At 40.2% G+C, this 144,179-nt stretch overlaps 1 protein-coding gene and 1 long non-coding RNA gene across 4 annotated transcripts; both read left to right on the forward strand.

Annotated features, from left to right (window-relative positions):
* The first annotated feature begins 7,106 nt into the window (after window positions 1–7,106).
* nicn1 (nicolin 1) lies at window positions 7,107–23,369 on the forward strand. 3 transcript variants are annotated; one of them, XM_035387011.1, is made up of 7 exons: window positions 7,107–7,318; window positions 8,077–8,223; window positions 8,508–8,687; window positions 12,514–12,627; window positions 16,022–16,090; window positions 22,870–22,974; window positions 23,253–23,369. In XM_035387011.1, exons 2-7 carry the CDS (start codon window positions 8,092–8,094, stop codon window positions 23,292–23,294), a joined length of 642 nt encoding a protein of 213 aa, XP_035242902.1. In that variant the 5' UTR covers window positions 7,107–7,318; window positions 8,077–8,091; the 3' UTR covers window positions 23,295–23,369. The 3 variants fall into 3 exon arrangements, with proteins under 3 accessions (XP_035242902.1, XP_035242903.1, XP_035242904.1); XM_035387012.1 differs by having other exon boundaries at window positions 7,113–7,257; XM_035387013.1 differs by lacking the exon at window positions 7,107–7,318 and adding an exon at window positions 7,811–7,939.
* Window positions 23,370–27,999: 4,630 nt separating this feature from the next.
* On the forward strand, window positions 28,000–86,607 carry LOC118210919. The gene is made up of 2 exons (XR_004761933.1): window positions 28,000–28,554; window positions 85,986–86,607. It is a non-coding gene; the product is annotated as an uncharacterized LOC118210919 (long non-coding RNA).
* Window positions 86,608–144,179: the final 57,572 nt, after the last annotated feature.

Below are 144,179 nucleotides of genomic sequence, written 5' to 3' on the forward strand. Positions count from 1 at the left end.
GTTTTTGATGATTCTAGCTACCTGAACAGTTTTCTCTCAACGTTCCAGCACTGTAATTCATGAACACAATGGTCTCCACCCGTTTACAAGAAACACCTGGCACTATTATGTAGTTTTTCAATGGAAGTCTGTCGTCTCACTTTGTTAAAACAACTAATTTTCTGTTATTTAGATCAACAATGTGTTAAAAATAGAACCATAATAGTGTTTTTGAACAGCGTTCAAAATCTGTTTAAGGTATTACTGTAAAAACACACCAGTAAACTTATAATATAATATTTTAGACTCACCCCACTGACCTGCCAAGAGGTGAGCACATTCTGTCTGAAATAAAGCCATGTAAGGTAAAGTAACATTTTGAAAACAGTGTGTGTTGGAAAGACATAGGTCAAGGAAGAATAGCATAACAATCTTTGAATTTCACATATTTATTTGGTGTCAAGAGCCATGCATGCACACAGGCCGAAATGCACACACACACACACACACACACACAAGCACATGCACAAAAGCCACCTGGGTAGCTTGTTTATCTCTCTCTCTCTGTGTGTGTGTGTGTGTGTGTGTGTGTCTCTCTGCATGCAAATGCGTGTGTGTGTGTTATGTATGTGTATATTAAATGGCTTTGTGTACATGCACAAATCTTGAAATGAGAATTCATGGAGAAGAGAGTAGGGAATCGAAAGGCGAAAAAGAAAGGCAAATTTGTTATTCGGCGCATGGACCACTGTTCTGAAAAGTCAATGAAAGACAAATAATGCATTAGCAAATCTGTCTGTCACTCCGTTTGAATCTTCATTTTTAATAGAGACCATTTGAATTATGCCATGAACAGGTTCACTTCTCCAGAGGAAGTCAATATCTGTCATGAAGCATCCATGTTTGACTACAGGCTAAATGAAATCCATTTTGAAAACATTAAAAACACCAAAGATTGCAAGATTATTTTTTTTTGACAAATACATTTTAAAATGGTTTAGCTGCAGTATTTGCTTATATATCAATCAGTTTTTCCAGAGTAAAATTATTGTTCTACAATTATAAGGGGAGTATCTAAAAAGGAAACCTTTTTTTTGTTTTTACTGTGTGATTCAAATGAATATCAATATGTTAATGAATGGCTATGCATACAGTTTAACCCACGTTCAGGACACCAGTTCACTGATGTACTGTATCAACTGAAATGTACTAAAATCTTTCTTTTCCCTGATTTTTAAACATTTGAAATGTGAGTGAATGTTTGGCTAATGTGAAGTTCATTCAATTATTTTTGTGTGAATCAATTAAACACCTTAAACACCTTTTGTTATAAAATAAATTAAAAAAAACTTCTAAAAATAAATGATTAAATGCCCTGCACTGGGCCAAAGTGCAGGCCAAAGTGCAGCTATTAGAATGTTAGTAATGCTATATGAACATGTGTGGAGCGCAGTATGCTTAGTCAACATACCATCAAATTCTGGAATACACAGGCGAATCACCTTCTGATATGCAGGCCGAGGTATCGCTGTATGGATGTATCACTTTGTATGGCTCCTTTCTCTGAGGAACCTCTAAGCTCCCAACTTATAGAACTTTTCTGCCCTCTGCCTGTGGCACTGGAGTTGCATTTGCAGGTTTCTCAATAGCATAATCCATGTATATTTATGCACACCTTAAATTTTTTCTCAGTGCTTTGTGTCCCCTTATAAAAAATGGAATATACTGCATTATACTGCATTTATATATTGCCCTTTGGAAAATATGTCAGACATATTTTACAGTAATACATTTTAGAAATATGCTGTAATATCTGAAAACAACACAAAATATTACCAAAATATTGTGTGGGTTACAATATCTTATTCTCATCTTGATAGTATATTTCATTTCAATGTATTGCAGTATTTTTCCTGTTTTATACAATCTGTCGTGATTGGAGGCTCCTGCTGAGTCTGCCATCACCTTCTGCAGATTCAAATATGGGTACCCCTGGGACTCCCCCATTCTGTTCTGTCCTGAATCACACTTGTGCAAACTGGGGGGGAGGACAGTAACACAGTTACTCTGATCCTGGAGAGTAACACCGTTTTCTGGTTTTTGTATTCACCTTAAAATAAGCAAATAATTCAGGCACAATAAACAAAAATGAGGTTGGAGCTATGTAGTCAACTGCTATAATTGATCAATTAAGCACTGAATAGGAACAAAACTGAACTAGCTGAAACTGAGAAGATAATTCACCTCTATTTTGTATTGTTATTTGATGAATGAAGAATGGTTTTAACCCTTTGTTAAGATATGGGTGGGGCTAAATATGTTTCATACTTGCAATACTCTGTTTAGCTTGTAGTAGTGTTGAATGTCAACTCACCAGGTGCTTTGGGATCAAACAGTGAACAGATTGGTTTCAGGATGAAAAATTAGCAAAGTTGTCCTTTCTCAACTCTGACAATCACCTTGGCAGCCTGTGACTATTTGCTTTTGGGAAGTAAAGAGAAAATTGCTTTTGATTCATAAGCATACAGACTTCAACACTAAATATGAAATATTTAATAGCATTAGTAAGCTACATTTAGTCTCTAATTAGTCATGATCCTTTAATAAATAAATCATTAGGTTTAATTTCTATGGTGTCAATATTTGTTAGGGAGATAAGTTACTTAACAGCATGGATGAGATGGGAATTGTGCTAATAAATTGAATTTAAGTTTATTAATGTAGACAACCAGAATTACGCATAATCATAAGATATGCAGGGCTGCATTTGAAATAGCTAGAAATTAATGAATATTTTTATGATGCAAGTTAGAACCAATAGTAAAAGTGGTTTATGATGCAGAATAATTCACAGTAAAACAACATAGACCTGTTGGCCTGTATGCATAAGTGAGTATTGACGATATGAATATATCAATATGAACATATCCCGTAAATCCTTCTGAATTAAATTAGCAAACTATTATCCAGAGTTGCTGCAGGTTAATTGGGAGGATCAGACCTGAGAAATATTATCAAAAATTTAACTATTTTGGAATTAATGGATGAATCCCATCCTGGTTATTGCTCGCCCTGTCTGCATGATAAAATAAAACCAGCTGTCTTGTCGCATAGCGAACATAACTTCTGATTTAATGACTCAAAGGTTTTTTTTTTTTTTTTAGGAAAAATATCAATCATAATGTTACCATTTCTAAAAAAAGGTTCTCAAAAAAGGTCTTAATTTAAATAAATAAATAAATAAATAAATAAAAATACAGTACATCCAATCTCATCCTCTGGGAAAACATAGGAAAAACAACCCAAGGTTGGTTCTAGATTAGCATGTTCTTGGTTCATCCAACCAAACACACTTGATCATGGGTGTCAGAATTCCTGCCCTGCTCTTACTAATAAGAGACAGCTTATCTGATCTGGCAGCTTAGACTGCACACTTATATCGTTGGTGAAAATGCTTTGCTGCAGTAAAGGAATAAACCGGTACTGGTGTATACAGCTGTTTTTATATAATTATGCCAGATTACTCCAGGAATGCCAAGCAGGTCTTTGTTCTTATCAATTAATCTGGTTTAATTACGTAAAAACAGCTGTGCTGGTTCATTCCTTTACTGGGCTGCAGCAAAACATTTTCATCAAGGATACATGTATTGTCTGCAGTTGTTTCTTATTACATTATCAAAATAAAAATCAGATCAAATAAATGATTGGGTTATTTCCATTAGTAAGAGCAGGAGCTGTCATGAAATCCCTTGACAGATCACACCTCTGCTACTAGACTAAGACTGCACTGGGTTATTTTTAGATCACGTACAATGGAATTGATAATTGGCTGCTAACGGCTTCATTGGTGCTGATTAACTCCAGTCATCTACTAGGATCGCTGTACTCTTGTGTGTATGTGCCATACATAGCATGTCAGTCAAGGAATATCTATGAGTTCTGTGTCACTACAAACATTCACACACACTCAAACCCTTGGGGAAAATCAATTAGGCTTTTGTTGTCAAAAGCCAGCCCCTATATGTTTTTTACTGTTTGCATTTTCATAACCAGAGAATGTAATTAAGGCTTAGAGACATAATAGCAATGTATTAGTGGAGTGCCTGTGCATCCCTATAATGTGCTCTTTGGATTCCAATATGTTCCCTCTTCAAATTTGCAGTGACCTGCAAGTCAGCTGTGTAAATGTGTAATTCTTGCTGATTAGTCCAAAGATCTATATTAAAATGCTCAGTGTTTTGCTACTACAATCGGGTATAATATGTATTGTGTGAAAGGAAGGGTGAGCGTAGAGGAAGGTGATGCCAGGCTGGTGACAGGACCGGTCAGCCACATAATCTTTCTGGAGGGGCCCCTGGTTTGCAATCGCAAGAACCCCCCCCCCCCCCCCCCCCCCCCAAGCCCCCGGTAATATAACTCAAAAGCGGGTCTCCAAAAAAAATTTTGCCTTGGGCCTCAAATAGTTCAGAGCTGGCCCTGTCAATATAGATAGTTTTTTCCCATGGTTTATTATTCACTGCTGTACTAAGCCCTTATGCATGGTTTGTTGTGATCTTAGCTATGCCTCTCCTGAAGATATTCTGCATTTAATAAGTACAGAATAAATAATTAAATACAAGTATGTTTGCAATGAAGCGTGTCAGTAGAAGATCAACCTCTGCCATTTTGCATTAGCAGATCCAAAATGAAGGTCTTGAAGGAAATTGCTATGAAAAACTTGTTTCTCGCATTAAAGTAATTTTGCCAGTGTAAAGCACTTCTTTCCTAACAAAAAGGATCTAGGCTCACATGTGTTTGCTTCATCCTTCTAACAATTACAGTGTCTTTGATACCACCATTAATCCACAGTCAATCTAATTGAAAGAATATTCTTCTTGTGGAAAACTTTCATTTTGTATGAGATCAAGGTTTAATGACTGAAATATGAAGAATCTGTTCTTTTGTGTAAAATTAAAACTGGCATTTTAATCTGCTCCATTTATGGAGCAGTCAGAACTACTAAAATCACAGTGTCTTTATTTTTTAAATATATGCAATTTTCCTGGTTTCCATGTGAAATACATGCACTCCATTTACTTGTAAATGTCCATTTGAAGGAATGGGTACATCTCCCTCTGTAACCTGCAAGTCCCTCTAGTCAACGACAAGGTGGAAATTAAATTCACACCACTTTCATGGGCAAGAACTGTGATATATATATATATATATATATATATATATATATATATATAGATGGGTGACAGATTAAACATAACAAATGTAGATGCTTCCATATAGGTGTACTGCATGATACAGTTAAGCAATTAACATCCTATCATGTGCTGTGGCGTGTATAAAAATGATGAACAGGTCCAGTTGACCTCAATTTTGGATCAAGTTGACAAGAGGAAATATCAAAGTGGCTTTGAAAGAGAGTTCATTATTGGGGCACGGATGGCAGGAGCTTCAATCACAAAGACTGCTCAACTGGATAGTGTTTCAATTGGAACAGTGACTAAAGTGACATCTTCATTTAGATCTATGGAAAAGACATTAGTAAATAGGGTCGGAAATTATGGTGAAAAGCGCACATTCCTTGACCGTGATGCTTGTGCATCAGTGCAATATTTAAGGTAAAACATAAGAGCAACTCTTCCTCAGGTGACTGTGAATGTCAACACAGGATGTGATCATTCTGTGTTGGCAAGAACAGTCTGGTTACGACTACATAGAGAGGGATATTATAGTAGGGTTGCAGTGCATAAACCCCTCATTACTAAGACTAATGCACATTTGAGAGTCCAGTGGTCCAAAAACCATAAGCACTTGTCTACAGAGATATGGAAAAAAGTGATATGGTCAGATGAGCCATCTTTCACCATATTCTCGACAAGTGGGCGTGCATGTGTACCATACTGCTGAATAAACACAAATGAAAGGTCTACCCAGCATTTTGTTACTTTTTTGTTACAACTTTCTTATCCACTTAATGCTGATTATTTAAATTAGGGACAAGTGCAGTAGCATTTGAGCTCATGCTTCGGCTGATCTATTTTTCTGGGTCTGCATGTGACCAAAAACTCAATTTGAAAAAACCTTTTTTCAAACAGATTTAATGGAATAAAACATATTGAACCTTATTTGCCTGGAAATGGAGGCACTGCATTCAGTAAGCCTTGAGGGGGTAAGGGATATTTCAGCTGAAGGCATCTAAGGAAATATTTGCTGTTGATGCGCTCTGCATCTCATTGCTTCAAGACTGCCTTTAATCTCTGCCTCATCCTGATGTGGAATCTCTTGTAGCAAACCCTTTGCATTTGCAAGCAGGCGACATGACATGCCAGTCTTACATAAGCCGGAGAGATGATAGCAAATTTCACATTGAAAACATCTGCATTGGGAAGCTGTTACTTTTTAGTGCTTGTAATTTCTTTGTTGGATGATGTGTGACACTTTTAATCTGTAAAGGCTGAAGATTGTCAATTTACATCCCTTTTGCCATCAGTTTCTCCGAGATCACAGTCTGAGAATGTAATCATTACATGTATCCCACCACTCAGAGATGCAACTAATCATTCAGTGACTTTGATGAAATACACTGAAGCTCCCAGAACCACACAAAGAAAAAGGCAAAAGAAAGCAGTGAAACTGCAAAGAAAGAAACTAAAATTTGCTCTGTCCTTCACTTTGAGTAATGAATGTAATCAAATACTTTCTTTTGGGTCTCTCCAGCAAACATGTTTTAAAAAATAAACTCTTAAAATTTAGTTAGGAGATAATGCATAGACTGGAGTTGAAACTGGATTCGGGAAAATGTTTTACGGGTAAACTGAAGTTATTTTAATGCAAAACATATCTACGGAGTAAATTACATATGTTCAAGACACAGGTCAGTACAGTATGTCTATTTGTACACATGGACAATTTAATACAACCTATTACTCAAAACATTTTGCAAGTCAAGTATTCAAGAGTGAAGAGCGTGTATCGTTTTTAATATAATGTTTAGTATTCCTTTATTAACACACCACACGATGTATGTCCTTATCAGTAGGCTAGCATACAAATATGTGTTAAAACATTAACCAAATCAATGCTGTGACGATTGTGACTGGCCCTTTAAAAAGCTTTTGTGTCGCCATGGTCACAGACAGGAAGCTAGAGGAAGCATTGTGCACGTTCATTCATCGCACTGCAGAGCATGGGCGTTTTGTTTGTTTGTCCCTATGAACAGAACCACTGCCTGTCCGCAACAGCGTAGCTACGGCTAATACCTAGAAGTATCCACATTTTGAGAATGTAAATTTGTATATCTGTGAATTCGAAAACATATACCTAGCTAACTAACGAGCTAGTCTAGGTATGTTTGCGATGTTTATTTCTCTTGTCTAAGGTGGTAGCTAGCTTGCTGTGTCTGGTAATGTCGTTAGCCCAACCAAAACAAATCGCACCTACAATGTTCATGTTTTGTTAAATTAATGTTGCTAGCTAGCTCTTTAACAGATTGCAGCTTACTAAATGGAGATGCACACACTCTAACGTTTATTTTGCTATTTTAAAATGATGTTTTGCAAGCTCGTTCTAGAAATGGCTGCAATGCAACTGCAACATGTATATGAATAGGCTGCTTGCTCAGACGATTCACCTCAGGAACAGCAAATTATCGAGTCAGCTGAATATGACTATATTGCGATGAACCGTTGTATATATCGGAGAATGCTTCAGGAAACGCCCTTTGCTAACATATGTAGTTACCCAGCTAAAGTTACATTTACAAAATTTTAGAAACAGGAACATAACTTATGGGAGTGAGTGTAAAGTGCAGAACTATTTTGGAACTACGACACTGCAGTCCCCATACGCACTGTACATGACTTTAATACACTCACCCAGATAGTCCGTGGAGGTGCCTGCATGCTTGTGTATTAAAAACAAACGTGCCCAATGTTGTGATTTTACTGATGTGCTAGCCAGTGTTAAGGTAGGAATTCAAATATTTTGTTCCTGCAAGAAATCAATATTATTTTGTTTGAAACGTGTTTGTATTAGATTGTATAAATAGGATGTGTTTTTCTATGCAATAATGCTCTTTTCTTAAAAATGTATTGTGTTTTTCAGGTGTAAGCAGTAATCATGACTGACAGCTCTGTAGCCTGCACAGTAAAGTCTCCTGTGGCCTTGGAGCTTGGGGAGGCAATAACTGCTGCATCTCGTCCTGGAGTCTTTGTCATTGATGTCACATTCCCACATGGCCAGGCTGTTAATGTGAGTCACTGTAAAATGGCTCATTAAGTGAGGCGTTCTTTGTGTGCTTACGTTTTCATGTGCTACTCATTCAGCCATTGTAGGCCTAGCTTCTTCATGAATCATTTGACTGACTTGACTTTGGTTTAGATTGTGGTTAGGTTCATTCTTTATCCTTCATTTGTTGAATCTCTCAATATGACAATTAACAGTCTTGGGTTTGTTTATTTTGTAGTTATTTTTTGGTTGGTTTTATTTTAATAAACACAGATTCTGTGTTATTTTTTCTCAAATCATCATCATAGATTCAGGAGATCTCCTTCAAGAACTACTACACGGCCTTCTTAATGGTGCGTATGCAGAGAAAAGATCCTGACAAGGATGGCTCTACTAAGTGGATTACCTGTCTGCAGAACCACTGCCTTATGCCAAACCCGCACACAGAGGAGTGTTCCCAGGACTACTTCTCCATCTACAGACAGCAGGTCAGGGCCTTGCAATCAATGCACCTCTTTATTCTTATTCTTGAGTAATGCAAGGAAAATACCGCAAAATATAGTAATTTACTGAATCTAAAGATTGAAGTGGCAATTTTGACTGGAAAATAAAGTCTGTGCCCTAGTAGACACGGCATACTTAAAAACTAATGCACCACAAAATGTATATCCACCACACCTATGGCCCAGATAGAAAAACATCTTGAAAGTTGACAAAAAAGTTATGAAAATGTATAAATTGGATATCTGATGTATGGCTAGAATGCTCATCTTCTATTTTTAGCTCCTCCCACTAGCAGATTTCTAGACTGCAGTAGTTTAAATTCACGGTCATGGACATTATATAACAGACATATGTAGAGCCACTACTGACAGAAATACTTCTACTGCATTTGCCAGTACAATATTATTTTTGCATGTAGTATGTATTTTAAAACAACATAAGCATTGACATGAAAATAAGACCAATGTATGTCCCCTCTGGAGAGAGCTGTACATGTGCTACTCAGATATGGGCATGAGAAAAGCAGACTACATGCTGCAATCCAGACAAACCCAGCATCTCTTCGTTCCAAGCTGTGAACTTGGATTTCCTTGTTGCATTTCTGTATTGGAGGCTAGGACACATGGACATTTATCTGTTTGTCTGTTTTCTGAACTCCAAAAACGTTTGCAGAACTAGTGTTAGTATACTTGAAGCCAGTTATGCTGTGTGGCTAGTGTTTCAACAGTAATCTCCCTTTTGTAAGTTTAACCAACTAGTAACTAGTGAAAACCTAATTTGATCTGAAATCAAATTTGAAATGTTTTCAAAAGCTTGAAAACATTTTAAAAGTAATTTTGTTTTCTGTTTATCCTGAAGACTGCCATGTTGATGTAATGAAAAATAACTGCATGTCAGAAACAACGGGCTCAAAAATTATGCTTGAGTTCTCTACAAGGAATTCCAACTTGGAGGCACCATTGGAGTTGAATTAACACTGGAAATGTTACTGTGTAGTCAGAACCTGTGATAATGTTAACAGAACAAAACAATGATTAAATGACGTTTGAAATATAATTAATTTTGACATGAGACAGTGTTGTGCATTTTGCATACTTACAGTAAAACAATTAGTTCATCTTACACTAAACTTCTGTGATTGTACACCCTCGGCAGTTAATGAAAGAACTGCCTAGTTTACCGTATGTAAAAGCTAGTTCACTAACATAAAGAAACTACATATTAATATGGCATTGGCACCAGCAATGGTAGTGGATGTCAGTGATCAGCCTGGCCCAAGAATGACATCATGCAAGTTTGTTTGTGTTTGTGTGTGATGGCCAGTGCGTGTATGTTTAAAGTAATGCCCCAGGCCTGAAATGGATGGTCTTGTGAAGATAAAGTGGCAAAGCACTGTGTCACACATGTAAGGAAGAGTAAGGAAGGACCCAGTGCAGGGTATGAATTTGGGTGCTCCGAAGTAACACCTGCTTTTTGGGAGTCAGTTGAGAGGGTGCAGAGGAGAGCGGTTCCTTTGGAAGATGTTTTTAAGCATGCCCGCGACATCTTCTGTCAACCTTATCATGAGGATGAGCCCAGTTAAAATAATGACAGTTGTTAAAAGGACGTTTGGTCATTTTAGCAATTCAGATCATTCACATCACACCAGGGGTTACCTTCTCTGAGCATATACCACTTTGATGTATTTGTTTAATCTCAGAGGTGAACAAGAACACCTTTCCCATTAATCCCCCTTATTTTATTCTGTGCAAGAGTTGTAGCAGAACAGTTGCTCCAAAATATGTTGCTAGTTGGTAGGCGCCCCTCGTCAAACCCCCAAAGGTGTTTGTTTGCTTTGAAGTTTCTTCCAATTTAATTGAGTAAACTGCAAGAAAATGCCATCAGCATGGCAAGGTCATTTCACCACCACGTAATGTATTGACTCAATGAATAATAAATAAATAGATTCACCATTTCCCACATACTCATTTGTTGTATGACATAGCCTAACTGCAATGCAGCAATGCTGTTTCACTTGTTCTCTCCCTCCCCCCGCACACAAATATTCAGTACAATAAAATAAGTATCAGCTCTGGTGCTGATAGGTTGAAAAAACACATCTGACTGCCATGATTTATGAAAAGAGCACCCAGTATGCGACTTAGTCATGAACAGGCTTAAATAAAAGCATGTCCATAAATACATAAATAAATATTTCCTCTTGAATGTTTGTTACCTTCAGGTGGAGTTAGGAGGAAATCTTGACAAGGAAACGGGAACACACACCAAATGTTAGCACGATAAATATTTAATGATTTTTTTGGGGGGGAATATAAGAGTGTGTATCATTACGCTTCTGTGACACTGAAGTGAAGGGAAGGCCAGCAGCGTCAGCAGCCACAGCTTATTTAGAGCACTGGGGTCCTGGGGCAAGTGCTCTCTAGTTGGGTTGATGGCATTTAACTGTGGTTAAGGGCTCTTTCCTTGGTACCAGGTACCTCATGGCCTCTTCAAGCAATGACTCGATAGAAAACAATATTCTTTTAAATATACCAAATTGTTCATTAATTATGTTTTATTATGACTCCTAGTTTTATTACATTCTAGTGTCTTTTAGGTAAATGGGTTGTTTTGCAGCACTGTAATTTTTTAAATCATGGAGTTTCCTGCTGCAGCATGTACCACATCTAGAGTGAGTGATTCCTTACAGTAAGCATCGAGCCTCCTTACTCTGCCTCTGCCTGTCTTTGAGCATTAACCCACAAGCTACCATACCCACAAGTTAAGTGATTAGACTGGAAATCCTCCCACAATAGGAACTTAAGACCACCAAAATTTACTGTTTATTTAAGTACTCTGCAGTCACAGTAAGGCAGCACATAAGAATGAGGGAATGCATAATGGCACGAACAGGCCATTCAGCTCATTCTGGCTTGTCATTGCTCTAGCCAATAGTATCTAGCGCTTCTACAAGCCTGGACTTGAACACTCCAAGGGTCTCTGCCTTTATAAGTAAATCAAAACTTGTTGTCAAAATTAACACTGTCCATTTCTAAGCTGTGTCAGGTCATGGATGCACTCTCTGTACATTTTTTAAATACTGTGATTATGTGGAATTTACCTTTTTACCATTGTTCTACTGACAGAACTTGACCTGAAAAATCCAACTTAAGTTTCTGAAAAGGAAGAGGGTAATGGAAGTGCTGCAGGAGATTCTCAGTTTGTGGATCCCTCTCAGTGTGCTTTTTTATATGTGATGCCCACACATTAAGAGTACATCTGCCACAAGCAGCTGCATTTAGCATTTGTTTGCGATTACCGCAATGACTCTACTTCGGTTTACTGCTTTGGGTTATTTCACCTTTGCTTCTGAATGTAATAGGTTTGTGCACACCTGCTGTGGAGTGGTGGTAGCTTTATGTTGCACACACACAGTAATTACAGTTTACACTGTGAAGTTTTCTCCTTTCATGACCCAGCAACACACAATAATAGCAGGTTACATATCCTTATTTAGAGAGATGTGTGAAGTAAACACGGGATGGAAGCCCTGCTCTCCTGGTATCTCAAAATAACTGCAGCTCACTCTTCCTCGTATCGCACACCTTCTCATGGCTAAACCATGCTACCTGTGTTGCAAAGAGCCAGCAGAAACGCACAGCTCAGAGTGCAGAAATAAAAGTGCCAAAAGAACATTATTTGCCAAAATTTTTAACATAATTGTTCACATAGTTAACTTCTGTTCCTGACGGTCTGCATTTGTCTTGTGGCTTGTGGATGTTGTGAAATGACAGTCCTGCTCACCTCTTTTCCATTTGTATCGTTTGCCAGATGCTGACAGAACCTGACGATGTGACTTTAGTTCGGCTCATTCTGCGGCAGCCGTCTTCAGCCTGGCTGAATTTCAGTCTGGAAGAAATCAAAATTCACCATTGTGCGAATGAGGTGAGACGCCATTAACGTGTAAAAAAATCTGTCTGTCTGCTCCCGGGTGTTTTAGTTAAAAACACGAGCTGCTTCTGACTGGAGCTGAAAAGGATCCAGAGCGGCGCACTCATTCTTGCTGGAGACAGCTGTGTTTTTCATTTGAAACGGATAATTGAGCCGGATGGCTCATTTATTTAATACAACATTCCGCATGATTCAGAAAGGTGAACTAAAGCATCTCTGCATAAAGTTTATCTCTGGTTAAAATCTGAGATGGTAGTACCAGATTTGTGAAGGTTGGTTCATGAATGACTACTGTGATGATGTAAGATTGTTGTTGGCTTTTCTCTATCAATGTAAGATTTTTCATGCTCTTTTCCCTTCAGTTTGGAATGCCTAATCATATACAGGCATGCTCATGCTGCAGTCTCCACAGATGATGTGGAAGACAAATACACTCCTTTGAAGCACATGCTGCTTCTGTTCACAAGCCAAGGTTGCACAGGCATGAGTTGCAGGAAGACACTTTGGGCCTTATTTACTTTAACATGTGCAAAACCGTTTAGCCCACGCAAAGCCAATTACATGGCCAATGATTGGTCATGGCATTTGTTTTACACCAGTTATTGGTTGTGTTATTAGTTTCTTATGCTAAAAAGGTTTTGCATATGGTAAAGGTCTTAGTATGTTGGGCCCTTTACGTACAGTATTAACGAGCAAACTGCATGCACCCATTCAACTAACAGGAGTTGTTAGAGAGTGATGAGATGAGAATCCCTGCTGACAGCACCCCCTAACCCTGGATGGTGCCACTGCCTATTATGCTTTGTTGCAAGTTAGTCTGCAGGCGGCAGAAACCAATGAAAAGTCTGTAGACTGTAATTTGGGTTGCTGCATTACAACATTGTTGTATGCCAGGTTGTAGTCAGGGTTTATCTGGCGAAGGCAATTTTTGTGGGTTATGTGATCTGTGAGATACACCAGCTGCTGCCATGTATGCTGGTACAATGGATTTTGACAAAAGAATGTCAAAGAAAGCTGAAATTTCCTGTCATCAAACAATATTTTAAGAGAGGCAGCGGTAGGTAGCTCCATAGCAACATAATTGCAAATTACAGTTTGAGTGTGCAATGTCATAATGGCTTGCTGGAGGAAAAAAACGAAGATCCGTCCTCCATGAGCAGGTGTTCCTAAGTAGTGCGATTTGAAATTAGAAAGCTCCCTGCAATCTATTAACCACATTTCAGCTCAGCCGTACAAAAGTGTAATTTTTCTTTGCTTTTTGAAATACCGGTAATACCCCTGCCAGCCTTGGACCCCAGAGGAGCAAATGGTATTCTTACCTACATGTTTTCATTTTATGAATCATCTAAATGACATGAAGTGGAGTGGTTCTGACAATTATGCAGGTAGTCATGGTAATGATATAACAGCCAGTGGTATCCAATCCTAATGAATATGAAAATTGTTGGAGATGATGATGCTAGCTCTCTAATGACACAGAAACAGTCTCAATCACTCCAAAAATGTATTCAGCAAAATAGGAAGAATGTAAAATAAAAAATAAAAAACCTAATGGTGGCTTTTGATAAAAAAGAGCCTTTTATCTCCCCAGTGATCCTAGGTTTTGAGAGTCTCACCCAAACCCAGTAGTACTCCTCTTGTGCACTTACCCAAGAACCAGTAACGGTATTCCACACTGCTGGACTCACAGTAATACAGGAAGTAGCACCAATTGTAGGAAAAGCTGTTCTCTCACTGATTACATTTCATTGCACAAAGTATTCTAGATAATAGCCTACTCCTTATCCTGGATACTGGTTAGATGCACCATGCATGAAATGTAACAGCAGCTGATGTCCCTGTATACATGGAAATTAGTGTGAATTGGGAGAGAACTTTTTTTCTACCTTTGCTACATAACCGATTGCAAACAATTGTACTGACCAGTACCCTCAAATAATCTTTTTCAAACAGCAAAAGCAATGCTTTCTTTTTTCCAGAAATTGCATTCGATTCATGTCTGTCTTAACTGAGATACGGTAATGTGTCTTAAATGTGCTTTAAAGATTGTGAGCTTTTTGGTTTCCCCCATGCAATCTAGATCTAGTCAGCTATGACTGAAAGTTCCTTGCAAAAATAGATGGTGCGTATGTTTTTCCAGGTGGAAGGTATAATAGCATGTTACTGCCACCAAGATACAGGCTTATTTGAGCTATGGTTATCAGAATAAGGTGTTTACATTCTCAAGTGATGCACAATCAATCAGTCAAATTTTATTTATATAGCCTAGCGCATTTTACAAAGGATTTGTCAGTATACTCTTCTCAGTTTACCCTGGCCTAAACCCCCGCAGAGTGAGCCATATGCAACAGTGGCAAGGAACTCCCTGGAAGGACATGTAGACAGAAACCTTGGAAGGATCCACACTCCGTCGGGGGGACGGGCATCCTCCTCTGTCCAGCCCAGGGTGTGGGTTCACAGATCAGTCAGTCTGTTCCAGGCTGGTTGCATGAAGCGTCCGAGGGATGGTGGTCCAGGGGTGGGGTGGCAGGCTGAGGTGGTGGACATGCAGGGGATGGACAGAAGGCTTTGGGCTGACTGGAGTAAAGGGGCCATTTTCCCCTCTGCTGAGAGTGTGAAATAAAGAGAAGAGAGTTAGTGCAGACACTGTGGTCCTCCATGATTTGAGTTTGATATCCCTGGCTTAAACATAGACTAAGTGTTTCTGTAGAACTGAAATGCCCTGTTTCACAGACTTAAAAACTTTAAACTGGGTCAGATTACTTTGACTGATACATTTGCTAATGGGAATTTGACATTGTATAAAATGAATATTTATCTGGAGGAAAAAACCAGCTTTAATATTTGAAGGTGATGTTAAGGTGGACAAAGCCGTAATCATCATCTTCATCTGTAATGAAGATATGTGGCTGAGAACTTGGCATAGGATTCTTTGTATAAAACAGAAAAATGATTGCAGTACAGAGAATTTATTTCTGATCTTCATTTAATTCTGTTTTTTTTTTCTAATGCCAGGTACGTGCCTCTTCTTAGCACCTGTGTTGAAAGTCACGTTCAATGTGCTTATACTGATTATAGTTTTTCAGAAATTATGCAACATAATACCCTTGTGTTATTTTTCCTGTCATAGCCATCATTATGATTGGACCTGTATTTAAAATAAATAGGCATACCATGCAAGTTAAACAGAAAGGCACCCATTCATTTGTACTTGAAAAGTGCTCTGTAAGGGGAAAAGGAATGTTCAAATTGCAATTGTGCTTTCATTTTAAGTCAAATGTTATATGATCTATTTGTTATAGACTTTGACACAAATTATGGCAAAGTTTGAATAAAAAATTCATTTTTATGAAAGAATGTGTAGACTAACATTAATGTCTTTTGGCAGGATTCAGAACGGGATGTTCCAGCTTGGTTTTCTAATCTGACTCCAGTTGACCAACCTCCTGATTTAGAAGTAAGGCTTATAAACAATCGAGCGACTATTTTTTTTTCTCCTGTATTCTATCTGTATCATTGATCTTGTTTTTGACTCTGCTTTCATCAGTGTCTTTGGGATCAGTTTTAAATGCTTTTCATAAGCTTTGCCTTAACACAGATGGAGGATAAGATCCTTGTTTGATTTATTTTACTTTTTTATGTTCACTTTAATTTATATTTTGCTTAATAACATGCTTTCATCAATTAGTCATGTGCAGGCTCAGAAGTGGGCCTGTTCTGATCACCAGACCTCACTTTTGATGTTTCTTGCCCCAATGCGAATGGGATACCAAGCAGCTCATGTTGTTGCATAAAGTGAAAGGCCTGCAGTGTGTTTCTCTTGATTCCACTGCTCTTGATGAGCCCCCACTGCTCGGTGGGCCCTCAGATTTGCGTTCCCCAAAACCGCGGAGGGCTCCCCGCGATGAAGGGAGATTAAGGCTAATTAGGACAGAGGGAATGGAGACTGTGCTGAAGAGCGGGTAGGACACAGTTTTTTCTGTTGAGTAAGAGGAACGAAATCCCAGCTTGTGGAGGATTCAGGTAAAGAATCCCGAGAAGTGAAGGCAGAAACGTGGTGATGGACGGCTTGTTTAAGCTGTTAGGGAGTGAGGGTAATACAGATATATACAGCAGTCATTTCTGAGGCTTGAGGAATCAAGATTAGCTTTTTTTTTTCTAGTCAAGAAGCATACTACCAGGCAATTTGAAAGCAGGTGGTGAACAATTTGAAACAATTTTTTGGCAATTTTATTTTTTGAGGCGGAGGCAGAATTTGAAGCAAGCCATCAACAGAGCAGGCCAGGTGGTTGACCATTCTGAGGGGAAAAAAAGAACTGATAGAAAAGTCTTTTTGTAAAATATGCGAACAGGAGATTTATTAAAAGAGTGGATTCACCAAGGTCAGCGATGGGAGAGCTTTCAGCAGCTCGGAGGCATCTTGCCGGGGAAAGGTTTGTGCGGAACCGCAGGGGCCAGGCTGTGAGGTGTGGTGGCAGAAGGCGATGACAGAAAGAGAGAAAGTGGGAGAAAAGTATAGGAGGTGTATCTGGCCTGAATGTACGGACCTGCACAAATGATTGGAATATTAATGAGGAGTGATGACGGGGTCTGGGTGAGCGGCACGACAGGCATCGGGGTGAACAATGGTGTGCCAAATTAAAAAGAATGGTATGAGAGAGGAAGGCTGCTGCTAGGTTGCTGTTTCCAAATACGAGTGCTTGTGCCATCTAACAAGGTAGCCGGGGCGGCAGACGAGCGGAAACAGTAATGAGAGCGCGAGGATGACTGGAGAGATGACTTCAGTGGTGTGAAATCCACAGATGCGTGCCGAGAGGGAGGGGAGAGGCGGAGCAGCGTAACAGGGATGGGCAAACTCCTCTGTCAGAAAGAGTAAATAATAGAGGACAGAAAGAGTAAATAAGAGAGGACAGAATGCTGAAAGTTTAGAAGTGTTCTCAGGTATAATGCTGTATCAGACAGTCATTAGTTCACTGGTTTTTGTAGATTTGGGGGTGCTAGAGTTGGGTAATATTTTACCAATGGCTGAAACAGGCCATTGTGTTAAAATGTACACCAGCTTTTACAGTGTAAATCAGTTTTTGGTTGATTCAGTTAGGTTGAATCTTTTTATTTAGCAATGTGTGAATGTGCTTGAGCAATGTGTTTGTTACCTGACAACAAAGACATGCTATCCTGAGGGTTATGGACAACTTTAGGACTCTTTTGGGGATGGAATGCTGGGTAGTTATTTTTATCTATAGAAACCAGATGTGAGCTTGCAATTTTTTTGGTTTGCCATATTTTTGTCAGTAAATTACAAGATAAATTAGATGCTGCCATCATTCTTGTGAAATTATTTGTCATATTGACCGAATTAAAAGTTGCCTTTTTGCAGACACACCTATTACTAACGTGCATTAATAAAATTAACACCAGCGTACACAAGTTCACCAGCAGAGCTATTGCTGTTTAATCCTCTGATACAGATTACCTTTGAAAAGTAATCACTCCACCATTATATTTCTTCAGCTGTGAGAGAAGATGATAATGTTGTAATCACAATGCAGTGCCTTCGGCTAGTTAGACAGGTTTCAGTTTTTGAAAATAAGCCGGCACACAATACTCTCTGAATTCACAAACAGGTATTTACTGTCAACCACACGGATTTGCTTTTGTGTGCCATAATTGTTTTCAAGTGTTTCACACGGAATTATTTGGAAACCATTTCAGTGATATTATGCAGCACTTAGAAAGGTTTTTAAGATGTAACCTGTGTAAGCCTATATGCACTTAAATGCATTGTATTGTATTGAGACATTGAAACAATTGTTATTATTTTGGCTTGGAACTCTGAACAGCACATTGGGCTTGAAATAAAACAATGAATGTGTGGTTAAAATGCTGAGTCCGCTTTAATCTGAGTGTATGTAGCCTACATCTATATCGGACAATCTGTGTAGGAACTACAGCAATATTTTTTCATTTAACTGCAAGTAGTACCTTAATAAGGATGGATGTTTGTTTTTTGCTCAATCATATTTCCTAAAACATTATTTTACATTGAGAAAATGAATATTTAAATTGAAATTGTATGTTTGTCACCAAACAAAAAGCTTGCATTAATTGAAAAATTAAGCACTTTGCATAAATTATTTTTACCAATAGCAAGCATTAACTGAATTTGTTGTAGCACTAGGTGTACAGGTGTCAGTTTGGCATTTTTGAAGACAATGCTTCAGAGCTGCAGATTGTGTAAAAAGAACCAGGAAGTATATATTGTCTTCCTAAATTATGTCAGGGGCCTGATAGATTAGCTCCTGCTTTCTTTGGAGGTTTTTGACCATTATTTCAGTCTCAGGCAGGAACAAAAAACAGTAAGAAAGCAGCTTATGTTGCTGAGTTTATTTATTTAGTGATTTATTTTTAAATATTAATTATGCCATGCAACATTGAAGTAATCTGAAATATGTTTCCATATTCTGTTTGCTTGGGGAAGTGTGACAGCTTGGCTGTGAGATTTTAGAACTGTTCAGTAGTTTAGGGAAAACTCAGGAGATTAAATTTATTTCTAGTATCTAATACTTTTATTCAGATAATCAACAGGGCTACAGTTATCTGCTGTGAAAAATAAACGCTGCGGTAGAAAATTGGACAAGTAGCTACCGCATATTCTGTACATGTAAAAATAGCAGCCAGACTGTGCCAGTGTGCCGACCGTGGCCTGTGATGCTGCAGAGTGACGCACAGTTGGCTCTTGCGTTGCCCAGGGATGGGCGGGTTTCAGTCGGCTGATTGACAGCATCTCTCATCGTGCACCAACTCGCAAGTTCACCTGTTGAGCTGCACATGAATTGTCTTCTACAAACTTATGGGGGTGTGATTAGACGTGGTGGCTGACATTGCGTGCTTCAGAGAAAAAGCATTAAAGAGTTGTTTGTGCCTGAAGGAGCAGTTGCTCAGGCATTCCTGTTTCGGCATCTTTGTTCAGTGCTATTGCCCCGCTTTGGTGCCCCTCTTCCCTCTACAAACATGCTCTCAGTGTCTTGGGTCCAAAAGCCTGCCATTGCTAACAAATTGTCTTGCTGGCAGGGGAAAACGAAATCGATCATAATGAAATAAACTGCCAGTGTTCCGCAGTGAAATTTAAAGTGTTTCATTAAACAGTGCAAACTGCTGTGTCAAAATGTGTTGTCTTTAATAAGTAGTAGTTAAACTATTTAAACATAAAATTTGTATTGGAAAAATCAACAGTACGTGCAAGGTTTACTGGCTGCTGTATCCGCAACAGTAGTTATGCAGCAAATGGCTCATTTGAAATTATCACTTTGTTTATTATTGTTATTTATAATCAAGTGTTCTGTTGAAACAATGGCAACGAGCATTCTTAATAGCAATTTAATATGTTATGCAATACAATGAAAACATTCCATAGAATATACAGTGAATATGCATATTTGAATGTGGGTATATGCAGTGTAAATCTTACACTTTCACAGAGGTTGCTTTCATAATAATAATAATAATAATAACAATAATAATGTGTAAAATTAGATTATAAGCTCTATGCATTATGTTACACTGGAGTGAAGGACAGCTCATATTAGACCTTGTCTGTTGAATAGGATACAAACACTGATGTCAGTCACTCACTGGGAAAAGCCTATCATTGGCTGAAAGATCCTGTGACATAGTCCTGGATGACTATTGAGTATTTTGTGAAAAGAACTTGAGGCCAGAACAGGCCATCCAGGCTATCTAGAGTCAATGATTATGATTATCGTGTTGGATAAATCCGGGAATTTGTTTTCCTTGAGTTAATTTGGTGGTATTCATTAAATTGAGACCTTAGTTACTCATTAAAGACATTGGTGTTTACATAAGTGTTGTAAAAATAAATATTTTTGGTTTCCCCGTGGTTTGTAATTTCAGTATGCATTTAATGTATGTCATGCATCATCTTTATAATCTGTTTAGAATATTTAAACTGGAATGCACGTACTACCATTTGGTGCACACTGATTTTAAAATGCACTGCAACTCTGAAGCATTAGTATGCAGGTTTTTAAGTCTGGTTTGCTGTAAATGTTTTCAGATTATTGCAAGTTGGGTATGGGTAAGAATAAAGAGAGCTTGCAGGGAAAAATCTTAGCAGGTCATAAGGCCAATTTAATTACAATTTCAGCATGAAAAGTCCTAACAAGCATCTGCAAAAACAAGCCAGTATTGTAGATCTTACTATTGTAGATCGTACTTCTTTGTTAAACGCAGGAATAAAATTCATGCCATTTTCCTAAATGTGAAAGCCATTATCATTTTTCTTGATCCATCATGCATTTGCATACACTTTCAAATATTAATATTACTTCAGTGTTGCTGTATCAAAACAGCAATCTGAAACCTCAGTGCTGGATTCTCATCGTGAAGGATTTTGTTAAATTTCTCTATTTCTTTTTTTTCTCTATTCTTTCTGTATATAAAGGGTGAGGTTGAAAGTTATGTTTCAGATACTGTTTCCTTTGGGCAATGCATCACTCCTATATTTTTGTCAAGATTAGCTGTAGTAGCATGACATATGAAATTTGTTACTTCAAATGCCTTGTAACAGAGTTCAGACATCTATTTTTTGGTTGAATTTATGGCAAAATCAACCATTTGCCATATATTTCTTTGATTTTCAGCAGGTAGCCTATGTGTCCACGCTGTACTGTATAAGCAGTGCTTCATGACAAAAGGAAGTATGAAAGAAATGTTTGAATCATAATTTTTTGGACAAAACGTTTCCATGAATAGAATAACGGCAAATAGGCACATGACACAAACAAACAAGTGTCAAAGTGATGTCAGTTGATGCAGTGATGACACAACACACCATATGAAGAGCGTCTGTAGCTCATCTGCTATCTTACCAGTTTGGAGTGCTGTTTCTACATAGTTGTATGATCCTGGCAGATCTTACATTGTAGGACTCTTACATTTGCACACACGGTAACATCACTGAACAAAAATACTGTCTGGCAGCTGAATAGTATGTTGAAAGCTTGAAAGGGTTATTCTACTTCTTGCAGTAAACATACTATGGACAGTGAACATCTGTCTGAAAGTCTGAAAGCTCCTGTCGACATACTCTTTGTAACCGAACTGCACCAGTCAGCTGACGTGATCAATGGAGAGTCACTAATTGTATTAACGGCTCACTTTTGGACAGTGTTCAACTGCTGCAACGTTATTTGCCAAGGCAGTGTAGTCGCTCACATTCACTTTCATTGGAAAAGTCTGACAGTCAACTGAAGCATGATAATTAAAATGAGTAGATCAATGAAATGCCCATGTTGTGTTGCTTGAAATGAGGTGTGACAGAAATTAACAAGAGTCTGTATACGTGTGATATAGTGATCCAAACAATTCCCCATCTTTCAGCGCATGAAGTATTTTTTTAAATGACAACAGCCTTTTGCATATTTATTCATTTTTATTTAGGTCTATTATGTGTGTGTAAATTATTAAACATGATTTAAGAACATTGAGGGTTATACAGTCTGACCTCTACTGTGATTTGAACTGCAAACTAATTACTGGTGGAAAAAAATGTCTTTTACGTTTCAGGCAAGTAAGTTGGATTGAATGTCTCCCTAAATAATAATTTACATTTCTATGAAATGCTATTAATGGAATTCAGCAAGGCAATCTATAGAATCTGTAAGATACTGAGTCATATTGTATTATATTATATTTATCCGGAACGTTGAATCTTATCGTACTTCTGTGAATGAAGAAAGATGTACTGTTTACCTATGTTTGCAAATCAGACAGAGCCTTCTGCTGGCAGTTTTTTTTCATAGTCTTCTACTGCCCTCTGGTGTTATAAAAAAAGAAAAACAGTATTGTGACAACAACTTTGAAGCCTTCTTGTTTCTTGCAGTTTTAATATTCTGTGTATTTATTTTTTTAATTTGATCAAGGTAATTGCATTAATTATATCTCTGTGTAACAGATTGTAATGTAATATGAACAGAAATTATCCCCACCCCCCCCACCCCCCCCCCACATTGCCAGCTACTCAAATGACACATTCTGTGCAGGACAAAAAAATGCTTAACCTAGTGCATCCAATACAACCAAAATTAGAATCGCAGACCTTTTAAAACACTACACCCTTACCCTAGTCATGCGACAACCACACAAGTTTGAGTTTGTGTGCACATTTAGCAGAGCTCAAACATTATGTATGACATCGTATTTCTGGATGTTATTTAGGGGCTGCCTGACCCCCAGACTGTGTCCTCCAGCATCCAGCAGATGTGGGCTTTGACGGAAGTCATGCAGACCCATCAGACAGCAGCTCCCATTGGCCGATTTGATGTGAGTTACAAAACTGTGGAGTGAGATTTTTCTTAATTTAATTTTGTTTGTGCTTCAATAATAAGATTGTACTAAACTTCCATGCTGTCTCATATCCTTATTGACACAGAAACGATCAAAATTGTACCAAAGTGGAAACTGTATTCAGATGAATAAGAAGTATCACTTTATCAAAAGCGTATTCAGATGTAACAATGTGTCAAACCTTTTCCTCAGATAACTCTAAATGATGTTTTGTGAAATTGTCTTACTGTATTTATTTTCTTGTTTACTGACAGGTGGATGGCTGCTATGATGTGAAGTTACTGTCCTACACATGATCAGAATATTACAATATTGTTTTCGCTTTTCACAGTGTACAGTGACAAAATAAAAATGTGTATAATGTAACTATACCTATACACAATATAAGCCTATCCTTTAATTAGATAGGGTATCAAGGAGTGTTGGGGTCCCACATTGAATATTTTGCTTGAATATTTTGTATTATTTTGTGTTTGTTAATTTGTTGGTATTATGCATTCCTAATTAATTTGAATTATATTTCATTTGTTTGCTGGACTTTGCACCAGTTAATGCCCTGGAATACTGTTCAATCAAAGCACTCAACATGATTATACATCTTACCTCAGTATGAGTACTAGCTAAGATCAACGCTGTTTTGAGAAAGAAAATGCATAATTTATATTGCAGTGTGCATAATGCATAATTTATATTGCAGAGTGTCCTCATTGGACACTCAATTTTTGTGAAAAGGGAGAGAGCATTTGGAAAATCCGCAGTATTGTAGTATTGTGTGGCACAGTGGGTAAGGAACTGCGCTCGTAACCGAAAGGTCGTAGGTTCGAATCCCGGGTAAGGACACTGCCGTTGTACCCTTGAGCAAGGTACTTAACCTGCGTTGCTTCAGTATATATCCAGCTGTATAAATGGATACAATGTAAAGTGCTATGTAAAAAGTTGTGTAAGTCGCTCTGGATAAGAGCGTCTGCTAAATGCCTATAATGTAATGTAATGTAATGTAATGTATTGTGTTCAAAATCCATTTTTTTACATTAAGGAAGATGTGAACGTCGAGTAGACTGCATTTGGTCAGAGTGTCTTGTATGAACCTAATGGCTCCATCTGGTGTAATGTGTCAGTTATCTTTAAATAGGATATGCATATCTGGAAATTTCTCCCTGTGTACATACTACCCACTGGTTCTGTTGATAGTAGAAATGCTCGACACAGTGGTTGGCTAAAGCATGTGTACTGCTGCTAGCTAACAGTATTTTATTATATTTAATGGAAATGACATTTGATGACATTGTTGTACCAGGCCATAATTCATTGAAGCATTTTGGGCAACAGTTTCACAACACTATAATCCCAGATGGTTAAGCATAATTTGTTAAACATATGTACTTTGAGTCTAAAATGAATAGAGGAGACATTTTAAGTTCAATATGCTAAACACCACTCAAGATCAGTAGTTCACATAAACTATTACTTTTATTCCACACTGTTAAAATTACAGCAACTTGCTGCAGCAATTAGGCGGCCTCAGGAGCATATCGCTTACACTTCTCCCCACCTCTCACTGAGCATGCCCTCACGCTCACATGCCTCTCACAGGCTGCCGCACTCGTGGGGCACTGCCCCGTCCATCAAGGCCATGCCTCTGCTTCTGACATCAATGTAATGGCAGGTATCTGGAGAGGCTCGAACCCAGGTATCCAGAGCGACGTACACTTTGTTATACGGCGCTCTGGATAAGAGCGTCTGCCAAATGCCTGTAATGTAATGTAATGAGAGGCAGCTGCATTAACCACTGCACAAAAGATAAATTCACCATTGGTGGAGCAGTTAGGCTGCCACTCGTGTGGACCGCAACACTACCATATTCCTTTCAGAAACTAAAACTCCTGCAAACATTTATGATTCATTTCACCTTCAACTGGCTGCAGTCAGAAAAAAACTGAAAATAAAATCAGTTAACCTTGGTGTGAGCTGATTGGTCCATTTTTGTGCTAAAGGAACATCACTGTATTTTGAATTACAATAAAGAATGATTGCTATAATATTTCATCAGCCAACATGCTGCATCCTGCACCATCAGCAAAGTACTGTTCTTAATGCAGTAATATTTCTATTAAAACATGTAAAATTCCTAAAAATGTACGTTCTACGATAAATGGATTGGAACAAGAAACTTCATCCTCAGTTTTCTCTCTCATGGGATGCACTAGTCTAACATTAGCTACAGTACCTTCTTCTGCACATTGTTACCCAGTGTGTTTGTTTAGTTACTGGTAACTTCTCACACACCAATCAGAAGCCAGCACCCACTGTTTTTAGGAAGAATTACGAAATTTCGGTTTCTAGCCCTGCAGTGTAATCATGTCTCTGCCTAACATTATTACACTGAATATTTCACCTGGATATTGCAAAACACTTAATTTGATTTCATAATAGGAATGATTTCCTCTAAAACATAAAAGAATAGGCAATGGCAATTTAATTGTTTAATTAAAGACAAAAAATGAGCTTTCAGTACTAATTGATTATGGTACATTAGAGATTAGACTGAAATATAGACTGAAATAATTCACATGCACTGAGACTGATGTCAACAAGGAAACCATGGAAATACAATACTTCCTTTTATATGAGGGGAAATATTATTTTAGATTCACAATGAATATTTCATTCATGTTTACTTCATCACTGATAAGTTCAATGTGCTACAGTTTTGCCTATGTTCTGGTGCATTTTGATGGACTACTGTTTCAGCACCAGTGATTCATTTTTAAAGGTGCTTTCACATATAGTTCTTTTAAAATGAACCAAACTCAGTTTGTTTCAAGTGAACAAAAAAGTGAACCAGCTGCAAATAAACTCAGTTTTTTTCATGTTAACATTGTAAGTGGACTTGAAAGAAGACTCTCTTTCTGGTCCACTTTAGCATTAGTGAGATCTTAGACCACTTGTTCACACAACAGCACCTTTAGAACTCAGACCTCATTGCCGTGACATTAGATTGTTGGCCGGGATTGACATAAGTGGTACTTAAGTATGCATTCATGGCAAAAAGATTAAAATGCATGCCAATTTAATGTCTTATTGAAATGCATACTTAAAAATAGGTAGGCATTTGCACTGTTATATCATAAAATTGCTGTGAATTATTTTATTTTTTTCCGTTAATGCGTACTTGTGCCAACCCCTGATTATTGGTAATTTCATTCAAGATGGCCCATGCAGATGTATTTACCATTTTGTTGTGTTACACTTTGAGGAAGCTGGTGTAAGACGAGCACAGGTTTCTTTTTCACCACACAGTCCCCCCGAACACCACCAGCAGCCATTCTACTATTTCTTTTTAGCCGGGTACACTCTGAAGTCACTGCAGCTGCATAGAATCAATGAATGGCTCGTCTTGAAGTATTAAAGCGTACAGCAAATTGCAAAGTGGACAGGGGCTGCTTTGCATTCACAGTACACAAATTAAGTGGACCAAAAACAGAACCACAAAAGAACTGCGCTGAGACCACCTCCTGAGGTGGTCTGAGTTTGTTTGGCATGTTCACATAGGCACAAAAAATGATGAGTCATCAGCCTGAGTCCTCATGAGGGGCTGAAAGGAAAGTGTGAAAACTACGTCACTGATTGGCCAATGAGCAGAACAGTTAAGCCTCCACCTGGCTTCAGGATCTATAGTCTTTCATTTCCAAGTCTATTTATCCATCGACTTCCAATGCTGTTCCACATTTTGGTGTGTCCTAACGACACTGTGTGTGTTATGATTAATATTCATGTACGTGTAAATACTTGAGGTGAATCCAAAATTGAAAAATATAAGCATATGTATTTAAAGCAATATTATAAGATTATAAGTGCGTGTGTGCATGTGCGTGTGTGAGAGAGAATGTGTGCAGCAGCATAATGAGCTGCAAAAGCATGAAACCGAGAACAGACCTCGGGAGGCAGGCACATTTAACATTTATCTCAGTTGATAACTGTTTGAAATCAAAGAAATGCTGAGAACAGGGATTGACACCACCTTCTTCACCCCTTGAAAATAAATAAATAAATATTATTATTACTTTGAAAATATTGCCTCCCTGTTTTGTTGTTGATTGCTATAGCATTGTTTTTGATAGCCCAAGTCTTGTTAGAATATAAATCAAAAATAAGAAATAAAACTCTCCACTTCAAAATACACCCAGCTACTGTTGTACAGCCAGGAGATGGCAGCATCTTTATGCATTTGAGATTATAAAATGTAACACAACACAGCATTTTGTCCCTCATTGTGGCGATTCATTGAACATGACTATGTGTGCATTTGTAGAATTGCACCAGAGCAGTTTATTCTCAGTCAGTAGTGCAATTTATCTCAGCTCTTTATTGTGCTCTATACACAAGGCCATTGTGCTCTCTTTCTTCTTTGTTCTGATTCCAGGGTTCAGGTTTTTTTTTTTGTCTTTTTTTGTCTTGAGGTATTCAGGGTGGAACAGCAGCAGCAGCAGCAATAAGCAATATTACAATGACAGGCACTAAACAGGATGTAGTGTGGAGACAGAAAGTTAACTGTGTGGATACGTCACAATAAACCAGGGACATGGCATTGGACTGAGATGTTCTATGACATTCTTTTATTGTCGTTTGGCCCTTAAAGTTCTTGTATATTTTAACTTTTGCTTTGCCACACTACATCACAAAAGTGGAGGGTGCTACACATTGGTGGTGGTTGAAGTCAGTTTACACTTTCACTGTAAAGTGCTTTGAGATCAAGGAACAGTCAAAGTGGGGGGACTTGCCACAACCACCTGGTGATCCACATCTGATCATACCTCTGACTGTGCCATTGATGTAGTTTTATTATATAAATACCTAAAATAATAAAAGCAATGTTTCTTCTAGATGGTTGGTAAGAAACCATCAGCTTCATCTGATCTTTTTTTTTTTTTTAAATCATTCAAAAGTTGAATCTTTTTCCGGCGATCGTCCTAAACGTGAGCTATCCAATCAATCAGATGAAAGGACTTAGCCTACATCATCCTGTTCAAGACGGAGGAGAACGTCCGTAGTGTGTGAGAATTTACTTTCTGCCTCAGTTATAAACCGTGGCGAAATTCCAGCCTATACCCAGAAGTAGCATGATATTTTGGTACGTTTCCCGATAAAGGATAACGATTTCAGGAGCACGATTTTTCCCTTTGACTGTATGGGGCAGCCTACCTCAGGAACAAGAGACTTCAAAGACATTTTCCACCCGCAAAGCAGACTACCAGCAGCAGAAAGCGGGAAACTGCTTTTTGGTGCTAATCTAAATGAGCTGGAACAGTTTGACACCGCCTAGCTCAGGTAACAGGTGGGTGCGCGGATTGTTTGGAAAAAGAAGCCTGTGTCGCTATAACGTTTTTCCTCACTGTGGCGTGCCCGCTAACAAGTATCAAGAGGTGAACCGGAAGACTGCGGCATCAAAAACGAATATCATGGAAGTTGAAGTATTTCGACGGAGTTCATGACCCGCTGTATGGAGAAAACCACGCCGGGCTCTGTTGGAAGGACGAACCGGTGATCCACGCACAGGTTTGAACGCTGGGGTTTATTTATTTATTTTTTCTGTTTCATGGCTGGTTGTATTTCAGCGCTTTTACTTTCACGCTGTTCGGTTGGACTTGTGCGGTTGGAGGGTGGAGTCCTTGTGGCGTTCGTTTGATCCAAGGTTCACCTGTTATGCTGGATTGAGTGGCGCGGAAGTTTGGCGTTGTGTTCCATGCATTTGGATTTAGAATTTAGGGGCCCCTAAATCGTAGTTGTGATTGTTAGCCGCAGTGTTCTTTGCATGCACTTTATGCTACTGTAAGAAACGAAATGTGTTTGTGCTCTGTTGCAACCTGCTACGGCTGCATGTCTGCTATGGGTTGTTGCTTCTTATGTTGCTTCTGTCTGCTGTATTTACTCTGGCTGTTGCTTTTTGCTGCTTGCTGAAGTTTCACCTGCCTGTTGTTGCTATATATGATGCATGTATGCTTTACTACACTTTAGGTTGCTAATTGCTCTCATCAGGACGTTGGTAATTTTACCTAGTTGTCTATATCTCAACAGTTTGCATTGTACAAAGGTGTGCCATCATGAAACCATACTGACCCTGTTGCCTCCATGTTGCCTGTCTTTAAAGCCACTGTGTATTAGCTGTATATGTTTGAAATAAGGGCATAATAGATGCAACAAATAGACAATTAACTTTTCTTTCCACCACTACTTTGCAGGCACTATAATGTAATTGCATAAATATATTTTTGTGTTTTATATGGAAAATTCCTTGCTGTAGGTCAATAAATATATGTGATTAGGACAATGATATTGTGAATGTAAACCGATACATGAGGTAATTGCATCAATGCCAGTGTTAATACTTGGTGAGTCTTGACTACTTTTTGTGTACTGGAACAAAAAACCGTGGTACTGTAAACCCATGTAATTCATAGGAGTGGGAATCACAGAGCGACTTGTGATACTTTCATGATACTAGCCCATTATGTTGCCCACGTTACAATAGTGTCCTTATACAGGCAATTCTGTGATACGCAATATATTGCCAATCTACATCATGATATCTGTGTAACTGGCACAAAACAGCTGTGGTAAACAAGAACGGCAGAAGTGCTTTGAATGAATCAATTTCTTTATTGATAACTTGCTATAACAAGCCTCGTAATGAACTTCATAGTACCAGGCCTTTTAAAGCTATATTCAGAAAAGTCAGATTTTCCCATGTTACATTCTGTGTTGTTCTGGAATAGCCTATGTCTAATGGCACAGTAGTAATTCACCTGACTTTGGTTTTAATTAAAAATAATTTTGTAAACTCGTCTGGGATGCTTCTGCAAAGGTCGTTTTAAGAGCATATTGTTCTGCAAAATATGAACTTGTCAGGGATGCTTCTGCAAAGATCGTTTTAAGAGCATATTGTTCTGCAAAATATGCTTTGGAAGCTGGCACACAGTATCTGTTCAGATAAGTTAATGGATTGTCAATTGGGACTGCAGTACATACTGTATGTAGGTCTGCACTTTCACTTTTGCAAACATCAAAGTGGTCATTGTATAACTGAGTTGAAACATGTGGAACATGTGAATGCCCTCTAAAGACCGTGATGTCACCCCTTGAGGTAGTAAGACTCCTATGAGTTCCCTTAGCTGGCGACCTCAGCGACCTGATTTTATCTCATTGTGTGGAACAGGTGCCTTGGGTTTTTGGCTTGGAACCCTAAACAGGCCAACCCACCTTGTTATAGTACTATTGCAATGCTCATAACTGCTGTAGTTGTAGCACTTCCTAGATAGCCGGGGAAGTCTTGCACAGGCCGTTTTATTTATTTATTTATGTATTAATGCTTTTCTCTCCCCTGTATGTGCAGGGAAATAAATGAGGCAGTTTGCAGAACTTGTAAAAAGTTTGTGAAAAGCAAGCAAATTGAAAGCAAAGGCTGCTGGTTGAAAATTGGTGCCCCTTCCTGGTTTAATCTGAAGTCCCCAGCAGCTGCACGGAGATTGATTCAAAAGATTTCCTCAGCAAGAGGAATGATCAAGCAGTTGACTTTTTGCTCTAATAGACTTCACAAATCTCTCTGACCTTCTGGGAATATATCAAGTTGTTAAAACTTTTCCATTCTTTCTTTTTTTGTGTTTTTCAATACTGATGACCTTATTGAAAGAACTGCAGTACCAGCCAACAACAAAAATCTTGCTGTGTCAGACATCGCAAATCTGATACTTGTTCCTGTCCACTAGTAATTCTCTTTGAGAAGTCATTCTTAATAATAAAAAACCTTTTTGTTCACATTATTTGAAATCATCATTCTTCCCTTACCCATCATAATATTTTGAAAGTGGCATGTCGTTTATTTACAAATTTGGCATAAAAGTTGTATATTTGCTTATTTGCCCTTGTAATAAGGACCAAGTAGTCAATGTGGTTTTAATACAATAGAGTCGTTTATTGGTTTCAATTTTGAAATAAAAGGATGTTAATCAAGAAAAAAAATGCATTAGCCTATTACTTAATGTTATGTCAGTATGCCATTCATTTTGCTTAAAAAAAAAAGATAATTAAAAAAAGATTACTGAGAACTGTTGAAGATAATGTAGGCCTTTAGCACACAAATACATATTTTTCCTGGCTTAACACACAACTTAGGGTCATAAAAGTTTTTCTTTTTATTTTTTAAGTGCTTTCCATTTCATCCACAAACATTCATATCCAGGCTAGTCAACCTCAGCCACCAAAAAAACAGTGCTCATTGAAAGATAATACTAAGGCTGATCTTTTCATGCTATTAGGCTTTCCTAAAGTGGTCATTTCAAGGGTTATACTAAAAACAGATTGCTCAAAATTCAGATGAACTTTTCCACAGACACACTATTAATGTTTTCATTTTATTGCACATTTAGAAAACCTAATTCATATTGTATTATGAGCATTTTGGAAGAAAAATACAAGCAAGTTGTTATTCTTGTTGCATAATATTTGATCTGTTTGACAAGGGAATGACTTTGCTATTTTATGTTGACCATTTTTGTCATATTGGATACACCAGAGAATAAATCAGTCCTATAGATTTTTTCCCTCAAAACATTTTAGACTTTCTGTTAATATACCGTGACTGAGTTGCCCATATCATATGAGATTTAGAAGCTAATTTGCATTACCTCTGCCAACATGTTGCACTTTTCTTTTTGGATGTGTTTTCCCTCTAGTGTGCATTGTTGCAGATTTGGCAAAATCAAAGGCTTAATTAGGCTATTTAAGGCTAGTACGTTCATTTGCTGTATATTGAGTTTAGTACTTAAGTTGCTACATGCAGTGGGAATAGCCTACAAATCACCCTCACAGTTTCTGTTGCATTTGTGGCCGATACCGCTTGCAAATTCTACTTCATGAACGTGTTGCTTACTGAAGCTTACTGTTACTATGGTCACAGCCACCTCTTTCATGCAATTCATGTGATTCATAAATGGAATCATGTACGTGGCACCTGTACTGTGATTGAGGCTTGAGGGTGGTTCTCATTGTAAGCATGTTATTTTTACTCGATGCTTTTAAAATGAATCTGGTCATTCTGGTCTTGTGTGTGAATTGATTGGCTTGCCATGCAAATTTCTTTTGACATACAGTAAAGAGTTTTCTAGAAAGGCAGTAATCCAAGAGTCACCCCCAGATTTGCTGTGGCGACCTTGTGACTTCTTTGACCGCCCTTGCCTCATTTTAATGTGTAGTTCTTTCACATTTAATACTGCATATGATAACGGCAGTATATATCATATCAGTTATCTGTATGTATGTGTTTTTCTGTCCAGTATGGTGTTGTGCCTACATACGATCGCACAATGTAACCCACAATTTAAATGACCTCTATTTCCACCCCAGTGTCCTGATGCCGATAGGAACAAGTACGAATATAAATTTCCTGGCAATTTCTGATGACACGCCTTGATAATTATGTCCTACATATTCAGAACAGGTGAAGAAACACCATTACGATGTGTGACCCAGAAAATTGATAAGTCAATTTTGATTAAGAAAGAATTATTGAGAAAAGCATGAGGCCGGCCCAGAGCCTCTGTCAGTGTTTCTTACAGGAACGTTTTCATGCCGGGCATTTACCGAGGGAAAACAATTAGTTTCTCCATTACAGAAATAAGCCCATTGAAAATGAAGCAATTGGTGGACAGAAAAGCCATTTATCTTTTTAGTTACAGTGTAATGTTATTAGGCCATCTGGCCAAGACTAGGACAGCTGGCTTTAGTTCAGCTTAAAGGCACCTAACTATTCAGAGCTTCTGTCAACTATAGTTAGCTTGTCTGCCAGCAGTGGTGTTGTATTTGTATGATAACATTCATACTACATAGGTTAAATACACCATGTTTCACAATGATTAACTTAATGAATGTCCTTCATGTAGCCTAGTTATATCAGGGGCATGCCCAGTGCAAGACACGTAACCTAATAAATATGAATATGGCTCATCCTCTGATCATCAGTACTAAACATTTAACTTGCCCCATTGTCTATATTTGGCAATGTAAAGACAAAAAGGTATATATTTCTATCCTGTGCATATATCTGTATCTGTCTGTTTCTGTGGTTAAAACTGGATCAGGCGGTAGAAACACTTCAGAGCAGAAATTGGGTAAAACGTTTATGAAGCAGGAAGGTGTTCTTTAGTGTACCAGGTAACATGCCCACTAGAACCGATCCTTGTATTTAAACGCTTCTTCAAATGGTTGGGTTTCAGATTTAGGCCAAGAAAGCTAACGTGAAATCACTATGCAAGATTAAAATTTGCTTTCTTTTATAGATTTCTAATTTAATTTTTACTTCATTTTGTATTTCCTGAGTATGTGACATTTGTTTTTCCGCTCTGCATTAACATTCATTCAGTTTTGTTGAACTTTTATATCGACAAAAGCCCCCTCATAACATTTATTTTGTGAAAAAAAAAAAAATCAAACAGGAAACTTGCCAAATGACGCTGCCTCATGTTTGAAAACAAATTTTTATATTTTGTAGTTCAGTTGGTCAGAGACCTCTGCTGCAGATTTCAAGGAATTACAAATGAGTGATCAGAGGAACAGTGACCGAAACGCAGTCAAATGAATCAGCTTGGTGTCTTCTTTGACACAGCTTAAGGTTTTTTTGAGAGCTTTGCAGCTGCTGCTTCAGCATGGTGCTGCAGCTTGCCTTGGCTAGGTGGCAGGTATTAGGATTTTACACGAGGGTACTTGTCACACATCTATGGAATGCTTCACTATGTTTTCCTGCTTGATTATTGCACTCAGTTCATGTGGTGGGTCCCCTTGCATTCGATGCATTTCAATGCATTTTCAGGATTTGTCAAATTCTGTGCTCATTACTGGATTCCATGTTTGTTACTGAATTCTGCTATTCTGTCCACAGTCTCTGCAAAACTTAGGGCCCTGCATAGTCACTGCGTGTTCCCACATTGTGCTGCTTTTTTGGGGATGAAAGCAAGTAGGCCTATATGCACTAATGCACACGAGCTTGTGCAAAAAAATGTCTTTCGTAAGATGGCCTTCTTCAAAGAAATTCCTCAATCCTTTGGGCCTGGATGAACCCGCTGTTAAATTGAAATGAGATTGGTTATCTCCGTGTCTGTGTGAGGCTGCATGTAGCCAGCAATTATGCAGGATTGAGGTGTTGGGCTGCTTACTTTGTCTTTTCTAACGTGTTGGGTATTATGAGGAGCACTCTGTCTGCTCCCCCATGTACCCCTGTAGTTATGTCTGCTGTTCATTGCCAAAAAAAATGGTTTTAAGAAGTTTCTTTTTGAATTTCAAATATACCTGCTAGACATAGGGAAGAGAGGGGTGGGGTGATATTCAGTGACCTGCTTTTCACAGTTTTAAGGTCAGTTCATCATTTGAGCTGAGAATTACTTGCATTCGTAGTGACAGTCTCACGCTGTGCTCCGAGTGCTCATTTTGTGTGTTTCGGGAAAACAGAACTTTGCTGCCACAGATTTTGTGTAACACTCCATTGATTAGAAGCAGTACAATACAACTGTGTTAGATTAGTTTCCTTTGTGTCACTACCAACTATGTGTACCTGGAGGAAAGCTTGTTTTCATGCAGCTCGCCTAGCCAAGTGCACGTAGACAAATTCACAAGGGGAACATTTTGTTTGTGGTTATGGATTTTTGTTTAGTTTTTTTTTTCCTCGAGAGTACTGGTGTTATAAATGAGGAGTACTGGCGACTCATTGAGCTATGGCAAGCTACAGTGGCCCTGAAAATGTTATTTATAATGTGCATATTCTCCCAAATACTTCACCCCACTTTCTGAAGCCAGCAGTTGGGGAAATTGCAGAGCAGGGATGTCCAACTGGCAACCCTGGAGTAAAACATAGCCCTCTGTGTAGGCAGTCTTAGACTTGGATCATTGATAAGAAAAATATTATTCAGGTGCATCAAAAATTGTCAGCATTCTTCTTACTAGTGATTGAATATAAGTACTAGCCTGTTCATATTTTAAAGTGTCAATATGATTTACTGTCATATTTAATATTTAATTTTATACAAGGATCTTTCCTTGAAGAACAAGTAGTTAAAAAAAACCTGTTGTTGAAGTTGTTGGTGAGCAAGGGCCACTGGAGGTAAAATGGCTTTTTTTTCCAGGCTGTGTCTTAAAGAAGTAAAGAAATACAGGGAACACCAGGGCTGTCATCCTGGTAATCTCTTTAGGCCAGAACTTACAGTATGATTATTTTTTTTAATCACTTAAAATATTCATTTAATTTTATAGTGTGCAGTGTTGCACAATGGTGTAGAGCCATTGGAGATTCTTAAGAATGTGTGTATTATTTAATGATGCCAGTTATCTTCACAGTTCATTTAACATGTAGCTTACATTATTTTTTTTTCCATTAAATACTATAGAAGTTAGGATCAGTTCAATAAAAATGAGTTTATTCTTTACACTCATAACAGTCTGGCCTCAGTGAGTTGAACATGCACAGACTCAGCAACTCTCACACACACACGCAGGCACCCACATTTTACACCACACACACAGAAACACACACACACTCACCTTCTGCATGCCATCACATATGAAACACAAAAAAAGGTAACCAAACCAAAACATTTAGCCTATACCCAGCTCAATGCTAACAAATGGACATTGAGTTTAAAAGGAAGTGCATGAGTTTTATGAGCTTCCTCTGCCCCCTTCCAGGTCAAAGCATTTGCAGGCGTCATTGTTTCCATTGTGTTTAAGTCTGGGTTAAGAGGGGGCACAGAGGGCTGTGAGCTTGTGATTTATCACTGGTGTCACCAGCCAGGCTATATCTGTACACATTGGCATTCATGCATTCCTAAATGGCTCCATCAAGTATCTCGTTAAAATGTTTTGGTCGTCAGAAGTGGGGAAAATGTATTTCCCTAATATTAGCTCTTCTCTAAGTATGGCTCAGTGAGAAAGTGATGAATGGCAGGCAGCCAGCTGTCCAGGTGGGCTTCTGTAGATACTGAAACATGGCCTGCACTCATCGCCGTCTTCACCTCAGTGAGACGAGTAACAGGATCACCTTACATTCTCACCAGTGTGTGGCTACTCTTTTTTTCTGCCTTTCTCTCGCTAATTTGGAATGGCCAGTTTTTAGTTTTTTTACTCAGTGCTTCTTGCCGTACCCTGTGCTGTCTATACAGGAGAGCACAGAAGACTCTCCATTAGCACCTCAGCAGGTGGACCTGCAGGAGCCCAGTCGATCAGTGCGGGTCACTGGTGTGCGATCACATGCTGACGTCCTCCCCCTCCCAGGCGACGCCGGAGCCCGCTGTGCGCTGCCCTGAGGCCGACCGCGGTCAGCGCCGGCACGGTCCGGTCGATTCCAGACCGCGGGGCCAATCCGTGCCCTGAAGTATCACCCAAACTGGGTGAGCCGTCCAGCGGCCCTGTGACCACTCTTAACACATCTGAAAACCCGGCACGGACTCTGGCAGGCGGAAGAGATTCGAGAGCAAAGTCCAAGAGAGCAAGAAGAACATTTTAAATCAACACCAGGTAGAGGCTCGCCAGACGTGCTCTTGATTTACACAGTGAAATGGAAGGCCTGCAGCCAGATGCCTCGGCAGTGTGTTTATTGCAACAGTTATTGTCAGAATTTATACAGGCAGAATTTATAAGTGATTAAATTCGGCGTCATTCGCTGCAACAATTTCTTTGAAGGAATTAACTAGATTTACTGTACCATGATGTACACTTTGTCTTTGATACAGTACCATAAAATGATAACTAGAGGCTTTGCTTTGATGATTCCTCATTTACTGAAACTTGAAGCACACCAAAGTAGCATGCATCATTGCTGAAGTACCACTCCTTTATGGAGTGTCCCTGCGCAGAAAAATAATCCCCTGTATCTTCATGAGCTGTACACTACCTTGCATTGACCATGTAAAGCACACTGCTAGTGCAGTACACAGAACTAATACTAGTTCTGAGGGAAATGGTAAGTAGGCCTGTCTGTGGTACAGCATGATTTGAGGTTTTAGTAAAATGTGATTGGCAATGAATACTAAGTAGAATGTTTAAGTGTGAACTTTTCATTTACATTTAGTAATTTCACGGATGGTCTTATCCAGACTGCCTTTCAAATTGCATGCAAAGAGGTTAGTTAAAGAGCAGTATCATTCGGAGTTATTAGTGCCACAGCCCATAATAAGCGTCGTTATGCAAGCCTAACCAACATGGCAGTAAGTGTCATTGTAGGTGCGAGAGGGAGGCAACGGACTGCAGCGACAGTTACTCTGCATTGCATTGTGGAAGTTTATGTGACAATGGGGCGAGATGAGGCAGTTACCCAGGTAAGAGGCTGAATTGAAAAAACCTGAGCAGTCAAGGCAGTAATGTAATGTGCCATTGGTTTCGGCCATGTGAATCCTTAAGAGTGCTCACAGTGAGATTTCTTGCCATCAGCTGCTTTGCTGTTCATTTTGTTGGAAGTTACCGAGCCAACTTCCCCCTTGGCCCTGTATCAACCTGGCTTCACCACAGACCTAGCTGTTAAAGGTGGCTGAGAGAGAGAGTTTTACAGCTGTCTTCATTTACATCATTTATGTTCCCCGCTTACCTGAGTGAAAGTGCAATCATGATGTTTCACACACACTCCCTGCAGCTCCTAATATGGCTGGTAAAGTGCCATCACGCATTTATACGTATCCACAGTGTATTTGCCCATGAGGGCATTTGCACAAAACGAGAAGCTGAGTGAAGTCTGAGACGGTCCCTGGTATTTTTTTTTTGAACTTCTGTTTCTTACCTTAGCATCCATATCATACCATACATGTCTCTGGGAATGTTTTTATTTATTTAAATTTGTTTCAGTCCACCTAAGTTTTAAACGATTAGATTAATTCATTTAAAAATGATTGTTGTTATAAAAGTGTTGTTTAATGTATTCATATTCTGAAATTCTCTAGACCATGTGTGTGCATGGCAGAATTATGCATTTTTAATGAAAATAGTCCAATAGTAAAATGCATAAGCATTATTTCATAGTACTCTACTTGAGTGGTTTGATTTTTACTGAACAGTATACTGTGTAGGTTATGAAACCAAGTCTGCCCTTGCAAAGAAATTAACATGTTGAAAAGCACTTCACTGTAAGGTGTCATTCAAATGCTAATGCACAGTAATGTTTCTGGATTTAAGCTAACCTTATATTATAGCCTTGCTCCTGAAATTCAGTGAAGTGTCAATCATTACTGATAAACACATGGTGCACGTAAATCAAATAAATTACAGTTTCTTGATTGCAATTTGTTTGCTTTCTGACAAGAACAGTGAAGCAGCAGCAGAGAACTCCACTAACTCAAAAGTCATGAATGAGCAGAGGCCTCCAATAACTCCCAGCCCCCCCCCACCCCAACCCCCCCCAAACACTTGACAGTGGAAATTCATTTTTCTGGACCCTTCACCCAGTAAACATAAATCATGCATAAATATATGGGGCTGTCCAACTCATGTCAAAGCGTTATTAAATGCATGTCTTGTGGTGACATTTTATGTAATCTTTTCTGCGTTTTGATCTTGAAATCGGCGTACAGGAGCATCACAAAGGGTCTAACCCATTTGTCACTGCAAATTGGTTAGGAGACAAGTGAACAAAAAACAAAGTCAATAGAATTTTCAGGGCTTTGCAGAGCATGTGCATTCTCTTATTTTCTCTTATGTTCTTTCTGAAATACTCCACCACAGAGTTCTACTCAGATATTAAAACTACAGTGTCATTTCCATACGAGATTATTGTCTGCATTAACTGCAGAATATAACTGGAGAAGAGACATTGATAATGTTCTCCATTAGGTTAGCGCATCAACGCCTGTTTGCCTGTTATCTCCCTGATGGTGACTGTTGCCACATAATTTGACAAATATTTTCCCCAGCAGTCACTGTCTTTTAAAGCCTTTTTATCATTGCAGTCCTAGACAGGCTATGTTTTCACAGGAGTGATAACTGTTACAAATCTATCAAATGTGTGGACACCACGCACTGTAATATAAATTTGTGTTGTCTGATATTTATTCCAGTTTGCTTTGTTTTGGTTGGCTTTGCTATATGTAGGTCTCATTAATGTGTTCTGATAATGTGTCAGTCTGTCGGACATTGGGGAAAGAGGTTAATTGCAGGGGAACTGGAGTTCCTGCCATTCAGTGCATAAGCCCCGTTATCTTGTTTGTGAGATGGCATCATGCAAAATGGTGTTTGAGTTTAACAGTCAATATTTGCTTTATTTCACTCACACAAGTGATTTAGGCTACGTATTTCCTGCAGACGTTAAACTTTGTTTCACTCAAATAAGCATGCTGTATTAATGCACGCAATTTGAGAATATATGCCACAAATGAACTTTGCATTTTTTAACCAACGCAGGCATAAGAATAAATTATGTATGTGCTTGCTTGTTGTTTGATTAAAATATTAAAACTGTATAGTTTTTAAATGACTCAAGTAGCTGTCCATGAACCCTTGGTAATTTTAATTAACCTTTGGAGTTACGTGCACCGAATGTTTGTCTTTGTGTCCTTTCTTCCTTCTACCTATGTTATTTAGCAATATTAAATTATACTGACTCCTGTTTAACCTTGTGCTGAGCCAAAAATGTATTTGTCCTTTCAGTTAATTCCAACACAATAAGGCTGAGTAATGTGACATGTTCCCGTGGGAATTGAAGTCCTGAAAATGAAAAACCGAACGGCCTCTGGATATTATTTAGTGCAGCACAAATTGGAGTATCGTAAGGGGATAAAATCTGTATCGCCCAAAAATATGCTTCCAAAGTGACGATCAGTGATCATCATATGCCCATATACATTATGAGACTGAAATGTTCTTTGATAAAGGTATTTAATTTGGAAGCTGCGCATGGCAATGATACAATAATGAGCGCATCTGTCTGGAATTTCTCCCCCGACGGTAGCATGTGGCCTCTGGTGTGTAAATAATCAGCCAATTTCTATTCAATTTCAGAGGCAGGCTAGCGCTAATGCACGGCTCTCCTCCGCGCTTTAAGTCTTCGTTCCCTCTGGGTGAAACGCGCCTGCCTCATCAGCCTTCTCTCATTCTCTTCAAACACCGGTTCGTGTGTAAGTAAACTCTTGCTTGTGTAAACTTTGAACCCTGCGGTGTATACAGTGGTAATGGATGTCGGCTGATTGGTGTAAGGTCGGCCGATGCTGATTCCTCCCTGTTTTACATTGTAGCGCAAATACAAACTGCAGCCAAGTTTACACTTTCATGGAAGAAGGTTATGAGCGCTGATGGAGATGAAGGAAAAATGGAACTAATTTTATTTGTATAACACAATATTTCACCTTGCTGACTTTTTTACTAAGTGGAGAGAATGAGTTCAAAGAGTTGAGTTTACAGCTTTTCTTGTGAGTTTGGATGGTGAAAATGATGAATTAAAAATAAATAATAGGAGTTCAGATGACTGATTAGTCTACCTTTTAAGCATGGCATTTTCAATTAATTCACAGCATCAGCAGTGCATCAAGTGCATTGCCCATCTGATGTATAGGCCTACGTTGCATCAGTTCAGACATAATCTTTGTATTAGGCTGATGTCTGTGAGTTTGTTTTAAGGGGTATTATTGATGACTGCGATTTTATTCCCTATACATTGGCATATATGTGCATTTTGGAATTTTATGAGATATATATCATTTGTTCCTTTCTGCATACACTGCCTTAATTGTGAGTGTTCAAAGTATACTCCACCAAAGAAAAAAGGGTAGCCTATAGAATTTTGATCCTATGCTATCGTTCACATTTGGAGGTAATTCGTAAACGCAGAAGTTTCTCAATTTGCCCGTGACATTAGCACTTTGGCTCTCCACAGCTCTCTTTCATAACAAATGATACCTTTCTCATGCTGCCAAAAATGATCAGTGAACCCCGCCGTCAACATAATATGCACCCCGCGTACAGCACAGTTTTGCTCGGCCTCTGCCAGCATGTCGTGGGCTATACATAGCTCTGGCTGACGTAAGGGGAAATGTCCCTGCTGTTGGCCTGCTGGCTTAGGTGCACATCTTGTCATGGAAAACTAACAGAGGCAACACGCCGTTGTCATCTCACTCACAGAAATGCCCTCTCTTCACACGCTCATTAAATGATACTTTCTTAAGAGTTAGCCTTTGCTGTTGGTTGTTGATGAAACAAATTGCAGATGTGTTGTGCCACTCATCCAGTGACTGGCCATCACTGGCCCCTCGTTCAGGAGCCACAGGCCAATCGGATGAGAAAATTGAACATGAAAAGGATCCTAACCCATGCTGGATTAGGATGCTTTGTGTATCCATTTTTCCTAAAAAACCTTCAGGTCCTCTGTTTTAAACAAGCTAGCATCACCTCCTCTATTTTATTTCATGAACACCATAAATATGGCAAACTTTAGTTAAATGAGTGAATACTGATACTTGTTGTAAGTGTGAAATTTGAGCTTGATCGGTGCAAAAGTTCCGTTGGAATAGCAGTGCGTGATCAAGGACACGTGAAAAATTGCATTTGGCCGTTTAGCAGAACTGATCAGTGTGATCTGGGGCTTTGAAAAGCATTTCACAGATTCCTGTGGTATGTGTTGTGTGAACGTGTGTGAAATGCAGAAAATTATCCGGGGAAAAAAGCTGAAAGAGAGAGAGAGAGAGAGAGAGAGAGACCGAATGGTACAAAAGCTGTAGCTGCTGTCTGAAGTGCATGTCAGCCTTCAGGGCTGTCACAACATCTTTGAAATATCAAATACTTTCACTGAGTTTCATTAGAGTCCCTCTGTAACTTTTTTCCTAAGTCATCCTGGGCAAAAAAGCACACAAGGTGGTGCTGGTGGAAACACGAGCTTTAGCCATTCTGACTAGATTTCCAGGACACAACTGAGAAAGTCTCAGTATTGTGGCTGCGTTGTAGATCAGGACTCCTCCAGTATCATTCCAATGTCATCCATCACAGCCGTGTTGCAGTTTCCAACATTCTGGTTGACAAACTGTCATACATTTTGCATGTCTGTATGTTTAACATAATCCTGGTCACTCAAAATGTCCTCCTGTTAGCCCTGAGAGCTCGAGCCACGTCAGACACGAGGAAGCAGCACGGCTCCACAGCGACCCCGCTGATCCATAAACAATTCCTGCCACCTATGATTCAATAATGCATAATGAATGAGATCAGGTCTCTGTGCAGTTGAGTGGGCTTGTTTGAGAGGGCGTGAGGGCGAAGAGAGGAACGTGTGCTGATGAATCGGCAGAAACGCGGCCGCCCCCGGGTTTCAGTTCCCCGACTGTTCAGCTGGCCCAGCCCCGCGCCTCCTCCGGCTCCATCAGCAGGCGAGAGAGGATCACGGCAGATCAGAGACTGTGGAAGCAACCTGCGGGATTATGACATCAGCACACACCTGGAAGAATACAGAGCATCCATTAATGGGGCTTCGGGGCCACCGATCTACGTATGGGGAATGCTCTATGGTGTAAACCAAAAGAAAGATTAGATCAGACTTCCAGGGCCGCGACTACAGGATAGCTGTATTCCCTGAATGAGTTAAGCACTAATACACATTCAATTTGTCTGAAAGGAGACGACCGGAGGCTGATATTTGCCTCCAGGGACAGTGATCTTGGTGGGAAGTGTGTGTGTCCTTGAGTCTGTGGGTGAGCTGGTGGACCAAATCCTCATTCTGTAGACTCGCTAGAGGTCCAGCTTTGTATTCGATGTTAAAAATACGGAACTGGGCGCCTGGTGGGTCTATGATTTTTCTGCATGAAATGGCTAGTCACAGAGCCAGCCTTCAGGTCAGACCTCTGAAAACAAACTGAATGCATTAAAATATAGATTAAATGTAAATGATTTAAAATGATTCAATACATGTTCAGATAATCACATTAAAAAAATCTGCATTGCCCTTGCCAAGAAAATACCAGAATGAAATGAATAATTCCAGACTGAATACATGATACAACCCTATGACAGTTTATATATTTATGACTTTTTATTACACCATTCATGAATCTATTCTTTTTTTTTGTTTGTTTGTTTTTTGTAGTTTTTCTTCTTTGCCAGATGATTTTGAGTCATATAAATTTTAGCTATGTGGCTTTGTACAGTATCGACTTAATCAACATAAGTAATTAACTTAATCCTACACTTGCATTGGGATCATACTAGATTTAGGCTATGCCTTCTGCTGAACGCTGGTCAGCTTTTCATCTCTAACACGTATCATTCTTGTGTGTATAATCTGATGTATATTTAGAGAACAGAACTGTAATTATGAGGTCGTAATGCTGGCAGAATAAATATGAAATTTCTGGTGCTCCTACCTGTGGATCTGAATCTGCTCACGTGCTGTTTCCCTGGCTCACTTGCATGATGAGAGCTCTGGTGTGTTGCACTTGCTGTTTAAAATGTAGCTCCCAGTAGGTGGAGCACATGGTCTTCCACATTTCACAGCCAACATAAATACTCCGTCTCCATCAGTAACACAGTAACGGATATATCAAATGTTGCTTTCTAGAACTGTTGCTCATCCTTTTATTTTATTGGAAGATCAAATTATTGGAAGCTTTGACTGTGTTTGGTAATAATAAACTTTATACATACATATACATATATTTGTGCATGCATGTATGTATGTGTGTGTGTATATGTGTATATATATATATATATATATATATATATAATTAATATGTTCACACACACTCACACATGCACTACATGGCCAAAAGTATGTGGACACCTGACATCCAACATCTCATCCAAAATTATGGGCATTAATATGGACTTGGTCAACCCTTTGCTGCTATGACAACCTCCACTCTTCTGGAAAAGCTTTTTACTAGATGTTGGAGCACTGCTGCAGGGTTGTTCCATTCAGTCAGAAGAGCATTAGTGAGGTTGGGCACCAACTGGACGATTAGGCCTGGTTCGCGGTTGACTTTCCTGTTGATCCCTAAGGTGTTTGATGGGGTGGAGGTCTGGGCTTTGTGCAGGCCACTGAAGTTCTTCCTCACTGTTCTGGACAAAACCCATTTCTGTATGGACATCGCTGTGTACCTGGGGCCATTGTCATGCTGAAACAGGAAAGGGTCTTTCAAACTGTTAGGGAAGCACAGAATCATCTAGAATGTGTTTGTATGCTGTAGCATTAAGATCTGCTTTCACTGGAACTAAGGGGTCTAGCCCCAACCATGAAAAACAGACCCAGACTAAGTGGTGTCCGGATTATTTTGGTCATATTGTGTGTGTGTGCGTGCGTGCTAGCACCTGGAAGTGAAATATGGCTTGGAAAAAAGATACACAAAATTCCATTTTGGAGAGGTTTGGTGCCATTTGGAGAGGCTTTCATGAGATTTGGGCCCACCTTTGGGAAAACGTCAAATTTTACTTTACTTTGTTCCACTCCAAACTTTTTTTTTTTTCCTGGTGTTGTATACATTTCCTGTTGTATATAAAATGCAAACTGATTTTTGGCTTTCTTTGTTGTTTTTCAGAATAAGTACGTCCTGTATGTTTACACAGTGAGACTCCCATAGCATCAGGGGATTTGGTCATTTTTGTACAAATGTCCTCTTTATTTCATGCATTATATCTGTACTGTATATAATTTAGGAGATAATGGGGTTTATTTAAGACAGAGGGGGATTCTTACAAAAAGCCCTGGATTTTAACAGCTTATTTAAAAAACATGTGTTTTTGTTTACTCAGGTGCTCTTTATATTGAAATATTACATTTTGTCTAAAGATCAGGACCCATTCAGTGTGACAAATATGCAATAATAGAGTAAATCATAAAAGGGGCAAATACTGTTTCATGGCACCGTTTTGCACAGTGATGATTATGCAGCCATTCCACTGACTGCTCACTTGGAAATCATGGCCCATCAATGAGTTCATCAGCCAAGGCAGCAAACTGCAATCAGCCTCAGCCATGCCACCTCCCATCCACCATATCTCTCACTCTACCTTCATTTCTCTTTCTTCATCTGTCTCTCTCTATACTATCTCTTTCTTTCACAACTTAGTAGTTTATAAAGAAGTCTGTGTTAAGAATGAGTTGAAATCGTCATTTTAACACAACAACATTCAAAGCTGCCTGCAGTAGCTTGCTACCAATCAGAAGCCACACGAGAATCATACACTAACCGCATTAACTTTATTGAAGACATGACACATGCTCGAAATATCACAAACCTGCTGCAAAATGCACTTTGGTGTTGCTGAATTGAATTTGCTTAAGTGATTCTTAACATGTTAGGAATGTTATCTGGAGTCTGGGTATTACATTACATTACTGCTGGGGTGCTTATACAGTAAGCCCTAAAAAAGGAAAGAAGAATGTGCATTGTAAAAGAAAAAGAAAATTGCATTGACAACATGAAATCCCAATTCCCCAAGTTCAATCACAAGAGCAATTTACTGAGGTTTCCCAAGTGGGCAGTGTTTTATTTTTGGACTAAATGGACAGGCGAAACGGATTTCAGACAGTGTTGCTGGAAAGCTTAGCATCAGCAGAGCCCTATTGTTCTACTAACCGAGCTGGTATGCAGTGATGTAGACTTTTCTGATTTGTGATTTCTGATCTGATTTGTGAAGCTGGTCAAACCTCTCTTTTGGGGGGGGGGGGGTTCAGTTTTAAAAGGATTCAGTGAAAATACACTACAACAGAAAATGAGTCATTGGGGATATTGACCCATCGGGTTAGTTATTGGTAGTATTTTTGTGTGTTTAACATCAGGGCAAAGTGGGTCTTGCCTGACAGCAGCTCAGCACACATACTTATGTTGCAGTGGACATTCTGACCAAGAGGCCCTATGTTCAGGGAACTAATCTGTGCATGTCACTCTTGCAAGATCTGATAACCTTTGTCAAAAGCTGATGCACCTAATTGAGGTCTGACTGTGTTTCTTGTTTAAAAAAAAAAAAAAACAAAAAAAAAAAAACATGAAACTGTGAACGTTGATAATTGTCTCTGCCAAGTAATTGCACTAGGAACTGTGGCCAGGAGGAAATTTTAAGCACCGGATAGTGCTTGTCTGGCCTGTTAACATATTTTGCACCCAAAATATTTGTTTTAAATGAAATGAAAATTCAAATGGGACTCATTTTAATCAGGGATTGCAATAATGGAATTACTCTGTGTAATATGGGTGTATCAGCTACAGCACAAGCAGTCGCCTTCCCCTAAGTGCACCAGCTGAAGTGTATGTGTTTCACTTGCTGAAATACAGTGCTAGTTGGCATTGAAGCATACCATCACAATTAAGTTCAATTATTCAGTTGATTTGTGTTTAAAAGGATAGCGAATGGTGACAACAATAAACCCAGAAGTACGGATTTCGCAAGAAAGTAAATGGAAATGCTAACTGAGCCAATTAGCCTGTTATTCAAATCTAAAAATTAACTTCTGAAACAGAAAGTATAAGGCCCCCCCCCCACCAAAAAAAATAAATAAAAAAATAAAAAATAAAATAACTTGATTTCCTGTGGACCTGGAATGAGTTTGCTGTGGACCTTATTTGGTATGGTTAAGGTTCATGTTCCCTACCCACGACCCTGGTGGGGGAGTGAAATTGGTTCCATTGTTCTGAAAACGTACTGGTCTCCTCCGTCATTCAGTTCTTTACGGTGGTGGTGGAGAAGTATGTCATTGGGACCAGACACTATCCTATGGAGGAGCTGATGGGGTGGGAACGCCAAATTAATTATTCACTTCATTTTTTTTTCTTCATAAAGATTTCATGAATAATGGATTCAATATGGAGTGACTAAATTGATATTTTAACTAGAAATGAATGTATAACAATAATGATTTCCTCAGCATTATTTTGTAATGAAATCATTTAGTTCTAATACTGTGTTTATTTCACCGTTTAATTGAATATGTGTGTGTCGTTTAAAGATTTCTTTATTCGTTTAATTTTGACGGGTTTTGTCCACCATAGTTGTTGTATAAAATAGATTTATAAGTGAACTCGGCTGTTTTAGTGTCAACAAAAAATTGTTTTAATTATTTCAGTTATCTGGGTTTTCTTAATAGGCTTTCCAGGATTCAATTTATTTGATCAGGTGATGTTCCATTGGATAAACTAGTCTGAATAATTTACTAGGTAGCCAGTCCTACTTGCTATTCATGAATGTGGCTGTCGTATTAAGTGATTGATTGTGTGTTAATTCATATGCTATTAGGGGTCGGTGTGTATCTGCAACACTGGTTTTCAGCCGGCTCGGAACCTCTGCCTTATCACATGACATTCTGTGTTTGAAAGGTGCTCGCCTGGTATATGCAGGGTGCAATGAAATCAAGAATTGAATGATAATAATTTGTAAGATTATAAAGTAATCAATTCAATTGTTTGAATGATTAAGTATTTTCTCAACGTAATTAGTTGCAGGCAATTGATAGAATTCTGTCAAAGGCAACAGCTTGAATTTACTTTCAACAAAAAAAGTCATTTCCAGCATACTAGATATACCAATGCCCTTGGCCAGATCTGACACCAAGTGCTGAATTCTTCTTAACATAATATGCTGATTCCAAGTACAAATATCAAAGTTCTTTTCAAAATGGAAAATATGCAGATGTAAGTTCCATCAATTTTACAATGCTCACCTACCACCAGAAATTCCTTCTAGAGATATCCTCCTGTAGGAAGGAAACCATTGTATTTCTACCCCAAGTCCCCCCATAACTGTTCACCATCCCCCAGCTATCAAATGGACACAAATTAATTATTTAAACCCTCTTTATACCACCAACAGAAATGAAAAATAAGGGAAATAATGCTCAAATGCACACACCTGAGGCCTCAGAGAATAAATAATTAAATATGCACTGTTGCACATACACAATACTTTTCAGAAAGAGATGTGTGAGAGAAGTGGTTAACACTGGTACTGATCAAAAGAAGCTAGTGGCTTCCTAGACCATCTGAAATCGCAACAAGTAGGCTACATTCAGGCTGTCTTGCAACACACCATTGGTGTTTTGATGTGACATCTGGTTTTTAAAGTGTCTTTGTGGTGTTTCTGTTTTTTAAAAAAAATGGAGGTGAATACAATTAACGTGGAATCATATTTAATGAAAAAACGGGGATAGCCTGCAACTTTAGTTTGCAATCATCTTGATTACATTGATGATGTTAGTTCTTTTCCTCAAAAGAGCTGACGTAATGTAAAAGAACGTACCGTGTCTCTGCCTATTCCTCTCTTCCATATTACCCAAGGATTAAATAGTAGACTGTGTGGGGCCACCATACTGAAACCTGGTTTATTAGCCGGAACGGCCACGCGCTAGCCCTCAAACCCCATATTTTAAAATTAAGAACGTGTGCTGCAGTGACCTTCAGATTAATCTTCTTTTTTGTACTCAGGTGCTGTGTGCCCATAATGAAGTGAAACATTGGGAAAGGTAAAAGTCGTTAAACCAATATTATGTTAAACTGCGGCTCCGTATGTATTGACGAAATATTGGTACACTTTCGTATTTTATTGTCAGTTTTGATTTTAAATTCAGATAAGACCTGTCACAGTTGCTTGGGTACTTTCATGTGTCAGGGGTAATTTGCATCAAAGGCGTACGATGAGACTCCATGAACGTTTATGTTTTAAGAGACATGGTGAGCACAACAGGTGCCGAAAGAGATGAAAGAGGACACCCTTGTGATACATTATGATATGAACAAACAACAACCCTGGTGTTTATAACGAACAGGCAGCTCACTTTCAGTTTTGCAAGAAGGCGATATGCCTTATGTGAGTTCTGGGGTGTATCCTTATGTAAATGAACATGGACAGGCATGGGTATTCAGTTTACACATTCATCCTCTGATACACCCGGGATACACACAATCTCCACGTTTCCTGAATCCCATATGGGTTTTTTGTAAGAACCTTCATTACCAACAAAAGTAAGATGATGCCTTTCTCATTCAATGAAGAAAAGTAGGGGGCAGGAGAGATTGATTGTAAATACTGAGATTTTAGCAGCAGCACATCTAAGGAGGCTACCAGTTGGTCATGAGAATGCTTCTCGTCCCTTTCAATCTTCCATATTTGAAAACATTTGGAAGTGAAGTGCTCTATTGCATTTCCAATAGACCACTTCTGCTCCATGCCAGCCCTCTTCAGCTAGAGATACAAAAGCACTCAGCCTTGTTCTCATATTAAACTGATGGTGGAGTTGCCATTCAGACAAATTTACGCTCGGCTTCTGAACTGCGTGCTAGAGGTGGAAGTGGTGTTGGTGTGCCAGGAGGGGTGCAGTCTGCCGAACGGGCCGCTTTTCCCCCTGGTAATCTTGAGGCACTTTGTATGCACCGAGCAGAAAACCAGCGCCTCAGTGCACTGACCAGCATCCTTTTCCCCATTTTGGCATGCCCGTTTGTGTGTATATCAGTGCTCTTTGCTACGGTCTCTGCTCTTGATTTGTGGGAGCCCAGACAAGCAGGTGATCGCCCCTGAAGCACACGGTGGCAATCACTTCTTATCTCTCTGCAGTTCGCAAAGTGGGCTTGCACAGCCATGATCCTGCTTAACCGGCAGGCTGGTGGGTGCCTGGGTGACCAGCAGGGGTCACTGGTGAGAAATAAAACTTCCTCATTCCTGTCGACCAAACTTCCTTTCCATGGATGACGGAAAAAAAAACATCAGGCCTCATTTATCAAGCTTGATTCAAACTAATTTCTTAGTGAATTTGATCTTACAGACATTTGCACAAGACGTGGTTCTCATGGAAGTTTTCAGGAGTCAGGTTATTTCAGGAAAATGTCCCATATGAATGATTTGCTTAAAATGAACTCTGTAAAATAAGTTGGCCAGTTTATACTTTTGTGAATGGATGTATATTTGAGAGTTAGGAGCTTTATTAATTTTTTTTTTTCTTCCAAGAAGGCCAATGGTACTGTATTTTACACCTGGTATGTGTTCTTCAAAAGTAGCTCGTTTTTTTCCTCCCCTTCTGGAATCTTCAGTACTGCCTCTCCAGCCGCTGCTGTGCATGACCACAGAGGCGGTGATCTTTTGGATAATTGCCTGCATGTGCAGATGCTGCTGGGTTCCCCTGTTCAGAGGCCTTTCTGTGCAGGAAATGGCTTCTGTTATCCCACTGCTGATATGGAAGGGATAATCCACCGTAAGTTGGTCTGCTATCTAAAAGTAATACTGACGCAGAGAGGAAGAACCCCTGGATGTGAGAAAATCAAAGAACATTTCCTTCCACTTGCTGTTCAAGTTGGCAGTACAGACAGACTAGACAGACAGACAGACATGGGTAATGATGTATATAAAATAGACATGTACGTGCACGACTAAACAGATTCTCGCTATCAAATTATTGCACAATAAAACAGCTTAGGTATCAAAGTCAATAACGCTGAACCATCAATGGAAAGGGACAGTGATGTCACCCAAGAAAGCAGATATAATTTTTATTTTTATTTTCCCTGGAAAGCGATAAAAAGGGACAAAAGACAGCCGGGACATCCCGTTACTATATGGGGCTGCAAATGGAGAGGAACTGGAATGACTGACTGCTGTTAATCAAATATTGTCCTTCCAAGGATTTCCTCATCTACTAAAACGCCCTCTATGTGGTATGGCTTTGGAGAGAACTTTGATTAAATTACAGTCTAGTCTCTCTTAATTCCACAGTGGAAATGTACAGTGGAAGATTGCCTGCTGTTTGACATCATCATCATCAGTTTGGCCATAATGACTCCTGTCTCAACATTGACATTGATTTCTGATATGTACAGTCAGCCACACTCCAGCAAATGGCGTTCATCCCCCTAATGCCTGACTACATACAATTCCATAGGTACTGTAGTCTTGGATTTTCATTTCTGCTTGCATTTCTAATAGGACTTTTGGATCTTATAGCTTGGTCTTCAGGTCAGGTCTATTTGTAAGCTCTAAGATGATTTTGTCCATTCATAATGTAATGCAGATCAAACAGATTTATTTACTCTTCAGCTTGTGAGTGTGCATAAACATATTCACTTATCTTTCTTCCTTTCAAAAGACATGCAAGACACCAGCCTCCAGCCAGGTTTCCAATGAAATTAGATGTATTCTCTTGAAATGGAAACACGGGGGAAGAAATCTGTTGCCTGTAAATTCCGCTTGTATTCTAGTGTATTTCACTGATCAATTTTTGCGAAACATGCCAGTGCTTGTATAAATGGTGCACATGCAATGATAAGAATATTTTGGATTGATGTACATTATGCGTAAATAAAAGCAGTTTAACTGATTCATAAATACATTTTAATTCTGAATGAGGCAATTCTGTCATGCATATTTGTAGTGTCTATGCAGTTCCCTAGAATGGTTTCAACATGTCAAGTGAAACATATGTTTGAACATAATGAGCATCCACTATTTTCCAGTAATCACCTCACTATTATAATAAAATGACATTACAGAAACTATTTCATTAGGTTTTTGCTCAAAATATTTATTCTGATGTGTTTTCATGATAATCAGTTATTAAAAGGTACAAACATGTGTGTAAGCTCTTACATGCTTTGTTCCTTACAGAAATGCACTGTATTGCAATAGGTTGTAAATATGTGTATTTTCTGGAAAATATACAGTAATATACTTCACGGCAGTGTAATATTGCATACATTTCTTATTTACAGTAATTTCTACTTTTGGCAATATTGTGAGGTGTTTCTATACATTGATAATCTATTTATTTTAATGTATTTTAAAATTTTAAAATGTTCCTGTAAGGGATTGTACCACAGTTCTACAGAAGACTCCAGATGAATGTCCTTTCCTGTGGCCAAATTATGCAGGCATTGGATGTACATTGGACCATGGCATGTACACTGGTGTGCAAAGTCTTCTGTGCGCCCAGCTCATTACTATTAAATATCTGCTCGTAGCACTGAGAAGATTTACTGTTCCCAAAATTTCAAAGTTCTATGCTGTAAGGAACCATAGATCCTAACTCTTTTATTATTGTGCTGATTTTATTAACATCTGGGTTCTTTTTCTGATGTCAGGCCAGTTGTAGCTATAGGCCTACTTTATTCAGAATGAGAAACAAAGCTAAACTGTTTTGCTGTGGTATGAAGTAATACACGGTTTTTAAAGAAATCCTGTTTTGTCACACAAGCAACATTTTGTTTTGATTCGTAAACAAACCGACTGAGCACTCCTAGAATGAGTGTGGCCATCTCACCAATGGGGAAACCATAGGGCAACGTTGTTCTGAGGTGTTTGAAGAAAATGGCCAGCCTGCTGCGCTCATTGATTTTTGATAGCAATTGTTGAGTGGCGTATTTCCACAGGAGAAGCACCTTATTGACAAGAAAATGTTAAGCACTCTTTGTATCTCTGGCAACAAAGTAGTCGGCAGTGGAAATGGCGCCTAATAACATTGACAGCCAGAACAAATGTCCACAATCAGGGTATTGACAAAACCAGAGAAAAGGGCTTCTTGTGATTCTCTTCAGGAGAGAAAAGATCCATCGTTTCGGGCTTGATGAAAACCCATCCGTCCTTTAATATTTATTTCCTCCCAGATGCCCTGCCAAGGTGGATTTTTCCAATGTTTTTTCTTCTGTCTATGTGAAGGGACCATGCTGAACGTAATGGATGAGCCAAACCGTTATCGCCACAATTTTGAGGAAGACGACTGAGCCGGGCAGCGGTTCAAGCCCGTCAGAGTGCTTTGACATATTGGTGTCGGAGCTTTGTTCTTTCTGGCAGCTGTGATAATGATGAGAGACATGCAGGAGCAATCACTTAAGGCTAAGCGAATCGGAAACCATGTTAATGTGGATTTGCTAGCCCCCCTCCCCCCAACCACCCACCCACACCCACCAAGTATTTTCTCAAGACTGCTTCCTTTTCCTTATACGTCCTTCATATTTCCAATAATAGCCCAGCTGACCTAAACGATCCCCTAATCTTCCATTGCTGCCACTCTCCAGTAGAAAATGGTTTCATTTACTCAATCCTTATAAAAATAAAAAAAGTGTTTGTATTGAGGTAGCAGTGGCCAGACACATCATGGATGAACGGCCATTACAGTAAGGAGGAAGGTCTTTAACTCAGCAGGTTGTTATTACTCTTGTGCAGAGTGGTCTGAAACCTGCAGTGTTAAACTTTGGGACTAGATCCCATTTGCTGGACTGTTGCAGGCGTAAACTATAGTCAGAATCCAGGGGTCTCCAGTTGAAGTTGAGGTCAAAATTCTAAAGCCATAACCAAACCAGCAGAATAAATTAGCAGAACAAACTGTAGCCATACCTGGCCTAGAGGATGTATCGTGGATAGACTCCTGACCAGACAGTCTTCTGTAGTCTCTGAGAGCAGTAGATTGGCTTCTGCATCAACAAGGGAGTAAACAGAAAGTTCATCAAAAAGTGAAGGGAGGTGAGATTGAATTCAAGAATGATGACGCTGCGGGTCGGAAAAAATGCCATGGTGTGAATCGAATCTCTCTCCTCAGGCAATATTGCAGTGATATCATTCAACATATTGGATCATATTTTTGGAGACCTTTGGTCAAAACAGGTGTTTGGACTGGTAACATGGTCATGGTTGTCGTTGATAAAAACGTCTAAGCTTATTAGAAGGAAATACTGTAGGAAGCCTTCGGAAAAATAGTTTAATAATTCTGCGAGGTAATTGGAACCAATAAATAAGGTGCTTTTTGGATCCAAGATTCATATGGAGTAGAACAAACAGTGAAAGGCTAGAATGAAGTCAATCAATTTTACTGCTTTCGGGTTTCAATTTAAACAAGTATGTTTCCATATCCTTGTTTAAATGAGGATATTGATTGACTGTTTCATGAAGATATTTTGGTGGGTGGTTCCTTTGTGCCCAGGGCCGGATCTAGAAGTGGGCAGGGGAGGGCAATACCCACCCAAATTTCTGCTGTGCCCACCCAATTGGTCAGCTTTATTCTGCGCCAATTTTGGACCCGGCTCTGCACTCTCTTGTCTGTTTCTTTATTTATTTTTTAAGTGCCCTGAACTGATGTCCCCCTTACATTACTTTTGTAGCAGTAAGATTACATTAATTCTAGGGTTAGGGTTCTAGTTTTCCCTATATCCTCATGCTACAATCGACTGTAAATCCATATTTTAAAGCTGATATTTTAAAAATTTTCTTCCCGGGGGGGGCATGTCCCCGGACCCTCCTAGGGGGTTCGTATCTTTGTCACCTTATTCACCCCTGATCTGTTTGCATCCCTCTACACCTTCCCTGCCCACTTCGCACCAACACAGTGCAGTCAGCAGTGTAGTTCCTGCTGCTGAAAATCATCTAAGTGATCTGAATAATAGTGCACCATCCCAACCAACAACACGTCTCGTTCGTTTAATCCGAGCTGGTACCGAAAACACTAGGAAAACAGCTAAACACTGTAGTATAGCCCACTGTGTGAAAAGGTGCCCACCCCAAATTTCTAATTGCTCCCCCAATCTGAGCAGTCTAGATCTGGGCCTCTTTGTGCCTATTGTTTTTGTGTGTAATTTTGCCCTTTGTGATTAACTTAATTGGCTTTGATTATACATAATTTGTTTTACAATTATGCAGATGTGGAAAAAGTACGGCTTTAAAAACACATGTATTTCATTATTTGCTCTGTCCTTTTTGTTGTTAATGCTTTTTAGGATTGCCTGCAGTTTGAAATTAATGAAAATGTTGCTCATTCCTACTGATTGTTCAGCCTAACCATCTTAGAAAGTGCATAAATATGACCGCTCAGGTTTCCCAGAGTATGGCCTGATGAATGCAGATTGAATATGGTACTTGGGAGCTATAGACCCCATGTGCCATCTTGGAAAACTTATCTTGGAAAAGTCATGCTCATAAAGGCATTTTACTTTACTTTAGCTTTCTTCAATAGGACATCTTTGAAATGTTGAAATAAAATGTTTTCTCCTTTCTTGTGTATGACTGTTAACCCTTGCTTTGAATAGTAGATGAGAAGAAACATTGGCAGACTTGGTGGTGGCAAGCTTGGCTGTCTCACTATAGTGGCAGAGAGCCACAGGCCACATACGCTGTGGAAGGGAGGTTATTCCAGCTGAATAAGTTGCATTTTCTAAAAAGTCCTCAACAATTTTTACTCAGAGCAGTTTATTGTGTCTGTTTGTAGAGGATGAATGCATTATTTGCTGTTCTGCAGTAGAAGGGGAGGGTAACCTGGAGAACATTTTTTGCTTCATTTACCTTCACCACATGTTGGTGTCTTTGCCCAAAACCACATTTTGAGACATTGTAACAAAAGGCAAAAGCAATCTCAAGGAGTAAATAATAATTACCACTGGGGACATTTTAATTTGTGTTTAGGTTAATCTAAGTCTACGCTGTGTTTTGCTTGTGTTCATTCAGCTTCCCTAGAGCAAACAAAAATGGGATTAATTGCTTTCCAACTAAATAATATACATGTCAGATTTTAGTGTTCGCCCCTTAAAGTTGTTTACCAATTTTGTCTCTGCCCTGCAGGTTTGTAGCTGTGTTATTTCATTGTTGGTTAGTTTACCAATATTTACTCTGGAGAAGACTAGCATAATGAAACGACAAATTACTTGTGACTGTTTTATAAATTCTGTGTCACTGTGTTTACATTAGAGGACCCTCTCCACTGCCACTGATTTGTTTTGTAAAGCCATAGTTTTACAGTCGCATGCAAAATTAATGCATCTGTCTGGTCTGATATTACAGATCACACTGTAAACAATGATCCTTTAGAAATAAATCTAAGTAAATGCTTCCATTGCCAAGAGTGCCATTGTTACTTTTTGAAGGGCTGTACATAATAAGAGGCAACACAAATATATCTGCAGGACAGAATCCTAATGCGTCTGTTTTTATACATAGCCTTTCTTATCCTGTAGAGTTTATTTGCCACATGTTTTACCCTTGGGACTAAGATTAAGGTGCACATTGTGATAGAACAATGCCACATAACTGGTGAAACTAGGTGCATGTACAAAGGTTGATATATGTATGGTAACATCTATAGTTGTGGGTACGGTGGGCTCAGGTGAAAATATATAAATCTTGGACAGGCATGCATGGCTGTGTTTTTTTAAATATATTTTTTAAAATCAATATTTTTATTCATATTCACGTAATCATAAAGACATGATAAACAAAGAATGTCAGCATGAAAAAAAGGTGGGCAAGTAAAATTAATGAAAATAGTTGTCAAAATACACTTAGACATGATAAAGAAATACAGACTGCCCTGTAACACAGACTGCATGACTAAACCTTGCAAATGATGTTGAAGAGGTTGAGGATGGGTGGCCCTCACTGCCAAGCACAACCTTGGCGTGCACCTCTCTAAACCCACAGCATGTTCTACAAGTGGCCCTAAAACTGTGGTGGTTTTTACACTCTTATACTTATTTTATAGAGCTTAGGTAATGTTCTAATGCCACCTTCCACTCTTAATTCATTGGCTGTATCTTTAAGGCTAGCAGATTTACCCATTGCTTTTTTCCTCTTGGGTAGAGCTCCCAACTGGCTGGCATCCCCTTGAGAGGTGTACCTGTTCTAACGTCTCTCAGCTTTATAGCTCCGTAAACTGATTGGCCCCCTGGTCTTATTAATAAAAATGCAATCTGGATTGCAACTTGATGACTGAGCATGAAAGCTGTTCTGTCGCTGGGAACAAACACAAAGTTTGAGTGTAAACACTTTGTAAATAATTAGTAACACCGACTTGATTTGATAGCATTGTTGGTGATCATAATTATCAGCAACGCGTTCAAAGAATATAAATGGGAAAGCAGTGGCATACTGAAGGCTAAACGACCTGAGAGTCAGAGATCCAAAGAGGTAACAGGAGTGCTGAATTAACTAACAAATGGGCTCATCAGAGAAGTAGTGAAAAGCCATCTTTATCAATATTTTGATGGCAATAACAATAAAATAACGTCCAGTGCCTTTTTGTGCTGCTTTTCTGTTCTCCAGCTTTGATTAGACAGGTTCAATTGGGGTTACTGCATGATGTGCATGATGCAGGTGGGAAAGGTGTGAGGTCACAGGTCATAATGTGGCACTGTGCTGTATATCAGAATTGGGTGACGTCATCCTCGTCTAGGCAGAGGAATGTCCACACCCCCCCCCCCCACCCCCATCTCCCCTCGAAATAACAAACTTCTTTCTTTGTCTAAGTGTCTCCTCTTGTAAATGCCTTGGATGCCTCAAAATGTTAGGTTACTCAAGCATTTTATCTGCATTAAGGAGATGAAACATGTCTTTTCACGCTTATTTTCGCTTTGTAAACAGATTGAATTCAGTGTAGGGCATCGTTGTGTCCAAAAATTGAGGAGTAACTACAATTCTTGTAGTGGTTTGTGTGTGTCTGCCTGCCTGTGTGTGTGTGTGTAAGAGAGACTTCAGCCTGAAAAAGACAGATGTGAGGTATGAGAATAAAAGGGGGGAAATTCCTGTGGCTGTGTTCAGTCCTTCCTCAGTAGGTGAAATTCAAGGCAAATTTTGACATTTGCAGGAAGCCATCTTTTGGATGGCTGAATTTTGCTCCGGGATTGTATGGAATTAGATATCATTTCAGAACTTGCAAAGAAGCTGCAGAACTGGAAATGTTTTTCAACACTATGACCACTTCCACACTATGACCTGCTGTTTCAGGATTATTGGAAAGTCAGTGTGTGTGCAACCCTGCACAGAGAATATGGCATGAACACCATGCCCAAAAAGCAGTCTTCCTCCGTCCTCTACATTGCAGTTGTTTAAGAATTTACCCTTGAAAGTGACATGAGCAATGTGCATATCATTATATTAACAGGAAGTTAGTCATAATTTTAAATGATTAATTTGCAATATGGCTCTCATCAGCAGTTCTTTCTTCCATGGTACATTTACTGCATAAATATTCAAGTAACTACTGATCTTGAGATAAATAATTCATATATAAAGTAAAAAATAAATATTGCCTTATTTTTGCTGTCCACGGAAGTTACATGACTAAGAGCAGGCAAGTGGAAGACATTTCTATATCACTTTCACACATATGAGGTGTGATATTCAGAATGTTCAAAACCTCTCTCCTGATTCAATAGCAGAGGCTGAGGCAGTGCACACTCTTATACAACTGGACATATTCCAAAATTGGAAAAACCAGGTGTACTTTCTTGCCAACTCAGATGGCTTGGGTTTACATTTCCTATTGATATTGCAGTTCATACCTTGCCTTCTAAAAAGTGTTTATACCCAATATGTAGCCTAATACAAGATGCAATAAAATGGTGATTATGTGAGAGCATCTAAAGCATGCTATACAATTATATTTCTTTTTTCTTGTATACAGTGTCATTCTGCCCATGTTTAAGTAGCTGTATGGTCACCATACAGGTTTTCTGTACATTAGTCATGTAGTTACCTCTGTGACATGGCCCCTTTTGAAATGGGCATGATCTCTGTCAATGTGACTGCACATGTTATGAATTCTGTGTGACGGTGGTAATAGCTGCCTTATTTTACTCCCGTCACTTTGTCCCTCACTGTCTGACAGCAGTGAATTTTAGCGTGGTTGTTTAGCCGCACATTTATAGGCAGAATAGAGATGTATGGGTCTTTACATCAAAATTCAAGTTGGATTTAGGCGTTTTATGGGCTTGTATTTCCAATTTTCCCTCATACTTCCTTCAGGCAGTCTTTGTGTATTAAAATGAATAAAACAGAATTTTAGATATGGTATTTTGCATAGTTTAAACGGGGGTCTAAAGATGTTCCAAAATGGCTGCCAGTTTGGGGAGTTGACACTTTTATGTAAGGATTGTATGTAAGGATATGAATTAATTTACTTCCCAATTTTTCACAATGATACAGACATCTGCAAATTATGCCTCATTAAAAGGTTGCCATTTTGGACGATCATTGATCATTTATTCCTCAGTAACTATTTGGTATCTGGTTCTATAACTTCAGCTCTAGTCTTTACAGTCCATTTCTCGTGGAATCCCATCGTATCTGTTCCTGGATTTCACTCTTCTACTCTAAATGATTAAATTAGCCCAACCATGCATGAGCTGACATTTGGCCGCATTCATTAATAAGCTCATGAATGACAACTGGTAACTATGTCCCAATGTGAAGTTTAATGAGTGCAGGTAGTTAGAGGCCATGTGGTTTGTTCATTATCCGCCTGTGTGGAGCACGTGGTGAGCAGTAAAATGCCACACACAGTGCCACTCTACAGTAATTTTCACCTTACATGAGTTGCACATGGTTTATAGAAGAATTGTACTAATTTTTAGTTAAAACCAACACCGTCCATTCCTTAGTCATGAAGAGTTGGAATTGCACTGTATTACTACACAGAGCATGGCACGGTGACACAGAAGCTGACTCATGCAGGAGAGGGCTGCTGTGCTGGGCTGCCATGCTGGCCTGCTGTGCTGTCTCTCCTGGGCTGCCGCTGGTGTTTGGCCATGTAGGCCTTGCCAGTCTGAGGCACCGAAGTCGCAGCTCAGCATTTGTAGCATTTGTTCTCGGTGCTCAAGGCGGCCCATCCCAATCCTCTGGTGCCAGCGACTGACAGCTGAGAAATGCTAGTGCTACACGGAGCACATAAAGATGGTGCTGCCAGGTGTGGTGGAGACCTCTGGGGTTCCTTTGGAAAGCGGAAAGCTCTGTTTTTATATTCCAGCCATTTGAAAACACTGTGTATCGTGTGTCGGTTGTTATATATTGTGAGTTGTATATTGATATGTAATATTAATTTTTGAATCCCCATTTACACAAATTAGTATTTTTAAACTCTGAAAAGCCAGCATAGATCCATTTTCAATAACGTTTTCAGTGAAATAAACTGTTAACCAATTCCATGCAAGCCATAGGCTACATTTTGTGAAAGAAAGTCCATATGAAGGCAGTGCATGAAAAGGTGTTTTGGACATGCCACCTAATTAGCCAAAACCACTAATCAGAAGGTGTGTTCACACACTTTTGGAAATGTGTAGTTTAGAAGTAAAATATGAATTATGTCTCAAAAGAAATTGCGCACTGGTTTATTCAGAGAAATCGATATCAAAGTAAAGTTCATAATATTTGCTTTGTTCTTGATTGGTGCACACTTGGGGACCAGCTAAGGTAAGCTTGGCTGTTCCCAAGTGATCTTCCCAGATGGAAAACCAGGACTGAGTCAATAAATATGGTTCTACAACACTATATTCCATATTATTTACTACTTTCTTCAGAACTGTTAAAAAATTTAAACCAAAGTTGTAAAGGGTGTTTTTAAAGCAGAAATTTCATTTTAAGCATGTTGGTGACAGTAATATTTTGTCCTTATATGGCTAAACAGCATAAGCAATACTGTTGTCATTTTGGCACTGTGTAATGAGTTTTCATGATTGTTGTATTAATGGATTGATGAAACTGCCTCTGTAATTTGGATACATGGTAATGCATATATATGTCCTCAAAATAAATGGCCTTATTGCATATTGAAAAGTTTTTTTTATAATAATAACATATTGCAACGTCTCCAGGCCAGAATTTTTTTTTCTGTCTAGAAATGAATGAGATTTCATAAACTATCAAAATTGTATTCAGTTTTTTCAGTGGCCCCTGGCAGGGAAGAATTGAATTCCCTGCAGGAGTATTCTTTTTCCCCAAAATTGTGTAATTGTGGAATTTTAAGGGTACTAATAGGACATGCTGAGACTGTAGGGGCTTTTTGGTGTTACTCACACTAGTCCTCATATAATTGTGCTTATAATTTGAAAAGAAAATGAAAAAGAAATGACTAATACCACAGGAATGTAGTATGGTTAGTAGGTTTAGTAAACATAAGTATAGCATGTGTATACATACTGTACATTTGCTTTGTTTTGACAGACTTTTGAGTCAATATAATTAGTACGCAGAGGTTGAAAATTCAGGTTCAGAAATTTAGTGTTAGCTGCTATTAGGGCCTCAGTAAGTCATTGAAATGTGTTTTGACATTAATCTTCTCTTTCAATATTGATATAGATTATACACTTTTTTTCACCTGAAGTTTTTCCATGGATGCAGTATGCGACACATGTATGAGTGTTGGTTCTTTCAGCCAACATACTGCATATATTTTGAAAAGCTCCCACTGTGAATGTTTACCCACAGGATTCCTAGAAGTAGTTTTCAGTTTTTAGTTTCTATTTGTGCACCTTAATTTGGGCACTATTAGTCAGGGTTCTGCTCCGGTGCGATCTGCCCACTTGCTTTGATTCAGAGACCCCCCCCCCCATGTTTTCCTGCACATAAGATATGCTGCTCTTATCTTTGGGCTCTGACAGCATTATTCATAACCTCCTTCTGGAAAATTCAGTGCAGTAAAACGTGGGCCTAATTTTATTATTTATAAAATGTATTTATTGGTTTCTTGAACAGGAGGTGTGATACATTATAACAGGGGATCTCTGCACCACGAAGCTTGGATGAAAGTGAAAATGTCTGCTCAACCTTCGCCCCCCCCTCCAATTCCACAGCATTCCTGAGCACCTCAAATTGGGATGGCTGGTATGCCATCCGCCAAGTTACTGCTTGGCGGGGCATGTCCCATACCTATACAGCACTGAGAGTTTGGCACTTTTGAGGATTTCCTACAGAAATAATGACACAATGACGACAGACTCTCAGCCCTTAAGAACATTAACAGTTGTACTTTTTGACCTCATGTCAAGACAGAGAAACTTCTGCCAGTAACAACATCTGATCAAAGTAATCTGATCAAAGGAGCCAGGATACTTGGATACACAGGCAAAATAGATGAATGGTGCCTTCCCTGAACTGGTAGTCTGCCTTCTTTCAAATAAAGAGAAAACAATGACATTACAGAATGTCTTTGTTGTTGCAAAGACAAGTCCCGTTGTTAAAATCCTTTTGGGTAAAATACTCCATGGTTGTATGGGAAGTGGTGCCATCGTGCCACCGGGTTTCGGTACCCAACCCTATTCATGACTGTGACAGCTGCATGACTACAAGGTAGGCTCTAAAACCTCAGACTGGGTATTATTGTTCAAATGTGGTGCAGTCATGTTTATGATATTCAGGTGTAACATAGATAAATAGCAGATTATTTCCACTCTAAATGATTTACATTTGGCACCTTCAAGTGACAAAGTTTTAATGTCCACATTCTCTTCAGATGATAAGATGAAATATAATATTGGTTGTTGTAATTCGGCCTCATTTTGATATCAATACTTTTAATGCCGGGCCTAAATTATAAAAGTTTTAATTAATGACTTATGGACAGTGCTTTTCTAAGCTGTGTAGAAGCAGGCTTGAAAATGAACTAGTGAGGAAAATGTGTTTATTTCCACAACAACCTTGAAAGAACCTTCCTTTGTGGTAACCGTGCAGAACCTTATGCAGCCAAAAACCATTTAGTATTCATTGTAGTTCAAATGCTTCTCTCTGTTTTAATTCTTAGGGGACTGCACAACTTTGTAATTACATGGATTTTGTGTCCTCTTATGACACTTTGCACAAACCTGGCTATGATTAGCTACCTCCCCCATTTTATTTACTGCAGGCTGGCTAAGCAGTGAGACTATTACACTGGCTACACAGAAAAATCGAATGCCCATGAAAAAACCAGCACTTCTTCAGTCTCTGTATTAATAAAATGGTGCCAATGGACATAGTCACAGATGCAATATGTATGGAAAATTATTTTAAGAAGGAATGACCTGAATTCAATCTAGTTGAGGAATATAGCGGAGCCTATTAGAGACAGAAACCCTTTGGGGTATTCATGTCCAGGCTTGATGCAGTGCTGGGTATTCTGTAGGTAAATGGTAAGTCTAGATTGGCCGAATGACCTATTCTCTCCTTTACAGTGTGTATAATTTATGTTCTTATTCTTATATTCCTATGTAATCAACATCTGTCTTGAGTTATTTGACTTGTAAACATCAGACAGTGTGCAGATATTATTTTCACAGGCTCCTTTCCTACCCAGTACCATTGTGATGTATCATTTGCAAAGCCAATTTAGATTGATTGACTTACAGGAGGAAAGCTCTTTGATAGTAAATCCATATTTTAGGAAATTGTAGGACTTGTTAGATGGGGGAGGAGGGAAACAAATAGCATGCAGCAGGAAGCAGATGTGTTGCACTTTATGGGCTTGAGCTAAATAGGCTACATTTTTATGTAGCCTACCCGTTGAAATTACACAAACTTGCAGAGTTTTAATGATCATGATACACAGACAAGAAAAAGCATACCTGTGGTGCTAACAAATCTTTTTTTACATTATTGTTAGATCTCGATGTCGCCCCGATGTGGGGCAACATAGCTCAGGAGGTAAGACTGATTGTCTGGAAGTCGGAGGGTTGCCGGTTCAAACCCCGCCCTGGGCGTGTCGAAGTGTCCTTGAGCAAGACACCTAACCCCTAACCCCTAACTGCTCTGGCGAATGAGAGGCATCAATTGTAAAGCGCTTTGGATAAAAGCGCTATATAAATGCAGTCCATTTACCATTTACCATCTCTTCTGCATCTGCTTGAATTTATCACTTCTTTAGTGAATACAAACGTAGACTGATGAAACAAACAATGAGGGGTTATTCTGGGACCTGTACCATTTACAGATATTTTTATTTTTTCTTCTTTTGGATTTTTGCATTCGGCTCCTTATCCTTTTGTTCCAACTGTATATGAAAGATAAGGTATTTGAGATGTTTTTATCTAGAAAGTATTTGATTCTGATGTTTGAAGTAACTGTTATCCTTTCAGATGCCAGTGTTTTTAGTTATTAATCCACAAAACTAACAAAAAACAAAAACAATCAGTCTCAGCATCAAAGTAAACGTACTAGTGTCACCCACTGTGGCAGATGCATGCACAAATGCATTTCGATTAAACTGTGTTGTCAGACAAATAGGTTGTATAAAATGCATAAAATTGACGGCACACTCATTTGAAGAATTTGCTATCAAAATTCTGTTCCTTTCTCTAGCTTCAACAAAGTCTGGCTTAAAAGAATTCTAACAGGGCTGCAGAGAAGAAAAAAAGGAAACAGGTGAAAACTGCAGTCTTCTCATGAAAACAGCAAATTGCACAGGGAGGGGGCATCGGAGATTGAGAAGGAACGTTCAGGAAGATCCCACAGCATTAGCACCTTATCTTGTAGCTCTGGCTCGCAGTACGGAGAACACTGCTGATGAGGCGGGATTTGGGCCTGAGATTGTGAGTGTTATGACCCCACTGTATCACTGGCTTTATTGACTCCCTGGCTGCAGATGATTGTTTCTCCTGTTGAGCTTTTCCACTCTCCATTTGTCCTCTGCTTCCTCTTTGTCACGGCTGATGCATCTCCTCCATTAAGAGGAGACCCCGTGTGAAAGAACATACTTTCAATCAGAGCTTCCTCTGTGTAAGGTAACTGAAATGCTTTAAAACTTGGCAAATGTTGGTAAAACACAACTGCACACCCCTGATGTTCTATTTAAGGCAATATGGAGCTAAACAAAATGTAAAATCACATGGAAAAAAAGAGTTTCTTGGTGAAGAGTTGCTTCCTGATAAATTGTAAGTATCCTGCAGGCATTTACTTACTCGTAAGGTGATGGGTGATGGTGACTGCAAGTTCCCTCTGGACATCACTGTGTCTGTTATGTGGCTTTAGCGGTGTATGGCACCTCAGGACCCTCTGTAGAACGTGGTAGTGCAAATTGATTATTGCACTTCTTGAAATGTACAACTAACAGTTTGAGGCTTGACCTGTGTGACTCACCTAAGAGAATCAGTTGAGCAGAATTCCTACCATGTATCTAGTGCCTTCAGGCATGTGAATGGGTCATGTTAACGTGTGTAGGCAAACTATTTTTTTTAAATGAATGGTTCTTAAAAGCTGTATTAAAATAGAATCATTGCATGGTTTCATTCCCTCTCCCCAAATGTAATGCACTATGTAAGCCTACATTTCATTTTGCAACCTGTTGCTCCCATCATTTAGCAGTCTTATGTGATTACTTTATTGTAATAGTGTGCTTTATGGTTTTGTGTAGATGTTAGCTCTGTGAATCTATGATTTGTATTATGGTTCTAACTTGGCATACGTTAGCCTAAATTTAGTCATTTTGCCATATTGCACATACTCATGCTGGTCTGGGAATGCTGTTAGGCCATTCTGGTACTGTTGCGCACATAACTCTGACAGATGCACTTATGTTCTTTCATTTTATGTTTCTCTGGGTAAGAGCATCTGCTGAAAGAATGAAGCCTCATGTCAACTAAACTATTGTGACTGAATTCATTGAGATGCTTATGGACATGTAAACTCCAAAGATCTCTTATATTATAGTTATAGTACAGGTGCCTATGTCGCCAATTGGTTTACATTATGTCTGGTGGATAAGCAGTAGGTATTTTCTGCTTGAACTGAATAAGCAACTTGTTAGATGTAACATGTGTTTTAGGTTAGGGTAGCAGGGAAATATGATGAAATTAGTTGCTTCCATTTATCCCCTTGCATTTGTTTTTGAGTATTGTCAATCTCACTAAACTACACACAATTCATATTAGTACTGATAAAAAACAAACAAAAAATTCTATTAACACAAGACAAAAATATAGAAAGAAGGAGCTATGCGTATCTTTATGCCTTGAGTGGAGGGAAGTGTACTGTGACCTGAATCTGAAATTGATTGTGATTTACATATCTGTGCTTGTCAGCACAGGAAATTGCTTAAAGGAGTGTGGTATTAAGAGCTGTGATTGAACAGTTAGTGTGAGTAGATACTGCTCTGAGAAGGCCAAGGTACTTGGTCTGTGGCTGGATGGGGACTGAAGTGGAATTTTAGCATTTGTATGGAAGAAGCGAGGTATCAGAGACAGAAGATTCTGCCAGACAAATCTGTTTTTTTTTTTTCCTATAGTGTGTTTTCTATTGCTGGAGCTGTTGTGTGCTGACATTTTTGTGCCGACTACTTGCACTATTATCATTTGCATTTGCAATTTGAAATGAATTTAAAGCAAAAATAGTATGTGTATTGCTATCCTGTTTCTTTAGAGATGTGCCCTTTTTTATAACCGGGTGTTTTCAAAACTCATGGTGCTGACCGAAATTGGTTGAAGCACAAATGGGAAAGGGAAAAGAAGAAATTACAGATTCTAAGCCTTTTCTTATATGCACTGGCTTATTGTGGCATTGGATTTTCTTTTGACAATTAAATTATATTTGTGTATTTACTATTATTAAATATCGCCTCTGTTTTTATCCAGATGTTTAGTCTTGGCAGCAATGCGTTACTGCAATCGCTTGTGGATTTGGAGCTGTTTATTTGCTGGCAATAGTTCCACTTAGTTTTGAAAAAAAAAAAAAAGAATTCATGGGAACACAATGCTATGGGCAAACGAACAGGTGTTAAACGGTCTCTCTGAAGGGAGGGGTCGGCTAATAGGAAGCACGCTTGGCTGCTCACAATGGTAATGGCAGTGTCAAACCCAAAATCATGAGCAGGGAGGACCAAAATCAGTCACCCTGGCAGGTGGAGGCTGACTGTGGAAATGTACCAGAACAGGCCATTGCCTTAGCTTGCATGCTGCATAGCAGTTGTGTTTGCAGGAAGACAGCTCTCCAGGAAGTGGAGGAGGAAGCTGAAGATTAGCCAGGGACAGATGGTCAGTGACAGGACACTGTATCAGAAACATTCTCTTTACATTTCAGCTCGCACACACTGCCAAATCACAATACAGAAGCACACGGGCAGAACAGTACATTACAATACAAACTAATGGTTTGTCTTAAAAATAATTACAGGTATGAAAAATATTTTTGTTTGTCAAGCTCTTACATTCAGACAGTGATGCCAGTTGCTCTCATTCGAGTCATCAGGAAAAATGGTGGCTGAACACATCTCGTTTGAGAAAATGGGTCTGTTTGAAGGTGACACTAATGACATCATCACCCGGTAATACCACATGGGCTTGGCTGAGAGGATCTCTTTCTGCTGCACAGCCTGGCCGATGCCCGCAGGGGGCCATTTCTCGGCAGTCTCTCCGATATCGATTTCTCCTGTTGCTGGATGGCCGCCCCCTCCCTCATTTAAAGCCAGCACACAGAGAGCGCCTCTACCTGTTGGCTCCTCGCTGATTGGCCATGCCTGGGCTCCTCACTGAGCGGTCATGCCTGGGCTCCACAGTGATTGGCCTTGTGCAGGCTCCTCACTGATTTGTCCATGCTATGACTCTTCACTGATTGGCCATGCCCGTAGTAGAATGCTGTGTAGCAGAAAGGCAGTACTTTTTCTCTGCTCCTCTTTTTCTTCACCTTCTCCTTCCCCTTCCCTTATTCTTCTATCTCTGGGGAGGTACATTTAATGGCACTGAAAATGCCTTCTCAGAATATCACCTTCCTATTAGCTCTCTTTCTGAAAGGCTGCTGTGCCATGGGACACCCTGGAGGTAAGCGCCAGAGCCCAGCGGCAAGCCCCCTTCATCCCTCTAGCGCCTGCACCATTTGTATTTACCGCACCTGCACCATATTTGCCATCAAAGGTAATGTTAGCCCCAGCCTTTCACCTGTAGCTGCGCAGGCAATGTCTTCCAGCTTAGTTTATTTTTTTCCCTCCCTCATGCCATGCTACTCAGGTCAATCCCCCATTCTTTTTCATTTGCTTTGGGATTCTGTGATACATTCAACCACAGCTAACTGCTAAGATAAAGGTTATGATTTCAGGCCATTTATCCTCTACTCTAGTCCTTCAACATTTCGAAATTAGAAACTGATAACCTCTTTAGCCAGTTATCTCATGGCATAGTAAGGGATTCCTTTGAAGTTTTTATGTGACCTCATGAACAGCATAGCAATCATCAAACGTGTACCCCAAGTGCTTCACATTGCTCATTGGATAGAAATTTAAATTTCCAAATTGGATGGATTGTGATGGGATCTTTTTAATCATCATTGGTTTGTGCTCAGTAATCCAGTCTGGCACTTGATGATGATTTAATGCAGCCATCACATTTTTTCACACTTCTCATTGCTCATGTTGAAGATAAAGATAATTTTGATCCAAAATATTTGGAACATTCTGAACCTGCTAAGACGATTTGTTTTTAACACTAAGCAGATGTACACACACACACACACAGTATGTACGTGCAGATACAGTAGACATATACAAAGCAATAATATCATGTAGATTGAAATAACAACTTAATTTGTGTAAATGAACCAGCAGCATCTTAGGAGTAATCATCCTCAAAGGAATCTTGAACTGCATGTGCACTAAATGTACCATGCTGTGATGCTGCCGATAGATGTGTCACTTGAATTTGTCCTTCCAGATAGTTGTTTGTGTTGTTAAGAAAGAGGGGAACCTTGGGATGAAGTACAATGCAAGCTAGAATCCTGTTGTGTATGTCTTCTGGTTCCACACACAAGTGGTGTATACACTCCAGATTTTTTGTTCGGTCAGTGCCCCAGTTAGTGGTGTCACTGGACATCCCATTTTGGCTATTCATATTTAAATCGCCAGATTATCTTTTTAGCCAGCAGTTATGTGCTAATTTTCTGCAAATGTTCCCCATATCTGCATCTCCGTATTGGAATTGCCAGCGGTAATTATGGGCTCTTCTCAATGCTGTGTCATGCTTTGTCATCTGGTGAGGACTCTGGAGGGTTTATTCGCCTTCCTAAACGCTTGCAGGCCTCAGTTACTGCATTCATTCAGTCTGCCACCTGCCAGCCTGGCTGGTGCAAAGCGTCTGTAGCTATCCCAGGCACGGCACAGTCTCCCGGGCCACTCTTTCACTACCGAAACCCTCCCTCCCTGAGGGCAGGGCTTCCTGCCACAGCCTGCCACATTTACAAAGGTTTCCAGCCAATGGGGAACATCGTCAGAGAGAGAAGCACCACTAATCGCAAAGGAGTGATAGGGAAACCAATAGAAGAACACCACTGGCGATCAATAGATACTTCCTGTCTGTACTTCCAGGCATCTTGTGGGCAGTGTGCAGCTTTCTACTGAGTAGTATCAACATTTTTTGGTTTTGCTCATGTACTTTGTGATTGGTGGAGCTTCTCTCGGTTTACTACCAGTAAGGTGACGTGATAACTCTCAAGTCACCATATTATTATTTTTGCAGGCATCTTGGTAGTATAGTCCAAACATATCCACCAATCACAGCTGACATTGTCCTTCTGGTCGTTACCAGTGTTCTTTGCGATTGGTGGAGCTCCATTTTTTTTCTACTAGTACGGTGAAAAAGGACGCAACAGTTTCATCACTGTTGTATTATCTCTGCACATCACTGAACAGAGAACAGCGGCCTTCGCCGGACACACCAATCTGCGGCCCTCATTTCCCTCCTCCTCCTCCTCTTCTTCCCTACAGACATTTCTCTATTTCTCTATTTCATCGCGGGCGGCGGGAGAGCACCACAACGATCTGTCATCTTTGTTCGTTTTGAAACGGCACGTGGCTAAATTGATTTATTGTATCTTTCTGACAAAAACATTATAGACCACCGTCTGCGCCGGGAGAGGCAGGGCGAAACGGAATCCCCGTGAGCGGTTGGGGCTGAAAGAGAAATCCAATAAGAGGAGAGATGGCGCTATCCATAAGCAACACATGACCTGTCAGCGGGGGGTGGCGGGGGGGAGGCAAGGCAGAGCCATGTCTGCCATAGAACATGATTCACAAAGAAGCCATCTTAATTAAATCTGTGAGGCCATGTCTCCCAAAGTGTTGTCTGTGAGGGTTATTTGTTGAGAGGTTCTGACAAAATGTTGCTTATGAGAAACTTTTGCAATTTTCTGACTTGGCGTCATCTTAATCTTACCCTTGGTGATATTTGATGGTATGTACTGTACCACCATTCTAGAAGTTTTCTGGTATTAGTAAATTTTTTTAAGGCTGTGTTAAAAATAACTTTATACTGCTTAATTATCCGTTCATCATTTATTACTGCTTATGTTGTGTAGAGCATTTCTTATAATATATGCGTACATTTTTATAAATAATTTTCTTGGCATTTTCAGTTTATTCAAGCACTGGTCTAGTAATGATTCCCACTGTCTGCTTCTCAATGCTGGCCAGCAGCCTCACATGGCAGCATGGGGCTTTCTGTGAAGTGGCCCAGGGCGAGAGGACTTTAGTCGTCAGGGTTGCCCTTGCTCCGTTGACGCGTCTCCCTCTGATGCGTCTTCCTCTGACGCGTCTTCCTCTGATGTGTCTTCCTCTGACGCGTCTCCCTCTGACGCGTCTTCCTCTGATGTGTCTTCCTCTGACGCGTCTCCCTCTGATGTGTCTTCCTCTGACGCGTCTCCCTCTGACGCGTCTCCCTCTGATGTGTCTTCCTCTGACGCGTCTCCCTCTGACGCGTCTTCCTCTGATGTGTCTTCCTCTGACGCGTCTCCCTCTGATGTGTCTTCCTCTGACGCGTCTCCCTCTGACGCGTCTCCCTCTGACGCGTCTCCCTCTGATGTGTCTCCCTCTGACGTGTCTCCCTCTGATGTGTCTTCCTCTGACGCGTCTCCCTCTGATGTGTCTTCTTCTGATGCAGTGGCTGTGCAGCTCAGCTGGGGAACTGCAGACAGAAAGCAGGTGCAGCCAGCAGCTTGTCTGAGCCCTCCTGAGCTGTGAATGTGGCAGCAGCGACACTGGCCTGCCAACACAGTTAGACCTTATCTTTTGTCCAAATGTCCAATTCTTTGTCGTGTTCATCTCTGTTGTCCTTTTTTAAACTGTATTGTCTAATAATGGACATTGTGAGTAGGACATCTCGCAAGAGCATTATTATTTTGAGAAAATATAGTAATAGGAGTTTGTGCATATCTAAATAATACATAATAAATGTTATCATGGATTTATACTGTGTTAACATAACAGCTGCTACCATGCTGCATTGGTACAGCTTCTGCAGGATACGCAATATTTTGGGGACTAATTTCATTTTCCAGTCCTTTGCATCCAACATGATCCTTCCTCCCCTTTTGTTCATTAAAGTAATTAATTTAAATTTCATGTAATAGCTATGTAATGGTCCAAATGGCTGGGACATTACTACCTCAGTTTGTATTTATTAGGCATGTCAAGTAATGACCAATTGTCATAAACACAACAGTATTTAGAAGTATGACTACACGAATGTATTACATCACTTGAATAGTCTCAAGAGTTACGCCAAAGAACCATGCCATGAATGGTTTTAGATAATTACATTCAACTGTATCTCTTGCAAAGTGGTTTCATTGTACAAAGAATGGAATTCTGTTCCTGCACATCCTTGCATTGCATCCTACATACCTAATGGAAATGTATGTGAATAATGAATAAAATCTGTGCATACTCTTTAACTTGTTTACTTTGTGTTGATGGTAATTGTTGCAGGGCTCAGAAATGGAATGTAGCCTAAATAGCGGTTAGATATTCAGATGACTCATTTACAATATTAAGTCTGGGATAACTGTTATATTTATATGACTATTTCAAATCTAGTGCGAACTGTAGTAGCTACTTGCTGTAAGTAAGTGTTGTGGTTTACTGTTACCCAGCAGGGGTGCTGTAGGCTGCACCTTCACATTACTATGCTATTATTTTATTTCCTTTATTTTTATTATTTAAGTCCGCACCAGCCGCCTGCAGGCAATTGATGAGAGTGCCCTGTGTCCTGTGAGGTCTGTAGTGTGGAGCACTGGTTTGTGGGAAAGTGCAAGTGCATACACTGCAGTGCTCCATGGCTGGATGCCAGCTTGCACAGCAGAAGTGTGCAGAGGAAAAGGAAATTGGGCTGGGAAACAATGTCTGAAAAGAGGGACATTTCAAAAAAAAAAATGATTGAGCCCTGATGACGTTGTTTATGCACATAGCCTAACAGACACACAAGGGCTGGTTAGAATTTATCCACGATGCAGTATAAAATATTCGTTTGCTTTGGGAAATGCATGCCTTTTTCCTCTCTGCCTGCCAGTCACTGCTTGAGTGAGACTGTGAGTGTGTGCCTGCAGTTAAAAACAGGGAGGGCATTCCCTACAGCCAATCATATCATTAACCATTAAAGTAAATCAGCCAAGACACTGGCTGCAATTAGCCTAAGTCTGCTAGATAACAAAAATAGTGATTTATGTCAGGATACAAAAGAAGCTTCCCCTTCAGCCTATAAAGTGGCCTTGCATTTTGTGCCTTAATGAAGGAAATGTAGTGTAGGTCTGTGTCAGATGTGGATGGTTGTCCATCATCAGATGGCTGATCCCCAAAGATGGAGACCTGCATATCACAGTGGAAAGGTGCAAAGAGAGACCTTCCCTCTGCCGGCTTTGGCTGTATCTGAAGCCCGCGGCGAGGTCTTGGTCGTGTCGACAACTCATTTATTATTCATTAAGTATGACTTCTTAAACACCCATTAGCAAGTAAGTGAAAACCAGGACATTTGTTAGCGTCAGTAACAGTGTAGCAACTTTGTTTATCAGATTTGGACATTTACCACAATGTTGACCAACCATAGCAGCAAGATTTATTTTTCTTAAAATAAATGAAGAAATAAATTAAAATAAGGCATCGGTATTTTCTTGGTTAGTATACTCAAAATGGAGCAAAACTGTGAAGCCATTTCCGATTTTATCCAGTACTACTACTGCTGCTGCTACTGCTGCTACTACTACTGCTTCTACTGATAATAATAATGATAATAATAATAAAATTATAGTATAGTAATGATGATAATTATCAAGATTGTAGGGAAACATTGAGTAACTGTGTCACATTAGCCCATAGGCCCTAACTTGCGGTACTTCAGATATGGATTCTCAAGGGCTGCCAGTCCAGTAGATTTTATGTCTCTTGAAAAATTTTGAGCCAATGAAAGGCAATGGTAGAACTGAGTAATTGATTTAAGTTAATTAAAACTCTTAATGAAATGGCACCCTCAGGTACTTGAGTTGAGGGGCTCTTGTCTATAAGACGGAGGATGTTCAGTGTAGGAAATAAATGCATGAATTTCCCTAGTTCCATGACCATGACCAAGCTTTACATTTTTCTCTGATAAATCTACATTATAGGTATGTCGCATACATGAACATATATGAACAGCCTACAGTGTATGTGATATCTTTCATGGATTAACAATATTTGGACCGTTGAAACAGAATGTATTCAAAATTGAAATTCTATCTTTTAAAAAATGTTAATACAAATTATATTTTACTAACTTTTCTTGGGTAAGCAACAATGTATTATTCAAAAAATATGAGAACTCATGGTATTACCAATAGCCTGCACAAGTTAATGTACTTTTTAATATACATATATATGTGTGTGTGTGTGTGTGTATGTATACTTCAAATGTATAAGCAATTCCCGGAGGCCGCACATAGTATTTTGGGGCGACATAGCTCAGGAGGTAAGACCGATTGTCTGGCAGTCGGAGGGTTGCCGGTTCAAACCCCGCCCTGGGCGTGTCGAAGTGTCCTTGAGCAAGACACCTAACCCCTAACCCCTAACTGCTCTGGGGAATGAGAGGCATCAATTGTAAAGCGCTTTGGATAAAAGCGCTATATAAATGCAGTCCATTTACCATTTACATAGTATTTTGGAAGATAAAATAAAATCACTTGGAGAAAATCACACTCAATCACACATCTACTGTGTTTTGTCGTTCCTTTTTTAAATGTTACATATCCTCTATTTACTGTCATGTATGTAGGCTATACTATGTAGTAAGCACATTTATTACTGTACATACCAATGCAACTCACCCAATGTGTTAAGACTATTGCATCTCATTTTACTTCATTGCATATATAATGTGTTACCTGGCCATCATATTTACCAGTCTGTGTGATCTGAGTGTCAGTGAGGTTTTCATATTGTCCAGCCTCAGTATTCAAGTTATGTCTTTTCTGTTGCTCTGGGTTGTGGTGCAATTTTGTGACAGGGTCAGGGAGATTATCATTACTGCCATAGATCACTTGGAACATTGCTTCCTCTGCCAGGCACTGTAGAGGTCTTATCACACACAGGTGTTAGCAATAGCAACGCTATAATGCATTTGTGTTATCTTTACCAATGAAAATCTTTATCACTGTTAACTTTATTTTTTAAAGTACATGTTGTTTTACTAGATTTGCAGAAATTACCCTTTTTGTACTCTTTCATTGAAAAATGTTTGCACACTGGATTTATTTATGCTATTTTTCTAACCAGCAACAAAAACATGTTCCTCCCCAAAGATGATGCTTTTTAATATATGCACCTGCCACCTTGCCAAATCCAAATCTCTGGAGCAATTCTCTTTATCTGTATAAGAATTATCACATCTGGCAGCATAATCTACTCTGAATAGCATAGTTTCATGTTTCACACCTTTTACCATCTTCCAACAAATTCAAACAGATTTTTGTGAATAAGACGATATAGGCTTGTGAGCAGAGGTGGGTAACCCGGCTTCAAAGAGTAAAAAGACTGACCATGTATTTGCTCCACCAACATGCACTAAACCAGCTGATTACAATAATTAGGTCTTCTATCATGCTGAAGAGTTATGCTAATTAGACTCAGCTGGTTTAGTGCATGGTGGTGGAGCAAATACATGGTCAGTCTTTTTACTCTTTGAAGCCGGGTTACCCACCTCTGCTTGTGAGTAACACTGCACATTGGAATTCACGGATATTCTAAACAAGCCTTTATGCTATCAGCTACCTTGTTCACAGAATTCATAGCTACTTCAGCAGATGGCTAAAGGTGATTTAATTAACAGCACAACATTAAGAGCCTCTTTACTCCCGACTGTTTGGATTTTACTTTTAACCTTTCAGTAGTCCAAATATATAAACCACCTCAAAGTAAAATGTAAAAACGGCCACTCTGCTGGTCCCTGTTTTGAGTGAAGTGCAAGAATCAATTTTGGTCACACTTCTCATAAAGTGTACGCCCATAAGGCATTAAGATGGCATACATAACACTTGATGTGCTTGATTTCACCATTTCATAAAGCATTCACAAGCATGTCACATAGGCTGACATTGACGGGCTGTATTACGTGAAAAATAGGTCTCCAAAAGAATGGAGCCTCTTCACACGTTCCATACAAAAGTGTGTAATATCTTTTTAAATGCACATCATACCGTACCACACATGCTGTGTCCTTTCGCGTAACTATGCTAAGGCATCTGCGCACAATGTGAAAAACAATGTGCAGTTTAGTAATTTGTCCTTGCTTTTATTTGTGGGAAAAAGTCATTTGTTTTACTGGCAGAAGAAAACACCTTGCATTAGCTTCCTCTCAGTCATGCAGTAACAAGCTGGCGAAGTATGACCAAAAGCGATTGAAACTAAATCTTTGCACACAAAAAAGCAGCAAAACCCCTGTTGTCAAAGGCAGAACTATCATAATTTGTGCATATGGTTACAAGTAGTCACCTGAAAAAGTAGTTGCTCTCAATGAATATTTGTCACATTGAATAGTTTTTAACACATTTGTCACATTGAATGTGTTTTAAACACATTTGAAAATATATTATTTCATTTATTTAATTATTTTTATATTTAAATTATCGAACACCAATATCACCCATGTGAAAGTAATTCCCCCTTAATCAACCAATTAACCAAATTTAACTGATAATTAGATTTAACTGATTTAGATTTACCCAGGCTTGATTCCAGCCAGCCCTGTTGAATATAAACCTCACTCATTGAACCTTACCATCGTCACCACAAAGTTTCCTATGCCATGATTAAAGGAAATTCCAGAAGAGTTAAGGGGAAAAAAGTTGTTGAAATATATCAGTCTGGAAATGTATACAAAGCCATTTGTGGGACTCCACTGAACCCCAGTGAGAGCCTTTATTTTCAAATGGAGAACATTTGGAACAGTGGTGAATCTTCCCAGGAGTGGCCAGCCAGCCCCAATTTCTGCAAGGGTGTAGTGACAACCCATCCAGGAATTCACAAAATATCGCAAAAGAACAGCAGACCTCTCTAGCCTCAGCTAAGGTCAGTGTTTATGACTCCTCAATAAGAAAGGGACTGGGCAAAAATGGGATCCATGGTAGAGTTGCAAGGCAGGAACCACTGCTAAGCAAGATAAACATCAGTGGTCCGCTCACATTTGCAAAACACCTGGATGATCCCCAAGCCTTTTGGGTTAGTGTTCTATGAACAGAGGAGTCAAAAATAGAACCTTTTGGACAACACCGGTCCCATTATGTCTGGCATAAAGAAAATACAGCATTTCACAGTCACAACATCATACCAACAGTCAAATATGGATGCTTTGCTGCCTTGGGACCTGAACGACTATTGAAGGAACCATAAATTCTGCTCGTACCAGAAGATTCTGAAGGACAATGCTCGGTCAAGTATCTGAGAGCTGTAGCATTATTGGGTTATGCAGCAAGACAATGATCCTAAATGCAAAAGCAGGTCCCCTTCTAAATGGCTGAAACGAAACAAAATTAAAGTTTTGGTGTGGCCTTGTCAAAGTCCTGCCTTGAACACAATAGAGATTCTGTGACAGGACCTGAAACGAGCCATTAATGCTCAAAGACCTTCTGCAAGGAAGAGTGGACTAAAATTCCTCCACAGTGATGTGAAAGACTGATATCAAATTATAGGAAGCATTTGGTTGCAGTTATTGCTGCAAAGGTTGGTACAGCCAGTTAATAAGTTCAAGAGAGCAGTGATTTTTTCATGAGTGATATGACTGTTGGATAACTTTTTTCATTAAAGAAATGAAATGTTTGAATAAATGTGTTTTGTGTTTACTCGGGTTCCGTTTTTCAAATATTATATTTTCTTTAAAGATTTGAAACCATTCAGTGTGACAAATATGCAATAATAGAGAAAATCAGGAAGGGGGCAAATACTTTTTTGCGGCACTGTAAGCTTCAAAATGTGGCAAATGCCAGAGAATCATGCACGTGATGAAAGTGTCTCTTTCCTATTTTCACCGAAGAAAAAAGGTTTATGCTTGGAAATGGAGGCAAGAGGTTTTCTGCAGCATTGCTAGATCACATATTTCAAAGGGTAAAACAGATATAACAAAATAAATATGACAACTCTGATCCAGAATACATGGAAAAGGCTCATATCATCATGAGTTGAGGAATTGCACTGCATTTTGTATTGTTGTGGCAGAATGGAAATAAATGTTATGTTATCCTTGGCAATGTTTTTTTTTTTCTTTTTGCATGTCTTGTGTAAAAAAATATGCAGGGGCTTCTGTTCATTTTTCTCCTTGCAATAGTGCTCTTTGGAGAACCCTTTGGCTGTGATCAAAAGAATAGAAAGTAAAAATTGGGCGAACAATTTATGTATTGTAATTATCTAAGTTAAAAAAAAAATCTACATCTCAACTCTGAAAAGCAGGACGCTGTAATTCTTCCAGGAAAAACGGATCGAACAGAGGTGGGAAAGCTCTATTGTAAGTGACATACCATTGACCAATAAATGACTGCCATTTCACTGATTACTTTAAACTGAAAAGTGATCAGTAATCACTGAAAAGCCTCCCGACTGCTGCAGGATGCAGCTGCTGGGGCAGGAATGCTCAAATCTCGTCCTCAACGTCAGTAGTACTGTTGGTTTAGTCTACTGCCTGATAGTCCATAGTCCAGTAATGTCACTGATTAGCCAGAAATTACACTCACCTTGTGTCAGGTTCAGAGCGGTCCCTGATTAGATGGTAGGAATGAAAATCTGTGCTCCCCACAGGCCAAATTTGAGAATCTCTTTGTAAGGCTCCTTACAAAAAACCAACCATCGTTAGCCTGCTAAATTTAGAATTGATGTTCTTCTGATAACTTACAAGGCTTTAGAATATGTTGGTGTGCTACTTTTCCCTTACTCTTCAGCATAATTATGTCCTTCACAAGGAGCTTGCCTTTTTAAAATTCCAAGAATAGCTGAAATTACAATGGGAGGCAGAGCCTTCTCTTCCTCCTCCTGTCTTATGGAGAACAATCTTCCTTTTCATGTCCTGGCTTTTAGACACACTCTTTTTAAGTGAAGGCTCAAAAGAAAGGCCTGCATGCATCAACGCTGGGCCAGCCATCGGAGGTTGGGCTGTACATACTGTATACTTTATATGTGGGTTCCTCCTGAGATTTCCTCTCCCTGGGGAGTTTTTCATCGCCACTCTGAGTATTGTTTTCCCCTCCCACTGGGGAGCTTTTTTTTTTTTTTTTTTTACCTCAGCCACTGCATTTTTGGGAGTTCAGGCTCAATCTTGCCTAATTTCTCATAAATTTGAGTTTCTGTAAAGCATCTGTGTGCAATTCTCTCTGTGAAAAGCTCTATAGGCTACAAATAAGTTTGAACTGAATTGATGCAATGCATCCACTGTAACTGATTGATTTAAAATGAAATGTGAATGTGAGGCAGGCGCTTCAGTGAAACCTCAAGACTGGACATTTCTCAATGTGGGGTTTGGCTGGCAGAAAGTTCCTAAAAGAGGAAATTTGACTGAAGTATTCATTGGTTATTGGAGGGGACAAATCTGTATTTCTCAGTATTGCATAGGACATGTCCTCTGCTAAAGGTTGAACCCGTTACACCTTTGTTTACATCAAACAGTATCGTATGCCATAAAGGAAAAACTGACACCTTTGTGAACTAATATTTTTCTTTCTTCCATAGAGTATACAGATACAGATACAGATACAAAGGAAGATTAGATATGATAACTATAATGTAGGGCTGCAACTAACAACAATATTCATAATAGATTAATCTGGCGATTCTGTTTTTGATTAATTGATTAGTTGATTTACGGAATGTTTACTTTTGTTTCTGGGAATATTTAGAAAATGAATATTTGACAACTAAGAAGATGAGTTATAAGACAAAAATATGCAAATGTATGCTATAAAGCATCTGTGCATAATTATAAAGGTTTTTATAAACTGTAGGCTATATAGCAGCATGTCTTTATAATATAAGACAAAAAGTTATTTGAAGTCTGCAGTTTAAAATGGGCTCAACTGTTTAGATGAATAATGAAGATAAAAACATAAAACATCAAATATTAATAGACTTTGCTCCACTGAGTGGCTTCAACACATCAGATGGTTTCAACAAGAGGTCAATGCTAGACTGAATGTAGAGCAGTTCCACAGCATTGCAATGCAGAAATGTCAGCATGTCCACAAGCTGTGAGCTAAGGCTGGCTCAATTCTTTTTCTTGTTAAATTGGATTGCAGTTGGGTGTTTGATGTAGCCAGTGAAGAATGTTAGACTTTTTTGCCCTGCAGAACTTCTTTGTGGCTTTGTCAGAATGTTTGGGGCTATTGTCCTGCTGCAAGAGGAAGCACCGTCCACCGTTCATCCTGGTGCTGCTGTCAGCAGTCACATCATCAAGGAAGACAAGTGAGCCTGTGGAAGCCATACATGCCCAAGCCATAACACTACCTCCACCATGTTTCACAGGAGAGGGGGGTGGTTTCAGTTCCTTTCTTTCTTCACTCGTTCCTCTTCCCATCACTTTGGTACAGGTTTATCTGTCCAAACAGCCTTTCAGGTTGTTTGCGATAGCTGAGCTCACCAGTGCATTCTTGCTTCCTAACAATGTATCAAATAGCTAGTTGATTTTGACACACCCAATTTTTTCGCTATGTCTGATTCATTTGTTCAGATTTTTCTGACTTTTTCTAACTTTTCTTTTTTTTTGATAGCCTGCTTTACTGGCATTGACACTGATTTGGAAATCATGTTGAGAGGCAACTTCAACAGGCTTTCTTGTGCATGAACTAATGATGCTGCACTTTAACCTCACATTCATCGTTTCATTTCAAATGTGCTGCAGTACAGAGCCAAAACAACCAAAACTGCGTCACTGTCCCTGTACATTTGCATTTTACTGTGAGCTCGCTTCACACCCCTCTGGCTCGACACAATGTGCTCAGCTGAGCCGTAGATCACATTTCGACTTGTCATACTTGTAAATTGCTGGAAACCTTTCATCATTAATCGACAACTCAGCCAGGTGGTTGAGAGGTTGTGACTCAGAAACCGTCATCTGCGTGGCCCTATCTTAGTATTGCTATAATGAGAAAGACTTCTTTATTTTTTGTTTCTCATTGGTTTCCAGTTAAAATGGTTAATGGCCCTCACAGAATTGGGGAAAAAAAAAAGATTTAAGAAAGGAATTACCCTAAATGTAACGTCATGTGGAATGTACAGTAATCAAGAATGTGTACGGTTAGTTTGGTGTTAGAGCATCAAGTGATTCAATTAACTGCAAATAAGTAAACAATGTGTGCTTATGATGTATGTATTCTTTATTCCTTTGTGATGCATTTATAGCTACATTCATGCAACATATGTTATGTACATAACCTACTTCTTAATAATTCATAAATATCAGTGCAGGGAAATTGGTCACGGGGTTGGCCGTACCTCAAGTGACATCATGTGTTCTATCACTCTTGAGAATGAATGGCATTTACATAATGTGTGCCATCTCTGATTCCATAAAACACTGCATTTGCTTATGAATGATTTATAAAGACCTTGCGCTATGTTAATGAAGTCCTTATGCTTCATTGATAGCTTTGTGGATACACGATTTGTGTCAGGTGCTGTTTGTTTGCATGTTCTCTCTCTCTCTCTCTCTCTCTCATACTTCAGGGATAACTGTGTGTAAGCATTTGTCATAAACAATAACCCATCACTGGAGTGGGGAGTGTTAGACCTGAAGCATAAATACAAAGAAAGAAAAAAGGTGACTGCCCAGTGAAAACATCATATATGACAATATACCAATCAGTTTATCCTCCTTATTTAACAACGTCAAACTGCCATTCTTATAGAGATCAGTAAAACGCAGGATAATTTTTAATCCATAATAAAGTACGGTGCTCCATAATCAACAGTCTAAAACCTGTTAAGTGAAGTAGGCCTTAGAGGAAAGAGGAAATGCAAATGAAATGTTTGGCATTTTCCCGTATTCAGATCACCAATTTTAGACCGTTCAAGCAATTCCTGCTAACTTTCAATTTATAAGAGATGGCAAGGTACTCAAAAGGAGCCAATCGCATTTTAGCCGACGCAACTTAACAGTTAAGGATTCATTCATTATTTCTCACCCCGCCCACCCCTGCCCCCACCCCTCCCCTACCCCCCACCCCCCCCCCACAACAAAACCCACCTCGGCTCTGGGCTTATCAGGTGGTGAGCGAAGCGCGCTGTCGGAGCTCTGATGAAGTGCTCAGCGCCCCGGGCTGGCGGAGATGAGGAGCGGTAAAGGGGGCCTGATGCATAATTTAGCGGCGCGGTGCCTCTCCGCGCTCGCTGGAGGAGAGGGGCTGATGCGTAACGGCCAGGCCCGGCCGGCGCAGCCCCGTCTGCCGGCTCCTTTGAAGAGGCCGCCGCCGGCTCTGGCGTTCCGACCGCGCAGCCCTCCAGACCTCAGGAAGCAGGAAGGAGAGACTTCCTTACCACCCCAACCCCCTCACCCCCCACACACACACACACTTTCAAAATGGTCTAATACTGTATGTATGTGTGTATTCAAATATACACCTTTGAATTAGAATTGTATAAATGCATTCAAAACATTAACGCAACAAATCAATTTCCACCTTGATCCTGCCTAGAACGTTAGCACTTTAAATAGCACTTCATTCTTAGACTGCATAACAATGTTTGGATTCAGCATTGCTTTCACTGCCTCTGTGAGCATTAATGTGGCCATTAAGAGCTGCGAGCTGACTCCGTCTGAACCACACTCCGGCTGTCTCAGGCAGCCTGTGCATCCTCAGAAACCCGCCACAGTGAACTGCTGAGTGACAAGCGCATTGTGTGCGAGACGAGTGTGCTTTCAGCGCCTACTTACAAACACTTAACGCTGTATTCATCTTTTTCTTGTCTGCAATGAGAAGGTATTTATTACTTTGTGAGGTTATCTGAAGAGCATCTGCTATATAAATGCAATGTTATGGAAATTAATACTTTAAATAAGGGGAAGGAAATTGCTCCTTAGTCAGATCTGTCATTATCCTGCCTTGCGGTCTTGTGGTATGAAATTTCTTTAATGGCATGTGCAGACCCACTTGAGAAACTGGTGTACTTAAATTGTGTATGCTCAGAAGAAAGGCGGTTTTAATCCAGTGACTCTTGTTCAGATACATTTGCTTTTGGAGCAGGAGTATGCAGTAATGTGTGGGTACTGTTGAACCGCTTCTGTGAAATACAGCTGCATGAATGGCTGACATGGAGAACATAAGCCATGCACATTGATCTGGGTAAGGGCTTTTGCCAAACAAACCAAACATTCATCCGAACGTGAACACAAAGGAAATGTGACTTTTAGGTCATATTGGTTCTCCCAAACCAGAGACAGCTCATTGATGGGTCTGTTTAACCCTCATCCATTCATGTACCTCTATCGCCATTTCTTATTATTTATTGCTACAGGCAGTGCGGTTACGCATACTTGTAATAACTTGACTAACTTAAAAAAATTTTTTCAAGTGCTCAGTGTTGTACCATGAAAACAAGAAAAAAAGAAAAGAAAAATTGTGCGCATTGCTTATTAATACTTAAAATTTGAATGAAAATCTACAGTAAGAGAGGAATGAAAAACTAAAAAAAGGGGGAAATGTATTCATGTTAGCAGAGTGGCGTTCTCTGTGAATAAAGTCTATTGGGATCATATATTCTCATGAGCTTTCTACGCTGATTTGTTTCATGGCTGCTGTTCTTCATCCCTGAAGCTAATCATATATTTCCTTTCATGGAATGGCAAACCAAATTGACAGTGTGATATGTCTTTCAGTGAATATGTGGGGGAAAAAAGAAGTTTTTTTTCTTTGTATAGAAGATAGGAGGTGTGCTGCACTTTCTGCTGAAGGGTATCCACAATAAAACACAGGTATTTGTTCAATGACTCACTGATAGCGCATGATGGCTGCACTCATTTTAGTTTTAAAGAAGCCTCATTATCACATCACTGCCTGAAATGGTTGTTCGGATTATAAGGTGAAAACACAGTCTCTCCAGGAACAGGGTTGAGGACCTCTGGTCTGTCATAAGAAACCCTACTGTAGTTTCTGCACAGACACAAGCTCTGTTTTGTTAAAGTGTGCTTTTGCAACTTCAGTCTCTTCATTGTTCCGAGTAGCCAGTGAGCACACGTGATTCTTTATAAAGGTAACTGATGTGTGTTTCAGTGATCTCCACTTCTCCCCTCCCTGCACTCATCCACCCCCAGCTCTGTTCAGTCAATAAGACAATCTTTATTATTGCACTGACATTCAAACAGGCTGTCACACACACCAAATAGAAAAAGCACAGTTTTTGAAAATACTTAAGGTTTGAAAAACTGGAAAATGGCTACCTGACTCCTAAAAAGGTGATGAGCTGATATATTTGGGGAATATATATCCTTTTCCAAATTAGCTACAGTAAACTTGAAGGTGTGGCGAGACGCTTTCTATGACCACATCCTTTGAGAAGTTGCAGACGACCTGATGACATGTCTATTGCATACCTGGCTAATTGCTGCAGAAAACGGACGTTCAAAATGTCTGTTTTGCAGCACCCCCCTATCCTGCTGTTCAGAACGTTGGAGAGCATTGGATAGGTGCTTTCTATCTTATGTTCTTATTGCATAAGCTTCTTATTGCACATTGCTCATTAGTCAACATTTTGTTTTGCTTTCCACCAGAATTGACAGAATTGTGCAATTCTGTCATGCAGTCCCTGTAGCCTGTGATCAGTTGATAGTTTATGAAGTACCAGAAGTAATCACAGACATGGCTTTCTTTGTGGCTCCAGAAAGGTTTTAACAGAATCCTATCCTGTCACGAAACATCGATTGAATAAGGCCGCTCAGAGAGATGCTTCTGGCTTCTGAAAAAGGGTAAAGAATACAATTATCTTAAATGGGTTATTCATATCCTATGGCAACATAGATGGCAGTCCAGACGATTAGAGTCTATGATACAATTTGTTTATCATAATCAAGCTTTCTTTGTGAAGTAATCGTTTTTGTGATGGGGATTACTTGTGCTGTGGCCTTTCTCAGGCTTTGATCAGGCTGCAGATCCTATAATTTAATTTGACTTCTGTAGAGAGTCTGGGATGGGCCTCTTCTGGAAACTGAAGGACAAAATATAATGATGCTTGCTCCCCGACCAGGCACATTTCTGAGAATACCAGCTGCAGATCTGTCAAATTCTCCTGATAAAATATCTATGACACTCCTCTCCTGTCCCTGCATTTTGTCCTATATTTGTACTAGGCTGTTTGCACTAAATCCTTCATCATTTTTTATTTATTTTGAAAACATTCCAGGTCTCACACAGTCCTCATTTCTAGTGGTTTGGGGTTTATTTTTATTTTTATTTGGTTCTGTGGTACTGTGTCTTGTGAGGTTATGTGAAAGTTCCTTCTGTGTTAAATGACATTCATGTACACTGGACCTTTCCAGCTGTGTTTCCTTCTTTGGGAAAACAGTAATCTTGTACATCTCTGTCAGTGGGATCTATGAGGAAAAGTGGTGGTCTCCTGCAAGAAAATTGCTTTCTCTATCCTATAGTTACTGTGATGGCCTAGGTTCGGCAAGGATACTTAAATTGTTGACTTGCGATGCGTGATATTTTCTGTGTTTTGTATCTGGTTAAACTTTTATTATGACCCTCCCTTCTGAAAGAGAAAATGCTAATTAGACTCGACATGGTAGCATAGTCAATTAAAGTCCTGTCTTCACGCTTTACAGGATAGGTTATGTGGAGCTGACGCGACTTCCTCCACTGTGATGAAGCAGACAGGATGAAATTATTCAAATGGCTTGTATCGCCAAGGATGAAATCACAGCTGACATCATTCATCCCATAGCTGTATGTTCTCCTGATTGGATACAAAATTGGCATTTATTTGTATGATTGTATTCATCTTTCATACAAATTCGCACACAGACATGTACATGTGTGTGTGTGTGTGTGTGTGTCTGTGGACAAGTGTGTCTGTGTCTGTCGGTCTGTGTTGTGGCTTTTCAGCATAGCAGCATTGATCAATAAATAGTTTTTACAGTGTTATGATGGCATCTGACCACATTATGAATCTTCCTGGAATAATTAATTGTTATTATTATTATTATTATTATTATTATTATTATTATTATTGTATTGCATACTAATTATTGTACAATAACAAAACTAAGAAAATACTATCCAACTGATGACATTAAAATGGTTAAAAATATAAATACCTGTAATATTATAATTGTATAACAGTTTTAACGGTAGTAACGATGCATCTGATATGATGCACACTTCATTACAATTTTTTCTCTGTTCAGTTTTCTTAGAAAGAATATTAGTCAGGTTCTCAAAAAGTTATTTTTTTATTTTTTATTTTTTTAACCACAGTGTAGCCCTTTTAACTTGGGTAGTGACTCACTGTGGGACCAATCATGGCTGGAAATATATATGCGCTTAACTCAAATTTATAAGCGCTTTATCCTATTTTCAATCCTGGCTTAGGTGACTTAAGTAGGAATATGACGGATGCCTGGGTCCCACTTAATAGAAGACAAGTCCCATTACATTTTGGGTTTTCTGTCTTCAGACTGAAGTAGTTTTCTCTATGCAGCCTATGCTCACAAGAAAAGGTGAAATAAATAAGGTAAATAAGGGATGCATGTTTAAATGCAGATAAAGGCCTTAAACTGTCTGCGTACATTTGCACTGAACGGTCTCTGACGAGGGAATAAATGATGCGTTTCTCTGTCGCTGTCAAATCAAATTCATGTTATACTTTGGACCCATAAATGCTACACTGAATTTGTGCTCATTTATATAATTTCTCATGTTGTACATATACATGGTTGTTTACTGTGAAATTGAGTAGAGTAGCTCCTGACACGGAGTTTTGGAGTATTCTCCTGTATTGCATCTGCAGTGCCTTGGTGCAGAGGAAGAGGAAGTCCACAGGAGAAGCAATCGCTTTTAGGTCTGGTGCGAGAGGGCGCTGCGGTTTGTTACTGAAATGCCATTCTGTAATGCAGGGGTGCTGACGGAGGACCCGGCGATCTGCAGGAGAAGGGCTCTGGGTGAATGCGCTCGGTTCCAGGAGCGGGCGGCCTCGTCGGCGGCCCCCATAGGCTGAGCGGGTGCCGTGGAGCTCAGGCCCGAGCTCCTGTGGAGACTGGGAGACCCCCGCTGCCTGGAGCATGTCATGACAGCCTGGCCCCTTCACGGCCCTGCCCGCTGCTTCTCTGCCTATATAGCATTAGCCATTGCTGAGAGTGCTATTCTCTTCTATAGGAACTGGCAGATTTAGACAAGCTCGGTCTTCTAACACCGTGCACATCCCCAAGTCATATTTCTGGTTCTTAATGATGGGTTTCCTTTTTTTTGAATTGTGTGTTCTCGTGTCTTTATGTGAATACCGCTTTTGCATTTCATGTTTTGCTCCCAGTCATAGTTAAGTCCTCAAGATTTATGGCACTATATGTTATACAGGGAGTCCAGGCCTGCGTGCAGTGTGCATTAAACCATTATAGGGATGATAATGAAAAATAAGATATTCTAGTGGGGGTCATTTGTAAATGTAAATGCATATTTCTGTTCTTGCTTACACAGTGCACAATCCTTCTTTTGAAACCTGTATAAAGATGCTCGGTTAAAACCTGGCAATGCCATCACGTCTTTTTAAATCAAACTACATAAGGCTGGCTGCTAACCCAGCCAACAAGCGTGACTGACAGACCACTCTGGGCAACAGCTGCCTCACGTCAGTGATGCCATTGGAAATCAAAACCCCCAAGGGGTTTACAGACAGAACAGAGAAAGAACATTAAGAGCATTAAAAATTTTGTTTGCGCACTTGAGTGGAAAGCGAAATTCTGAAATGCGCTGAGGAACTTGAAGTCTCCTAAGTCCAAACGCGAGGCAGAACCGCAGAGCGTAAAGCACAGTGTCGAGCCTCTGCAGTACTCACCTCTCAGCGGCTGCTCGCCTTCCCTGTGGGACAGTATAACCCAGTCATTTTTATACACGGATGAATCCGCCAAATACGTTTCAGAGGACCGCGCTGGCCGCGGGACAGCTGGAGAGGCGGCTCCCACTGAGCATGCTCCTCAGGATCCAGAGGGGCTGGGCGAGTACCCGGCTGCAGCTCGCTGCCGTCTCACAGCGCCCGCTCGCGAAAAAAGAGGAAGACAACAAAAACGCCACAATCCCCCCGAGCCCATTGTTCTTTATTCCATCAGTACAGCACCACCCCTCACGCAGTTGGAGAGGACTGCTGAAACTGTCCTCTTGAGAAATAAAACTTTTAAAAAGGGCAGAAAAAATACAGCATCCATGACGGGTAGAACTGAGGGGGAAGCAAATGCGTTCTGCCATTGGCTTTTGACTGCATGTGATTTATATGAGTGCTAAAGGATTAGGATGGGACTTCAGTCATGTCTGTCATTTATTGTAGTGCATTAGGGGGCGAAGGTGGAAATTTGGTGTTTGTAAGTTGGAAGGATTTTTACACTTTTGCCAATGTGTGGAACATCTTGTTAGGTCGTGTAACAGCAGCAGAGACTGTCAGAATGTTTTGGTCCAAGCTTTATTCTATGCTGGGAACTCCAGCTCTCTGTAGGGAAATGACCGTTTGGTCTGAATGGCCTGTTCTCATCATTATTCTTATCTTCTTATGTTCTTCTCTTGCACTTCACTGAAAAGAATCGATTTCCTGGTGGAAAGTGTCATTATCAAAAATGCCTAATCTAACCAGAATTGTTCTTGTGAACGGCAGACATGCCTTCCGTTGGCAGCTTCACAAAACCAACCGAAGGTAAAGCAGAATTTGTTTCCTTTCTTCTTATGCCATTGAAATATTGACAATAGATAGCTAATGCGTTAGCTTAAAAGGGTCATCAAATTATGGAGGTGCGGTTAATGGCGCACGTCAGATATGCAAGCTGCGACCTCACTCCTTATCACTTCTCACTCTGTGCCTGGCACACACAGCCCAGCCTGCGTGCCCAGGCATTAATTAACTGATATAGAACCATAACACAGTGTACTGGAGTCTCAGCTACTTTCCGTCTCCACAGCTAATTTAAAGTAAAGGAACGGGCTTCTGCTTAGCTGGCAGACTGGCCTGCTTATATCTCGGTTCAGGTTCACGGGTTAATAAGCTAATTGACCTCCAGCCTGGGGACCAAACTGACCTTTTTTTTTAAGACCAGAACAATTATTTTTCAGCAATGTTATCATGTCAGGTCTGTGGGCCAGTTTACAGAAGTGTGCCTCTTATCAGACCCCCAAAGGAAAAAACGGACTGTTTACTGTGCTGACGGGGAGTCAGCAGGGTGTGATAAAGAGGCAGCACTCAGCTGCAAAATATCCTACTGGATCAGCATTATGTAAACCTCCATAATACAGTGTAAACATGTTTGGTATTGTTGGAAAGCCGATGTCGTGGGGAACAAGTTGGTGTCTTTGGTGGTGGGTTTAGTTCTGATGAAAGATCTTGATACCTACGTATGGTTCAGTGCCCAGCCAGCTGTGATATGCTTACTGAGATAGCACAAGTAGGATCATTGATATATCTTTTTTTATGATTGTGTCTTTATTTGATGACTAGGGGTTTGATCTTTGGGACTGCACAAGCCAGAGGCGCATATCTACCAAGATAGATAGAGATCTGTATAGAGCCACGCTATGCATTACTGTTAGCACAGAGGAAAGGTTTAAACACTGTTTTGTAGTCAAAATATCAAGGTGGTATTTAATCAATCCTGTTCCAGTAACAGTGGCATTTGCGTCTCAGATACATCCACTGTTGGACTTGTCTGTCTTGTGGAGAGGGAAAAAAACATGGCTAAAAGAGCAGGATGTAAATCAAAATTGATATAAATACAGTGGTTAAAATCGGTGTGTATAGTCCACAGAGTAAAAGGTCTCTATCAAGTGTTAATTGTCCATACGTCCATTCATTATCTATACCCTCTTATCCTGAGCAGGGTCGCGGGGGTGCTGGAGCCTATCCCAGCATGCATTGGGCAAGAGGCAGGAATACACCCTGGACAGGCCGCCAATCTATCGCAGGGCACATAGATTCACTCACCATTCACTCATACCTATGGGCAATTTATAGTCTCCACTTAGCCTACCTGCATGTCTTTGGACTGTGGGAGGAAACTGGAGTACCCGGAGGAAACCCACGCGGACACGGGGAGCACATGCAAACTCCACACAGAAAGGCCCCAAGCCGATATTCGAACGTATGACCTTCTTGCTGTGAGGCGACAGTGCTACCCACTGCACCACCGTGCTGCCCAGTGTTAATTGTCCAACCACGAAAAACATTTTTTAGTCCACTGAACCCTGGGAAGGCATGGTTAATATGCAGAAGATAATACTGAGTTTGGAAGGATAGTCGCCCACTGGATCAGTTATGTCACAACAATGCTGGCAATTGCACTGATAATAATAGTGGTAGTACTGATAATAGTTGTGTAAACAAATAGAATTCAGCACACGGATCATATTCAAATCTGTATGTACAGTGTGTCGTGGTGATATTTAGTTACTCTGTGATTACTGTCAATCATCATAATGACTTTAGTTGTTTCTAATAACAATTTAATACGTATCAAGTGACCAAGTCTTTTTCGTTTTAACAGTTGACAATTGCAAGAAAGTATGTACCCAACCCAATCATAATTAAACATTTGGGCACAAATTTTTAATTATAATTGCCCCGCTTTCTGGAATAAGTTGCAAAAATAATTCAAACTCAGCTATTTTAATGTGTTTGATGAGTTCATAACAAGATTAAAGCACTGGAAAATGAATCCATTGAAAATCAGTCATGCTTTTAATCAGTTTATATTATCATATCCTCTTTGTTTTGGAGTTTCCTCCCTGTAAATTTAACGATTGCTTTTGTTTCAGTCTATATATTTTCAGCAGTTTCAAAGATTTATGCAAAACTGCCCAGTTTTACCATTGTAATTTTTGTGTTCTGTCCTTTTGGCCATGGCTCCCGAAAAATAATAAAGGCACAGGGAAGCTATTGCTTAAATAGCAGCTAATAAAATAAGATTTAGAGTAAGTCACTCATCCTCACACTGAAATTGCCAATGGTCCTGATAATATTTGGGCATGTAATCAAAGTTTGTATAAATATTCATGAATGACTAAGGCTGTCTGATAAAGCCAGCATTGGACATGATTAATAACCATGGTCCATTTCATCTCCTCGCTGTCTCCGATTCTGTTCTCCTGAGTGCTCTTGATGAATATGGTGCTTTTATTCGAGATAACGCAGCCGTTTAATGCAACTAAGATTCACGCGGCGATCTCGAGGTGCCCCCTTAAAAACCGTGAGCTCCCATTCAGTTCTCTTTTTCACATGGATACACCTCTCCATGGGTTTACCAAAAACACAAATTACCATCAAATACTCTGTATACATCCATGAACTATCAAACCAAAACATGGAAGCTATTTATAGAATCTGCATGGATTTCATACTAAAACTGACTATATAAATAGAACCTAAATTGGGAATACGTGGGCATACAAAAGTTGTGTGTGTACACATCACTTTACTCACTATTTGCACAATGATTGCACCCACATTTGTTTTTGCCTTTACACTTTTTAACATTAGAATGAAAGGATAATCTAAATTTAAATTTATATTACAACTTCAGCTTGTGCTCCTAGAAGGACATTTTGTGAGCTACAACCAAGGCACGAGTTCCACTTCCTTATTAATATTTTACAAATATTCTTTAAATTATGTACACTTGAACAAGCATTAGATCTGTCCATTAGCTAACCACATTTACACTGGTATGGTGGCTTATTGTAACACATCTCACCATTTAACTCGCTTGGTCAGTTGGTAGTTGGCTCTTGTGGTCTCTAAGAACACCCTCACTACATAGCTCTGTCTGAGGTTTTTCAGCAGTGCTTGTTCTACTATAGTCGCTTGAGTTAATAACTTAAGCGCACTTTTATTGCCATGCCTGCAAGTCATTTGCACATTATTCCTTTATATTGATGCTATTGCATGCCATGGACATCAAGCACATTTCTTACTCTGCATGTAAAAGGCATGCCTTTACCAGGACTGCTGGTGTACTCATCCTGTTAAGGCACAATTCTAGTGCGTGGATGAGCCCTGCAGTCTGTTTTCAAATCCTCACTCTTAGTGCTGGCAGTCTGTTGGCCTTCATTGTACAGTTAAGGCACCCTGACAGACATTATCCATTCTTCCAGGATTACTTCAGTAGAGTTCAGTTTATATTTCAGTTGAGGCAATATCCTCTACAAGTACCTATGGATCAATCTGCGAAGTGTGCGCACATTTTTAGTGTTTTGCCTTGTACTTAGGATGGTGTCCTTCAGTACTGTAATGATTGGTAGAAGTATTGTAAAGACAGTTTAAATTTTGTAATGTTGCCTGCCTTAAGGAAAAAAGCTTATGGGGGAAAAAAAACAAACAAGATTTCTATTCATTTATGATTTTAACAGACACTTATCCAAGGCAGCTTACATAAGTGCATACATACATCAACAAACAGTGCTAAGCCATCCGGTTCATAACCAATTGTAGTAATCAATAAATAATTTTACAGCATTAGTTTAGATACCATAATCGGCACGAAAGGGAAATGGAGAATGTGGTATTATTAGGAAGCAAATTGACGGATAATAACGGATGAAGTTTTAGATTTGGATTGTCCACAGCTAGCAAACCCGTGCAAAATGTTCACAGTTGAGCATTAACTGAGCCAAGGTGCAGTTTAAATAAACAGAGATGCTTCCAGAAGATGGGCAGTAGCTCTGCTCTCCTGATTGAATTGGGGAACTCATTCCACCAATTGGGGGGCCCACCATGATGGAGAGGGCCCCTTTAGGGTGGAGTGTACAGTAGGGTGGCCAGTGGATGCAGAGCAAAGTGTCCTGACGGTGTGAGTGTGGCTGAGACCCTATCTCTCCGTGTGGAGCACAGGCCATCTACGACGCCCCTCCGTCGGACAGGGCTGTAGGGTTTGATATCAGATCTCAGGTAAGAGAGAGCTGCTCCTCGGGCTGCGCCGTAGGCCGGCAGTAGAGATTTATGTTGTATTTGGGCCGGCGCCGGTAAGCAGTGCAGTGGGATGAGATGCGTGACGTGCGTGCGTTATGGCCGCTCGTAGATGAGAGCAGCCGCAGCATTCGGAATGAGCTGGAGCGGCCCGATGGAGCCTGCAGGGAGGTCAGCGAGGGAAAGAGCAGCCGGAGTTCAGCAGGGACAGTGCGGGGACCTGCATAATGAGCTGGGTAGTGCGTGTAGTAATATCAGACACTGACTGTTGTAGAGAGGAAATTAGCAACATTTCTGTGAACTGCTTTTGTACTACCCCTCCATCCAATAGCTTATATCTTCTACAGTGTGGATAACACGTGTCACTGTGATATCAAACATATATTAGATATCAGTGTTTGATATTGCTCACTTATGAGACTGATCAGTCATTGCATTGAACTCCTCTACGTTGTTACTATGCAAAACATTTCCAAAATGGGGTGGAACGTTACTATGGATTTATAATGGATATTTTTATTATCATTTTCAGAGTTAGATTGTGAAGACACACATGCACGCAGTTCCACAGAGGCGGGGGGGGGGTAGGGGGTAGGGGGGTAGTTGTGCTTTGGGCAAGAGGCAGGAACACACCCCGGACAGGTTGGCGATCTATCGCAGGGCACACACACCATTCTCTGACACAGTCATACCTATGGGAAATTTACAGTCTCCAATTGTCCAACGTGCAAACTCCACACAGAAAGGCCCAGGCTGGGATTTGAACCCAGGACTTTTTGCTATGAGGTAACAGTGCTCCTGTAGTTCCAACGGAGGCAAAATCAAGGACAGGCTTTGCTTATCTTGGAATGACTCCAGGACCAAATATATGAGAGAGAATATAAATACAAAGCAATGTAATTCATCACTGCTCAGGTTTGTGATTTTGAATTGATGTAAAATGCATTATATATTATCTGATAAAAATAACTTTAATAATACAATATTATTAATGCACAACAATATTTAATTAAATATCCTGTCTCTGAATGTGTAGTTGAAACAGTGACAGTGTCTTTTCTTTTTATATCTTTTAAGCTGACCTAATTCCTATGTTTAATCAATCCATTAATAGTTTCATTGATAAGGTTAGCAAATTGATTTTATGATCTAACTGATTAGCTAATTGATTTGATTAACAGCCATGCAGGCAGGTGCAGAGATTGAGGAGTGATTTTACTGGCATATTGGAAGTAAATAGAAGCAGTGATAACTTTACCAATAGCACAGACAGTATTTGTGAAAAACCGCTCCCTGTGTTTTCAATAACAACATTACTGTAACTGTAAGGCAGTAACTTATTGGAAGCAGTGGTAATCTGTTTATGTGCCTCAGTACATTAGATTAGCAGACCTCTTCATTTACATTGCATGTTAATATTTATTCCGTCTCCCTCAAGCATCACATAAAATATCATAAATATTACCTTGGGTTCGCATCAGAGACGCACACCGCATCACTGCTGCGCATGCTGAGGCTGGTGTGGGTGTTTTCATTTGATTTGACTCACAGTCGCACATTTTAGAACTACATTGATAAAATTGTGGTGTCTTTACATATTTGCGGAATGCATGTTCAAAGTATTGGAAAACCATTATAGTATAATGATTCAGAGTATAATTTGGAGTTCAGCTGTGCCTGTGAATGGGTAATAGGTTTTTTAAATTTTTTTATTTTACTTTAAGCCAGCAGTCTAGCAATTGTATGAATAGAAATCAAGATGGGTGGGGTTTAGTCATGTTAAGTATATGTTGTTTGTCTGTAGCAATTGTATGAAACGGCCACATTCTGTTCACCAGGTTTTCCTTGGTTGTTACAATAGTAAATGGGTAGCCTTGGATCTGGGACTGGTGATGAACGAGCTCTCTAGGGAGGAGGGCTGTGTGAAGAATCAATCATATAGTTTGGCATTTCTGGCTTTGCAGCCTGTAGATGCTGCTGCAGTTTCATTTAAGTGCTAAATTATAGATGGGGATCTGGGTATCCTGTGTGTGTGTGTGTGTGTGTGTGTGTGTATCACACATCACACACACGCGCACACACACTATATATATATATATATATATATATATATATATATATATATATATAGTTATATATATATATATATGTATATATATAGTTATATAGTACAGGCCAAAAGTACCAGGCCACGTTTAGTTAAAAAAAAAAAAAAAAACCATCAGATAGCAAAGAATTTAGTTGATATATGCACATTTATTGAATAACAAGCCAAAGTACAAACATTTTGTTTTCAATTTCTACCTACAATAACACAAAAAGATTATTATTAAGATTATTTTTTAAGTAAAAGTAATCTAAATGGCCTCATTTGGCTTTAATTACAATTAAATAAATTATTGGAAGTCTATCCAATTATTTTACAAAGTGGAAGGTGGAGGGCTGGGAGGGATGTGGAGGGGTAATTACATGAAACTAAAAGCATATTTGCCTCTTTTTTATCTACCTTATGTATTTAAAAAAACAAAAAAACAACCCAGCTAGTCAAATACCTTTAGCCTGTGGTGCAAGTAAAACCAGCACTAAAGTTGAAAGAAATATGGCAAAGAAGGAGGAGTTAGACTTAGATGTGCAGGGCCATGTAAATATTGTGGCAAGCAGGTTATTCCCAGTGAGAAATTGCAATGAAGCTTAATATGCAGTGTTCAGTACACACTTGGAAGGGTCCAGCTGATGGGCAGTACTGTTAACAGGAGACCAGGAACATCAAGAGGCAGAAGACAAATATCTTTTGTTGTCTAGAGATTCGATACAACTAGAGAGAATCCAGTTCCCCTGACTACAGTGAAATGGTGACTATGATATGCTGGTCTAAAAGGATGTGTATCTGCAAAAGCTCTTGCTCTGTGCTGTTAACAAAAAAAAGACTCCAGTGGGTCAAGCACCATCAACACTGGATTGGGAAAAGGCAGATGCACATCCTTTTAGACCAGCAGATAAAAGTTGCTGTTTCATTGTAGTCAGGGGAACTGTTTTCTGTCTAGCTGCACTGCGTTCTTTCTGTAGTTGTGGTGCAATTTTAGAACAGATTCTTTTTCTAGACACCACAGGATATTTTTTCTGAATCGTATGATATTATTCCTCACATTTATGCTAATTATTGTTTTCAGTTAGCCTATTCACATATTCATTATTATAGCCAATAAATATATATCCTTTATTTCCAAACCATTGTCGTGTCTGTTATTTCACAAAGTTAAGCTCTACAGATTCTGATTGGTTTTTGAACCCAGTTGTTCTGAATAAACGTGACCTGACCCGACTGCACACACACACACACACACACACACACACACACATATATATATGTATATATATAATGTGTAAGATATATAAACCACAATATGCTGTGCATATACAAGAATATATGGCATGACAGGGCAGTGATCAGCGCAAGGCTTTGAGCCTCCACTATTATATTTATTTAATCTTTGCGAGTTCAGTATGGCCCCATAAATACACTCATGACAGAGGCTTAAATATTGGATGTCACATAACTAAATCTTAGATTCTGTTGAATGCACAAATCTCAATTCAAAATGAGTAAATTATTGCCATACATGAGTTTGCTGAGTCAGACTCACTATACGTGCCTTTAAATGATTCATGAAAGAGTAAGCTCAGACCATGGGCGAAATGAAAATGTGGATTAAAATATTTTCTCTTAAACTGAAATGAGCACTGCCTGCCAGCCGCCGTCTGCTGTGAGCTGTGATTGGCTGTACGGCTGAGCTGGTTTAAAGGCAGCCATGTCTTGCACATGCTCTGTACTTTGCATTTATATTAAGCCGCTGTCATTACAGACACACTGATAACATAAAGGGGCTGATGTTAAAGGAAGTGAACTTGAATAGCAACAGTATTTACCAGTAGTGATGCAATGTGACTTCCTGTGCCTTTCTCTCTCGAACAGATAATTGGGTATAACTTCCTTTCCTGTTTGCAGAGCCTGCGGCTCTTTGCTGTTCTTTGTATTGTGTTATTTAATGTTCATTAGAGTAGGTTTGTTTGTATGACACTAAGTTTAATATTTATTTATGTATTTATTTAATAGGGTAGTTGGCAAGTTGTCAGTCGAGTCTGAACTTATTTTACTAGCGGTGTCTTAATTTCCTAGGATTGTACTTTCTTCCTCTATAATAAATACTCTTTGATCCCTGATCCTTGCACTTGTGTTTGGATTGCAAGTCATTCTGCTTGCTGCTTAAATACAATAAATAATAAAATAAAATAAGAACTCTCACAGCACAACTGTGAAGTCTAGATGTTTTTACTTTCCTAATTTAGACAGATCATTTGCAGTCCTACCAATCTAATTGATTGTTGGTCAGCTGGATCATATAAGTTACACTTCTAGGTGTAGTTAAATTCAATAACTGGAAATCCTGACAAAGCCTCAGGTTTTTCCCCCATTTATCCACTGGTGTGCTCTGACTAGAGTGGGACACACAAACATTAGATGTTGCTGCTGTCCACCAAACTGTGGTGATGCCAGCTCTCCTCCAGTCAAGTAGTCATGTGGGATGATGCACAATTAACCACAGTGTCTCTCAAGAAGGGAGGCACACTCCTTACTGCACTGCACTGCTCAGCCAGTAACCCTGTGGCCCGCCTGTGCAGCAGCGCAGTCCTTCTGCGCAGTAACTGTGCAGCTCAGTTGGCGGGTTGCTAAGTGAAAAGAGGAGGCTGTTTCCCTCGGTTTCAAAAGAGGCGCTTAAAGAAACGAGGTCTCCCTGTATTAACAGAGGGCTCTTGCAGCTCTGTTTGCAGCATTCCAAAGTGGGGAATTTGTAAAAACCTGTTAAAGAAAGTTAAACAGAATGAATGTCCCTTTTGTGCTGACACATTATAGAGCCGTGCCAGTGCTGGACCAGCACTAGAGCTTTTGTCCTGGTTCAGATTTGATTTGAGCTGGCGAGACTCGATCCAGGCACCATTTAATTTCTGGTGCTGGCACATTTCAATGGAGCTGGGAACTAGCACTTACGTCAACAGCGGGCACTTCTGAATTTTGACACAGGAGCTTGCCTGTGAACCACAGCTCAGCTAATACTTGTATAGGGATACCATGACAAACAGACGGCGTGGAAAAATAGATTCTTTCTGATTATTAAACTCTTGTATTTTTAAATCATGGTAATATTTATCCCTAGTTAATATTGATTCACATTTTAAATACATTTTAAGAGTATTTTTATATACTTTAATGTACAACACAAATATTGAGCAAGACCATTTTAAAGCATAAAACATAGTCATGTGTGTATCTTTTGTCTGGTGTTCATTTGGTACCTGCAGTATACACAGCCTACATCTGTAAATATTTGCTTCTTGAAGAGAGAAAACAAAATGGCAGCATCAAGAATAAAATTAGATCCTCGCAGCCTTCTAAAAAAGCCTGTGTTACCCATAATGCATTGCAACGTTGACGTAATATTATTTGGTATGCCCAGGGCTGCTCGAAGCCAACAGAGTACAATAAGAAAGCAATTTGAGCCCTGCCTGCCATATCTGATCTATCCAGGTCATATACGACTCTGCTCCAAGGTGCCAGTACAACAGGAGACAAAATACTGAGCAAGAAAACAAACCCAAATGGGGGCTATACCTTGGGCGTGATGATAAGATACATATTTTAGTCTAACCTATTAAAACAGTGATGCTCTGTGACATTCTAAAATCAGTACGGAGCCTTAGAGTTGGCATTCCGGTCGGATTATCCGCGTATCACTATAGTTAAATCAGTGACATTCAATCATCGGCTCGCGTTTGTGTGTGCTGAGTAAATGTACGTGAATATTTTTACTGGCCCTGAAAGAGGCAAGATTGATCTCGCTCTCCACGCCAGTTTAAATCACAAGTAGTCTCTTATGTAATGACATTGCTCTTAGACAATGTGCCTTCCAGAGGAGTGGATTTACTGCTTGGCACAGTGGAGGATATTGACCCTACACGCATGCGTTTGCTCGATACAGTAAAGGAGCTAAATGATGGTGATCAGCGGAGTACTCGTCAGTGAGGACGATTCATAAATCCAGGGCCTGGGAAGTCAGAGCCGCTGTGAAAGATGCAATTTGCCGGTGCCATTTATCTTCAGTAATTACAAGCCCATCCAGGACCCTCCACTGCCAATGTGACAATTCGGACAATTCAATTCATTTACTGGGGTGGATAGAGTGCCAGGCAGTTTCTCTGTCCAGCAGCTTATCCCGCATTCTTTCATTTAAACACATACACACACGTATATATACACATACACACACCCACACACTCACTCACGTACCCGCACACACACACGCATGTGCGCGCACACACACATGCGCGCGAACACACACACACACACATGCGCGCATACACACACGCACTCGCACACGCACACACTCACACACACACTCACACACTCCCACGCGCACACACACACACACACACACACCCACCGACATACCATTCTTTCTGTGCCTTATTGCATTATTTTATATGCGCTGCATGTATCCATTTATATTCAAATTTGAATGAGAGCAAGGATCACATGGATTGTGCACGTCTGCTTTGCAATTTAAAGTGTTCTTTCTTTTGTACGTGAGTCAAGTGCGGCAACTAAAGAAAAGTTCTCTTTATCTATCCATCTATATATAGCTCCTTATCAAAAGAGCTCAAAACATTTTTGAGACATTAAACATTTCCTTGTATTTAATGTGGAGTTCTTGAAGCAGACATTTGATTTGACACACAGTAACTTGCAGCCAGATACATCGAAAGAACTCATAGTATGAAAATAATATCAATCACAACAGCCTTTTGACTGGCCCCCTTTGCTCACCAGACACACTGGAATAAAAAAAAAATTATACTATACTTAATCCTAGCTTTCATCATTTTTATGAACAATATAGCACTTTGAAATGTTTAAGCATAGAGATTTTGACTGTAATGACGACTTAAAAATAAATAAATAAATAAAGCGGAACTGTCAGCCGATCAGAATTGTGCAGTAACACAGGCCATTGTGTGTGTGCGCGTGCGTGAGTGTGTGTGTGTAATTTATTTATATAATTTATTACTTGGAATTATAGTGATTAAATGTTCTCGGAGAAAAGTATCATAATATTGCAATGCTTATTGGAACAGATGCAAGGGAGGGTCTAATTACATCCATAATTATTTATTGATGTAACCGAGGCATGGCTGTGACTGGGAGGAAGAGGCAAAGGCCATTATGTTCATTATCTTATTCACGCATTTATCATTATTAATCATCTCGGGGCAAATGTGTCTGTGTACTCCAAATCACAAGAGTCCTTGAGAGGAAATGAGATCCACTTGACTCGGGTATGTCCTGACAGAGAAGGCTCTGTTTATGGAGGGCATGTGTTTTCCGCAGAACACGTTCAGCGTTAAGCAGCAGAGTTTTTAGAATGGATCTCAGATGTATGTGGTGGAATGACTCCTTTCATTGTTAGTTACAGAGCTTCAGTCCTCTATGGTACATTTGGGCATGGTCTGGGGAATTAAATGAACTGGATAAACTGCACTGGGATATATTTAGTGGCTAGTATACCTTTGCAGCGTCAGGCCTCCCACCCCAGCTGCAGAAGTTGACGAGGAAGGTTAAAGCATCTCTCAAGTTCAGTTATGTAGAGATGGCTTGCACGCATATTTAAAAAAAAAAAGAATAAAACATTTCTTTTAACATTGCAGGTTTTGAGTTCTGAGATGCTTTTCCTCCCCTCTCACACAAAAAAGCAGTGAAGTTATGTCATCTGCCACTCACTGTCTCAAAAGCGAATGTTTTTCAATGCGTTTGAACACAACTCATGTAGGCAGTCATGTACTTGTAGAGGTAACACAAACAGGATGCTGACGTTGTTTTTAGCTGTGACTGGAGGTCAGTCACTCACCCATGCACTTGCACTGAATGACAAGCTTTACTGCCAAGTGGAAGAAAGGGCAGCAAAGCAGTGGCAGCAACTGAAGCCCGTTTGGTTCTGGTTTTAATTCACTCATACACGCAAAGACACAAAAACAACACTGTGCATGTGCACACTTGTGGTCATATTACATCACAACACTGCAAAAAGAGTGTAGTAAAAGATAAAATGTATAATAAAAAAAAATTGGTGAGTTAAAAGGCTTACCACATTAATTGAGGTTTGTTACTTCCCCTTTGTCTTTAGGTTTATAATCCAGTATGCCAAACTATACAAACATTGGGCCCCATTCACAAAACTTAAAAAAAATTCTTCTTCCTTTTGTACGTAGTAAAAGTTCCTACGAAAAACCTTTGATTGTGTGTGAATCCCAGGTGCATATCTGAAGATGAACATCTGTTTTTAAACAGATTTTTGCACAAGGAAACACGCATCAATCCTATCAAAGGCATGCCACCTTCAGGGTTGTGTGCAAACATCAGCCATTCATCGCCCTCTGCAAACTTATGTGTCTCATATGCCCTGTCCCTAAAGATGCGCTCTCTCCCCAAGGCACAATTAGCCAAGTAATCCAAGAGTAACAAATAAGCCATTGCTTAGTGTTGGGTTTGGCTGCACACTTGTGGCTCTTTATCATTATCAATCATTATAAATTACTTAACACATTCTCAACAAAGTTTTTATCATACAATAAAACTAAGTGTGTGAGAAAAAATAAACTGAAATAAAATAAAAATATAATTTTTGAAAAAACAAAAATAATCTCAAACTACCCAATCTGCTCTTAAAATTAAATAAAGCTAAACTGAAATTGAAATAAACTAGTGAAAATTTTTAGGTTATTCACATCAGATAATGTAGTTAAAATCGATAGAATATTTAATATTAATATATTAATATAATAATTGCATTTATAAATATTTGTTGGTCACATGGTATGCAACTAATTAAAATGGCTTAGCAGGAATAATTAAACATTCTAAATAGAACATCTGCTGCTTATGCCTTTACATGTGTTTCCAAACACAAATTTTGATCTTACCAAAGAACAAATGAGGGAAGAAAGATAAATGCCGAAATGTTTGTGGAAGCGTTAATAAGTACAATTAACAATCAATTTAGATTGCATGCATGTTCTGTCAATGCGGCACATTGCATCCTTATTGCATCTCAGATTAATTTTAGATTGTGAACAATTTAGATATTTCCGTTTTCATGTTAAATTCAAGTTAGGTTTGTTTCCACAGCACAGCACCATTTCCATTTTCCAGCAAAGTAATGGGCTATTAATGTTGTTTCAACTAACACAGTTTATGCAATCACGTTAAATGAACAGCTTTTACCTCGTTACACCACCTACTTTGTGAAGCATATGCCGTCTCTCACTTTGTTGTTTCCGATGCAGTCACACAACAGTAGCACTTCCGCTACTTGTTACTTGCCCGTTTCATATTTTAGTTGTCACTTTGTTCTTGGTTTCCTCTTGTCACAACAAAACATTTATCACCTTTCTTCACAAGCTGCAAAAGTTTGTCTGCGGTGAAAGAAAGGCAAAAAGAAAAACTAAGTTCATCTTCATTTCCATTTTACACGCTGCATCCACTGTGATGTAAACAAATGCAAATGGAGTTCTTTCTGTAGCTGCCTTTTGAAAATCGCACTTAGCTGAAAATAGCTGTACAGCGGAAAAGGCAACGGATGTGTCATGCGAAAATCAAATGCTATATAACATAGTGGACCTGAAATGCTTTAAATACTCAAAGTTAAATTTTAAAACTTAACCCTGTATGTAAGATTGGGTTGGCCAACAAATCCTGGCATTCTGCACTCAAGCTTCATGCTTTTGATCCCTGCACAAGATAAGAGTATTGTATTGTTTTTGATACAAACCAGTGGATTTTTCCATATGCCTGTACATGAAAGTTAGACTGCATAGAAAAAATACTTTTTTTCTTGTTTGCTAAAGCTGTCATACAGTGAGCTCCATAATATTCTGGACAAAGACGCTTTCTTTTCTTGTTTTGGCTCTGTACTCCACAATTTTACATTCGTAATCAAACAAAAGCTGAGCAGTTTCTCAGCTTTTATTAACAGGCATTTTTATACATTTTGGTTTCACCTTGTAGAAATTACAGCACTTAGCACATAATCCTCTTGCATTTCAGGGCACCAAAATGGCTTCGAAGGTGTTTCTGATTAGTCAGGTGTGTTCAGTTGCTTCCTTGGTGCAGGTATAAGAGAGATTTTAGTATCTAGTATTGATTCAAGGCTTTTGATTGGTTTTAGTCTGCTATTGATGTTTGTCAGCCTGAGGACCAGAGTTGTGCCAGTGAATGTCAAGGAAGCCATTATGAGGTTGAAACGTAAAAGGGAAAAAAAACTGTCAGAGACATGGGCCAAACCTTAATCTTTCCAAAATGAACTAATTGGAACATTATTAAGAAGAAAGAGAGCACTGGTGAGCTCACTAATCACAAAGGGCCATGTAGGTCTAGGAAGACTTCTTCGGTTGATCTCTACAGAGAATTCTTACCATAATGAAGAAAACCCCGAAACACCTGTCTGACAGATCAGAAACGCTCTTCAGGGGACAGGTATGGGTGTATCAGGGCCTACTGTCTGCAGAAGACTCTATGAACAGTGCTACGGAGGCTGCACTGTACTGCACTGTACACTGTAAGTGGACGGAGTGTGGCGCAGTGGGTAAGGAACTGCGCTTGTAACCGAAAGGTCGTAGGTTCGAATCCCGGGTAAGGACACTGCCGTTGTACCCTTGAGCAAGGTACTTAACCTGCATTGCTTCAGTATATATCCAGCTGTATAAATGGATACAATGTAAAGTGCTAAGTAAAAAAGTTGTGTAAGTCGCTCTGGATAAGAGCGTCTGCTAAATGCCTGTAATGTAATGTAATGTAAGATAAAAAAGCCTCCAGTTAGCTGCAAAACCAGGATGGTCAGGTTACAGAAATACCTAAAGAACCTGCAGAGTTCTGGTAAAAGGTCTTGGACAAATGAGACCGTGATCCACTTGTATCAGAGTGATGGGAAGAGCAAAGTGTGAAGGCCAAAAGGAACTGCCCAAGTTTGAAAGAGCCTTCCCCATCTGTGAAGCATGGTGGTGGGGGTGTTATGGTTTGGGCATGTACTGCATGACAGCCACAGGTACTGGCTCACTTGTCTTCATTGATGATGTAACTGCTGATGGCAGCAGCAGAAATGAATTCTGAAATGTACAGAACCATCTTTTCTGCTCAATTTCAAGCAAATTCCTCCTAACTCATTGGATGGCAGTTCAACCTACAGAAAGACATTGATGTCAGACATACTGCTAAAGGAACAAATGAGTTTTTCAAAGAAAAACTTGAAAATTGACTGGCCTTGACTGGTCAAATCATTCACCTGATCGGAATCCCATTGAACATGAGTTTCATATGCTGAAGAGAAAACGTATAGCAACTAGCCCCTGCAATAAGAAGGAGTTGAAGATGGCTGCAGAGCATCACCAGAGAAGATACTGTGATGTCTATGGGTCACAGACTTCAAGCAGTCATTGCGTGCAAAGGCTATGCGACAAAATACTAAGCATGACTACTTTCATTTGTAGAACATTTTTATGTCCCAAATATTATGGTGCCCTGAAATGGGGAGTCTATGTATAAAGGTGCTGTAATTCCTACATGGTGAAACCAAAGTGTATAAAATCCCCTTAAATAAAAGCTGAGAGAGCGCACTTCAACCACAAACAGTTTAATCACATGTGAATTGTTTGATTACAAACCTAACATTGTGGAGTTTCGAGCCAAATCAAAAAAAAAAACTCCGTGCCAAACACTATGGAGATCACTGTATTTGCTCTTTGTTTGTGTAACTTTATTAGCTAGTGCTCGACAGGGTTCTTGACAGGTTGTCAGTTGAGTATTGCAGTTTTTTGTATTCGTTTTTTTTAAAGTTATTTTTTATTTTTATTTTTTTTAATACATTTTTTAATGTCTGTCTCTTAAGGCTATACTTCTCCCTCTAGGGTGCTAATGCACTTTGATCTCTGATCAGTGCACTCATGTTTGTGTTGTAAACCACTTTGGATACAAGCATCTCTCGAATGCCTGTATTCTAACATGATGTGTTATATTTCCATAACAAGTCTTACTAGTGTAAATTCTGTGCAGTCTTGCTTGTGTAGTTATTACACTGTAAAGCTCTATACTTCTGAAGAGTGCAGTATCTTCTCAGCACCTTTTTATTCATGCAGGGTAAACTTGTTTTGTGGCAAAGAAAACCATGCAGAGTCCTTCAGAGTTGCTTTTCTGGGTGGAAAGGAGATCAATCTTCTGTCTTGTCTTTGGATCAATAAGTCACACCTCGCTGTCTTTTGAAAGTCATTAATTGAAGCTGATGCACCATTCTACATGTGTCCATATTTAATTGAATTAATCGGGCTCTGTGTTCTATGAAAGCTTTGAATTTACATTGCATGTACTTACATAAATGGAAGAAGCAATTGCTTCCTGTTCAAAGGATGTTTGAATCTTCAAGTTGTTTATTTAATTCAATATGAGGGACATAAAATGTAAGATAATGCATTGTATATGGACTTTTGAATGGGATATTATACTTGTACTATACAACCTGACCTATCTGGATTTTAAAAAAATAATTATCTGAAATACATGCTTTTCTGCAGTTCATCTGGGACCTCATATTGTACAGTAGTTGGGTTCAGAGAAAAGCAGCTTAAAAGTGTTAGCTTAAATTGAGGTTTAATTTTATCTTGCGCATGTGAAAATAAGGTCAAATTTATGCAGCAGTTTTGCATAATAAATTTCAGTGACATTCACTTTTCACTCATCGTTAAGATCCCTGTTCTGTCAACAATTCATATGTGCCTATTGTTTTCAAATCAGTGAACCACTTGATAAAAAAATCCCTTCATAAAACAACCGTTGACAGTTTGGAGAAAATTGCAATGTATCAACAGAAATGAGTGAGGAGTTCATTGCTTCATTAGAATGCAGTATATTACTCCTTTAACATGTGCTGTTGTACAAGGTAGAAGAGCAGAAAAGCATCCACCTCAGTTACGTGAGAAACAGTGCCAGACCTGTTCACACCAGGCCAAAGTGTATGGGTAACATGAGTGAAGCACCAATGCAAGCTAATTGTTCTAACGAAGACATTAGTACATTTATCATGTCTGAAAACAGTGTGCTGATCTGCATTCGTTTATACTGCTCTCCTGTGTATGTGCGGTGTGCTGACCAGGGGTGGCAGTAGGGACCTGGGTTTGCAACTCCAAGGCTGTGCATTAGATTCCCTGGCATGGCACTGCCATTGAGCTTGTGTCATGGTGCGGGGGTATAATATTTTTGTGTGCAACAGCTGAGTCCTGATAGAACCAGGAAGTTTCTAACCGTCCTGTCAGGAAACGGGTAACCAAGCCGGGAGAGCCCCAGAACATCCAATTGACGGGCTCTGTAGTGTTGGGGAGTGGGGTAAGAATGTTTTCCGAATGCGTGGGACATGTTAGAACTCATACTTCTGAGAGTGATGCGTCACACGTTCGCTCTTCTACAGGTTATGTGGCTCCCCCTCCTGGTTGTGAGGTTCATTACATACATGACGCCAGCCCTGCTAATGATGCACAAATTACCATGCTAGGTGTACCTGACTCATGTTTCACTGTCTATTTCCTTGGTTGCCAATGCTAAAGAGAAATGCTCTCTGATGTCAGAAAGGCTAATAGCCTTTAATTGCCTGGGCCCCAGACATTAGAGCAAATGAGCGTGCACTCTAAATACCAGCAGATGAAATTGCAGACTCCCTGCTTTGTTACTCCAGCTCAACCATGATGTGATCTCATTCTTTTCTGCTGAATAACTTGCAAAAGATATGAACGGAAAAACTACTCCTCACCTACTGGTACTGTTCATTTGCTTTATTTATTTTCCTTTGTCATGTTTTCTGATTATTTTGTGAATGCACTAATAACATGTAAAACAGCATATGGGATCAAGAGTTCTATCACATGTTCATATTCATTTTTACCCCACACTTAGGTCCCGTGTATATAAAAATTTGGCCATTCTGTTATAAGGTATCATATTTTCAGAATAACTTAAAAATATTATGATGTATAGGGCCATATTTACTAAGGATGCCGCAAACAAGGCCGCAGTATTCTGCGTCACTGTGTGTTTTCAATTTAGTGGGGTATTTACTAAGACTGGTAATGTAAATGAGCACAACCGCTGTGAAAAATTTTAATGCACTGTCTGTATTTTAGACGCATATTGTGAGCTGTATGTGAGGAAATCGCAGCTGAAGTAAATCCTGTCAGCAATGTGAAAAGATCTATATTTGACTTAAAAAAAAGAAAAACAAAAACCTTGACAAGACACCAGGCAATGCACCAATGAAAAGAGGGCATGGATAGGCGTTGTCACCTTTGAATGTACAGAGAGAGTGTTAACATGTCTCATTAGTAAAAAAATTCAGAACACAGTATTAATATTTCATTTTTAATTTCATACCAAATAGCTAACTATCTGCATCACTGCCCCACAACTTCTCAAACAGGTGACTGTACCTAGATAAAGGAGTCACATGTGCATTTGCAACCACATTTGTGATGATATTCTGGTAGTCACATACAAGCTGGAAATTTATAGGATGTGTGTGCTTTCTGTTTCTGTACACATGCTTTATTTGCTAATGGGGGTATCAGCTGAACATGTGTGCAGTGAATTGTACCTTCAGTAGCACATTTGGGAAGTTGGCAATGGTATAAAATCCCTGTTTGGTTTCCAGAAGGGCCTCTCAATTCAGAAATGTGACTCAACGGGACATTCGACACACCGGCGACGGTGCATTTGAAAACATGTCCTGTGGAACGCCAGCTAATGTCGCGACTGTGCGCTGTAATGACCCAGGAGCCAGGAAATACAGCGTGGAAAGGAGTTTTCTTGCTGCAGGGATGGCGTTGATTCATTTTGTAGTTGGCTCCAGATCATCTCCAAGCTCCGTTTTATCCAGTAACCGGAATATGGCTGGACTTGGGAGGCTGCAGGTTATTCTCTCTTCTGACGTGCCAAAAAGTGATACTTGATTTAAAAAACACTCTCTTTTTCTGCTAACAATCTATGCTAATGATGTCTCCTTCTAAGAATGGCAACTGCTGCTATGCATGCTGATCTTGTGCTGGAAAGAAGTTAATGCCTGCTTTTCTCAGACATTAAAGAACGGTCGCAATTATCTTTGCCACAACGACCACAAGCCATGATAAATCAGCTGTAACAGGTCATATGCTTGGATTTCCATTCTCTCCTCCCATATTTTTGTGGTGTGACATCAGAACGGCATAAAATACATATGCAGTAACCCAAACATGCTAATTTCAGGGAAGCTGCTTTTCTCTCATTTTGCCAGTGCGAACCTCTGGTGCGGCACCTTAGTAAATATGTAAAAATGCTTTTTTTTCCTTGTTAGCGTCTATATAAGCCCTGCAAATCCTCAGTAAATACAGCCCTTAATGTCATGATGACTTAATGTGGTCTATTGCGCGAAAGGTTTGCGTCCATCTAATTCTTATTAATGTAATTTGCATAGATATTTATAGCTTTGCCAGCTCAGGAGTTTGAAGCAGTACGTGCCTGCCTTGTAAGGCACTGCCTATTGTCTGAGTCCTTGACTTGAAGAAGATGGGCTGTGTTGTGCGACATGTATCTGTCGCACCTATTGTTGTATGCTTTGCCCTCCCCTACAAAAGCTAAGAAACAAATGGCACATTCAGCAAGCTGTCTTTCACTAACAAAAGGAGCGGCAGTGTTGACTTCTAACGCGGCTCTTGATGACTCATTGATGGAATCTGCTCCGTCATGGACCGGAACATAAATTTCATAGTTTAACCGTGTTCACAAAAGCTTACTTGTGCTTTCTATCTGTTGGGAGAGCAGAATCATCACTTAACCAACAAGCTGCAAACTATTTAAATCTTCAAATAGAAGGGGGGCATGCTGACTAACTTTTCTTAACTTTACTTAAAAAAGGGCTGAGACTTCACTTCATCAAACACAGCACCTTCTGAGGAGCAGGACGCATTTCTACATATCGGTTACACAAAAGCAAAATGAAAGGAAATGTGGAATATGCTGTTTTTCTCTCAGTAGCATTTGAAAAGAGAAGCTCTGTGAACTCCAGAATGCATGGAGCCACATCCCATGCTGTTTGTCATTCAACCAATCAAAACATTGACTGCATACGATGAAGTGGGGAATATGATGGTTTTATATCACCAGACCACTACGTGCCTTTTCACCCATATCATGAAGACTGCCCTTCAAAGTTTTGTTGAAGGCTACGTGGGCTGTGATTAAGCAGGTGGGTGACCGATGCCATCGCTATACTGAAGTAGAACTGCAGTAAAACAACACTTTTCTAGTATCTTCCCCCATCGTGTTTTTGTTGTGTGTGGTCTCTTGTGTGGCTGAGGAAGGGGCCCTGCTCCCCAGCACCCCTCCAGCGGCCGACGCGTCCCTCGCGAACCAGCCAGCCACTGGATTAGCAAATCAGCACCACGGACAGCGGCGGCTCCACCGCACGAGCTGCAGCACCTTGGAGAGCGGCACGGGGTGAATTTTCCCAGCGCACCTGAAATCAATAATGAGAGCTCACAGCTGCTGCTGCTTCGGGGCAATCAAGTCAGGGATAAAAGCCGTCTGCTCCCACACTTCAGGGAGAAGCGTTTCTCCGGGTGGTTTTAAAGTGCCTGCCGCTTCCTCATATCGTTGCAGATTCTGACTGAGCCCGGGAGAACCCGCCAGCCTGGACAAGGGAACCCCCAACTGGCTTATTGGACGTTTTGCACATCACCTTACCCACCAGCTTCTTCCTTTTCCTCTTTAAACTTATTCTGGTGTGCGTGTTCTGTTCGTTGCCCAGTGAAACATACATGTTATCTTTAGTTTGTTTATTTCAAATGTTAACATTTAATGTCTCTGTGCCACTCACAAAAGACTGAAAGGGCATGTGTTAGTGACCATATGAAAGCAGTCCTGAAAAATTCTGTGGTAACCATGGTTTCACGTTATCAGTGAGTATCAAATGTACTGCTATGAATGAATGGAATTAATCAATAGTAATGTGTACATAAGGGGCTGATGGGAAAAGCACTATGGATAATGAATGGGGCTGATAGTTCAGCTTTGTGCTCGGCATTTGGTGGATATTGATGCCCATTATATCATTTCTTGCACAAGTAAGCTATGGCTATCGGTGTTTAAATTGTTCTCCCTCATGCTGCGTGACTGGTGAATTCTCAGTAATCTGAAGGTTCTGGCATGGAGAGGGTATACTAGGTTGAGTATGAAATTTGATGGCGGCCATCTCAACCCCAATGTGTCACTTCAAATAAACAGCTTTGCCATTGCAAAGGGCAGTTACCCTTAGGTGCTTCTGGCAATCAAACAAGCTCGCGAATTTATGAAACTGTAAGGCTTGACTAAGGCACTCAAATAAAAATCATAGAAATCATAGAAACCATTTCGTGGGGCGAGTTTGCATGCATCCGTTTCTGTTAGAGAAGAAGACTAGATTCATTATGGCCACATTTGCCGTATTGTGAATTTAAATGGACTGCAGTACTACATGCAGTGCTAAAAAAAAATCTTTCATCGAAGGGTGTGTGAGAAGAGAGAGGAGTTCTCAAGTGTGAGATGAATGTTATATGTGCTGTCACACAATTATTCATGTTGTCTGTCATTATGGTTATGCAGTTGAATGTAATGGGCAACACTCGCTTCGTGTGCCAATTTGATGATTCTACATGGTAGGCTGTCCAGTCTCGAGCAATCGCTACCTCAGTGAATATAGCATTTTAGCCAACTTGCATCTTTTCTGATCCATTCATCATCCTATTATGAGTATCAGATTTAAGTACGATTATGAGTGTAGTGAGATCGGCACATCCCTGTTAAATTTGTGTTTCTTTTCTGTTCTTATACTGTATCCATTTCTAAATGGCTAAGCTGGGAGTTTTGTCAATGCTAGCTAAGCATGGTTACCACAGAAATTGGCTGTATTATCTAGTGGAATGTTGCTACAAAAAATCTATGATTGCATCCGGAGCTGAAAAATACCTTTTTTTCCCCAAAAATGGACACATTTTTGAGGCACTGCCTAAAGTGAAGACTGCTTTCTCACTTTAACAGTGCCAGCTGGTGGGAGAAATTTTAATGAATGCGCTCCAGTTCTTTTCCGAGCATCACCTGGCTTTTTATAATTGACAGTAAGCTACCTGCTTGTGGACAGATATCACATTTATTGGCTAGTTTCGGATAATTGAGCTGTAGTGTTAGCTGTAATAACACCGCAGTCTTCCAATAAGTGTGCCATCATGCATTCGCTCGTTCAAAAGCTTAAGGCTTCTTTCCTTTTTATTTCCCAAATGGGTCATATTTGGAACCCAAATCCAGACAATCATATGTCATTTGTAACAACCACTTTCTCGCCAGTGTAGTTAAACAAACTATGAAGTTTAATCTAGTCTATAAATGAGTATTCCTTTATTTGCATCTTCTCTGAAAAAATTGGACAATATTCTGGGTCATTCAAAAAATTATTTTGATATTAGTTTATTTTACCTTTTCTTCTCTGCATATTTTATCTACCCATTTAGGTGTATTAGGCTGATTACACAAAATCTGTAATCGTAGTGGTTAGCCAGGGAAGTCAGATACCATTTTGTTCAAAACCAATTTGTAAAACAGAAGACAACACTTGAGCCAAGGATGACATTTTGTGGAGTCCAGGGCCATTTCATTTCATTTGAAGTCCAAGTCCAATGTGATGTGAATTCTCATTTTTTACATGCTGTTTACTCCTGGCATTTTTTACCTTTTTTTTTTTTACTACTGGAAAACGTCAGCCGTTCTGTTGGCTTGAACATCGGCATAGGTGTCACCCTAGAGAAACCGATATGGATCAACCTCTCGTGCATACTTTACCTTCAAAGCACGTGCCCCAGTATTGCTTTATTATGAAGTACTTTTATGTAGCTATTCAGGCTAGAATAGCTAGGTAATATTGACTGTATTAACAGAAAATACCATGATATGTACCATGTATTGTCCAATTGAAAATTTAAGGAAAAAAAATGAATTTGCATGTTTGCTTATTTGTTGGCTGGGTGTGCCTTATTATCCACCACTAGCACAGGAATGCGTTATGATTGGTTCCCACCAGACGATCATTGATGAGATGGAACCCATTTTGTGACCATTGGTTGTGCATTGTTCGTTTTCGTCCTCCGGAGTTGTGTAGAAAACCCCTGAAGGGCTTTCTTCTTTGGATTTGCATTGCTCTGCTTGTTTACAGTGCTACAGTGCATGCACCAGTTCCCACAAGTAAAGCCTGTTCCTCAGCAAGAGGCTGGAAGAAAAAGCAAATTAACATGGCATAATGTAAGTCTCCTGTCACTGTGACACCTTTGACTTTTAAAATTTTTTATTTTTTTACCCTGTCTTTAGGGCAAACTGCATTCTAAGAAAGGAAGGGAGCAGAGCAGGAGAAAGAACACAGAGAAACCGTCGTGTGAAGAGTCTGACGGGAGCTGATATGCTTCCTTTCAACTGCTCCTTTGACAAAACCTTCATGTTTGTGACGCAGCCAGCTCGTAAGTGAGAGACTGCGCTGAGCCTGATTATTCCAGCCCAGTTGCACACAACCTGTTCTTTCACTGCTGCCATGCATGGAGAGAACCACATCGACATGCTAATTTGCTCACATTTTTAGTAATGCGGCTTCTGTGCACGTGGGCGTCTGCTGGGGCTTTGCGAGACGCAGATTTGATTTGACACAGACATAGAAAGACGAGGGTTAGGAATGGTAGGTAAGAGAAACGCAGCGTCGATTTCCTTCTGCTTTGAAGTTACAAAGATATCCACATAGAAACTAAAATAAAAAATAAAAAACATTTTCTCTTTCAATCCTGCGGAGCCCAGGATTTTGACTAGGGGTGACAGTGAGTGATCTTTGGCAAACTGAGCTCTCTCTCACCCACTCACTGGCAGATTTGATCTGTCCAAACGGTCGTTAAGCCTGGAAGATTGGTAGTGCGTTCCCAGGTTTGTATTTTGTGACAATTTCATCAGCTTGACAGATGTGTGAACCTTACTCTGCTATGTGAAGTGAGACGTATCAATCTCGGAAAGACACAGTATTGGAAAGGCAATACTGTATTTGTGACAATTACATACAATCTGTATGACTGTGGAAGGGCATGGCAGCAATCCAAGAATAAACAAACAGTTTCACTGTATGGATAGAGACCCTTGAGGTTTGATATGCACAGCCGTAGACCGCAATCTATAGAGAGCTCAGCAGTACTGAGATGATGAATCAATCCGGCTTTGAACTGAAATATAAGTGTATGTTATACGCATACCATTATTTACTACAGTAGCTACTCCTGGTGACCCCTATTTAAAGTGCTTTGATGGATTCATCACTCTTGTAAGATGTTTTTGAAATAATAATATATATAAAATAAGTTCCTCAGCAGGCAAGGCCTCGAATGCCTGCTTGCTTTTCTTTAGCACATTTCTGGTGAGGTAATCCTGTATGTCAGATCGAGGCATGATTGACCTGATTAAATAATCAAGAGCAGAATTTGGCACAGACCGATCAGACTGGGCCTCATCGTGCTCCCTCACGACTGTACAGAGTAGCAGCTCCTCCAGTCAGTTCTGTCCATCCCAAAAATACACAGAAGGGTTCTCATCAGAACTGTGCAGCCTGAGAGGCAGATTCATTGATGATGCCCCCTGCCGTTTGAATCCTTGACTGTATATATGCATATAATTATGAACCGCTGCTATACAACATATTTTACAGGCGAAGCAGAGGGAGTTCACTGATTGTATCTGGTGCCCTGTGGACCTGGTTTATCCAGCTGGCAGGCTGTATTTGGCCCAGAGGGGTTTTAATATGCATACTTTATTATTCGGTGATGCATGTTTAATAACAGCTGCTATACTCCGGCATCTACTGCTATGTCCCTGCTTTCAATCTTTGCTCTTAATTCCTCTTTACACAACCGTGCCGTCCCTGCGTGTTGTCATCATTTTTATTGTCGACTAAGTAACTGTGCTGTATGCAGGGTCCCCCGGATCTCGACCTCCATGGGGTTTTCCTGGCTAAATTACGGATGAATAAATAAATGACGTACGTTTTGTCGTTTTTCATTTAAATTTATGCGCCGCGTCCTGTCTGTATGCGACAGCCTGCTGAAGGAAGGTGATGTAACGATCCTGAGCGTGCTCTATCCCACACACACACACACACACACACACACACGCGCGCACACACACACACACACACACACGCGCGCGACGGCGCGGCTCGCTCGAGCGCCGGAGGCCCTTGTTTCACACCGGCCCGTCAGGAGGTTGGCTGCTGTGTCAGGAGCGAGGGCACCAGCGACCGGATCCATCTGCTCCCGCGGCTCACCGGCTGCGCCAGTCACGAGGAGGGCAGGTGCCCGCGCCGACGCGCGTCCCGATGCCCGGCCCCCGCTCCTCCCTTTAAAGCGCTCATAAACAGAGGAAAGCCCCGGCGGGGTGTCCTCCTCCTGCTACTGCTCCGCTTCCCAATAATTAACATCCCCCCCCAACCCCCCCAACCCCCTCCAACCATCACATTATACTGTACACTCACTTCATTTCCACCCGACATCCTGTTCCTCTCTCGCATGTGAAGGCGATGTGCTCTCGCCGTGTTCTGCTTGTCTTATCTCAGCAGTGAACGCGGGCTGTGCTTTATTATCTCAAAATTAGTCAGGCACATGGAACAATTAAGCTCTCCATTAAGATTTTCACTGTGATACGCTTATAGTATTAAACCTGAATGACCATATCCACATGTATCTCTAATATCAGCTGTTTTTTTTGCTGGCCTAGTTTTAGTAAAAATGCTAAATTAAAGCAGGTTAAATTAAATTGCTAGCAGGGGTTTCTTAATGCCTACCTCACATTGTATGAATATAGTATTGCCTATGTAAATGTAGACCCTCATAAATATTTCATTATTCTTCACAGGAAACATAATAATACTTTAAAGGAGTAAGGCACATAAAAATAATTAGAATAATGTTGCTGTAACTGATAGACATGGAAGCATTTCTACAGTGAATTGGTATTAGCTTAATGATGCTGAAAAAATGTATGGGGTCTATATGTACGTGGATATATATATATAATCACTAATATAGATAGATTTTTCTTTTCAATAGCAAAGTGAGAGGAAATTGCACTGATTTTGTTGAGAATGGATTTGGAAACAGCTGTGTTGAATGCACACGGAAATCTGTTGATTGTGTGGTATGTGTGCAGTGTGCAAATTGGAATTCAGTTTGTTCATAAGCTCTTTGGTTGGAGACAAATGGATTAGTGTAAAACCAACTGATGCATTTAAAAACATAAATTCTTTCAAAATAAATATGTACAATTCATACTTATAAAACTGCTACTTTCAGCCTACTCTACTCCCTCAAAGACATCACATAATTTTGTACAATGTTATTCATCTACAGTATCATGATTGCAATAATTTCATGATTTACTGTTCCGGTATGTAGTTCATATATTTGACAGTTGTTCACAGCTCAAGAACACTGTGATTATCCACTAAAACCCATTTCTACACAATTAAATGGTCATAATTTCAATAATAAAAATGTGACAGCACATACCTGTCATATTGGAGGAAGCAGTGTGCACTTTAGTTTAAATGCATCCATTACTACTGTAGCATGAGTAACCATAAAGCAACAAGGGAGATGATGCTGAAAGTTTCTGTGAGGAATTCCGATTCCATGTACCTTGCAGTGTCCATGAGTTTCCTGTCCTTTCCCAGCATTCCTTGTGAAGGATTTGCAAGCGTCGTCCATTGAATCAAATTACTTTTTTGACTTTAAAGCAAGAAAAGGGGTGGCACCACTGTGACTAACAGTCAGGTCTAGATCTAGGGAGAACTGAACCCTGTATTCACTGCCTAATACACACAGCTTGGGCATTATGATGTTGATGGACAGTGGATTCATCAGTTTCTTGTGTATTGTCGGTCTTTCGTCACTAGCAAGCTATTTACCTTACCTAGATACTTATTATTGTCGCAAGCTATTTAGCTGGTCACTTGTTACTTAAATAGCTACTCTGCTAGCTAGCTAATCAAACAGCTTGCTGGTACAGTCTAGGCACAGTCTAGGTACTGTAAACTGCATTGCTGGCTCAGTTTCTGTGCAACAAGCTATCGGGTCCGATCAGTATAGAATCATTGGCTACCTGTCGTCAGCCTTTATCACTACTTGGCTAACTAGGAAAGTTTGCTGAAAAATGTCAAAATGCAAGTATCTATGCTGCTTGACCACTCTTCATCACTGTATGCAGCACAGAAGGGGGCAAGGCACAGACAGTCTGTTACTGCTGATAAGCGTTTCAAGCATTCCGTCAATAACGTGAGTTATTGTATTTTATAGCTATAATGATAGCCTCAAACCGCACACAATATATCACAATATGTAAACATGATATGTTGGTGTGGCGCTTGTGGACGTGTCATGCATTTTGATAATCATGGAGTTTGAGTGAGTGTAATTGAAGTGGATTGGGGTGGTAGGTATGAATGGAAAGAACGAAGAGTGTTTATTTTTGAACGCGGGACTCCGTGCACCAGCTGATTCTGCACTCCTGTGACAGTTCAATTTGTGCTTGGTCTGTCGGAGCAGTGCCAGTGATCAACAACCGAGCCAGAACATACGCGGGGAAACTGTCATTGTAACAGGTTGCTTGAATCAGAATCGTATCAAGCCGTTACGATCAGGTTATTCAAGAGCCACTTGTGGCCATGTTGCCTGCACTTTACTGAGCTCAATCGGTGGGGTGGGGGGTGGCACTGTGTAATTCAGTACTGAAGCACAAAAGCCTCTGCCTGCATAAATCTTTCTGATGCCGGGAAGTGACAAGAGTAGAATATGAATCTGCAAGTTTGTCACCCATTACCGTCTCTGCTCAGGAAATACTCGAATTGGATAGCTTTTGAACTGTCAGCCACATATTTTACTCTCCCACTCAAATGGCAAGTGCAAATTGTAGTTCCGAGATTAATATTCAACTACTGGAGCACGAGCAGACTTGAGCTTTTAAAAGAAAAAATAATTCAATGAAGGGAGAGTGATTCACAATGATCCTAGCATTCACATCCTTGTAAACCTTTTTGCAGGGCTTTTCAAATTCAGTTACGAAGAATTCCTGCGTATCCTGTAAGAACACATCCCCTGATGCTGTATTTCAGTGCAAAGTATAAATCTAGGTAACATAAAATTCTTACAGCAATTGCCATTGTATTTGATATCTATGCTGATACAGTATCTGCAAAAATAATCTGATATCTATGCCAAATATCACCTGTTTTCTATTTACAGCAGTGCACTAGTAGTACACTATTACATACAGTATACTAGAACAAGAACAACCCCCAACAAACAATTTCATTATATGGCACTATTTTTAGTGCACGGTGCTCAAAGTACTTTCCAAACAATAAAAATAAGATAAAATGAACAAAAGGACACGGGAAGATTAGCAGAGGAAAAACAAGGACGGCATGGACATTAAAAAACTATTTCAAACATAAAATCCAGCCAAATAAAAAGCCATCTAAAGACTCTTCGACCAGGAAGCAGTGCTTTTTCATGTTAAAAGGGAGTGCATTGCAGTGCTTGAGGCTCTCACTGATAAAGATCTTTCCCCTTTAGCTGTATCACAATTAAGAATGGTGAACTCCTCCTGATAAGGAATAATAATGATAATTACAAAACCGTTAACCGTAGTCAGTGCATGAACTTACAACATAATTATAAGCGCCATCGTAGGTACAAGAGGGAGGTTGAGCATCTACTACCGTAAAATGCTTTTGAGGGGATAGTGTTACTGTACCAAAGATAAGGCTGATGACCCAATGATAAATGTTAAGAGTTCATGTTTAGTGGAGCATACACACACATACATATACATGCTACTCAATTACAAAGTTAAACAAGAGTTTACATACACTGCATTACATCTTGTGTGAAATATATTTAAATAAGCTTGGTTTACATCCATAATAAATATTCAGCGGTCATGAATTTTCATATCTGACCAACATTTCCAGCCGGAGAGGAATGGCGTCCCATGGCCCGGCGGGTGCTTGATTGAAACGTAGACTGCTGAAGGCCAGCGTTCATTAATGCCTTCAGGGAGGCCAGGGATTGATGCGCTTACGTGAGGAATGTGTGGTATCATCTTGATGTATTAGCATTACGGAGCATTGCAAACGTGCACCAGTTTTATATTTATTAACTTTCCCCATTGCCTTTTTTTTTGTTGCATGAATAGATTTATTTTTATGCGTCCTTGTCTTATCTTCTCCTGCGTTAATCCCTCAAGCGGAACGGAAACCATAAAGACAGAAATGAACGAATCGATTTCTCCGCGCGCCGCGCTCTGCCGGTAAGTGTGATGGCTGGCCCACTTTAAAGGGGAAGGTTGTTTTCCCCGTTTGCACGGAGCCCGGCGGAGCTTAGCGGGAGCGTCAGAGGCGTCGCCGGGGATGCGAGCCCGGACTCCTCCGCTTCCTGTCTCGTCCCGCTCCCGGATGAGGTCGCAGAGCGCGGCGAGCGCGCCAGCGCCAGACGGGGGAGGGTCGTTTGCGGATAAAGACGGGGCCTCGTTAGGCGAACGCTGGTGTGCGGAGCGTGGGTTGGGACGGGTGTCAGAAAGGTGCGTGTAGGTGGGGCTCACTTTTTGTGCTGTGGGATTTACATGGCTCTGACTCATCTCTCTGGAAAAACACATGAAAATAAGACAACTTTTGACTGATGGATGAAACTTTATGGTGAATAATATGGTGACACTACATGGTGGGAAAATAAGAATATATATATATATATACTGTCTTACCATTAATAGAAAAATGACTTTCCATATGTATGTGTGTGTGCGTGTATGTGAAATTAAATTTTTTCTCTTAATGGTAACACTCAATAAGCTATGGGGAAATAATTATGCAGACGACCTGCAGTGCGTAATAGTGCAGAAGGGCAACTGAGCCTAATTTGCTATGACATGCCACAAGGGAGATGGGTCTCAAATGAGTGTGTCTGTTTACAGTGGCACTCAATTCATATACAAAGTAACATGGCTTAACTGTGTAAAGCTTAATATTCACTGTGTGATGTACCAGCTGGTTCCCTGTCTACATACGCAGTCACTGCACATGTCAGAAGCTCATTAGTGTGAAGATTTACTAATGAACCTCAATGCAAGTTGAACATTCTAAATATAATCCCAGACTTTGTAGTCACCAATGCATGTGACTTACATTTTACTCTCCTGTAATGATGAGCAAAAGTGGTCCTTTGGGCATCTCAGTATCAGCTCCATATCATTGGTGATCATTCAGCAGTGCGAAACTCATAATGGTAGTAATAAGCATAGAACTTAGCAAATCCCACTTCCTTTGGCCAAGTGTTAATAACTAGTAGGAGAACTTTCCAGTCGACCCTGTGGAGTCGCCCACATTTAGTCTCTGATGAAGCCGCTCGTGGGACAGTAGCATTTCAAAAAGCAATGCGGACTGGAAGCCATTTTCGTGACATTGCCCTGGCATTATCTTGCTTTTTCGGCTTCATCAACTCTTATTGTCACTTATGTGTATTTATTTTATTTGCGGAATATACACATGCAGGTGTTTGTAAGAGCATTGTTGATCCTTCCTTGATCATATGTGATGTGGCCTGTTTGTGTTCCGATATGGTCGACCTTTCGATTCTCCTCCCGATAAATCAGTGCTAATTACATGATGGTTCAACCTGTCAGACCGGAAAGCCCTCACACACGCGTGTTCCTCAGGCCCTCTTCCTCTTTCTGAACCAGAAAATCCAAATCCAGCGGCTGAGAACCGCCGATGGTTCTCTACAGCCGTGTTCCTGTAATCCCTCCACAGGCATTACTGAGCCGCATTTGCATTGCCTTTAAAAGCCTTCAGGAACCGCGCAGGTGTGATCAATTTTACACACAGGCCTCAATCCGTCTCCACGGCGCTCAATTACAGTCCCTCAAAGCCGGGCTTTCATTCTGCCCGCAGAATGTAGCGAGACCCTGCATTGTCCGAGGCGCTCTTCAGTCTGAGTCATCCCCCAGGAAGCGTGCAGGCACGTCCGCAGCGAGGCACTGCAGTCGTAGCAAAGGCACAATTTGGTAAGGTAATGAGAATGTCGTTGAGAACGGCATATTTTCAGCGATAGCGTTTTTTTTTTTTTTTTTCAAATTAAAAATAAAATGAGAAATATAAATGATTCCATATTTTCTGCTTTGACCGTCTTTGCTTTTGTCCCGCTCTTTTGGTTGGTGTAACCAATGGCAGATGATTATCGCAACTTTTTAAAGTCTTCTCCGTATGGTGGCTTGTGATATTTTCACCCCTGGCCTCTGGAGAGTTATTTTGATGTCGCTGACCATATTGTTTTACAGTTTTTCTTCACAGCACTTTTGATTTGTCTGTCATCAGCTGCGGTTGTCTTCCTTGTCTGACCTGTACGATGTTTATTTCTGAGTATCAGTGGTTTCTTTCTTTTTCAAGACTTTCAAAACTGGTGCACTTGACATATACCCTGTTTCTGTCCTATCCTTCTTCATGAATTCTTCTGTTCTCTCAGCTTACAGATGAGTTGTTTTTCAGTCATAGTTTGTTCTCTGGGCTTCATGATGGTGTTTGCCTGTGACACCAAATGCAATCTTCACAAATAGAAACAAAGGCTAAAATCAAGACAAGACACTCACTCTTCTTTATTTGTGAACAATGCATGCTAAACAAAACACCTGAGGAACAGTTAACACATGTCAGTCACCCATTAACTTAATTTTGCATAGCTGAAAATGTCAACACAACATTTCTTTAAAATGGTAAAACATATATGCTTGTAAAAACCATGAATTGAAATGAAACCTGAAAAAAAATAAAAGCTGTACATTTGTGTCATATTTAGTCTTTTGAACTCAAATCCAAATGCCTGAAGAATATAGCAAAAATAACAAATCGCACTCTACCATTCCCATACTTTTGGAGGGAACTTTTCCAGCATTAAACCAGGCAGTCCATTTCAAAGTGTATGGAGATCTGCACAAAATCTTGGAGTATGAGCAAGTTGGGGCATGGTGGTCCATGCCAAGGCATCGTTTGACTAGTCATTGCATCAGGAAGAAGTGCCTCATTCAGACGGACTTCGGCTGCTGTCTGTTCAGTTTGGGGATCCTGCTCATTCTCTGGAGTGATTGTAGCCACGCATCACTTAACAGATGGGACATGGAAACTCAACCATACTCTTTTAATGCCTACTGAATGAATATCCCCTTGGAGGAATCTGCTTCCCTGTAAAACACACTCAGCATGTGTTGCGTATATAATTAGATATTGCTATTTGCCCAAGTAATCGGTTTAAAACTGGCTAGACTTGCAAACTCTTCATTGCGATAAACTTGGGATTTTCTACATTTCACTGATTACAGAAAAAAGTCAGTTGTTATCTCAAAAAACACAGAAATAAAGTAGCAAGCTATAGGATGCAGTATTACTACAGATTATTATTAGCTGTTAATTAATAAGGGTAAATAACCTCAGATCCATCTGTGCTCTGCAGTTGACATAACTGAATAATCAGTCTTCATCTATCAAAAATGAATTGGGTTCATGAAACAAATTACATCATTGAAATAATAACCAATTGCATTATTATTCCAAGGTAGTTGTATTTTTATCATCTTGTATAGCCATGCACTGGGCAGGCGCTCCCCAAGAATGAGACGCTTTTTCATTCCATTGTTTTCTGCCCTTCGCCCGTTGTGAAACGCTGGACGCCGTCGCACGCTGAACGATGCCGAACGCTGAACGCACGTGAGGCGCCGCCCCGACGCGCCGTTGCCGCGACAGCCATCCAGTCGTTCCCCACGGTGGTTTGGCTTTAATCACGCCGGGCCGAGATGCCTCAGCGGTTAGCTCTGACGCCGTAGTCACTCCCTCTCTGCGCCGGGGGACCCCGGCACCGCCATTTGCATGACGAACGAGAGCGCCCTCCTCGCGGTTACACCCCCGCATACGCACGGCTTCCTCAGCACGACGCTCGCGGGTTTGGATCGCGCGTCGTGGACAGGAACCCGCCAGGAGAAGGAACCGCCGCGCTCTCCGCTCCCCGCGGCCGTGCGCTCGTCTGTTCCAGCCTTGAAATGTTTGTTTGTTTCTTTTCCTTCTGGTTGTTCATCGCAATTGCATGAGACAGGTTTAAGGTTTGGTCCTAAGACTGTGACAAGCATTGTGTATTTACTTCGGCAACACGCATTTGTTAGGAATGAATAAAACGGAAGAGACTGCGGAACGCTGCGTTTATTTGAGCCGTTTCTCTCTGCTCTTTGGTATAATGACTTAGAAGTACTCAATATTGATTTATTCTGCTTGTTCCTCTGAATGAGAGGTCAGTATTGAAACAGTCAAGAAAAATAAATGCCACAGCTTGAGAAAAAAATGCAAAGGCTTATGTAGCCGTGTCAGGTAGATATCAATTATTCATTTAGAGCAATAATTCTGATGCTTTCTGTCCCAATTCATGCATGCAAAATGCAGGTGTGCCAGTTTAGAAAATGCAGGGGAAAATAAGAAGAAATTGTGTTGCGCTGTCTGTTTATACTGCGTGTCAGCATCCTCAAACACTGCAAACCATTTTCATCTTCTCTGGCGTCTGTCTGGCATGCTCACAGGGGAGCTGATATCTCAAGGCCGGAATTTTCCGGCGTGTCGTCCCTTCTTCAGAAACGATTAGGCTGCTGCTTTTACGCGTCCCTTAGTAGGCTTTGGCAGCACACCTGCAGGACAAGCCTTTAATAGCAATCACAATATTTCCGCAAATATTTTTGCAGCTGAGCTTGTTAGTGTCATTATTTTAGTAAATTCCTGCTTGATAAATGATTCGCATGGGTGCTTTTTTTACTCCTGCTGATTTGTGATCTTCTTTCGCTGTAGTCCAGCTCTTCAAATCTTCAGAGTATAATTTGCAGCATTCTGGGTAAAGAGGACTTCACCTTGTGCTCTAGATCATCAGTAAGTGGCAGAACATTCTTATGTAATTACGGGTTACCCATACTAAAAAAAAACCATAATACTGACACAGAGCTCATAATCCTTAAAATGTCTTCTGGGGCACACTTGAGAGAGACCGGAGACAATGATCATTCTCTTTAATGTCAAGCTCTTGCTATGGATTTTTGTATGTGTGTGTGTGTGCGCGTGCTTGCGTGTGTGTGTGTGTGTGTGCGCGTGCTCGTACATGTGTGTGTGTGTGTGTGCGTGCGCGTGCTTGTGCTTGTGCGTGTGCGTGTGTGGGACAGTGAGGTCGGGGGGCGGGGGGGGGGTATTAATCAGGTGATCACACTTCATCACACTCCTCCAGAATGACGCGCGTCTGCGGCAGAAGCCCCTCGGAACGCGTGGCGGGGCACGAAACGACGGGGGGCCGGGCGGCGAGAGAACAAATTGAATCTCGATTGTCAGAACACAAAATCCATTGAAAGTGTAATAAAGAGGAGGTGAGAGGAATCGCCGACGTGACATTAGGAGCCGTGTAGCCTTTTAAAACAGCGCCTGGCCTCGCAGCCATAAGGAGAAAATTGCAGCGCGCTTGCCCGGGGTTCATTATTTCCCCTGGCGCTCGATATTGTTTCTCCGCGTCGGAGACGCGCGGCGAGCGATGAGCCCGGGCGGATTGGCTCCTGCACGTCTAACCGGTCCTCTCCCTCCTCTTCCCCGGCTGGAGCGGAGGGATGAGGGTCTGTCACGGACGCTCTCATCAGCCCGGCCGCCTGCCAGGGCCCCGCGTCGGGTGGCGGGGCGGTTTCTGCAGAAAATGGGCGCCGGGGTTCGCCGTCGGCCATTACGGGGAAACCTACCGAAGAGATTTGCGAGCTAATTAATCAGATTCTTTCCCGGACCTGCTGCCCGTCTGCAAAGGGAAATGGTCTGTGCTGTGCTTTCTTCCGGAAGGCTCCCACCCTTTCCCATATTTCCTTTGTTTCAGTGACTATTAATTCTCATGAAGGCTGGCTTCCCGGCATCCAGAATGTTCATGTTTTCAATGAGGACGAAATAAATATATAAATATTTTGTCGCAGAATCCGACTAACAAGCTAGCCGCCGCATCTTGTATATAGCCTAATGGACACACATGACTCCCTTGTTTTGGGGTAGTTAGTCCAGGATTGGGACTGGGAACTGGTCAGCTCTGTTCTTTTGTGTGGCGGATTTGCATAAGGACCTCAGTGTTCGCGTGTAAAAAGAGCGCGGAGCCAGCGCACGCGGCCGGTTCGGTTCCATGGCTCTGTTTGAAGCTGCATTTACTTGCATGTTAAAAAAGGAGTGCAATGGCTCAAAGTCGATATCCGACTGGTGTGTCCTTCACTGAAATCACTGCCATATTTTTATCACGTTCGTTAAACTTTCAACTGTATGTTTTTGGTGCTGCACCCTCCTCTGGTTGGTTTGGGCCACTGTCCTCTCCCATTCATGTGAAAGGCAGATATGACTTTGGGCCCCACTGAAAGAAAGGTGGGAGTTAGTATTGGTCGGTGCCTCCTCAACCGGTGGGGGTTTGATGACCTCCAGGGAGAATTCCTGCTCCGCCTCAGGGCTGATGTTACTGGCTCCCTCAGTATATGTTTAACAGATACTCCTTTTACCCCCCGTCAATCAAATTCCTTAACAACCATAGGTAGGCACTGGGTGGGACCCTGTGCCATACATTGTATATATGGAATGAAAAAGGTCTGTTTACAGTAACAGCATAGGTAATGTTTATGTGTCACAGGTGATTGGTGTTGTATTTATGCAGTAGCATTGTGTCCAAGATCGATTTCCCCTTGGATACAATAAAGTACATCTTCATTCTTGAATTTCAGGTAGAGATGTTTGGGGGGGAGACGTGTACCTTTTATGGAGGGAAGATTTTTAAAAAGACACAAAAATATAAAGCCAACTATTCAGGGAGGAACAACTGGCCCTGTGTGACTTTGCCATCTGCCCCCTCATGAAAAAACATGTGATTAATAAAAATACATTTTATTATCTTTCTTAGCACCCTTCTCATATTTTCTGAGATGCTGGTACATTAGAGAGGTTTCAGGTTAGCTGGGCACTTCTGCATTGCAGGGCTGTTTTTAAGTTCAGGAACAGTGGCAGATATTTTATTTTGGGTGTGTAGCTGTCTGTAAAGCAGACAAGAACACTCCCTATAAGGAAGCCGTGAACGTGCTCCTCCTGCCTCTTGTATGGAAACCCGGAAGGTTGGGGGGTGGAGTGACCTACAGTAGCTTCCAGGAACAGCCCTTTATCCCAGCTCTGAGGTAGATGCCTCCGAAGAGGTGGAGTTCCATTTAATAGCCGACACGCCCATATTAGTTTGGAAACATTCAGAGAGACACGCTGGGTCTATTGAGGGGAGTGGTTGCAGACTTCAGCAAAGCTTTTAAGACCTGTCGCAAGCGCTCCTCACAAGTTCCCGAGACAAGAACAAAAGAAAAGGGCCAGCAGACTGAAATTGAGCCAGCTGTATAACCAGCCAGCCCAGGAACTGCTGAGATCAAATGCTGAGCTAGGTGTGGAGGAGAGTTGCCATTTGTAGTTGAACTGCCAGGGACTGATGCGGTCTCCCGGTACTGGGGTAAGGTGAGGGATCGGGTTCGTATGGTTTTAGAACACACTCATTCTGTGTGTGCATGTGCGCACCGTGCCTGCCCTTTTGTTTCGAGCCGTGTGATGCACAGAGATCTGCGCATCCCTACCGTTTCTCTCTGCGTCGGCCCCTGCGGACAGCTGCGTCTCAGTAACCAGCACGTCTCTGGGCATGTGAGGAGAGAAGTCCTGCATGCAACTCCCACGTGCCTGCACTGTAGGTTCATCTATCCCTGTGTATGTGTTAATAACTATGCCTTGATTATCATAACAAATTAACTGTTCATAACCAGCCGATGGAGCAACAAAGTTTCATGGTACCAAACTAAAGCCCCACTAGCACAACAAAGTACAACCCTACTGACCACACACTAATCCTTATGTGACCCTGAGCACATGATGGGAGCACTAACAGAAACAACTACGCCATCCCATTTTGGTAAAATTGGAGCACCTAGAAAGACAATACAGAGCAAGAGACAGGACGTGCAGGCTCAAAATGCCATTGCTGCACCGCTTGGAGAACGCAACAATAAGGCTTTAAGTCTGACGCTTTATTGCAGCTCACATTTATATATTTTTACAAAACAACACTGAGTAAATGCTAGCAATCCATGATGGGATTTAAACAGCAATTGCAGTCAATAACGTCAAAGAGCTGGAAGGACCTGGGAGGCCAATGGGGGCAGGCAGTCAGCAAGCCCACACCAGTGCATAGTAATGACTCCAGAACAAGTAAAGGGTGTGTCGCCTGTCCCCACCACCGCGTACCCACGACAAACTGACTGATCCCAACAAGGGGGAAAGCCAAAGAGCTGCTATAAGTGCTACAGGGGAGTTGCATACATCATTTTTTACTTTTAAAACACTATAGTACAAATATTAACAGCTAAAGGAAATAAAACAAATAAACACCAAAAAAGTTACATAAACAGTATTGTTCAAGCACATAGTGGCTTTAGAGTGCCCACCTCCTAGAGAGATACGCTCCTTTACACACGGCTTTCAAAATAACCACTGAGACATGGACACCTGCCACAATGAGACTACTGATATATAAAATAATCAAAGAAAAGTGTACACGTACTTACAAAGATAATACCATACAGCAAAGTTACTTTAACCCTATAAAAATAAAGCATATTACCATTTCTGTTAAGCTTGAAAATAGTAAGTAAATAAATAAATAAAACATTTCTTACAATAGGAGAAGAGCCAAACAGGGTATATACAGCAACAGGAAGAACAACCACTGTACTTCTTCTTTGTTAGTTTAATGGTGAGGTACTGGCTTAAATGGTGCATACCACCACCTACTGGAGTAGATATGGACTAACTACTGTAATCCCTACTATAGTAAAGTCAGCAGTCCGTGGAAAAAAAAAATCTTGTAAATCTCATATCTATCCTCCTTTCTCTACAATTTGTGAAATAAACATGTTCATTTTATATATAAAATAAGTTCTTTGCTCAACACTTTAAAGCCAGCTGAGTACCCCAGCACCCCTGTAATATTAAAATCAAACCCTGCTACCTCGACTGCCTGTCTCACTTGCATCCTCTCCTCTACGTAAGCAGCACATTCAAATACAGCATGATCGATTGTTTCAGGCACTGCACAGTAGTCAGACTGTCTTGTGGCCTGATTCCCAAGACCATATAGTGCATCTTGTGATTCAGAGATGTATGACCCAATCTTAGCGAGCTCTCACCACTCAGCCCTCTGGTTTTTGGCCATGTGCAGTACACTCCCCGCACTTCTTTGTATGCCACGTGTACCTCTGTTTCCTGTGTCCCAGAGAGTCTGCCACTGTTGTGTGATGCCCTTTCGAATGAATGCCTATGACTCTGATCTCCCCATTGCAACTGACATTGTGGGCTTTGGAAGTACCAGAGCACGCTTTGCTAAGGCATCCATCTTCCCATTTCCTCATTCCCACATGAGCCAGTATTCAAACAAAACAGGCCATGATGCCACCTCATTCAAGTCTGTACAGGGACAGGCATAATTCATATATTAGGTCCATTCTGCATGACTTAAGTGTAATCATACTCTCTATTGCAGCTGCAGAGTCAGAGCAAAGCACTACCCAGTCTGGGCTCACCTCTTCTGCCCACTGTAAGACCATTATTTCCACCAGCTGGACAGAATACACAGATAGATCTTCAGATAATCTGCCGTACATGTTGATATTACCACTAGCCACAAACACGCCGGCCCCAGTTATCCCTGAGACTGGATCCTTTCATCCATATGTGCGTAAAAATGAGAAGTATTCATTTTTAAGATAGCTTGCTATAAATCCCCCTATATTAGGGATATCTTGCCCTGCTCTCAATTGCTCCGTTAGTGATAAATCCACCTTGGGCTGAGGAAAAGGCAGCGGTGGTACTGAGGGCTAAGCCACAGTTGGTGCAATCTCTGTATTTACCAGCCCTATTTCTTCTGCCCAGGTGTGGGCTTTCCATCCCAATCCTGTACCTGGCTCATCTGTGTACTCCCAACAATTAACACTAACACCGACAATGCCTGAGCCTGAAGTACATCAAGCTTAAACACTGCACTCTCTCCAACGGCTGGCCATACATATACAACCATCTATTATCATTTGTCTTTCTGTTTGTAAACAAAATTCTACACATGTTTTGGACACACAGAATTTGACACCCCTATCTAAGCACCATTCTTCTACTGCCTTTATAGCCTGTTGAACTTTCTGCACCACAAAATTCACATTACCTCCTATCTTCCAAAGTGCTCCATCATCTGCATACAGAGAAACTTGGACAGCACCAACCACCTTTACTCCTGTTACTCCTTTTAAACGGCTTCTAATTGGTTGGCCAACAAGCAGAGGTTTCCAGGGTCCTAGTGTGACACAGGTTACACCTATATTCAAAGTACTGCATCTTCACCATTTGTCCTCAGATTACACACAGACACTTACTGTTCACACCCTACCCTGATCAGAAGACATTTTGTTCCTAGAACCCAGCCATATCCCCAAGAGTCTGATGTTAAGGTAAAATAAGAGGATTATATTTGGGTTTAACAGAGGCAAAGCTGGGGATGAATTGGAAATCCTGAAACACTCTCCTTGTCATGATTGGTGCTTTGACAGTCTAGAATGGATTTTGTTGGTTGTCTGTTGGATCGAGAGTGAACCCATATAACTACAAACACCTGTCATGGGCTCTGTGGGAAGGACCGTCCTTCAACGGTAAACACATTCATGGATTTATGTCCTGGAGGATGTGACTCTGTACGTTTCTTTGTTGTTTTGGGATAATCCTCACCTCTGTGTCAAAAGCAATATTTCCTGGAAGAGCACTGAGTTTAAAAGTGTTTTGTGAGGATGGTTTTTTGCATAATCAATAACCGCAGTCCCAATGAAAGCCCAGTTGAGCACTGAGTGATATCAAAAAGAAATAGCAAGTACGTAAGGTAAAAACTCCCAGCGGGGAGAAAACCCTTTAACGGTGGCGAAAAAAAACTCCCAAATGGTATCTCCTTAAGAGGGTTGCCAGGTAATGGTGTACGTCTCCTCTCCAGCATATCTCCCAAACAGGATCTCTGTAATGGGACCATGCCATCCTCATCTACACCTGTAGGGGAGACATAAACAAACACTGCAGCAATGAAATGCAAAGAAACAAAACCATAGCAACAAAACCATGTAACAATATGCTGCACAAAAAACGTCCGGAAAATATGCAACAAGCTAGGCTGATAACAAGTGTGCCACTGCAGGGAAAGACTGAGCTACTTGAGCCTTGGTTACTAAAGTGATGGGCTTCACCTAGCAACAGGACACAGAATTATCTGGTCACACTAATATTTGGTCGTTAGACCTTCTGGATAGTTTAAGTATGCCTTGTGAAAGTATGTGTTAAACAAATTGATAATTCCAAATATACCATTGAACACAAACATTTTGTCTTTTATAGAGAGCAACATTCATTATGTGACAGCAGATTCGTAAAAAAATGTTACTATTATAGTGTCTGTATTTGGATGGCTTCTCATCATATTCAATAAATCCTTCAGTGTTCTGGAATTACCAGGGACAGTTTGCACTTGTGCTGAAACATTTTTATTGGTAGCATTGTAAAGTACTTCTGCGCATTCTTTCCCCCAATGTGACCAGAATGAAATAGCCAGTCCCTGTACACCTGTGAGAAAGCAAGGATACATAACAAAGAACCTTAGTGGAACTGTCAGTATAAATGCCAAAGCCAACTGCATTTGTGCTGGTTGTTTATTAAATTCTATAGAATTTTATTATCGGTTGTCCTTAGATTTTTGCATTCCTGTCTTTTCTGCTTGCTGTGTAGCATGTGTAAGAATGCACTCTGTGCCCAGTGTAGGTGTATGTGTGTGTGTGGTACGTGATTAGAAGACTGGCCCTCCTCATTCGCTCCTGAGAAAGGTTGCCTGGGAGATCTACACATTGGCACCTGCGGGTCTCGCATTCATTTACATTTAGGCATTTAGCGGACGGTCTTATCCACTGTGACATGCACAGCTCTCATTTTAACATTTTTCTCATGTACGCAGCTGGATATTTACCGAAGCGAATCGGATTAAGCACCCTGCTCACAGGCGGAAAGATAGTGCTCCACCTGGCAATCCAACCTCAAGAATCCCCCAATCGACTGCATATCTGCAGTTACTTGTAATGAGTACAAAAGCACCCTGGCTAGAAATAGGCTATAAACCACCGTGGTGTTTATATTGCTGATACCCCTCCATTACTCAGAATATTAAAGGACGTCTCACTGAAACTTACTTTGAATAATTTTCTCAATGGCATGTTATTATGAGTGTCAAGAATAAGGTGCTTAGACACGCTGGTCACATTTAAAATTGAGTCGTAGTCCAGCTGACTTCAAAGTCATAGCACTGTCACCGATCTGCCCGAATGGCTCCACAACACTAAAAAACGTATTGTCCCGAATACCTTATTCTGTAGGTAAAATGTTTTATTGTGAATAAATAGCTAGGAAATCATGTGGATGTACACTGATCTGGATAGTTTTGGCTAATGTTTTGGGTTGACTAATCTTTATGTTTTTATTTATTTATGCTATTTTTTATTTAGGCTTTAGAATTTTTTTTAAAAAAGATACTTCTTACATGAAACTCTCCAACAGCCAACTCTGGGAAGCTCTTTGAAAGATAAGACTAAATTGGAGATGGTCCACATAATGAAAGCCAGCTGTTCAGTGTGCTTAGAATAAAATGCAAGGCTTCTTCCTACAGTGCTCCCATCTCTCTGGCAGCTCGTGCAATTGAATGCATTTCACTTCACACAGGAATGGGGACAGACATCCCACTGAAGGATTAGCCAACGCACTGTGCTTTTGAGTGGGTTGAATTCATGTGTTGTGACCACGCCACCTTCTATGAAGATTACATTTTTTATTTTTCAAATAAAAATATGTGAAAAAACTTCCTTAAAGCAGCAGGAGATCAATATTTTGTTATCTCCAATGCGACCCAAATGCCCTCTAAAAACAGACAAAACAAATTTGACATCATGTTTGATACAACTGTGCGTAGATTGTCCATAATTTACATTAACATATTTAAGTGAGTGGCAGTTGGATTTTATTGACCCAAATTCTTAATTCACAGAAAATTCACACAAATCCTTAATGTGTTTAACTGGAATTCAGGCTGAGGTTGGCACCATTAGCAGGCATAAGATGACATTCTATTTGTTATGTATTCCATCTGAACATCAGCGTTTGAAGTGCACAGCTTCCAAGAGAGCAGGGCATCACACATACCTTTTCATCCTGCAAGCGCAAGTGCGACTGAACCCAGAGTAATTAAGATCTCTCTACTATGTTAATGACGTGCTGGAAGGAGTTTCAGCTCTGTTCCCTTTGGAGTCACACCATAAATATTTTTGCTTCTCAGTGAAGTGTGTGACTGCGTGCGCATGCACATTCATTCACGTGTGCATGTGTGTGCACGTGGGTGTGTGTGCGTGTGTATGCGTGTATGTGTGAGCACGTGTGAGTGTGCGTGTGTGCATGCGTATGAGTGTGTGTGTGTGTGCATGCGTATGAGTGTGTGTGTGTGTGTTTGCGTACGTGCGTGCATGTGCACGTGTGTGTACGTGCGATGCAGTATCATGCCATCTTCAGTGGTGAGTTACTTGTGCTGTTTTCTCTAGCCTTGTGCCTTCATCTGCACTCCAGACTGCTGGAGCCTCTCTGGACTGTAGGAAATATAAAAAAAGCCAAACTCTCCAGTTTGATCTTTAAGGGCCGTGCTCTTCTGTGACAATTGACTACAATATCTGGAAATTGGGTTGTATATCTGGAACAAGGTCCGTTGTGCAGGGATATCAGGAAGCATGCTTGGAGCACACTGCTGGATATTGTAGTTTGTAGGTGAATGGGCAGGTGAGATGGGCCGACTGGCCTGTTCTCATCATTGGGTGTTTTTATGCTCTTATGATACTGCTTTGCTCTCGACTGGGCAATTGTGCACTGGTTAATATATTAAATTCTGTACATATGTAGTTATAATACATGTGATGGACCCTGATGAAGTCTTTCAGCTTCAATGTGGAGGAATGTATGTGATGCATATTTTGCACAATGGAAAGACCAAATGTCAATATGAGACCGTCTTCATGGGATGGTGTCTGCACAAAACAGGATGTCTGTGATTATTGGCCATGTTATCAGCCCTTATCTATGCTAATCACATGAGAAGGACTGAAAGATTGCCTGGAGAGATACCGCGCTTCATTATAACTACTCTCCCCACGATCAATACAATCCCCATCTGAATCACTTCCGGAGAAAAGAGGCTTTTAGATTCCCATTAGACCTGGAGATCATTATACATGTGTATACATTCCTTTTTGAATTTCTGGGATATGGAAACACTTACACAACTATGACAGTGTTCCCAGTCTGTTCTTGAGCGCATAAGGATATATTAGGCATATCATACACTCTTTTCTGGGGCAACCTACACCACTGCGGCTGTGTGTACAATTAATTTATATAGCTGGATATTTCACTGAAGTAAGCTTGAGGTTTGAATGTTTTTTTTTTTTTAAGTTAGGGTGGGTCTTTCTTTTTGACATTATGCCCTAAATAACTCAGAAAAAAAGTTCATGACATTTTAAAGTGGATGAATCGTGACCTGCTGGACACACTTTGAGGGCCCAGTCTATGTCATGGACCAGATAATTTAGAAGTGCCATTGGAACCAATGGCCACTGATGGTTCTGACTGGCTTTAATTAAGGTGAATGGCTGCACAACAAAACTTGGTAGTTTAAAACTTTCAATTATTTTTCCTTGAAAAGAGCCATGCAACTTTTATTTAGACATAAATATAAGTCATTTTGTTATGAGAAGCAGCAGCTAACAATAATGTTTAGAAGGAGGGCAAAACATTGTGGTTATCCAATGCACAATGCAATGCAGTGGAACTCCCAGTGCAGTGTGGGAAATGTAGACCCCTTGTACACCACTTCAGCATCCCTTATAAGAACAGTCTGCATTTTGTGTCATTTAGTCAGGTGAGGACTGCTCAGAGGGAAGTGTGGCATAAGAATACACATTGAAATTGGTGTAATACGCACCCATTTCCAGTAAAAAAACATGCACCTCTTAAGATTAGGATGGTTGCAGCAAACACACACAGATGTGAAAACAAGCATGCACCTCTAAAAAAGAAAACACTCAATTTAAAGACACCCCAGTCAGGGAGGAAGCCCTTTAAAAGACTGGACACAAAAACTTTAGGTTGTTATTTTAAAAAAGCCCTCCTATCTCACGTTTTTGGTGTTTTCGTTTTTTTTTTTCTAGTCTCCAATCCAGAAAATGTATTTTTCCTAATTAATTCACATAATATTGATTTCTGCGATTGGATATATATTAGAGGAAACATTTAATTATTTTCATTAAAATATACAGTACACACAATCTATTCCAGCAATAAATCTAAGGGGACAGTGGTGTCTGCACAAAGTCAATTATTCAAAATTGTTATCAAAACAGGCGCATTAATAATGGACTACTTTTCTTTCATATGCTCCTAGCGGTCGTAACAGCTGCGCTACGTTAACTAACTAAATTAATTTGCAGAAATTCCAGATATGTAATGTATTATGCACAATTAATTCCCATCAAGAATCGCTTTCATTTATTTGCAGGTATGATCATGAAATAATTTTGAAGCTTTTGAGGACCCACAGATAAAATTTACTTTTGGGATAAGCTTAATTGCTTCCAGTGGCCATTAAATCTGTGGACTCTGAAAACAATGTATGAAAAAATACTTTGCAATATATGTGTATACTTACTGAATTAATTTTTCTCCTCCACAGCAAGGAGGTAGAATGGAGAGATGGATAAGGAAATGTTGTCTTACACTTGCTGCCTCCCATACAGTCTTTATGGGTTTGTTTAGGGCAGCTCTCTTTCCCCTGTTTTCAAAATGTATCTCTCTTTCTGAAACACACACATGCATGCATGCACATTCTCTCACACACATGCACACACATACTGTACGCACACACTCAGTCACTCACAGACACACACACACACACACACACAAAGGTGAGAGCCATTCATCAACACTCAGCTGTTTCCTATTAGTAGCATGTCTTTTCACATGTACCTCATTTTACTTAATTTCAGTAAAAACTTAGTGTTTTTATTATTTTAAAGCCTTTCTGTCATACTTTTGTATTTATCATATCAATATATTTATGGTACACCCCTGTCTCTGTCCTGATTTAGCATGCACGATTTTTATGATATTACAGCTCATTTCCTTTTAATCTTCGTAAAGCACTTTGATCTGCAAATAAATGAAAGGTGCCATGCAAATAAAGTCATCATCTCATTCAGACCAAATGCATCCATTCAAAAGCCAGCCGAACTCCATGGCCCATTGCACCATTAGTGAAACAATTTGAACAGTAGGCCCAGCTTTCATCTTAAAAATGCATTTGAATTACTAGAACAGTAATAGCTAATTTTACTTGATTATTTCTCCACGCATCTCAGTATTTTCTAGTGTAGTTTAGCTGAGCCTTGAGCCCAAGAATAGTCAATGTGTGATGTTCCAGAATGATGACCTGATGGAATGAACCAAAGATAGTATCTTCAGAATCTTCTTAGTGTAATGTTTTTATATTCGTATTATTTGTTATTATTAATTGTCAAATGCAGGATTGCATTAATATTAACAGCTTTCTCTTGTGTAATAAAAACCACAGCAGTTGTACTAGTAAACACGGTTTAATGGAAAGTGGTCATTCTTGTGCCTTATATGTTAACCTTTTGCTTGCGAATGTACAGTTGGTAAAGTATTTAAACATTCATGGGCTACAGTGTTATATTTCCACTGGCCTATGGCACGCCCCCAGACCCACCTACGGGGTTGAACTTTACTGGGTCTTTGCATTTCAGCCCCCCCTCCCCAATATTCAAACTAAATTTACACACTTGAACAGTATCCTACATCAAGTGGTTAAAAAAGGAATGAGTCTGTAATCACCCTTTTCAGATAGCAACTAGTCGACCGTCGGAAATGTGTCATTCATATCCCTTATAAGCATCGTGTCAGTAGTCACAGTAGCTGTAGTAGTAAAGTAGTGGTAGCAGTTACAATGCAGTAGAAGTTTAACTATTCATAGCATGTGTGGTAGACAACAAAAAAAATCAACAATTTTAAAATGTAGTTGTCAGAGTCATTGTAAGACCTGGCAAGAATTATTGATTGATTTATTTTATTGTTTGTGGTCAAGGAACAGTTGGAGGCAGATCAATCAAGTGTCTGAAATGCGTGTGCCTCTGTCAGAGGTTTGGCGGAGGTCAGATGTAATTCCACACTGGCCACACTTCATGTAGTCATTTGGTCGCTGCCACAAAATGGGTCAGAGGCTTTGGAGGTTTCAGCTTTTTCTTTGCCGAGGTATGGCGTCGGACGGAACTGCAAACAAACAAGGATTTTACCTCAGAAACCTAATAGAAGTAGCTCTAGTTAATCTCCATGCATTTCAGGCCTTTTCTCTGTTTTCATTGGGACAAAAACACTATTACCCTTTTCACTGTTCAATCTGCCATAATATTACTGCAAGGCTCGAAGAGATGATAAACTCTACCTGCCCGAGTCCAAATGGAGTCATTATTCATAAAGAAAATGTGACAATTAAACTAAATGTCTTTTGCCTGTTGTGGTCATGCCACTATAAATGATCAATGTTTATGCATGCATTTTCTGTTGTTTATAAATAACAATAGTAGCCGTTGGAGGCAGTCAGCATGTGTGAAATGCTTATCTTTAATTACTGCTCTTGGCAAGCCGATGCATAAAATACAGTGGTTGCAAAGATTGTGGCTGAACTTTACTAAATTACCTGTTGCAGGAGCTCATTATAATGGAGTTAAATTGACAAAGTGCTGAATAATTGATAACACAGCCATGCAGCAGGGTGAACCATCTCTCCCCTCGATTCAGTCTCAAAATGAGTTTTTTGTTCTCCTTCACCCTATCAACCCCTGCAGGCCTCGTCACGTGCAGGCTTTCATTTGAGCCGGGCAGCAGATATCTTGATTTAACGAGTCGCTGTCTTTGTTCAGCCAGTTAGTCGCCCAACTCAGAGCCACAACTGCCATGCATTACGTCCTACTGCCTTCTATTTATTATGCAATGGAATGCTACTATCATAAGTTGGCAGTAGCACCATACACACAATTAATGCAGAAGATGCAAGGGTAACCATATAATTTATTTCATTGGAGTTTTCTGAAGAAAGTCTTTGGAATTTGATTCACTCTTTAGGAAAGTTTAATTTGCTATGAATAAAATGATAGCCTATATAATTGAATGCATCCAGCGAAAAGGTTGAAAAGTGACAGATGTGCTGTAAAATACGAACGCTTTAAAGCAGAAGGAGGAATGACCAGTAGTCAAATATCTATATACACGCAGGGCTTTTGAACTGACTGCGTTGTTTACAATGCGTGGAGTATAAGGAAAATCTGTTCATGTCACTCACACCTTTTTGTTTTGGTTTTATGTAGCTATTTGCTAACTCTAATTTCCCCTCCACCATTTACCATTCATTTTCTTTGTTATGACTTGGTGTATGGACCATGCCCCACGTACCAGGAATGTTGGTGCAAATCTGTGTTTGGTTAAGCATCAGATGAGCCCCAACGCTTTGCGGTTTTATTTTAAACCTAATTTAGCGGATGCTGTTATTCAGAGTGATTCGCACAGCTTCCAGTCTTTTACACACAGTCTACTTGTACAGCTGGATATTTACTGAAACAATTCAAGTTAAGTACCTCGCTCAAGGGTGCAATAGCAGTGCCCCACCCGGGAATCTAACCTATAGCCTAACCTCAAAGTTACAAGCCCAGTTGCCTAACCATTATGATCCACTGCTGTACGAATAATATCCTTAATTTCTTTAAAAAATCTGAGACCATTTAAAAGCCATAGACTAGTTCTCCCCAGACAGGCATTACCTTGTAAACCGCCTTGTATGGCTGGTTAAAATAAATGAGTAAACAGGCTCAGAACGTGGAAAATGGAGCAGCAATATGTGGTGGATCGTGGCACAGAGACACCAGGCTCTGTCTAGTTTTAACCAGGCACATCCATTGTCAGTTCTCTTGTACTGGGCATTTAGCTTGGTCAAGAGGACAATTCACCATAGACTTTTGAGTAAGAATAAAGCTGCCCTGTGATTCAGAGGCTCACATGAAAGAAAACCTCTGATATTGAGCCTCCATGGATGTAATAAGAAGACTGGGCTTCTCTTTTGCTACACAGAATCACAAAAAAGTAAACCAAGAAAGATGTACAGTATATGTAAACCATATATGTGAAGCAGTCCATATCATCCCCAATCTACACCCTGAGCTGACCAGAGGAGGATGGGTTTCCCCCTTGAGCCTGGTTCCTTCTGAGGTTTCTTCCCATCTGCCACAAGGAGTTTTTCCTTGCCACTGTTGCTTTAGGCTTGCTCCTGTGAGGGTTTAGGCCAGGGTTGTCTGTGAAGTGTATTGTGACAATTGCTATGAAATACGCTATATAAATAGAATTTGATTGATTGATTGATTAATAAACATGAAGTATGTTAGTAAACATATAGCATTACATTTGTATTTGGGCTTCAGTGATGGTCCACCTCATATTACTGGTACATTATTGGCATACATCTTGGATTCACTTAAAACACACACACACACACAGATTGGGGGGAAGTATGAAACAAATGGGCATTAGAATAGAATTTTGAATAGCTATGCCAGCAAGGCAGAGAGAACCCCATCTTTAAGAAGCATGTGCTTCTGCTTCTGCTTCTTTTGAAATGTGCATCGCGAGAAGTTTTCTGGGACATTGTTAAAAAAATAGCTACTTGCAGGCAAAGTGTTGATACTGCAGGTGAACTTTCAGAAAATCCCCTTTCAGAAATGTGTGATTTTAGAAAACTATTTTTAAATGGTCTTCAGTTAATTACATATTTTATTTGTAGCTTTGAATGAAATTCTTGCTTTTACTTTTGCCATTAGGTCTATACTGAGGCTTACATGTACAGCATGTGTAGTGTTTTATCTGAGGATAACTTGTAATAAACTGGTTAAGAGAATTTAATTTAGTTATGTGTCAATAGCAAGGAGGAATCAGTTTTCCTAATAAGCACAATTTCATTTTTATTGATTGCTTCCATATATTTGTATTAGGTTGTGCATGTTACTAATATATTTCACAGTGATTTGCATTTAAGTATTACTGTTATATATATATATATATATATATATATATATATATATATATCTCCATACCACCAAACATTAAGAGCATGTCTGCTTGTCCACGCAATAAATCCATGACTATGTAGGAAGAGAAAATTCTGTTTTAAGATTCCTCCGCTTGTGGGTGGTGCTGCACTTGTAGAGTATGATTACCTGTCAGTCCTCGATCCAGACGGTGTTCCCTGGTCAGCAATATGTGAAACTCTGTCCCACACTCATTATGCCCATGGCTTTCTGGGCTGAGCTGAGGTAATATAAAGAACTGAAACGCGTGAAGAGCATGTATAATGAAACTGAAGATTGTATAATGAAAGTTTGAAATCATGCTTAAATTAGGCTGAGACAGTAATGGTGGAATGTACCAATATACTGGTGAACGCGAAGGAATGGACTGTACCAAGATACCGGTCAACAGTAACGCATATAATTCCCTCTCTGTTTTAAAGTACTTAAATAATTTCTGAGAACACTGCAGGTTTTGATAATATTTTAAACACACTTGATAAGAAAAAATATGGAACAAAGCAAACATGTATTGTTAAAACCAACACATTTCAACATTTCAGCACACAATGGAAAAACAGTACTTATAAATGATACTGTGTTTACATTAACCCCTGTTGTCAGTTGTGTGTCAGCAGTCTGTGGGCCCCTATGTCTGTTTGAGCTTTACTGATGGACTGCAGTACGGCTTGATAGCACGTGTCTGTGATCTCCCAAATTGGCTGAGGCGCTTGTATTGATGAGCTCAAGCGCACACAAATGGGGTTATCCAAAAAATAAAATAGCCGATAAATGATTTTTATTTTTTTTTATTTTTTTTTTTTTATAAAGTTCTTTGATTTTTTCTTGCATTCATATTTGTATGGCTGTGATGAATAAGAGATAGGCAGTAGACTGTGTGTGGAGGTTGGGGGAACATGTTTGCATTTAATAGGTGCCCATAACATAGCATTGCCTGGTGGGTCTCAGTTATTATGGGGAAGATTGATCAGTGGAAGAGAGGGGTGGGTTTCACAGATAATGATACGTTGTGATCCCAGAACCCCTCCGGTTTGAATTCATCTCTGTCTCCAGGCTCAGGCCAGTCTGTCACCTTTTAATTGCTTTCATTTTTGCTCAGGCGCAAGGCTGCAGTTATTAATTTCACCCAGACTCATGATCAGTTTGTCAGTACTGCTCACCCGTCAGTGCAGACCCAGACCAGGGCCCCTTGCAGTTGAGCAGGCTCCGGCATGTTTCCATTTTATGTTTTGTTCTTTTTAAATTTATGATTTATTTTGTAATATGATTGCGTTCTTCATTATTTTTTGTAGAATGGGTGTGGAATATTGTTGCTGATATTATTATTATTTATGCGTTCACATGACACATCAACTTCATGGGAAAGACGGCATTAAAAAAGAGATATATAGAGCTATGAAACTTGATGCACAAGAAAAATTCGCATTAATGCAGTGCTACTGTGATGAAATACAGTATTAATACTGTAATACTGCATTATATCTACAGTATCATGTGTAATATTGTATTATATCTACCATAGTATTTTGAATACTGTCAATGTAATGGAAATAGTCCTTTGAACAATGCCTTGAGTCTGTAGGTGCAGGAGACATTCACTCCCTTGAGAAGATACATTAAACGTAAGGAATTAGGCCAGTGTAAAATGCTTGGCCTCCTACACCCCACGTTTTAGACAATTTTATTCTACGAGTAACTGACTGAATGCCAGCAAGCTCATCTTGATGTGGGTTCCTTGGTGTGCCTGAAGGAATGAAAGCTCAGATGACAAACTTTCAGAAGACCCGGCCCAAACTCAACAATACAAAAGCTTCAAATCATTAAAGTGGTAAATGGTAAATGGACTGCATTTATATAGCGCTTTTATCCAAAGCGCTTTACAATTGATGCCTCTCATTCGCCAGAGCAGTTAGGGGTTAGGTGTCTTGCTCAAGGACACTTCGACATGCCCAGGGCGGGGTTTGAACCGGCAACCCTCCGACTGCCAGACAATCGGTCTTACCTCCTGAGCTATGTCGCCCCTAAAGTGAAGACATCCTCAATATTCAAAGGGTTTGAGGGCCGTGCATGGGTGCATAAAGTGGATAAGAACATTAAACCTGCATAAACAATGCTTGGAAGCTTTGCAATGATTGAATAAAGTGATAAATAAATGAACGAAATACAATGCAATCAAAGGAACACATCTTTGTTATTGTGTCCACTGCTCCTTGTTTTTTGATAGAACTCTCGAGCGTGTACTGTATGGTAAGCGCTGTTTAAACAATGGTATTATAATCCTTCCATACTTCTTTTCTGACCAAGGGCAAAGATACTTGTTGCGCACGTTGGCGCTGATGATGCCAGGCTCCTATGGAGAGGGCTGTGCGTGGGTTCAGTCCAGTGCCAGCCAGGAGGCGGAACAGTCACCCCTATCCACCCCTTCTCCCCCTCAGTGTCCCGCAGAGGATCAGAGGCTGATGAGGCCGGGGGGCAGTGGCACGTATTTACCAAGCCCCCTTCCAGAAGAACACCCACGAGGGCTAACTCATCCGTTCATCCTTTATTCCTCTTCAGAAAGACTAACTCATCTGTTCATCCTTTATTCCTCTTCAGAAAGAGTCCCCGCAAATAAGCAACGTTAATGCCCATATGATTTGGTACTGTCTCTGTTTATTGGAATTTTATTCCATGCATGTTTTTGAAACCTTTGACATCCCTTTGCAAAGTGCACTTGAGCATATTTACAATTTTTTGTCTATATTGAATGATAAACTCTGGATAACACTGAAGATGCAAGGCACATCGTCTTGTTTCCCTACATAATTTTGTTTCTAAAAAATGTAAGTGCATTAATTACTCATTTCAGTATCTTATGCAAATGTATTTGTAATTCTGTTGCACATGTATAATTATGCTGCAGGTTTTGTAAATGATGGTCCATTAAATAGGAAGATGGATACATTGGATTAATTAGATGCCTTCTAAATATGTTTAGTAGAAGCGATTTAAATTTCACGTGATGTTATTATTCCAAGTTAAGGAGAAAGGGTTGAATCTTGGCTTATGCAGAAACATCTGTTTGGAATTTTGAATAGTAACAATGTTGCCAGCAACCATACCACCCCCACCCTTCTCATGGCAAACTGGAAGTATGTGTAGGCTTGTCTAGTACTTGGATGGGAAAACTTTTCTAAAAGTGATGTTGGTGGGGTAATGAGAAATGTTTGTCTGGTTCAATTTGAAATCCCATGTCCCAGCACAGTGATGGGCACACTGTGCTGTAGAAGGTTCTGTCCTCCCCATTTTCCCTAGATCATCACTGCCACATGATTGAGTTCATCGTTGACATACCCGGTTAGGTGAAAATAAAGAAATGTTCTGGGTTCATGCTTTAGTCTATTTATTTACAGGCTGCACAAATGTCCTATTAGATGGCCTAGCTAACTCACCTGGGGAAGAGAATGGATGTGGGTGATCAGCATGTGGGTACCATTCTTAAACATCTCTTTGGCCCCTTGAACTATTTAGCTTTTGCAATGCATTCACTTGATTTCAGTAGTGTTGGTATTGGCTGTTAAAAACAGTCCTGAAATGCTCACACTTCCCTGTACTGTCCTTACACACCTCCAAGTGTAAGTGTTTGGAACTGGCTCACATAACCCTTTCTTCAAAGTTTATAAGCAAGCAGAACTTCTCATGTTGTTTTTGTTTGCTAAAGACTGAAGGGCCAAACTAAAGTTAATCTAAAACTCCAAAAAATAAACCCTGAATTTGTTGTCTAGGAGTATGTGCATATTGTTCAAACTGTTTGTTTGATTCAGTTAAAAAGAGGACTTTTCCATGGGTGAATGCTCTAATCTGTTAGCAATGAAACCATTTTCTACCTGTTAAGACTAGCCCTTCAGTTGAATAATGTTCCTCACAGGCCAAAACAATGTCTTTAAGTGTTACATTCTCCTACAAATGCACCCTTGGAGCACATAAGAATGCATTTTGACTCAAATGCCATCACTTATTGAATTTGGCAATCTATTTTCAATGAAGAAATTTTTCTCACACTCATGGTAGCCTTTCAGCAAAATGACCTTCCTTAGAAGCAAAAAAAAAAAAAAAAAAAAGGATTTTAAAGTCTTTAGAGAATGGTATTGACAGTTAATGGTATTAACTGTGCCTGTAGGCTCTACTTAAGGAGGAGTTTTTACTCATACAGGCTCATTCTCGTTGAATTCCCTCCATCAGTGAAACCAGTTTCTCGCCCTCTTCTTGGCTTTTCTTCTCCTTCCGCCTCCTCCTCATCCCCACTCGAATTAGAACAGGGGGTCAGAATAAGGGGGCAAACAGACGGAGTGTGTTAGAAACTCCTCACGCTCTCCCGTTTGCTAAACCTGCCGGCTGCGTCCGCTGGTAGCCTCCTGAGGACCGGAGCCGTCGGGCGGACCCACACCCGGCCCTCCATCAGCGGCGACCCGGCAGAGCCGCCCCCGGATGGGCCGCTCTGTCCCCGCCTCCCTGCAGACGGGGACTGATGTGCAGCCGCCAGCGCGGGCCCCGCGCGTCCATCTCCCCCCTGACGGCGGGCGGCTATCGCGCGCGCTCCCCCAGATTGGGGTTAATGGCTTGGTGCGCTGGAATGGAGGATGGGAGTCTCTTATCTTGGCACCGGGAGAGGTTAAGTGGATGGTGACCTGTGCAACGTGTACCAGTGAGATGTTTCGTATCCAGCTCGCCTCGGCCCGAGAACTTAACGGCTTCCGCCACATTTCATCCTGCGGGGCTCTTTAAAGGGCATCTCTCCCTCGGGTGACCGGCGCGGGATTGATGATGTGAAACAATGTATTCCATCATAATCAAATGGGCATGATGTCATATATATAGAGGTAAATATTTCCAGGCATTTCCTTCAGCTTGGCTGTCTGGCATTATCTGTGTGCAGGACAGACGTAAGTTCTCTTGTGATTCAGTCATTAACAAAAGAGCCCGAGCAGTAATGGTAACACCTTCTCTTTAAATATTGATATACAGCTGTGTCATTAATGCTGACGTAAATAAGCTCCAATTAACATCTAATTTCTATCATAGGCACATGGCATGTTCTTTGTTTTAACCAGATTTGTACATACCAACACTTTATGAAACAGTTTTCTGAAATCATGAATGAAAATGTGACATAAGTAGAAGGTCCTGTGCTTGTGTTTTGAAAAGTCTGTCATTGAGTTCATTTTGCCCTAATCACAGATGCAGGCTGGCATTTATGAGATGTCTGCAAAAAGCTTTGCACATTAACTGCTCATAAAATGGGCGACGTGGTCTGACGCAGTGGCGTCTGTACTTTAGTCTTTGTTTCTCTGGGGTTCTATAACCTTGCTGCAATTCAATAATTTGCCTACATCTGTACCACGCTCAATCCCAGGACCATCGGAAAAGCTGTAGTATCACTTATTACATTCAAAAGGCCATCAAACTGTACAGATATTTGTATCCACCTTTCATATTTGGGAGAGGCTTAGAACTACAACCATGGATGGACATTGTTTGCCATTTGTCATTTGGTTTCTCTGTGTTATAGGTGAGCAGGAGATGCTGGTTACTGGTATGCCCTGGGGGATGCCAGATAACTGTGGCCAAGCAGTGTCCATTTTGTTTTCTTGTCCTTCACCATGGAAAAGATGCTCCAACAGTTACATGAATAGACTGGGGGAAATAATATAGCTTTTTAAAAAATTTTTCGCAAAGTTCTTGCGCAGGGGGGTAGATAAGAGATGCAGTAATACAAAGTCAACCATGTTTGTGACATGCTAAGATATGGAATTGTATTTAAAAAATATTTCCGGTTAAGTGTACTTAAAAACTTAAAGTGAATGCAAGAAGGGAGAGCTTGCATTGAAAATATCTGCCATTAAATATAAAGAAGTAAAGGAATAAACTATTTTAAACATTTAAAAAAATAATAAAGCCAGTATACTGAAGTGTGAAAGTACAGTACTCAACCTAGCCAGGATTTGGCACAACTCTATAGACTAATGACATGAGAGTGGTTCTGGCTAAATCCTTAGTCTGGGTAAACCCGCAGGGGCAGGTGGGGTGATTTGATTCATTTTTACTGAACCAGAGTGCCTTTGTTATTTGTGTTAGTTAGTGACCGTTGTTAGGCTTCATACTGTCAAAATTCCTCCGGACCATGGTGCATCCGTGTTTCGTGTTTTTTAGGCCGTCAGCATTGTGCGTGTATGCTAAACTGTTTGCATAGCGCATCACTAAGCAGCGTCATAATCTCCTAATACCTAAGTCCTTCACGCATGTGGGCAACATCTTAATTCCTGGAGTTATAGCGATTCAGTGCAGCTCCCTTTGTCACAAGCTGCTGCGTTCATTTACAACCAACTTACGACCGCCTTATACTCCAGCGCCTGTTTGATGCTCTCCCAGGTCCGGGAAATGCTTTCATATATATCAAATGAACCAAATTCAAAGGTCAAGCTCTCTGTTTTGGACAAATAGCCCTCCAAATGAACCAAGTTTTAAAGCCGCCTCAGAGTCAGGCAAACAATGGGG

Source organism: Anguilla anguilla, chromosome 13, assembly GCF_013347855.1.
Source record: "Anguilla anguilla isolate fAngAng1 chromosome 13, fAngAng1.pri, whole genome shotgun sequence".
NCBI classification, from domain to species: Eukaryota; Metazoa; Chordata; class Actinopteri; order Anguilliformes; family Anguillidae; genus Anguilla; species Anguilla anguilla.

Coding starts and splice junctions, on each gene's coding strand:
- nicn1 (XM_035387011.1), top strand. CDS start 8,092: ATGACTGACAGCTCTGTAGCCTGCACAGTAAAGTCTCCTGTGGCCTTG. Junction 16,091..22,869: donor ACCAACCTCCTGATTTAGAA/GTAAGGCTTATA, acceptor GATGTTATTTAG/GGGCTGCCTGACCCCCAGAC. Junction 22,975..23,252: donor CTCCCATTGGCCGATTTGAT/GTGAGTTACAAA, acceptor GTTTACTGACAG/GTGGATGGCTGCTATGATGT.